This window comes from Cyclopterus lumpus, chromosome 6, assembly GCF_009769545.1.
Source record: "Cyclopterus lumpus isolate fCycLum1 chromosome 6, fCycLum1.pri, whole genome shotgun sequence".
In the NCBI taxonomy this organism is placed as follows: domain Eukaryota; kingdom Metazoa; phylum Chordata; class Actinopteri; order Perciformes; family Cyclopteridae; genus Cyclopterus; species Cyclopterus lumpus.
This window is the reverse complement of record NC_046971.1, coordinates 13,662,472-13,806,650: the sequence shown is the minus strand read 5'-3', so window position 1 is coordinate 13,806,650 and position 144,179 is coordinate 13,662,472. Positions and strand designations below refer to the sequence as shown.

The window sequence follows — 144,179 nt, the reverse complement described above, 5'->3', positions numbered from 1 at the left end:
GGAGACCACCTTTTCTGGTCCTCGAATCTCTTGGCTCTCGATAGACTCCTGCTGAATTTTAGTGATAGTGACTGGAGCCACAGATACACCCTGTGGAATGGGATGTGCAGTGGGCATTGAGGTTCTCCTGGTATATTCCTCAGTGGTTATTATCTCCAGGGGATGATCATATTCCAATGAATAATTTGATACCTGTGGTATTTCTTCTGTTGAATGAATTGATCCTCTCCTGTAGGGAATTTGAACAGCATAACCATCAATAGGAATATCTTTTTCAGCTGGCATGTTTCCTACATGTGCCAATGATAATGATTGCTGCATGGTTATGGATTCTCTCCTGGTGGCAGCAAAGGCCTCAGTTGTAACCGCCTGGGTGGGTATGTCATACTTTGCAGTATAAGGAAACATTTCACTCATGGTATATGTTGGCTGCACTATGGACGATATAGATGACCTCCTTCTACTGGTAGTTTCCCCAGTTAAAATAACTCCAACTGGCATACAAGCAGCTGCCTGGGGATGCAACACTGATGATGGTATGGGAGCTCTTACATAAACATCCGTTGGTATAATTCCTGTGGTTGTCTCACGTTCAGGCTCCAATGCTGTGACCTCCAGTGGTGGCATTGAAGGTGACATGACTGAGGATGTAATTGCTCCATAGACCTGTGGAATAGTTACGTCTGGCTGTACTGCCATTGGTTGAACTTGCATCACAAGAGGTGAGGGTGTTACATTTCCAATTGTAGGAGTTATCATATTAGCAACCGTCGTTAGTGACATTAACTGAGCAACTTCTGGTCTTGGGTTAATTTCAACAACCACAGATAGAGGATCAGGAACTGGAGATACTCTTGCTAATCCTGGTATTGTAACCGAAGTCTCGGTTGTAATAATGTCTTTAGATAATTCACTTGTAGGGAAGGGCAACACTTCAGCAACAAGAAGTGGATGCTGTGAGGATAGTTGCCCTGACACTAAAGGCAACATTTCTAAAGGCCAAACAGTGTGTGGTACTGAGGGGAGTTCAGCAATGGTCGGAGGCTTGGTGAAAACTCTAGGCAATTCTTGCTCTATAGAGTGAGTCACTGCTTCAACTAATGTAAGTTGCGGTTGAGGAGGAATTTTCTCACTCACTCCTGGTATTGGTGATTTAACCATAACTGTCTCTGTGTCCTCTGGCGGAACTGTTACAACCTCCATGACTATGTTTGGATGTTGGGAAACAAATGGTATATACTGGGATCTTGCTGTGGCTTGGACTGCTAGTGGTTGAATAAGAACCTTTGGCTCTGGGGTCATTGTGATGACCTCATACATTGTTTGAGGTGGTGGCAGTGGCTGAGTAATTAATTGCTGCTGTTGCACATATGGTTTCTTAATTGGAAGAGGTACACTATGTGCCTGAATAGATATGTCCTGACTCGATGACACTGCCATGACATCAGCAACAGATGGTGGTGGTAGGACTGCTGAAGGCACATAGTCTATCCTGGCTGGCACTTTATTACCCCCAACTTCATCGGGAGTTACTTGCTCTACTGCCACAGTTTGAGCTATGGTAATTGGAGGTGGATACCTTACAGTGGGGACAGAGGCTCTCCTAACTGTATCATATGCTGAGAATGGCTCAATGCATGTTTTTTGCTCTGAAGGTGTGGTCCGTACCCCTGCCACTTTTGTAGATGGGATGGAGCCTTGTCTTACAGGTGCCTGAACTGTTATAACCTCTGTTGGTGAGCCAGGCTCAGAAGGAAGGTTATCACCACATACGTTGCAGACATTTGTACAGGTGCCTGAACTGTTATAACCTCTGTTGGTGAGCCAGGCTCAGAAGGAAGGGTTATCACCACATACGTTTGCAGACATTTGGAGTGTCTCGGAGACAAAGGTGACTTAGGAGATGTTGCACTCAACTTCGATTCCACTGGCCGTGTCAGACTAAGTGACAGAGCATTTGGAGGTTCTTTGATCCTTGGTAGTGTTGCAGCTTTGGGGGCCACAGGAGGGGGAGGGGGCTTGACACTCTCGCCTGGCCTATGGCTGAAAACTAGTCCAGCTGGAATTGATATAGGCTTAGGAGGTATGGGTGGAGGAGGCTTTGCGGATTGAATAGGGCCAGCTGATGTATAAGACGCTTGTCCTACTGTTGCTGTGGTAATCATCACTGCAGTGTGAACCAGCGGCTTTGGATACACAGTTGGCTTGGGTAACGTGTTAGGAAGTGGTTGAGATGTATCTGCAGGTATTTTGACTGTGTCTACAACGTTTGTACCTGCCATAGGTTTCGGCGGAAGGGGTGGAGCTGAAGCTTCTGGTACTGCTGACACCTTAGTGGATAGGGAATCTGTATCTGTGCTGGGTAAATATGAAGCTGTTTGACTTCTTTGTGGCAGAGAAATAGTGGCAGTTACTGACCCGGTGTTAGCTATATCTTGTGGGGTTTGTCCAAGCAGAGATATGTCCACACTTGGCACTATAATGACTACATGCCCTTGTCTCGTTGGGGTCACTACCTGAGGTACGCCAACACTATCTGGTGGAATGTCTTCCATTCTTGGCTGTATATCCACAAATACAGACTGCATTGGCGGGCCAACTACTGTGGTTCCCCTAGCTATGGTGGTGGTCAAAGTCGGGAGACATGCTGAACAGTCCTTACAAGTGGAAGCTCTGCGCTAGTCTCAGGTAATGACACTGATGTAGATCGAGGAGGAGGAGGGGGTGGGACCTTCTTTTTGGTTATAATAGTTGATGTTGGAGCTGGTGCAGGCACCACGGCTGTTTGAACTGAAGCTGGGATTATGACAGGGCTCATTGATGGGACACCTGCCACTTTGGCTTTGGTTTGAGCTGGTGTAAATACAAGTGATGAGGCCGGTAGTGGAGTTTGTGAAGAGATTGGAGATGTAGTTGAAACTAGGTCAGGCATCTTCTGGTCTATGACTGGCCAAGGATATGAGGCCAGAGTGACAGAATCAAAAACAACATGGGCTGAAGTTCGAGTGGAGACTGTAACAGGTACAGCTGTAAATGAGATTGTGGGTTGAGCTGAGACAACAGCAGGTGCTGGACTTTGTGCTGAGACCTGTACAACGGCTGGAGTCATGATAGGCACCTGAGATGGAGATGAAACCAGGTCTGGCATCTGAACCACAAGAGGTACAGGCGTAGACATCCTTCCTAGGGTTGGAGTTGGAGCTTCAGCTGTAGAAGTCTCATCTTGAACTACTGCTGTTGTTTGAGCTTTGGATGGATCAGACGCCACAACTGGTATTGTAACTATAACTGTGGTAAGAGTGGGATGATCAACTGCTCCCCCACTAGATGGCACTTCTTCAATTGTGGCAGAATATGGTGGTGAGATCTCTGGAGGTGATTGGCTTGCAAATAAAGTTGGAGGTGTTGGTGTAGACAGTGGAGTTGAATCTGATGAAAGAGGTGTTTGAGCCTGGAATGAGGAGGAAGATGTAGCATTAGAAGCCAAACTGGAATCCGGAGTGGCTGGTGAAGTTGGTGGTGACATTGGTGATACAGGGGAGGGTGTAGAGCTTAGTTCTGGTGCTGAAATTGGAGTTGGAATAGGTTTTGGCTCTGGAATTTCACAGACCACGCAGAAAAGTTCCATCTCAGTGGTTTCAGACAAAGGTGGGCTTATGGATGGATCCTCTTTCGTCTCAGAGTCATCACTAGGTGTAATATCAGAGGAAATACCAACACCATACTCATCTGCAAGACTGTCATCTTCTTCCTCCCCAGATGAACACCGTGTAATTTTGAGGTCTGGTATGGGGAACAAAGCCTTTCTCAGTGCAGGATCTTGAGGAACCATAGGCCTAACAAAACCAATAGATCCACTTCCATATCCAGGAGTACCTGGAACAACATTTGCCTCAGAACGCTTAGGGGGTTCAGTGGGGCGTGGTGGAGCTGGCCTTTTCTTTTTCTTCACTAGCACTTCACTAGAAGTTTCAGTGTCAATTTGTTCAGTGAGGGATGTCTCTTCTGTGAGTATGGTCACCACACAAGTCTCAGCAATCGAAAGAGGCCCAGTGACAGAGGTCCCTGGTGAGGAAGATTCCATGGCAGTCTGGGCTTGTTGAAACTCTTGCTCTATCATCATCAGTTCTCTCTTTTTCTGCATCATCTCTTCATAAACCTCCTCTGGAGACCTAAGTTTTTTGAGAAACTCAAAGCTTGTATCCTGTTGTACTTCCTCCTCTTGAGATTCACTAATCTTTAGTTGAGGCTCCTCAACTAAGGTTTCATAAAGATAGTCCTCTATTGCCATTCCTCCATAGAGTGGTTCAATATCAGGAGGACTCTCCCCAGGAATAGCTTTTGTCTTCTGAATAATTTCCTCATATGCTTCTTCAGCACTCTTCAATGATATTGTCACAGTATCTTTCTCGTCAAACGGATCAGAAGGGTTGTATGGTATCACTGTTGGTGAAGGCTTATGCCCTCTCTGTAAAGCTCGCCAAGCCTCTGGTTCTGACTCTATACTGGCAGAGTACTCAGAGCCAGATGTTCTACTGGTTTCATCTATTGCAGTGATCTGCTTCAGAATCTCTGTAGAGGAAGCGTCTTCAGTTGGAGACAGTGATGCACTTTGGGTTCTAAGTTCCTCTTTGTCTTTTCTAGACTTCTCTCCCCCCCTCATGTTCTCTTCTTCAGAGGAGTCTTCAATGGTTGGGAGAGGCTGGGTTGTCTGCCTGTGTCTTCCTTTGCGATGCTGCTTGTCCCCACTGACTTTCTTCTTTCTGGGGCTGCTGTCACTGTCCTCCTCCAGAGATGAGGCTGATGTGGGTGAAGATCCTGGGGTGAAACTAGATACCTGAACACTGGACGATCCCTTTGACAGGGATTCTGTGATGCTCTCTACTTCTTCATCAGTGCTTTGTCTGTGTCTCATGACTGGAATAGCTTTCTTGATTGTAGTGCAGGGCATTGTTTCAGGAACATCTAGAGTAGTTTCAGCATCAGTTTTTGGGAGGGCTTTGTTCACGGCTGGGCTTTCTTCATTCTCTCTACTACTTTTTCTACACACTGATTTGGCTGTCACTGAAGCATTATCAAGCTCAACCTTTTTGATAGCTTCCTCATCTACTAAATACTTTTGTCTTTCATCGTCTGAAAGATTAATTTCTTCTTCATCTCCCATACCCATTATCTGCTTGCGGATGAATTCTTCATCTTCCATAGAGGAGTCAGCACTTTCAGTTTTAATGTCCTCACTGCTGGATGAAACATTGCTGACCTCCAGTCTTCTCCTCTGGACTTTAGGTGAAAGTGTGAGCTCACCTTCACTGCTCTCAACCATTGCTTGGAAACTTAGACGCCTTCTCTCAGCTCTAACTTCCTCCTTTACTAGAGTGGATGGATCTGTATTTACTGGTATATCGTGTTTACTTGCATCACTAACCACCTGCCAATCTTTAAATTCTGGTGATATGGGTAAAATCTGAGGTTGATCTTCATCATGCTCTTCTGCTTTAGATTCAGGCTTTGTAGCTGTTGCAGGTACACCTTTGTTTTCAAATGTAATCTGCCAAGTAGGTAGGGTGACTTTTATTTCTTTAGCTGGTTCTGTATTTCTTTCATCTTGCTCCTATAAATGTGAAAAAACAAAACAAAACAACAGTAAATAAATTCCGTCTTTGAAAGAACCTTTTGCGATTTCACCTTGTTTTTACTTGAAATTGAGCCTGAACATGATTGGGCCCTGTCCATTTTTACAAATTTCCCCTGGCTCGAATTGAATCAGGTTCATGCTAACTTTCAGGAATGTCATACCATCTTTATTTTAGGGTTGTACCAAAAAGGTTGAAGCTTCATTCATTACGCTTCGACAGAAACTATGCAGGTTTATGTAGGGTCAGGCCTGATCTTCGGACCCAATCATTGCTTGAGGCTGTTTTGTCGCCAAACATTGGGAATTTTAAAGACAACATTGGTATTTAATCTTCAAGAACATTTTAACTAATAAAGGGAACGTATAGCCATAATGGCAGTACTTCCCCATCATATCAAATTATTTTCTTTTCTACAATATTAATTTGTCGATACAAGAAAATATAGTTTTAACAAAGAGGACCCACACTTACTTTTACAATGATGTTCTTTGTAGATACTTGTCTCTCTGGAGTTAAGGTGATGTCAATAATCTTTTCAACCAACTTATCAGCCATTTTCTTGCTGTCTGCTCCTATGAGTGGTTCTACTTCCAATACTAACTGTGGTTCTTGTGACTTTGGTTGCACCTCAGCTTGTAGTAAAGATTTTGTTGACTCGGTCAGTTCAATATGATCATCAGACAGTACCTCCTTAATAATCTTCTCTGGAGCAGACACTTTCGACTTGGTTTCATTCCCTGGCACAACCTCTGCCACAATAGAGTGAGTAGGTACAACTGTAGCTTCAGTCCCAGGGAAAGAGGAAGCTGAAGCAACACCTGCTTCAACTTTGACTTTTGGAAGGTCAGGTTGAGACTCTTCAACTTTGGGATATTCTGGTTCACTGAGCTCTACTTTGAATGACTCTTCTCTAATTTGCACTGTGTCAGTCTTGGGAACATCTGTGTTTGGCACCTCAACCTTTGGTGTTCCTGATGTCTGTTGGACAGTGGCCATAGTGGGTGTCATGAGTTCTGCTGTGGATGCTGCCAATGGCTGTTTTTCTGCTATAACAGGTGAAATCTTTGCTGTTGTGGGAATGCGTGTAGACTCGATCTTGATTTGTGCGGAAGCTGCTGTAGCCATGATTTCCATTTTGTTAGATGTAGTGTCCATCTTTGGTTTTGGGGTTGGGACTGTTGTTACTGCCTTTTTGGTGGCCAGGGTCCCTGGCTTGGCAGATACAGGGGAAAGCTGGGGCATTTTTTCTGAGTCTCCCAGCTGTCCAGACAAAGCCCTCTGAGTCTGGCAGTTCAGGCACAGCCATTCCTGCTGTGATCAAACAAACAAACACAACATGTGATCAGGAAACACGCTACAACAATATTTAAATAAAAGCATTTTGAAGATTTCTCATTAGATCACCATTCAAATGGGTCTAGAGGGTTAATTCATAAAGGAAAATGATAAAAGCAGGTCTTATTGTGGAATGTCTGTCTTGAATGAAACTAACTTACAGATGAACAGCAAAGTCGTGGCTTTTGGAACTCTTTTCCTTTAATTAACATGGACACGATATAATACAACACAGTATGTTGATTATGCTGGGTAATACAACAGCACTCAAAGTAATATAATATAAGCAAAAGTATGATAAGCTCAATTGCTATACAATACTTTCACTCACTAAGAAATATTCATGGTGAACATGATTACAGCTGATACATAAAGTCATGGCTTGTCTTACGAGAAACCTGATACTTATGAATCCGCTTTGATTGATACTGAGATTATTTTGTTCAATCTGTTGTGATTCAGTCAGGAATATGATAATCCTATTGGCGCCCAATCATAACAAACAAAGGCTCACCAGCATAGTGCATGATGCCCATAATCGTGTCAACCAAATACATCAATAAAACCTAAATTTCACGTGATCTGATGCAAACTCAGGCTCACTGACATTTGACCCTAATCAACAGCTAAATCCTACTGAGTAAACATAGTTGATAAAACAGAGATAATTCTCATGCATCCCTCTCCTCTATCCCGTTTGCAGGATGTAAGCACAGCTAACAAGGAATGTACTCATGTTACACACAGCTAAATCATGTTAAAATCCAACATTTGGCCTATTCCCCCTTCTACTTCTACTTCCCTGTAACAGTAATAACTTGAAAGAACTATCAAGAGAGACTGATAGAGAAGAATAAAACAGAAGTGTTCGCAGATGGCCATGGCCGTGCATTCCTGAGCCTTTCTGCTGGTCTACTGTATTCTCTCTCTCATGCAATCTAAATGTGTCCACTTCTCCAGGTACTGGTATTGAACAGGCCTAAATCTCAGCATGATAACGAACAGAACAGATACACAGATGGACAGAGCAATCACAGAAGAATGCAATATTATCGCCCAAATTAATGCCAAAACAAGTCACCAAAGATAAACATATACACCACCACTGCACCAACCTTGTATCTGATAAGTTATTTAACTTTAACCTAATTATAAAAGACTGCAACAACATTTTTTTTAAAAACATGTCAGTCAACAAAAATATCTAATCCCATCACATTCCCCTCCAGTGCCAGCCATGGCCTCACAGCCACACAGTCTCAGAGCCATGCATCAGAGCCACAGGGTTTGGAAAGTTGCCATTGTCCTTTTGTCTAATTAAATCTGTTTTATGAGTAATGAGCAGCAGCCTCAAGCAGAGAGCTGTGGGAGAGGCTGCTCCCTACGATTAGCCTGAGCTGGATTATCAAACCTTCACAATGACAGCAGTCAGGAAATGATGCTCTTGACACACAGGCGTGCTGCATTAGGCTGGATCTGCTGAGTTTTATAAAGAAATGCCCACTTTATTTACAGCAAGACATTTTGCAATAATGCAATACCTTGGGGAAAGAACCCATTAACTCTGGGCACAGATTACCTTCAAAGTTTGACTTTTTAAGATAGTTTAATATGTTGTACTTTTAAATTACACAAATGTCCAATCCTACATACACATTTGAGACATTCCACTATACAATATGGCTATCTGACAAGGGGAATACATCTGGTTCATTATCAGCATTGGCTATGATATTGTGCGAGCTTCAACAAAGACATTGAAAATCAAATTCTTCGGACATCTATCAAACGTCTCTTAACAAGAAAACCTGTCACTCTTTTCCCCACTAATTAATACATCAAAATAATGTGAGTTATTATTATTTGTGCAAATCCACCCCTTCTTAAGATAAACCAGTAACTGGCGCTGACATTTACATTTTATAATAGCTAGACAGAAGGGGTGGTCTTTGAACGAGTTCTCAGTCAGTGCTTTTCTGATGTTGATTCTGGACCTGGTAAGTTTCTTATTGATTTTCTGACAGATGCCTTTGGCAAAAGCTGTAGCTGGCTAATATACTTGGCTTTCAGTTGCCCCTACAGAGCAGAACTCCTCATAAATCAAGCCCTCTGATAATAGAGAACATTGACCTACTAATCTGTAATAAGCAGAGTGCTTCATTCTAAAGACAAGGAAATACACCCCTTGCTTTTTCCATACTGACAAATGATGCTCCAGCAACCTTCCTTTTCATGGCAGGATGCAATGGGTAAAGATTAAGGTCGGAGAGGGAATAAGAGGGGGTGGCATAGATAGAAAGCAAAGACACTAGGAGGTACAATAACAAAGTTGAACCTCTTAGGTAAGGTCCTATTCCTTCTCTCTGACAGCAATTTAAAAAAGCAACGTCCTTTTCTCATATTCAGGGAAATCATTGCAGCCTGAGGGCTAAGTCTCACATCATAATGTCATGAAACAACAAACATACTCTGTCGTTTCAAAAGCAAATAGAGTAATACAATAGTCTGTACTGGAAAACAACAGAGCAGTGGTACTATGTGTTCACACTGATGAAACCCTATTTCAAAAATGTACTAATGCAGCATCATGGTCAAGGCATGAGTCGACTCAATTTTAGCACTGCTAGCCTTATTGCACTTTCCAAAAGAGGCTGTGAAAAAAGAGAAGGAAAGCAGCAGGTAGGCAGTGTTTGGCCTCTCCACAGAGTGGATATTTTTAACACAGTAACTGGGTGCACCAGGGGGTTTCTCCACCTTATCATGGGGCCAACAGTCTGTGGTCAGTCTCTCATGAAAGCTGTGCAGAACATTTGTCATTTGATTCCTTAAATGGATCTTATAATAGCCCATTACATTAGAACATCATACTGTATAGGGACACTTGTACTGGAAAATCAAAATCGAAAGATATAGGCACATGGTAACATTTTAGAAAAGGACTGAGCAAATATCATTCATGTTGCCTCAACTGTCACACACAAAGCTTTAGCTGGCAAAGCACAACACACGTGTGTCCTACTTATCAGCTAACAGTCACTCCCAGGCTTTTGATGACATCAGCTGAAGCAGAAAAGGAAAAAGGAAAAATGGATAGACTTGCTGCCAGCACTCACTTTGCCAAAAGTGGCCTTCTCATCTTTCAAACCTTACAATACCTTTTTATATTTTAAAAGAAGACATGGTTGCCCTCCAACCAAAAAGCCACACACATTCATAGTAGTAGGTAGACACAGTCCCTTTGGATAATGCAGATTATAGAACAGCAATAAGTATGATGGCTCATCCTGTCCAGTGGTGTTAATGCCAAGCTATTTCTGTTTTCCATGGCTATTATAGTAAGAGGAAGGAATCAATGTTGTACACACAGCAGCAATCATCCAGGCTTGTTCATTCCTCCTTACACCATCTTCCCTCAGGCTCTTCCCCGCAATGAAAAACATGACGAGTGTCAAGATTTCGTGAGAACCACATCTTTTCTATTTATTCACAGTAATGTGTCATTTGAGCTGGCGTGTGGTAATCTGTTCCCTGGAAACCCAACTAATAGAGGAAATAATTCAAAAACATAATACCCATTCTCAACTGTCAACTCTTAACTGTCAGACAGAAATACTTTCATAGAAATTTAAAATAACCTTTTTTTCATAAATATATGTATTTTCTAATTTAATGTAACCAACTTTGTCACTTGTTTAATAGATCTTACATTATGGAAGTATTAACATCAAAGTTAACCTTAATTGTACTTAATTGTGTTATATTATTTGAGTGACTTTAAACTGACCATTGCTATAACTTTAATGTGTTCACCAAAACACTGGGTCTGACAAAGCCCATCAAACTAATCATTCAAGACATTGACTGCTAATACTGTTTGTAAGGAAAACAGACCAACCCCACAGGGGAATGTGAACTGTTCAGAGAGGAAAATAGTACTGCATTAAAACAACATACACAATATGAAAAAGCTTCACATTGTGCACAACCCTGCATTCAACAATTACATCTATGAGTTGGTACGTCCCAAAGCACGTACACGCTTGTGCTATTGCCACCTACATAACACAAAGGGGGAGCTGTTGAATTATATGGCGCCACAGATCTGTGAATGAGGAGATGGCGTAAAGATGCTGCTTTAATGTAGTGCACAGTGTTGTGTTGGACTTAATCTGTTTCACCTCTGCTTATTGGCATATCACAGGGCTTTGCCATCTCAGATCTCTCCCAGAGACTGGAGATTCCCTGGCAGCTGTGGCAGCAGATCCCATCTCACTAATGCTGTTGCACAACCCTCAATCACTTTTATATATTTTCAGTGCTGCCGGTCTGCTGAAGCTTCCTTCTCATGAGCTGTTATGTAATAACTCAGGCCATTCTCGTGGACTGTTAGTAGCCACCCAATAGCCTGCATTTTGGTATGTTTTTAATTTAGTCTGAGAACTTTGGTCAATACTTAAAATAGATTACATGAAATAACTGCACACAAACTTCTTCAGTCGTAGACTAAAAAACAATTCAAGCAAGCTCTGCTGTGGCATCTTCATCTCTCAATTTGGTCTATTGTGTCCGACACTTTCAATAGAAACAAGGCTGTATGACAGACAATCTCCCAACTATCCACTCTTTACACTCTATATCCACAGAATAAAAAGAAGAAAAGTTATAAAAATCAATGGTATTGCTTGCATACTCAAACCAAAATAATGTGTCCTTGACTACGCAAGAATGAACGGTAAACAGCAAGGAGAAATGATCAAACCTAAAAGAAGTGTACATGAAAAAAACATGTGAAATGAAATATATTGCACTTACCGCTCCAGTAGGGGGCATGGGGTTAAATCCACAAAGGTTGCAGACAGTGTTTTTGCATTCAGTGCATGCTTTGTAATTGGGAAGATCTGTGGAGCCAATGTTGAGGTCAACCTTACAGATTGGACAAGTGGACAGCGCTGCTTTAGGAGCAACTTGGGTCACTTCTGTAGATTGTGTAGGCTGTGGTGGAGCTTTCTCTACTTTGGCTTGTGCTGATGGTGCAGGCTTGGCCTGTTGAGGTGGCTCTGATTTCCCTGCAGCAGGTGTTTTGGAGTCATTTGTAGCTGGGATCTTAGAAACTGGAGGTGTAGCTTTAGGAGAAACACTGGATGTAGTGGACATCTTACGGGGAGGAGCTGGTGTAGTTTTAGGTTCCACCTGAACAGCTGAGGTTATCAATGTGGATGCAGAGTTAAAGATAGAGGAACGAAAACCAAACATTTTCCCAGACACTGACTCAGCAGGCTTTGAAGCAGCAGGTTGCGTTTTAGGACTACCTAAGCCAAAAAAGCTTTCTGACTCCTGTTTAGTAGGCTGAACTAGTGGAGGTGCAGATTTGGCAGTAGGGGTTTGCAGATTTTTGAGGCTGTTGGTGGTGGTTTTCCAACTTCTTGTTTTGGAAGACCTGCCTTAACTTCTGGCTTTAGAGTTTGAGAAAGCTGTACTTGTGGGGATTTTCCATCAGGTGCGGCTGGCCCGCCACATCCTGGCTTTGGCCTTGCCCTTGTTCAGTACCAAAAGGACCTGCGTCTTCTCCACTGAATCTCGTTGTGTTGTATCCGTCTGTTGGACTGCAATCGTCACTGGAATGTCTTTTTTCTGTGGAGTTGCTTGAGTGACCTCTTTTTTTGACATCTGTAGATTCTGTAGACTTGTCCTGCAGTATATCCTTCAGTTCAGAACCAGGAACCTTGCATGGGGGGGTCTGTGTTTTCACGACAGGAGGTCCAGTGGGCTCAGATGCTCCGACGGCTCATTTGCATCTGACAGTTCAGACAAAGCCAATTCTTTACCTGAAAAAAAGTATAATATATTCAGTGTATCAAAACAAGCAACAACACAGCGTTTCAACAAACCAAGTGTCAAATTATTTAACGGAAAAAAATTGTTATGTCATTTCATCACTAAAAAAAGTAGAGAGGATATATGAACCACCTTCAGCATCTTCCTTTCAGATGTTTGATTCACTAATCTGTATATCATATCAACTAAAATCATGCCTATTTTAAAGATGAATCCGTTTATTCCCAATTAAATGTAGGTGTGGCAATTATGATACTCATAAGATAGACAGAATAAACCTGCTGTACATTAAAAAAGACCATGAGGTTAACAAGACAACTATACGTCCAAATATGTATTTTTTGTCATTGCAGACTTGTAGGGACAGTGACTTACCTCTGCACAATTGCCATTGTATTAAATCCGCATTGGTTACAGGACAGTAAGTCTTGCATTGCTGTGTGCACCTGTTGTAGTTGGGAGGATCTTTGGAGCCCATGTTGAGGTTGACCTGACACAGTGGACAGGATGGTCGAAAACTGCTTTTGGAGCACCTTGGATGTCTGTTTGTACATTAGGGGGCTCTGATGGAGCTTTGTCCACTTTGGCTTGGACTATTGAAGGAGTCTTTTCCTGCTGTGGTTTCTCTAGTTTCTTCTCTTCAGTTTTCTGGACAGCGGGAGGGTTGTTGTCTTTTGCAGGTAACATTTTAGGGGAGGCTAGCGGTATAGTTCTGGGTGAGACATGGGCTGAAGTAGACATCTTACGTGGAGTTGGTGGTGTTGTCTTAGGTTCATCCTGGACAGCTGATGTTATCAATGTGGATGCAGAGCTTAGGAAAGAAGACCCAAAGCCAAACATCTTCCCAGACACTGACTCAGCAGGTTTTGCAGCAGCAGATTGCTTCTTAGGATTACCTAAGCCAAAAAAGCTTCCTGACTCCTGTTTAGCAGGCTGAACTGGTGGAGGTACAGATTTGGCAGTAGGGGTTGCAGATGTTGAGGGCTGTTGTGGTGGTTTTCCAACTTCTTGTTTTGCAAGACCTGCCTTAACTTCTGGCTTTAGAGTTTGAGAAGCTGTACTTGTGGGGATTTTCCATCAGGTTGCTGCTTGCCCGCCAAGTCCCTGGCTTTGGCCTTGCTCTTGTTTCAGTACCCAAAAGGATCTGCGTCTTCTCCCCAGAATTCCGTTCTGTTGTCTCCGTCTGTTGGACTGCAATCGCAACAGGAGCCTCAGCTTTTGGGTGTGTCTTTTTTCTGTGGAGTTGCTTGAGTGACCTCTTTTTTTGACTGGTGTAGATTCAGTAGACTTCTCCTGCAGTATATCCTTCAGTTCAGAACCAGGAACATTGCATGAGGGGTTCTGTGTTTTCACGACAGGAGTTCCAGTGGGCTCAGATGCTCCGACGGCTCTTTTGCATCTGACATTTCAGACAAATAGCCATTCTTTCACATGAAAAAAGTGCAATATAATATAGCATTGTTTAAAAACAAGCAACACTATAGATGTTTCGACAACCAAGGCGCAAATTTGTTACGGACATTGTTTTTATGTAATTTCATCACTTAAGGAGTACAGAGGATATTGAACCATTTTCAGCACTTTCATTTCACGTGTTTAATTAGAGATCTGTAATTCATATAAACTAAAATCATGCCTATTTTAAAGATGAAATTGGGTTATTGCCAATTAATGTAGGTTTGCCAATTATGATACTCATAAGATAGACATAATAAACCTGCTGTACATTACAAACCATGAGGTTAACAAAACAATGTTTGTCCAAATATGTATTTGTGTCAGTAGCAAACTTGTAGGGACAGTGACTTACCTCTGCAATAATTGCCATTGTATTAAATCCACATTGGTTACAGACAGTAGTCTTGCATGCTGTGCAACTGTTGTAGTTTGGAGGATCGTTGGAGCCCATGTTGAGGTTGACCTGACACAGTGGACAGATGGTTGAAACTGCTTTTGGAGCACCTTGGATGTCTGTTTGTGCCTTAGGGGGCTCTGATAGAGCTTTGTCCACTTTGGCTTGTACTATTAAAGGAGTCCTTTCCTGCTGTGGTTTCTCTAGTTTTCTTACTCTTCAGTTTTCTGGGTTGGGGGGGGGGAACAGCGGGGGTTGGTTGTTGTCCTTTGCAGGTAACATTTTAGGTGAGGCTAGCGGTGTAGTTCTAGGTGAGCCATGGAGCTGAAGTAGACATCTTACGTGGACCCCGTTGGTGGTGTTTATCTTAGGTTCATCCTGGACAGCTGATGTTAATTAATGTGGATGCAGAGCTTAGGAAAGAAGAACCCAAAGCCCAACCACATCTTCCCAGACACTGACTACAGCAGTCCTTTGCAGCCAGCAGATTGCTTCTTATGACTTGCCTAAGCCAAAAGCCTCCTGGGACTCCTGTTTAGCAGGCTGAACTGTTGGAGGACGTGGATGCAGATTCGGGCAGTAGGGGTTGCAGATTTTGAGGGCTGTTGTGGTGGTTTTCCAACTTTTTCTTGTTTTGCAAGACCCTGCCTCAACTTCTGGCTTAGAGTTTGGGAAAGCTGTACTTGTCGGGGGGATTTTCCATTCAGGTTGCTGCTGGCTCGCCACGTCCTGGCTTTGGCCTTGCCGCTTGCTTCAGTACCCCAAAGGACATGCGTATTCATCCATAGAATTTCGTTGTGTTGTCTCCATCTGTTGGACTGCAATCGGCACTGGAGCCTCAGCTTTGGGGTGTCTTTTTTCTGTGGAGTTGCTTGAGTGACCTCTTTTCTTCCTGCTGTAGATTCTGTAAGACTTCTCCTGCAGTATATCCTTCAGTTCAGAACCAGGAACATTGCATGGGGGGATCTGTTGTTTTCACGGACAGGAGGCCAGTGGGCTCAGATGCTCCGACGGCTCTTTGCATCTGACAGTTCAGGACAAAGCCATTCTTCCACCTGAAAAAAGTGCAATATAATATAGCATTGTTTAAAAACAAGCAACACTATAGAGTTTCGACAAACCAAGGCGCAAATTTGTTACAGACATTGTTTTATGTAATTTCATCACTTAAGGAGTACAGAGGATATTGAACCATTTTCAGCACTTTAATTTCACGTGTTTAATCACAGATCTGTAATTCATATAAACTAAAATCAAGTCCTATTTTAAAGATGAAATTGGGTTATTGCCAATTAATGTAGGTTTGCCAATTATGATACTCATAAGATAGACATAATAAACCTGCTGTACATTACAAACCATGAGGTTAACAAAACAATGTTTGTCCAAATATGTATTTGTGTCAGTAGCAAACTTGTAGGGACAGTGACTTACCTCTGCCATAATTGCCATATGTATTAAATCCGCATTGGTTACAGACAGTAGTCTTGCATGCTGTGCAACTGTTGTAGTTGGGAGGATCTTTGGAGCCATGTTGAGGTTGACCTTGACACAGTGGACAGATGGTTGAAACTGCTTTTGGAGCACCTTGGATGTACTGTTTGTGCCTTAGGGGGCTCTGATAGAGCTTTGTCCCACTTTGGCTTGTACTATTAAAGGAGTCCCTTTCCTGCTGTGGTTTCTCTAGTTTCTTCTCTTCAGTTTTCTGGACAGCGGGGGGGTTGTTGTCCTTTGCAGGTAACATTTTAGGGGAGGCTAGCGGGGTAGTTCTAGGTGAGCATGAGCTGAAGGAGACATCTTACGTGGAGTTGGTGGTGTTATTCTTAGGTTCATCCTGGACAGCTGATGTTATCAATGTGGATGCAGAGCTTAGGAAAGAAGACCCAAAGCCAATACAATCTTCCCAGACACTGACTCAGCAGGCTTTGCAGCAGCAGATTGTTTCTTAGGACTGCCTAAGCCAAAAAAGCCTCCTGACTCCTGTTTAAGCAGGCTGAACTGGTGGAGGTGCAGATTTGCAGTAGGGTTGCAGAATTTTGAGGGCTGTTGTGGTGGTTTTCCAACTTCTTGTTTTGCAAGACCTGCCTTAACTTCTGGCTTTAGAGTTTGGGAAAGCTGTACTTGTGGGGATTTTCCATCAGGTTGCTGCTGGCTCAGCCAAGTCCTGGCTTTGGCCTTGCTCTTGTTCAGTACCCAAAAGGAACTGCGTATTCTCCACAGAATCTCGTTGTGTTGTCTCCATCTGTTGGACTGCAATCGGCACTGGAGCCTCAGCTTTGGGGGTGTCTTTTTTTCTGTTGAGTTGCTTGAGTTATCTCTTTTCTTCCTGATGTAGATTCTGTAGACTTCTCCTGCAGTATATCCTTCAGTTCAGAACCAGGAACATTGCATGGGGGGATTCTGTGTTTTCACGACATGAGGTCCAGTGGGCTCAGATGCTCACGACAGCTCTTTGCATCTGACAGTTCAGACAAAGCCATTCTGTTCACCTGAAAAAAGTACAATATAATATATAATTGTTTATAAACAAGCAACACTATAGCGTTTCGAGAAACTAAGGCGCAAATATGTTACGGACATTGTTTATGTAATTTCATCACTTAAGGAGTACAGAGGATATTGAACAATTTTTAGCACCTTAAATTTCACGTGTTTAATCACAGATCTGTAATTCATATAAACTAAAATCATGCCTATTTTAAGATGAATTCCGTTTATTCCCAATTAATGTTAGGTTTGCCAATTATGGTAGTCATAAGATAGAGATAATACACCTGCTGTACATTACAAACCATGAGGTTAACAAAACAATGTTTGTCCAAATATGTATTTGTGTCAGTAGCAAACTTGTAGGGACAGTGACTTACCTCTGCCATAATTGCCATTGTATTAAATCCCACATTGGTTACAGGACAGTAGTCTTGCATGCTGTGCAAACTGTTGTAGTTGGGAGGATCTTTGGAGCCCATGTTGAGGTTGACCTGACACAGTGGACAGATGGTTGAAAACTGCTTTTGGAGCACCTTGGATGTCTGTTGTGCCTTAGTGGGGCTCTGATAGAGCTTTGTCCACTTTGGCTTGTACTATTACAGGAGTCCTTTCCTGCTGTGGTTTCTCTAGTTTCTTCTCTTCAGTTTTCTGGACAGGGGGGTGGCTTGCTGTCCTTTGCAGGTAACATTTTAGGGGAGGCTAGTGGTGTAGTTCTAGGTGAGCCATGAGCTGAAGTAGACATCTTACGTGGAGTTGGTGGTGTTGTCTTAGGTTCATCCTGGACAGCTGAGGTTATCAAGTGGATGCAGAGCTTAGGAAAGAAGACCCAAAGCCAAACATTTTCCCAGACACTGACTCAGCAGGCTTTGCAGCAGAAGATTGCGCTTTAGGACTACCTAAGCCAAAAAAGCCTCCTGACTCCGTTTTGCGGGTGGAAGTGCAGATTTAGAAGGAGGGGTTTCAGATGTTGAGGGCTGGTTGTGGTGTTTTCCAACGTCTTGTTAGCAAGACCTGTCTTAACTTCTGGCTTTATAGTTTGAGAAAGCTGTACTTGTGGGGTTTTTCCATTCAGGTTGCTGCTTGCCCGCCACGTCCTGGCATTGGTCTTGCCCTTGTTCAGTACCTAAAAGGACCTGCGTCTTCTCCACAGAATCTCGTTGTATTGTCTCCATCTGTTGGACTGCAATCGGCACTGGAGCCTCAGCTTTGGGAGTGTCTTTTTTCTGTGGAGTTGCTTGAGTTACCTCTTTTTTTTACTGCTGTAGATTCTGTAGACTTCTCCTGCAGTATATCCTTTCTGTTCAGAACCAGGAACCTTGCATGAGGGGATCTGTGGTTTCACGACATGAGGTCTAGTGGGCTCAGATGCTCCGACAGCTCTTTGCATCTGACAGTTCAGACAAAGCCATTCTTTCACCTGAAAAAAGTGCAATATAATATATCATTGTTTAAAAACAACTAACAACAACAGGGTTTCTACAAACTAAGGGACACATTTGTTACGGAAAACAGTTGTATGCAATTTCACTGGCAGAAAGTGACTTACCTCTGCCATAATTGCCATTGTATTAAATCCACATTTGGTTACAGACAGTAGTCTTGACATGCTGTGCAAGTGTTGTAGTTGGGAGGATCTTTGGAGCCATGTTGGAGGTTGACCTGACACAGTGGACAGCTAGTTAAAACTGCTTTTGGATCACCTTGGATGTCTTTTTGTGCCTTAGGGGCTCTGATAGAGGTTTGTCTACGTTGGGCTTCTACTGTTGAAGGAGTCTTTTCCTGCTGTGGTTTCTCTAGTTTCTTCTGTTCAGTTTTCTGGACAGCGGGGGCTTGCGTCCTTTGCAGGTAACATTTTAGGGGAGGCTACCGGTTTGAGTTCTAGGTGAGTCATGGGCTGTAGTAGACATCTTACGTGGAGTTGGTGGTATGTTGTCTTAGGTTCATCCTGGACAGCTTGAGGTATCAAAGTGGATGCAGAGCTTATGAAAGAAGACCCAAAGCCAAACATCTTTCCAGTCACTGACTCAGCAGGCTTTGCTGCCGTAGGTTGTCCTTTAGGACCACCAAAACTAAATCAGCTACCCGATGCCTGTTTTACAGACTGAACTGGTGGTGTTGAAGATTTTGGCTGGAGAAGTACCAACTTTAGGAGGCTGTTGTGGGGGTGGCTTTCCCACTTCTCGATCTGTTGTAGGAGCAGAGTTTTCAATAGAAGTCACTGCTTTTGGAGGCTGTAATGGAGTTAACTTTTCTGTCTCTGGATCTTGTGGAGCAGAATTTACAGCTTTTGGAGACTCTTGTGGTTGGGACTTGTCTGCCTCTGGATCTGGATGAGGAGCACACTTTGCAATAGAAGTCAAATTTGTTGGAGGCTTGTTTCGGGGGTGGCTCTCCCGCTGTTGATCTGGTGAGGAGCAGACTTAGCAATAGAGGTCACAGCTTTTGGAGGATGTTGTGGGGACGGCTTTTCTGCCTCTGGATCGGCTGGAGGAGCAGAAGTCAAAGATTTTGGAGGCTGTTGTGGGTGGGGCTTTTCTGCCTCTGGCTCTGGAAGAGGAGCAAGACTTAGCAATAGAAGTCACATGCTTTTGGGGGCTGTTGTGGGGATGGCTTTTCTGCCTCTGGATCTGCTGGAGGAGACTGTTGCTGGGGGTGTACTAGGTTGTCTTTTGTGTGTGTCTTCAGAAGGCTTTTGTGAAGCTGGTGAAACATCAGCCTCTGTGGTAGTGATGTAACTGTTTTGTCAGGCAATGAAGCCAGCTGCAGGGGTAACTTTCTTTGTTGGTGCACTAAGAGCTGGGGATTCAGTTTTCTTGTGTGTGGTAATATTAACAAGCTCAGTTTTGGGTGCTGCTGGTTTATGGATTCCCTCCTGAGAAGTTGACATTGGGGTCTCTTTCTTCTGTGTGGTGGTAGGAACCTCTTTGCTTGGGGAAGGTTGAGGTTTTATCATGGGAAGGCCTAGAGGTTCAGAAGCTCCAAGTGCTCTCTGCATCTGGCAGTTTAGACAAAGCCATTCTTTTGCCTGAAAAAACACAGAAAATGTGTAACATTATTTGCATTTTTTACTGACAAACGCTCAAAACATTGTTGTAATCATCCAAATAAATACTTTGTTTAACTAGAAGTGACAACAGTGAAACAAGGAACCCATTTAAATGTCCATTCAATTAATTTAAATACTTTTTTTAACACGTTTACAATATGTTCTATTTCAAAATGTCAAATAAATATTTAACCTGTGACTTGTACCTGTGCTAGTAAAAATAAAGCAGAACAACTGTCTGCTGACCAAAAACTTACCTTTGCTACATTTGGCATAGGATTAAATCCACATTTGTTGCAGACAGTGGTTTTGCATTCGGAGCAGGTGTTGTAGTTGGGAAGGTCTTTGGAGCCCATATTAAGTTCGGCCTTACAGAGTAGACAAGTCGACTGATCCACTTTGGGAGCAGCTTGGGAGGCTTCTGGTTTTGAAGGCTCGGATGGATCTTTGTCAACTTTGGCCTGTACTGATTGGGGAGCCTTGGTCTGCTGAGGTTGTTCTGGTATCTTATCCGGATGTGGTTCTTGAGTAGCAGTCAGTTTGGCCTCCTTTGCTGAAGTTATCCTTGGTGAAACTGGAGGGCTGGACTTTGGAGAAATCTGTGATTGTGCCATCTTGCCAGTGACTTGCGCTGGGGCAGACATTTTACGGGAAGTTGGTGGTGTTGTGCGGGACTCCTCCTTTACTGCAGATGTTATCAAGGTAGATGCTGAGCTGAAGAGGGATGAACCAAATCCCAACATCTTCCAGTCACAGCTTCAGTTGTTTTAGAGGCAGCACGCTGAGTTTTAGGACTACCAAAGCTAAGGAAACCGCCTGATTCTTGACCTGTTGGCTGTGCTGCTGGTGAAGCAGATTTGGCAAGGGATGTTTCAACAGAGTTTGATTCTTTATTTAGAGCTTTTGGGGGCTGTACTTCATCAGAAAATGTGACTGGTTTATCAGCTGATTTATGAACTATTTTAGATTTCTCCTCTTTCTTTTCTGATAGTTTGTTAGGTGCAGGGGAACTCGGTGGAGAAACATTATTTTTCTTCTGGAGAGAAGTTCCAATATCTGTGCTGACAGGAAGAGCTTGAGCAGGCAATGGTTTCTTGAGGTCTGAAACTACAGCTGTTGTCTCTTTGATGGGAGGTGCAAACGAGATTGGAACCTCCTGGGTTGGTGCTGAAGCAATTTTCTCCATTTTTGTGGGGGCTGAAACAGTACCTGAGGTCTCTTTTGCATGTAATAAAGCAGTGGTTGATTTTTTGGTGATGTCAATTTGAACTGAGGGTGTAGTTTCTTCTTTATTTTGTGGGTCACCTGGTGTTAGACGGTCCTTTGGATTTCTTTCTGGCACTTCTACCATTTGTGTATAAATAATGTCTTGTTGGGAAGGAGCAGGTGTGGACGCTTTGTTGGGTAATGCCGGGGGTTTCATCAATGGAGGCTCTACTGATTCGGCTGCTTTGAGAGCTCTTTGCGTCTGACAAGTCAAACACAACCACTCCATCTGAGGGGGAAACCATATTATTTTGAGTAAGTAAAACATAAATGGTTTTGTGCAATAACGTCGTAGTACAGCACAGTGGCAATTATGTAGGCATTTCAATATATGTTTTGAATATAGAAATGATATCAAATGTAGATATTTAAGGAAAGAAAATCTCACTTACATCTGACACATTTGGCATAGGGTTAAATCCACACTGGTTACAGACAGTGTTCTTGCATTCAGTGCAGGCATTGTAGTTAGGTGGATCCTTGGACCCCATGTTGAGTTCGACCTTACAGAGTGGACAGGTAGAATGGCCTAGTCTTCCAGTGGCTTTGGAGGCTGCTGCAACCTTTGGAGGCTCTGATGAAGCTTTGCCCACTTTAGTCTGGGCTGTTGGAGGTATCTTGGTCTGCTCGGGTTGTTTTGACTTTGTCTGTTCTTTCTTTTGGACAACAGGGGATTTGATCCCTTTGGCTGGGGACATCTTGGGAGAAACTGGTGGAGTCTTAGGCTGGTCAGTCGAGGTTATCAAAGTGGATTGCAGAACTGAAGATTGAAGAACCAAAGCCTAACATTTTCCCAGCCGCAGACTCTGGTGGCTTTGCACCATCAGGTTGAGTTTTTACCACCACCAAAACCAAAGAAACCTCTTGTATCTCGCTGTGCTGCTGCTGTGGCATTACTCTGCTTGTATTCAGTTTCTGGTGATTTATTAGGACCTAGTGTTTTCTGGGTGTCCTGTGGCTTGTTAGGAGCTTCGGCTATAGCTGGCTGTGCTGCAACAGACCCTCTGACCCTCAGTTCCCTCTGAGGTAAGTCTTTGTTTTTATTTTCTGCCGGGTTGATGATTTCTTTCTTTTGGGGGTTTGCAGGTATCTTGACAGAAGTAACTCCTTGGGGCTCTGTTGAGCCTAGAGCATGCTGCATCTGGCATGTCAGACACAGCCACTCATTTACCTGAAAAAAATTTAAAAAAGTTAGCAAAGGCATGCATAATTTGAAGACAATAAATATCCAGCAAGTGACACTTTATTATTATTTATTTATTATTTAAATTATTTACAGTCTATCAGCAGTCAAATGTAAAAGGAAGTTGAAATGACACATATATTAATTTTCTCTTGTCTTACCGCTGTTTCATTTGGCATAGGGTTAAATCCACACTGGTTACACACAATGTTCTTGCATTCAGTGCAAGTATTGTAGTTGGGTCGATCTTTGGAAACCATGTTGAGTTCCACCTTACATAGTGGACATGTAGAGTGGCCGGGTTTGACAGCTACTTGGGACGCTGCTGCGACCTTTGGAGAATCTGATGGGGCTTTGCTCAAATTGGCTGGTCCGGATGGAGGTGTCTTTGTCTGCTGCTCAAGCCTCTTGGCACTGGGGACTTAATCTCTTTTGCTGGAGACATCTTGGGAGACAATGGAGGAGTAGTTTTGGGCTGGTCATGAGCGGCTGAGATTATCAAAGTAGATGCAGAACTGAAGATTGAGGAGCCAAAGCCAAACATTTTCCCAGTTGCTGACTCTGCCTGCTTTCCAGGTTCGGGTTGAGTTTTACCACCACCAAAACCAAAGAAACCTCCTGCCTGTTGCTGTGTCACTGCTGAGGCATCACTCTGCTTAGGTTCAGTCTGCCTGTTTGTTACTGACTCTTCAGGCTTTACATAATCAGGTTGCTTGCTTCCATGTTGTCCTGCCTTCTGTATTTCCTGTGGTGTTATATGATCAGGTGCTGGGCTGGCCTGTTTCAATGGTACAGAAGCAGCTTCACGTTTAACTGACTGTACAGATGATGACAGTTTTCTCTGTGGTGAGACTGGCTCTGCAGTCTCCTTTAGTACAGCATGGTCTGGATCGTCCTTCAAGTGGACTGCAGCAGGTGAAGGAACTTTACGAGTAGATGTTTGAGTCTTCAATGTGGGAGACCCTGGGGGCTCAGATGCTCCAACTGCCCTTTTCATCTGACAGTTAAGACATAGCCACTCATTTTCCTGAAATACCATAGACACAGGTTACATGTTGCTTTGGTATTAAACATTGTAGTAATTGACGACAACCTGAGTATTTAGAGAAACAGACTCTTTAAAACTGCACTACTGGTCAATGAGGTAACCACATATAATAGTATAAATGCATACAGTATGTTAAGAAAGAATGTATTGTTTATGTATTCCTTTACTTACCTTGCCTATAGGCATTGGGTTAAATCCACATTGGGTACAGACAGTGGTCTTGCACTCAGTGCAAGTGTTGTAGTTTGAAAAATCCTTGGAGCTGATGTTAATCTCAACCTTACACAGTGGACAGGTGGCCTGGCTTGCATTAGAAGATGGTTTGGAGATTGTTGCTGCCTTTGGGGGCTGTAATGGAGCTTTGTCATGTTTGTTCTGGTCGCATTCTTCTGGTTTCTTCTCCAGGGTTTTGGGCTCTCTTGCTGGGGACATTTTGGGGGAAACTGCTGGGGTCGTTTTTGGAGAAATATTGGGTACAGCAGACATCTTGGGCGAGGCTTGTGCTGGTGCAGACATCTTACGAGAGCCTGGTGGTGTAGTACATGATTCTTCCTGAACAGCGGATGATATCAAAGTTGATGCTGAGCTGAAAATGGAGGAACCAAAGCCAAACATCTTCCCAGTCACTGACTCTGTTGTTTTTGATGCATCAGGCTTTGTTTTAGGACCACTCAAGCCAAATATTTTTCCTGCCTCCTGCTTTGAATCCGGGTTGACCATACTCTGCTTTAGTCCAAGTTCACTTGGCTGGTCAGTTAGTTTCTGAGAAACTGATGGCCCCCGGATATCTAGAGGTGTTTTCTGGCCAGGAGTTGGGCTAGCCTTTGTGTCACGTTCTGGTCCTTTAGCAGCCTTAGATGACTGTGTCTTCTGAGGAGAACCTGGTGTGGGACTCCCCTTCTTTTGAAGGAAATCAGGCACTGACATCTCCATCTTTGAAGGTGGATCAGATTTTGATAACCCCTTTAGAGTTTCCACTTGATTGGGAGCTGTTATCTTCTGCTGCACAGCCGATGGAGACATTTTGTTAGCTGTATTATGAGGTCCTGTGAGTTCAGATGCACTAAGAGCTCTGTGCATCTGACAGTTCAGGCATAACCATTCTTTTACCTACAAAAAAGAAAAAAAGATTGAATTTAAATGAAAATACGAAACATACACCATCATGCAATCATTTCACTATGTCAATATATGTTCTTTATAGATCATGGTCTATTCCTGTTCAATAATGGGCTGCCATATGTTACTTTTACCCCTCATAATTTGTTATGTGATTTTATGTTAAAATTAAATTCAAGTTTTCATCTTTGCTGTTATTACCTCTGAAACATTAGGCATTGGATTAAATCCACATTGGTCACAGACGTTGTTCTTGCATTCAGTGCACTTGTTGTAGTTGGGAGGTTGCTTAGAGCCAAAGTTGAGTTCCACCTTACAGAGTGGACAGGTAGGTTGGCCTGCCTTGCGAATAACTGGGGAAACAGCTGCATCTTTTGGAGACTCCGATGGAGCTTTTTCTACTTTGGCTTGATGAGATGAAGAGGTCAAGGGCTCTAGTTTCTTCTGTTTTTCTTTATCAGCAAGCTGAGATGTGGTTGAATTTGCAGCAGGCATCTTGGGAGACGCTGGTGGGGTTGTTTTGGAATCATCTTGGACAGCTGTGTTTATTAAAGTGGATGCAGAACTGAAGATCGAGGAACCAAAGCCAAACATTTTTCCACCCAATGATTCAGCAGGTTTTGCGCCATCAGGTTGAGGTTTAGGACCGCCAAATCCAAATAACCCTCTAGATTCCTCTTGTGTAGCTGAGGTAGCATTATTCGGCTTATGTCCAGTTTGACTTGTGTAGTCCTGTGGTTTCTGAGGACCTGTCTTACGTCCTGGCATTGGAGTTGTCTGACCAGGGGCTGGGTTGACCTGTTTCTGACTTTCCGGTCCTTTCATGACTTCCGCCTTTGCTGTCTGCTCTGCTGGTGTTGGTGGTTTCCTCTGAGGGGAGCCTGGTGCAGAGGTCTTCCTTGATTCAGCAGCTGTTTGAATGTCTTTCTTTAGAGGTTTATATAGTGGGGGAGTTTCCTTATTAATGGCATTGGCAGGTGCAGGGGCTTTATTTGGTGAGGCCAGTAGTTTCATCACAGGAGTTCCTGGAGGCTCAGATGCTCCTAGGGCTCTCTGCATCTGGCAGTTGAGACATAACCACTCCTTCACCTATATTTGAAAAAAACAGTTAAATAGTAACATTTAGATGAGTGTTGTTATACAATTGAAAATATTTTACTTTTAAGTTATTGCTAACAATATATGAATTACAGTAATAATAAAAAAATCAATGCAACCTTTCTGTAATCTACAGTACTCTTATCTTACCTCTTTAACATTTGTCATGGGATTAAAACCACATTGGTTACAGACAGTGTGTTTGCACTCGGTACAGGTGTTGTAGTTGGGAGGATCTTTAGAGCCCACATTTAGTTCCACTTTACATAGGGGACAGGTAGGCGGGCCTGCTTTGGAAACAACTGGGGAAGCGGATGCTCTCTTTGGGGGTTCTGATGGAGGTTTTTCCGCTTTCAGCTGTACTGATGGAGAACTCTTGGCCTGCTGGGGTTGTTCTGGTTTCTTCTCCTGTTCTGATTTAGTGGCAGTGGGGTATTTAGAGTCCTTTGCAACAGGCATTTTGGGAGAACGTGGTGGTGTAGTTTTGGGCTCAGCTTGAACAGCTGAGGTTATCAAAGTAGATGCAGAACTGAAGATGGAGGAACCAAAACCAAACATTTTCCCAGTCACTGCAGGCTTTGTCACATCGGGCTGACTTTTAGGACCACCAAGACCAACAGACATTCCTGACTCTTGCTCTGTAGCTGCTGTGGCATTCCTCTGCTTTTGTATAGTTTGGCTTGTCTGTTCTGGTTGTTTCTGAGGAGTTGTCGTCCGGCTCTCCTGAGGTGTTTTCTGACCAGGAGCTGGGCTAGCCTGTTTAAACCTGTCTGGTCCTTTAGCAGTGTCAGCCTTGACTGGTTGTACTGTAGGTGTAGATACTTTCCTCGGAGGAGAGCCTGGTGCAGATGTCTTTTGTAGTGCAGGCTGTACTGGAGTAGTTTTTTTAAATGAGGAATTGACCAAAGATGCATCTTTCTGAGGTTCAATTCCACTGGCAGCTCGTTTCACCTGGCAGTTCAGACAAAGCCACTCCTTTCCCTTAAAAGACACAACAAAAAAACAAATTATACATGTACATGTTTATGAAGTAAACTAAAAAAAAGAAATAGAGAATCTAGGAGTTGAGGTGTCCTAATCTAAACCGAAAAGCACACTCACACACACAACCATGGAATACAGTGAGCAGACTCTAATTACATCCATTATTTGCCACAGTATTTGATAAAAGTGCATATAAGATGTTTGTATTTAATTAAATGTGTTTAATTAAATCAACTAATTCCATCATCATAAAAGAGCCATAGAAGCTCATAAAAAAGTCAATTAAGTGACAGTACTGCCAAAGTTTCAGTGGTTTGGACTATACACATCTAAAACATCGACTTTCACAGAGTGCTTGCAAAATGCAAAAGAGGATCTCCCCATCCTGATCTTGGTTTACCACTATTTTTGTTGTGGAAGCAGTATCACACGATCAAGTAGCCTTGGACTGTCCTCCGCAAGATAGCTTACTAACTGTGCATTGAATCACAGAGTCAAATGTCAAGTCCTTTGAGCATGTACATGTATCTTGTATGTGTATGTGTGTATTGCAAGACAATTCCTGTGAGATTAACAGTTCAAATAATAAATTCTCTTTTCAAGAGCCTTGACTTAATTATTTTAAAATGATATATGTGACCATGCAATAATGGTAATAGTATTACCCCAAAAAAGGTTATTTATTGCACAATTATTTTACTACAGGAAAACCACAGTGAAACTAGAGGTATGTGGAGTTGCATTTGTATGTGTGTCTAGCGCATCTTGCTGTTTAGAGGCACTGTGAGTAGGATATGGAATTAAAATGGCTTCACAGCTTTGCAACTTTAGTAGAGGATTTGACATTGCCCAGAATGTCTTTCTTTTTTTTTTTTTTAATAAACAAAGACGGATACCACTTTTCATGACAAAAACACATTGTATATAATATCTCAAACATTCCTCTGTCATAAGTCTCTAGTCTAACAAATATTTCTGCCACGTCATCTATTCATGAGTTATAGCATTTGGGATTACTATTTCAAACAATTAAATACAAATTACTTGATCAACTACTCTGAGCATCAAAAGGGAATTTAACAGCTTAAAATAGCTTCATTTACAAGTATCATAATGTGTGCTACAGTACTGTATCCAAGTAATGAACACTTTGGAGGCAATAATGTAACTGAACCAACCTACCAGTTCCTTAGAACCAATCTAATTACTCAGGAAACAATAGTGATTTGTTTCCAAAATCATAAAATTATATAGTGATGTATGTAACTTACATTTTTAATTTTTTCTTTCCTCTTTTTCTTCAATTATTCATTAATTCAGTTGTTAGTTAATTTAATCAACATAACATGTGTCCTACCTCATTGACATTTGGCATGGGGTTAAATCCACATTGGTTGCAGACAGTGCTTTTGCATTCAGTGCAGATGTTGTAGTTGGGAGGGTCCTTCGAGCCCATATTGAGCACCATCTTACAGAGTGGACAAGTAGATTGACATCCTTCAGGGACATTGTGGGAGGCTGCTGATGCCTTTGGAGCCTCTGATGGAGCTTTGTCCACTTTGACCTGTCTTGCTGGATTAGCCTTTGCCTGCTGGGGTTGGTCCTGTGTCTTGTCTTTCACTGACTTTTGGACAGTAGCTGGTTTGGTCTCTTTTGTAGACTGCATTTTGGGAGAAACTGGTGGTGTGGTTTTAGGCTCATCCTGACCAGCTGAGACTATCAAATTAGATGCAGAACTGAAAATGGAGGAACCAAAACCAAACATCTTTCCAGTCACTGACTCTTCAGGCTTTCCAGCTTCAGTTTTAACACCACCCAAGCCAAATAATCCTCCTGACTCTTGCCGGGCACTGCTTTGCTTGCGTCCACTTTGGCTAGTCTGATCTGGTTTGTGAGACCCGGATGTGGTCTCAGGTGTCATTTTCTGAACAGATGCTTGGCTCGCCTGTTTTTGACTTTCTGGAAACTTAGCAGCTTCACCCTTGGCTGGCACTTTTGCCAATGTAGACTGCATTTTCTGAGGTGAACCTGGGGCTGACATCTCTTTTTTGACAGATGCAGCAGGAGATGGTGTCTGGTTTTGACCAGCAGAAACTTTGTTGGGTGTGAGCTTTTTCATGGAAGGTCCCTGTTGTTCAGAAGCTCCTTGAGCTCTCTGTATCTGGCAGGGAAGACAAAGCCACTCATGTCCCTATTCAAAAATGACAAAGATGATATATTAATACATATATTGTACAAGATAAAAAAGTGCCATTACAAATAAATGTTATTTCTTATAATATTGACTAATTTCAACACCAATGTGTTGTTAATTTCCTCTTAATTAAAATAGTTATGAATAGTATTACAATATAGTATGATAATATATAGATGATATAGTGGAGTTTTGCAAATGCAATTTAACTTCACGGCCAACCAACTTTTCAGCAATTATGACTGTGACTATGACTGCAGTGAATAGCTAAATTATTTCAATTTGCCTTCAAAGATAATTATATTGATAGCTAAATGTACTGTAATATATACTTTACAAACATAAAATGCATGCACATTTCATTTTTAACAAAGCATAGTCATATCAAAAAAACAAACAAATTATACATAAGCAAAATAGTAAGTCATTACTTACATCAGAGTCTGGTGGGCTGAAGCCACACAAGCTGCACACTTCAGTTTTACAGTGTGAACAGGTTTTATGGTTAGGCGATTCCTTAGTGTGCATATTTAGTTTTGTTGTGTTACACACTGGGCAAAGAAAGTTAGCTACTGCTTTTGACTGAGGTCCAGCTTTGGTTGGTCCTGGTGATGAAGACCCTGCTCGGCACAGGTCAGGTGTACCAGGTCCCTTAGGGCCTTGTTGTTGTGACCAAGGCTTGTCAGAGGACTGCTGGTGGGGTGTAGTCCTAAAGCCTTGCTGTTGTTGTCCCACTTTAGATGAGCCCTGCTGTGCAACTTTAGGGAAACCCTGTTGTTGCTGTGAAGGTTTGGGTGAGCCCTGTTCTTGTCCAATTCTTGGTGACCACTGCTGTTGCTGTCCTACTTCAGGTGACTTGTGCTGTGAGCCAGGTTTTTGGGAGGCAATTTTTGTGGACTCTTGCACCCCAGTCTTTGCAGGTTGTTGCTGTGTGGCACTTTTAGCAGGCCCTTGTTGTTGCATCTCTGGCTTAGGTGGAACCTGTTGTGATGATGCTTTTGGAGAACCTGGTTGAGCTCCACTCTTCCCAATCTGTTGTTGAGCTCCAGGCTTAGGTGGACCTTGCTGTGGTGGTCCCTTAGGTTGACTTTGTTGAGGCTCTCTTTTAAGCTGGCCTTCAGGCTGTGTCCCTCCCTTTTGAGCAGCTTGATGCCCACCAGGCTTGTTTGGGGGTCCAGCCTGTCCATTCCCATGCAGCTGTGGTGATCCTTCTTTAGGGAGTGGCTGGCCAGATTGTTGTGGTCCCTGCTGCTGTTGAGGGCCTTTGCCTGAGCCTGCCCCTGGCTGCTGTTCTGCAGATGTCTTCACCCCCTGCTGAGAAGGTGCTTTCTTATTCTTATCTCCCCCTCCATCATCTCCAAATAAACTAAACTTATTGACAGCAGAGGACACTGCATTTAGGGGGTTGGCCCCACTAAGGAATTTGGAGGAGAACATAGTTGGGTCGTCCTCCTCCTCCCCCTCCTCCCCCTCCTCCCCCTCCTCCCCCTCCTCTTCCTCGCAGGAGCTGGAATCTATAGGGCTGTCGGAGTCAAAGCAGGAGCTGTCTCCTCTCTGTCCTGGCTCTCCCGCAGAGGCCTTGGGGGGGGCTGGTGACGGAGCTGTGGAGAGGGCATCTACAGCCCCGCTGCTGCTGCTGCTCCCTGGGCTCTCCTCTGGCTCAGCATCTACATCAGACTTCCTAAATGCACGAGAAACAGACATAGAGTGACTGTGAGATGACAGGGAACAAGACAAGAGGGAGGGACAACGAACCACATTGTTGTACTGTCTGAGCTAATATGATGTCTGGTGAACAAAAATAAAAACCTGAAGCAACAGCATCTAAAGTATAATGGCTGTAGAGGAAACATAATATCACTCATCAACTGATTCACTGTCAAAGGTGAGTTTTGATCCTGTTTATACATATTGACACATCATTCTAATTACCGAACAACTCCACATACTGTATATGGCTAACCCATCTAAATCCGTAAACTGCACATTTTAAATATACATTTACATTTGCACTATAAATATGATAAACCCGAGTTTGTGAGACACCACTGAGCTTGACAAACACAATTGTCTTCCATTTCGGTTGAGGCGATAAGCATTTGCACAGCAATCGTCACTTTTATACGGAGAAAGCCATTAATGCTTCAGCCTCACTTTGATTTACTCTGGTTGGACTGTTGCTTTCAGGACCACGGACAGGGTCAGAGCCGCTCTGTTAGTCACAGCGTACACAAACCTCAGAGATCCCTTTCAGCCAGCAATACAATGCTGATCAATGTACAACACAGGAGATGGAGATAGCTCTCATTAGACCCGGCTACTACGCAAACCTCATTCATAGGACAATGCAAAGAGGTCTCACGGGTTACATTTTTATTCCGACGTCAAATAATTCGACTTTCGCTACTAATCACATCCTCGGATGTCACCCATAACACAAATGGCACCGATGGAGGGATCAATCTCATGCAGGACGTGTTTTACAGCAGCAAAGACGAGTAAACAGGAAATCTAGCGCTCTCTCTGGAGAAACTGCAGGCACATCCGGGTAGGGGCCCGTCAAATAATGCATGGGAAGTAAATACTGATACTTTCCTTTGCAAAAGCAACAATAAGAGCAATGAGGGTCTGTGATGAACATTACACATACATATGAAACAGCTGGATGTAACGCGTGTATGCTCAGTCCACCCGCAGCGATGGTTCACCCAGAGGCGGTGAAGTGGATCCACCGCGTTTTACCGTAGTAGCCTCATGAAGAAGCGGCATGCTTTACGCCCGACCACTCTACACCCGATAACATGTTAGTCCGTGGAGGCTGCGATGTGATGACAACTCCGTGCACACGGAAGAGCAGAGATAATTAAAAAAAACTCACCAAAGAGCAACACATTATCACCTACTTGTGTGCCCTTGACCGGGAGTCTGTTCAGATATCGGACACGTCTAAATGCTCCTACATTCCGGAACATGAAACCAGCCGAAATAAGCGAGGAAACACGGCTAAAGCCATGTCATCAGTGGCGTCTCCCGTAATACCCTCTAATCTACGCTCCGTGTCCCCGCTACTCCTCTCCTCCCATCCTGCAGATGAGCATCCTTCACCCTCCACGGTCACAATGTCAAACGCAAAGCGCGGTATTCCAGTGAAAGCGAAGGGAATTGTACCTTCATTAAACTGCAGGTCTGTCTCCCTATCCTCGCCCACCGCTCCTCGGATTTCCCCTGTCCGTGTCTGTCTGATCGCCGAGGGATGGAGGGCACAGGCCAGCAGATAGAGAGCGATCAGCATCCACTCCGCCTCCCACTCCAGTGCGCAGGCGCCGCATCTGACAGGTGATCACAATATATATCACGCACGGAAATTGAAATTAAAGGGGACAAGGCGATTTATTTCTCGGGAGTCACGTGTGATCCGCGTCGAAGACTTAGCCCCCCCCCCCACACACACAACACATTCGTCGGTGATATGTTGCACATTTTCTCAGCGCCCGTTGACACTCACGAGTAGAGGGGTAATGGGATGTTTGCCCCCAGTGTGCTGCGCCATGAAAGCGATATTAGATGTATTCAGTTAGCTATATATTGCATTTCACATGCCTATTTGTATTTTCTATGCAACTTTGTTTCAAAACACTCGCATCACATTTCTGTTTCTGTAAATAAATCATCACAAAGGCTAGCAGTGGGGCAACATATATGTGATTTTTGGATTGATACCTGTCTTTATATGTATATTCCAAATACAGACAGATCGATATATTTATGTGTCATTGTGTGCAGTTGCATGCCACATCATCTCTCAAAATGTGCTCATGTGTTTGTCTTCATGAACATATTACCTGATATGTTCAAACAACAGAATATTGTCAGACACTGATAGATCATATGTCTCCATCTTGTATATCTTAAACACCATCCATCCGTCAACCGTGGCTTAGCACACTAACACATTGCATAACTATGATTCAAATTGCCTTTTTAAACTTCCTTGTCTATGCCGGTTTAGCAAACCTAATTTCTAATCCACAGATTCCATCTTTTGACGTCACTCAATGCTTGTCATGCAAAATGCAAAAGACAAATGCACTTTGGACTAGAAGCCTTTCTTCAGTACGCAGCAATTCCTCCTCTGTGCATATACCGTCTGGGCATTTCCTCTTGTGCCTATGTGTGTAATCAGAAGTGAACACCCACGGGTACACACAGACACACACACACCTCTTCAGTCTGTGTAACATGTCTCTTCTTCCTGTGCTGGCCTTCGTATTCTGGCATTTCTCCCACAAGAGTTTTTCTACAAAGCAGATGTGATGTGTAGAGACAATCTGGGCAATCTTATCGTGTGCTACTGTCAAAGTGATACAAAACTAGCTGGCTTTCTTATTTTCTCCTTCCAGCTGCATAACTGTGAATAAACATGCTGAGGAGTATGTCCAACCATGAACTGACCATGATTCTTGAAAAGTATATGATTACACAACTATGTAGAATCTATCTATCTATCTATCTATCTATCTATCTATCTATCTATCTATCTATCTATCTATCTATCTATCTATCTATCTATCTATCTAACTTGATTTACTGAAATAGCAAGAGGAACGTTGCACCACAAAATAGGGAAAACAAATTCTCACCTCCATCGATCACCCTTCTGCCACAAGAAAGATTATTCAACATCAATGATAGGTCCCCATTAATAAAAAATATGTAACTATAATTTCTGAACAAATCCCCACCCCCACCCCATAGCCACATGTACATTTACACACAACATACAGTAGATTAATTCCTATTTGGTATGTGGTAAGGGTGAGCGAGAAGTGTGGGAAGGATGGAGAGCAAGTGGTGTGTGGGCGTGTGGAAGAGTTACGTCATGTGTGATGTGAGAGAGGCAGAATCGCTATGGTAGCTCTTTGGAAAGCGGCAGATTTGGCTTTATTGCAGACACACACAAACAAAAACCAACACACACATACACACAGACACACATAAACATACACAGGAAACATTCATCAGTACAATCTCCATCTGGGGAAATATGCTCTCGCTTTGCAGTGGGTTTGTTCGTGGTCCGGAAATCCTTTAAGTAATCTCACACTACTTATATCTCCCTCATTCTCGCAATGTGTCATTTGGAAATGTTTTTCATGGACATAATAAATGATGATACCCTTCCGGTTTTTGTGGAGTATCAAAATAGAAAATATGTCAATTCAGGCTTAATGCTATTACAGTATATTCCACTACTTATTATTTGGTGGCAGATGTATCTGTTTGTTTTGTTTAACCCATGAACCAATATATTCTCAGAGAAATACATAACTGCTGATTCAAGAAACAGGCCCAGTAAACAAACAGCTGTTTGCAAATACAAGTTTGTCATTAATGTTTCTGATGTTGTTAAACTGCTTTTTCTGCTCCACAAGTGAGTCGTGTTTGTCAGTCAACAATATTATGTAAGACTGTAAGACAGCCGGCAATCAACCACAATGTTCTCTTCTTTTGATCTCTCCCCGCTTGTCAGTTTAAAAGCAATAAATAAAATCTCCTCTGTCGCCATCCTTTTTCTCCCACGCACACTCTGATAACGGCAGAGCAGACTTAAATCCTGTGCTCACACAGCTGAAGCATCAGAGACTTTAACAGCATCACTCGTTCATAGAGACAAACCTGAAAATTAACTGCATGCTCTTGTGTGTATTGAGGAGTGAAAAGAATAAAAGCTGGGAACAATTTGAAAAGGTTGAGTATCTCACCTGCAGCTTTCTATTGTCTGGCTTTACCACATGTGTAGTGAGTAAATTAATATGAGAGACTGAGATACAAATTACCATCAAAGACCTTTTTAATGTTATTTTGTTTAGTTCCTTTCCATCCAAGCAGATTCCTAAGGAAACAGAAAGAATTCCCAGCAGGTATTTCAAGGGATGATTAGGGTCATTCACTCTGCTTCCTTCTCTGTGGTGTCATTTAGTCGTCCCAATGGAGACACAAAGCCTACATTTATTGTCCAGAAGCTCGTAGTAATAGATTTCCCATGTTCACCACTTCAAGTCACATGATTTCTTCAGTTAAGGTACATTCATTCATCTGCTTCCACATCTGAAAAAGGAAGGCTAGCATTTGATTTAAAGATTGAATATTAATGATGAGCAGTGTTATGAAAGAGTGTTACAAAAGAGTGTTACTCGTTTGACGGCAGGCCTTAAAGCTTGTCTAAAATCGTGTATAATTCCAGTTTACATATAAATGTAGTTCACATTAACTCCAGTATACACTGCACAGCTCAAATTGAAAGATGATCTCCATGAGAAGAAACCTAACCTGTTCAAGGTTCAGGTGTCTGGAGCCTATAGGCAGATAGGTGGGGTAAATCCTCCACAGGTCACCAGTCCATCACAGGACCCATACAGAAAAGTGTATTGACACCTAAATGCCTCTTAGTAATTTAGTTTGTACTACACCTAAGCTGCAAGTCTTTTGACTCACGCAGGTTTGAATTCTGGACCTGCTTGCTAAGAGCCAAAAGTGAATAACCATCAGGCCACCTTGCTGCCAGGGACAAACCCAGAGTCCATTAATGCTAACTATAATGGACTTATTTCCATTTTCCAATACATTAATCTAGACATGAGGGCATGTCTCATCTGACAGCAGTTCAGGTGCCTCTGTGGTTCTCCTCTCTGCAGCATTGCCTTTCTGCCCACTCAGGCGTACACCAATAGAAAGAAATTACCTATAAAGAGCATTTGTATTCTTCTCTGCACAATCAAGCCCGTTCCTAGCCCGACCCCCCTTTCTCTCATATACGAACACACTCAAACCAACAGACCTCAGAAGCAGTACTTATCTGTCTCTCATTTTAATTAAGCCGACACACTGGAGCTTAATGCTGCCATGCAGTTTTTAACTCCCTCAGCTGTAGTTATCATGGATGAGACTGCAACTTCCACAACAACAACAACAACAACAATAACAATAACCTAAGTATTTTGCTTCAGGAACTAGTTTGCAAAAAGAGACATACCTCTGACGTTGACCCTTGAGAAAAGCAAAGCAGTTTTTCCCTGGCATGGTTTCCTCGGGAGCAGAGCCTGCGCGGTTTGGAGCAGTAACCTGCATGGAGGTGTATTGCTGTCCTCTCTAGGTCTCTGTGTCTGTGTTTGCCAGGGTCACCATGTAATCAATACAGTAACCTGATCACACACTGTCATTAAATTTACATATCTGCACCGAGGAGGGGAACATATGCACTCATGACACTGCTCTCTAGATGGAACCAAAAGACCGGTGGAATGCACCAAAATGACAAATTAAATTTAAGTTGACAATTGATCTATTGGTTTTCAAGTATGACATTCAAGTCTACGTATAGTAATGACAATTATATTAATAATAATAATAAATTAAGTTGCATCGAGTTCAAATCAAGTATTCATCCTGGACTGGTTCAAAACAGTGTCATACATTATACATGTACCAACCATGTAAATGACTTGACTGTGTTAGAATGAGCATGATACACAGGTACCAATCCTTGGTAGTCTGCTGTGTGTCGCTAGGGAGCAGGGTTTGTGTTTTTCCTCGCTCCACTTCATGCTAGAACACTGCACGAGTCTCTAAAGCACCCAGTCTTTTTTATAGTGACCATTGCCATCTGACATACTAACATACTCTTAAAGGAACAGTGTCCAGAAGGCATCAGTACACCCTGATCACCACCTTTGCTATTTGTATCTCACTTTTCCCACCAGCCCCTCCCGTACCTGCTATGTCATGGGAGAATTATATGGATAACACAGTTCACGCCCACAAATCCTACGAATCAGTGAGCAGAAAATCACTGCTGATCAGAGTCAGGTTTGCAAAGGGGAGAAGAGTGGGAGGGAATGAAAATTGGAGTGGAAAAGAGTGGGTTGAAAAAACTACATCTGATAATGAAAATGTGAACACTAAATGGAGGAAAAATCATTGGCAGATGTGAGGACAGAAATGGAGTTGAGAAGGAGTTGCTCTAAATAGAAAATGAAGGAGGATGTAGCAGAGCTGCATATGAGTCAGTGTTAATTTATGCCTTTATTGGAACTGGCAAAGGCCTGGAGTTAGACCTCTTTCTTGTTGTCACTATAAATCTTTAATATTAAAAGGCATTTCAAATTGCACAGATTTGCATTATGTTCTCATACATGCTTTCCTTAAAATGTTGACACGATTTGTAAATACAAATTTCAGCCATATGCCAACATATGCATCCTGCCACTGAATAGATAAAACTATAATTGTTGTTGATACATCTTCTGAAATACATTGCTGTTTGATAAGCGGTGTTGTTGGCCGTTCTGCAGGGAGAGGGACATCAGAAGATTTGTCGAAGTGCAGTGGCAAGGTCTAGACAGCAGGTTGTATATAATTGAAGAGGTGTAAAAGAAGATGGGGTTTTAGACTCCCTGGGGACTCCAGCCTCCAGTGTACAGTGTCAGAGGCAAACCAGGCCCTGTTAACAGGCAGGTACTGTAGCAAGTGAAGACTTTCCTTCCCAAGAAATCCAAAACGATTCAATGGCATTGTTTTTAAAGGTTTAGAGGAGCTTTTACTGGACAAACTACACTTTACATTACTGCTAACACCTTTTTAATCTAAACCAGTTTTATATTTGTACTTGCAAAGGCTTACAACTTGTTTGAGTTCATCAAAATGAATGCTTTGTTGTCAGAGATGTGTTACCCTCTTCATGCTAAACTATGCTAATGCATTTATAAGTGCACATCTATTTGAAAAGGTTTGCGTTGCAGTGACACAGAAAAGAACATACACAACTAAGCCTAAAAAACATTCAGAAATACTGGTGTGATCATACATACACATACAAGTGTGGAAATAGTGGTATAGCTGAATATAAATGAATGAACAATTTCCCTTAGTATTGCTGTATTTCCAGGCATCCTTGTCTTGACTCTCTCTATTCCTCTCTAGCCACTTGAAAAACACTGGTTACAAAGAGAAGTTGACCTTATATGTACGTAAGTGTGTGTCCACATTTCTAAGAGGGAGATTGTGGAGAATAAGAGGAATCACTTTCTAGTGTTCTTTTCATCGGCAGGTATGCAGTGTACTCTAATATCATCTTCATTGGTACCTCCTTGACGTAACACCAGAGAAACTCTACCACCTGGTGTGTGTGTGTGTGTGTGTGTGTGTGTGTGATTGAGTATGCACACTGTGCTCAACCTGCCCAGGGAGAGGATCCATTCTCTCATCAAATATTCACCAGCAGCCACAAGCTCCCAGTTGCCTGCTGCTGTAATGCGCACGCATTGCTGTGTTATTGGTTCCTGATGTATTCACTGGAAAAAGTGCCTCATAAAATGTTTGAACAGTCCATTATGAGGATAATTTTTCAAGTTTATGCAGCTTGGCTTAAATGTAACTTTCAGCAGAAATCTCTACTAGCTGGTTGGTTTGCTAGATTGTGAGTAAAAACTCCATTCCCACTCAAAGACATGTGCTCTTCCAGAGTATCTTACAGCTGTTTGTATAATATATATATATATATATATATATATATATATATATATATATATATATATATACTGTATATATATATTTATAAATGACAGTGCCTTTGAAAGGAGAAAAAAAACGATATGACTTGAAACCGATATGACTCAAATGTGAACTTATAAATGATAAATGTCGAGAACTCCATCACCAAAAATGGAAACTTGTGCTGAAGTTCAACAATGGAACAGATACAGGTAGCCTAATCCTTAGAAATGTAAATTACATTAAGGATAATCGTGATGCTTACTGTATGTTGATTAATATTGTACCTTGTAGAATTAGTAGGGTTTGTTGTCAGGAATGAATTGAAGCAAATCTACTACACATTTTAACTATTGCTGAGGCATATTTGCAAAAATAAGATTTCATTTTCTTTTGTAGAGTAAAGTGCAACTGGAATCGGGTGGCAAAAGCAAGGTAAAGCTGGTAGTTAATCAGTGATGTATTACATTTGAGACCACTCTAATTTAATCCTTTACAAATGTAGCACAAGACTCTTTGAAGAATGTTTCTTAAAATGTCACAAAGGGTGACAAATCTGCTGAATATTTTTAATTAGATCACTCACATAAATCCTTACTTCTTCTGTGGGCGTAACATCTGTTGGCAACTTGCGGCCTTAAGCCTTACATGTTTCATCTTCATCAAAATATTACAGCTATCTGGTAATCTTTGATTTCCTATGATTTAGCTTTTTGGCATTTAAGTGAATGATTCAGGGATTATAGCTTATCATTTCAGTGGGATTTACTAATTTCACAAGGTTTTTTTTATAAATAATTACCTTATTTGGGACAGATAGTTAGATACAGTATACACATATCTTCAATACTCTCTTTCATTTTCTCAATATTTTTTATTTTTTAAACAATTCAGTATAAAATGCACCTTTCCATGTTGGTAGACATATTGATTAGACAAGTGAAGCTGCTCAGTCAACACCCAACTCACTCCAGCGGGAGCTTACATCCTTACTTCACATACTCACATCACATGCAAGGCCTCGCATCTTCAAGGCATACACTTCTTTAAGTTGTACAAATCTTTTGGGACGCTGGTTATAGAGGAATTCCTGTGACTACACTACCTGCCTCAGTGAACTGCTTCAAGCATTTATATTTAATGTGTCTGTATTCATAGTCAAGCTTTTGTAAGTGATCTTCGAGTGAAACCATAGTATCCAATGTGTATTATGGAATAGCATTTTGAGTATAATGCCACACTTTATTATTTATGAAGAGTCAATATGGTGTGTTGACTGACTCCACGTGCTGTTTGTTGTTTTATAGCCTTGGCCAGCTGTTGGGGCTGCCACTGTGCAGAGGTCAGAGTGATGTAATGAGAAAGATGCAGGGATAAAGAGGTGGATTAGAGGAGAGAGCAACCGTCACAGGGACACAGAGGCAGTGATTACCCCCAGATTAATGACACAGCACATGCATCACACATGTAATTCACAGACATCCATGGCATGGGCATTACCTCCACTGAACACAATGTACTCTAGTGCACGCAGACACAAAGAAGGCATTCCAAAAAGAAAAAGAAAAAGAAAACAGCATTACTAATTTACACCCGTCTGACATGTGTGCTTTCACCATGTTAAAGGCATATGTGGGTCTTACTTCCCACTTCCCTTGGCAGACTTAAAGTTCAGGTTGCCAGATCAGGCAGCACTATAATTCAAAGACTCGTTGGTCCCATGAGAGGCAAAGCCCCAAGGTGTGGGGAGCACAGATATTCACATCACACATACACGCTCCTCAGTTTCCTCTGTTTTCCTCTCCTTACCAACTCCTACCAGGAATCACAGCGAGGCACACACACAGGCTTGTGGCCTAGTGAATCATGTTGAATAAATGGATTGCATTTTTATGAGGCTGTATGTTGTATATACTTTTGGAAGCCATATGTCGGAGAAAAACAACCCAAAGATAATGCACACAAATAGATACATTAATACAAAATTATATTTCACAGCAGTCAGTCCAACCTCTCCCAATGCTGGTTATTTATTTGTAGCTACTAACTACTGAGGGCCAATTCTGTACCTCAGAGACAGCTGTGCCAGCGAGATAACACATAGTACATGTTGACACGCTGCTTGTGTCTACAGTTTGGTCACGTCTGTATTATTTCAGAATCCCTTTGTGTATTTTGTGTATTTTGTATGTGTATGTCATCATATCTATTGGTAACAAGAATACACCTTACTTAAAACTGCAGTCTCTTTTGTCCTAACCTGATATGCAAGCCAAGCTACTGCCTGTGCCTCTACTGATAGTAACTTATCGGATCACTTGTTGCACCTGTTGAGAACATCTAAAGATAAAGAACAAAAGCTTGACACAGAAACAAATACTAAATATTATTATAAAATGGAGATCGGAGCAAATCCAACAAGGTGAATCTTTTGGGACAGGGCACGGCAATGATAACCTAAATGAAGGCTGAACAAGTATAACCAGAATATGAACATTCTTATTTATTTTAATTCCAACCATTTATTTCTCAAACGCTTTGATCCATTGTTTACAGGTCAGGATGAGAGAGAGTTTATTAAATGGATATGAAGCAAAAGGCTTGAAAGCGAGACACATTTTGCCATGCTGGAGATGTGTGAGGTTAAAGAGGGAGAGACATCTTTCTCTTCATTTCTGCTGAGCTTTCATTCTTATTTACACAGACATTCCCATCAAGGCATGTATGCAAATGCCAACAAAAGTTCCAAACACATGTACACATTCACACATACAATGCACTGTACTGTACATACTGACAGCATGTAGAGTGACTGGTTGTAGAGGCTTGTTTACTGGTTGTCATTCCCTCTGTGACATTTTCACTTGTATTAAAGTGATCTGTCGCTCCTGATACACAGTGACAGAAACATGTAGAGCAGCCTGTTTATAGTTTTGTTGTATGACCTTTTACACTCTTTTGTAGATCAATTAATGAATTCAGAGCATTTCATTACATTAAATTGGCCTCTCGAACCATGAAATATATTCTGTCTAAAAGAAATATGTGCAGCACCAGATTTCTTTTGGTTTTTGCTTATGTTGCTAAATGGCATCTATCTGTGAGGTCAGAAGCTCCATCTAGCAATCAAATGCCAGCTCCAGTCCCAGAAGAAAGGAAGCCACTTCAAAGTTTAGATCAGAGGACCGGTCTCATACATTAGAGTGTGATCTGATGGCTACAGGGACCATTGGCTGGGGGGCCAGGGGCCAGAGTAACAGTTGAAACTTGACAGAGAGAGAGAGGGAGCTTTGATGAGGAGAGGAGCTGAACTGGTTCAGAGCGTGTTGCTATGGTAGCCATGTGGAATAAATCAGCAGCATGAATCCCATTCTCAAATGCCTTCAGCACCTTATCAACTCAGGTAGACCCAGTCAGAATGTTAATGAGCATGGTAACCTTGTGTGCAGCTAACCATGAGTAAAAAACACAATCATAACCTTATTGGTTGTTTGGATTTTGGATTTCACCAGAATATTAATTCTACAATATTAGGAAGCAACTTCTTTAGTATCATATTTAAGGTACTTCCTCTAGCAAACATAGCTTTACATAATTATGAAAATGTATGTTTTAATCTAAGTGACTACTGCACTCGGCTCTCTCTCTACCTCTTTCTTTCTGCTTCATTGGCTCAATCTCTCAATATGGCTGCGTGTGTAGACTGAAATACTGTGTCATTGTTGATGGCTAAACCACAGAGGTGACATCAGGGAAAGATGGTCCATTTCTTTTAATGGCAGGTATTCATAACTAGTACAACAGATACAACATTTTCAATCTAAGTCAAATGTCTTAGTTGAAGAATAGTCAAGGAGAATGAGGAGTGACTATATTAAACCTTGACAAGCGATTGTTTTTTACCCCATTATGAAAACAGGGAATAGAAAAAGGTAAAAACTCTAAAGTGACAAAATCAAGCGATAAATAAGGCACGGCATGGAAAAGGAGGTGGTCCTCTTAGACAAAACCCCTACAATGCATGTTACTGTAACAACAGATTGTTTTGTCATCTCAGGATTAACTGAATATTCATGAGGCTGACTCATCAGTTTTGCTAATTGCAAGCCTGGATCGTCCCCCTATTTGACTTTTTCTTCTGGGTGAAATGTGGTGTTCTCCATTGCTGTTTTGTTGTGTTAATTATGAATCCCATCTGGAACATCGTTACAGACAAACAAAAGGCATGAGAAGAGAGAGGGGGGATAGAGGGAGACATAAAACAAGTAAGGGAGAGAGTGAGAAACAGAAGGAAAAAGAAGAGAAGCCAGCAGAGAAGGATGACTTTGAATACATCTCTATAGTTACCAGATGTGCAGACAAAGACCACCCTGGATTTTAGATAAATACAATATACAATACACACAATACTGTTGGTACATTTGATCGTTTGATGTAGATGTAGACACTTACAATAACACTTATATTCAAGGATGGGACCACTTTTCGTCTACTGCAACATTTTTACAAGTGCTTAAATAGTCATTATTCCGTTGAGGCCATAATTATAATCAAAACATGCCTCAAATATCAATAATAGTGGCATTGCAGCATCGAGTGTATGCTTTGCGGCTATACACACACACACACCACAAGGATGACCATACTGTCATCAAAATAGCATTATAATGAAGCTCAAGGCATTATTCACTATACAAAAACAATAACATTATATTTTCCAGTTTAAGACATCAAAAACAACAACAGAAATAAGTTATCATAGTACCAAAGAAGAATAGAAGGCCTTTACCATGAACATAGTTTTCTCTCATAATAGTAAGAGTTTGTCACATTGAGCCATTGAAGGAGAGGTGGGCCGCGGGTCTCTTTCTTGTGTTTGGATTGACAGCTGGGTCGGGCGGGATCAGTCCACAGGAGCTTAAATATTATATTCTCTCTATTCAGATCAGAGGCAACATGGATAAATCAGTCCTCCATCACCTTCCAGGTCCTCTGCTGCTCTGACACTGACGTTTAATGTACACAGGGTCTTGCTTTGTTGTCTCTGTCTCTGACAACAAAGCAATCAAACATGGTGCTCATTTTGATAGACTCAAACAAGTTGTAAGCCACAGTCAAGCCACTGATATATGTCGCTACAACAGCTAAACAACCTGCTGCAGTACTGTTGCTTTTCTGTTGTTACTACTCTTGTTGAAAGCAAAGTAAATACATTTTACATGGTGCAAACACGGATTGAATCTGACCTTTAGTGTGTGTGTGTGTGTGTGTGTGTGTGTGTGTGTGTGTGTGTGTGTGTGTGTGTGTGTGTGTGTGTGTGTGTGTGAGTCAATCTCCGTTCTCCTCAGGTGTCCACGGTGTGCCTGGGCACTCGGTGGGAGTTCTCCTCTCTTCTCCCTTTCCCTCTCTTCTCGCCACTCGGAGGAGCATACTTCCTTTTGGTCTTTTTGCGTTTTTTATCAGAGCACCACACTCTCTCACAGTACTCCTCTACTCTCTGAGCATCCCCGTAGCCAATCAGCTGGAGAAACTCCTTGTACCACAGCCTGGAGTGGGGGCCTTGGACTGAAGCTGGCCCCAGAGCCCTGGGGCTGATGCTGGAGACTGGTGGGGGGCCCGTAGAGGAGAGGCATGGAACTACCGCTTTCTCTCCTTCCCCATCATTGGCTCTGTGGATTGCTGACTCCACCCTTTCCCCCCTGAGCACGTGTAGAGAGATACGTAATAATGTGTGCACATATCCATGTTCCACAGTCTGGCATACGTACATACCAGCATCAGAGCTTCTCACTCGTAAAAACAGCAGCCCGTGGGAGGTCAAAAGAACTCGCTCATCATCTCGAATCTACATGGAGGTAAAAAGGCAAAATGTTTTTTTCCAGCCATTGATGTCGTCATTATTCAATTCCATCAGTTCAGACATTTGCAACACTGCTGCATTTGTTTTTCTTCCGAGAGACATTTTAATTAAAAAACCTACAGAACTGAAGGATAAATGAAGAAACAGTAGAACTTCAATAGTGCACTCAAAACAGAGACTTCCTAAGGTTCTGTGAGGTACATAACCATCCGAGGTTTGTGTTTGCTGCAGTTTACACTCCATGTTCAAACATACTGTTTAAATATGTATAATGTAAATGTATAAATATGTATAATGTGAATGTTTAAATTATACACTTACAAATATTTCCCCATATTTTGCGGGACTCTACTCACTTGAATAATCATTGTAAATACGCAACAACAAATCCTTCCAGAAACAATGTCACAGTTACTCAACCTCACTGTGTACGTGTAATTTCATTCAACCATTTGCCCTGAAGTAACAGCAGAAATCTCCGTCAAACGAAAATTATTTGCATGTACGGACAGATCTAGAGTGGTGTACACAATAGCTGTAGATATGAATCGTAAGCTTTAATAACTCCCAGTGGGGAAACTCATTTGCCACCAAATTAAATACAAATTAAACGGGATTCAAGTTAATTGGCTTATTTGTTTTATTGTATTGTATGTACAGTTCATATCTGTGTTTGTAGTGAAATATATTGTTTAGCATGTTATGACTCAGTTTTCTTTCATGTACAGGTCCATTAAGCTCACCTCATGTTTCTCTCCGGCTTTTTGTAAGAACCAGAGGACCTTGGCTTGAAGTGATCGAGGGACACACTCGAGTAAAGTGCTGTTGCTCTCCACACCGTACACTAGCCTCTCCTCAGCTCTTTGCCATTGTTCATCTACACACACACACACACAAACACACGCATCGTAAAAAAAAGGCAAGAGAGATTGCAACGAACTGATGCAACCTTTCATTAGCTGACAAACAGAGTAGATTGTTCCAATCTATCGCCTCAGGAGAAGCACACTAACCTCTGCAATGACACATGAAGAGGTCATATATTTTCATATTCAGTTTAGTGCTTCTGCAGAACTGCATAAATTCCTTGCTTGTGTGCAGTATTTGTCTGACACATTTTTTTTATACCATACACACAAGCATGTCCATACCATGCCCATGCACACACACATACACGCACACACAAACACAGGCACGCACACACGCACACACACACTTTATACACTAACCATCAATTTGCAGCCCATTGCACAGCTGGACAGCGTTGCCATGGCGAACATCCTGCCGTCTGAATCGCCTGCTGAAAAGGGAGCAAGGGAAGTAGAGAGAGTCATTTTGAACATGTGAGGAAAGTGCAATAAATGGGTGAAAGAAAAGAGAAAAAATCAAATAAGGGGACAGAGAAAGGAAATCCAGAAAGAGGGAGAGTGTTCAAGGGTGCACTGATTGGTATTACACAACACCTGGCTGTCATGTCTCTCACAGCCTGTAATAATGACGAGGCAAACGAGCCTCAGAACTGCTGGTAAAGGTGTGAACAGCTGGTATTACACACACACACACACACGCACACACACACACACACACACACACACACGCACACACACAGAGAAAATATGGTCCTGTCTCTGAGTGTGTGTGCTGTTACCTTTTGGTGTAGACTCCAGCAGGGTAGTATCTGGTGCAGGTGAGACCATCCCAGGCACAGTAAGGGTCTCTGGCCAGACAACAATCAGCACATTCTGAGCCATAGAGGTCACACTGATGCAGTCTGACTTGGGCCACACCCACTTCTGATCCAACATACAGCTGTTGCTGTTGACCCAACATCATGAGCACCATTAATGTCAGCAAACAATTCAATCGGAATTCATACTCATGCTTTCTATCTTTGCCTCAATGAAATTGATTATATAGCCGCAGGTAAGCGACGTAACATCTTTGTTAATGAAACGTGTACCAATGTTAACATCTTGTGGCTAAACAACAACATTGCATGAGTGAACAGAAAATAGATTCCCATGTTCCTCTTACCCGTTTAGGTGATATTATGATCTCTCTTATTGGTGCTGCCACCTGCAAACAGAAAACATCGTACTGTTATTAAAAAATATAAGAATAAAGTAACAAGAGCTGACATGAAGTTCTTTGTCACTAGAGGTGTCCTGTCCATCCCATATCAGGCCTAAATTACTAGTTTTCAAATGTAACTGATCTCAGTAGAATTGATATCTTCAAATTGTTCTGAAGATCTCTCACAGCAGGCCTGCTGCTCAATCATAATTTAACCTTTGATGGTGGAAAGGAAGCAAATCAGCAATAAGCTTTTTTTAAACATCCTCTGTTTTTGTGTAACTGCTGCAATAACGGACTGAACTGAAATAAAGAATGTGCTTGGTTACGGGGTCTACTTCTTTCACATTGTGTAGCTAAAAATGAGTACCTTGAATACTTGCAGCTCTTCCAGCAGCACCTCCTCCATAGTGTCTGTGTCTTTGTTGTAGATGGTGATAACTTTCAACACCACTGAGTCATCTAATAAAGAAGAATGTTACACTGTTGCTTGTTGTTTACATGTAATGGGATACAATTGTTGTTTCTTCACAAACAGCACAAAGATTAAGATTGTATAAGCAACACCTGTTGTTTTGATATATGAGTTCATACCATCAACATGTCATGTCAAGTGTGTTTGTGCACCCAAACATTTAGAGTATCATCAGTTTGTCTTTCATTTTTGCGGTACAATGCAGAAGGCCTTCTGTATTATCATTCTGTATGATCAGTCTGTATTATCAATCTGTATTATTAGTCTTCACAGTATGTGTACCAGTGCCAATGTAGAGAACATGATAGTGTCCGTCCTGGGCTTGGACTCTGTCCACAGCGATCTGGGTGAGCTTTCTCCTGCCTGGCTCTGTCTGCAGCAGGACAGGTCTACGGTGCTGTGGAAGGACTGGACGATACATCACAGGATGAGAACGCACAAACCGCAAAACCTCATCAGGAAACTCCTTAGAGCTTGAGAAGCCACCTCCGTTCACTTTACTCGCACACTGTTAAAGAGAGGGTGTGACAGGAATAGAGAGGGGCAGGGACAAAGACAGGTTGGTCCTTTATACAGTGTAACACATTTTTTAAAAGCTGACATGCTTTAGTCTGGCTCAGTTTGTCCTTGTATGCTCTGCTGAAGTAGCTACAGTAGTGCTGACATTCACCAGAGCTTTCCTACATCAACACTGTTCCTCCCAAATGACGTCTGTCATAGACTGAGACTAGTGGATAGTGCTGTGAATGCATAATGTTGGTACATCAGGAAATGTCATCCTATAAACATGACTTTATTCAGACTGTAAGACTCACAGATCCAGGTCGTGGGTAGGGAACTCTGTCTTCATAAGCTGTCCAGTGATGCTCAGGTCTCTCTCGGTAAGCAAATGGGCCATTAAAGGCTGCTCTTATTTCATCCATGTGATAGACACACACTGCATAGCCTTTAAACACCACACTGCAAAATAAATGGTTTCATTAGTGATTTAATGGATAGTCAAATTGTGACTGTGTATAATGAAACGCTGACGTCGCATTCCACTCACCTTGTGGTGCTAAAGAGGCCAAAGATTTCAGGGTTTTTCCCATCCTTGTTCTTGAGCACAAACACATCCTCTGAAACACAACATATTGAAATGAGCTGTTTGTTTGGCATGCATGGTTGACATGTTTTAGTGAAAAGTCTCTCAAATTTCTTTCATGGAGAATTAAGTTAACTTAAGTCACTTTATGGATACTTGCTGTGCATCTTTTGTAAACAATCCCAAGTCACTAAAATGTGATGTTTTAGCATACTACTAAATATTGGTTACCAAGACTGCAAATCAGAACCACAATGTACCAGTTATCCTTCATACCACAGTGACTCTTCACATCTTGAGGGTTGTGTACATTAGTGTCAAGCATTACAAACCTCAAATGTTAAGAATAAATAAATAAGATGACATGCAAAGAGTTTCCTTGGAGCCCCACCAAGTTCATCAAAGTGTGTATCAATGCCATTTGGTCCAGCCACAGAGCAGATGAGACGAGTTTTCAGGAAAGAGCTCCATCGGTTCACCAGCATTCTCTGTCCTCCTTGGTCATTCTGAGAGACGAAGGCAGATATCCAATGTGAGGGTTGCTATACGTTGGCTTTGGCTGGATAATGGCCAGCTGTCTTTTTAAAGCATTTGCATTCTCACCGCACAGACTCGGCCCACACGAGTATACACAGCCTTGTTTCCTCCCTCAGCATCCGTCTCCCGCTCAGTGAAGAAGAAGTAAACTTTATCATCATCTCTGTCGTCGTTGTCAGGAATAACTGCAGACCCCACAAATGTAGGTTCTGTAGGGAGAAGAATGTGTCACAGAAGGCTTGGAATGAAACACAAAGTTAAAAATGGTTAAGTAGTGGAGGTAGCGCTATAGTGCAAACAGTATGTTATATATAAGCGGAACCTAGGAACATTGTTATGGTCTCTCTTGAAAATATTTCAATAATTGCCAAATCAGCTCTAAGAGAAACATATATGCAGGTGAAGATATTGTTTCATTATTTCAAAATGTATTTAAACAAAACAAGCTCATGAATCCTCAAATAGAACCCGTCCTTATAAGAACAGTTGTATTGTTAACATGTGGATGGCACACAGGCCAGTGTCACATTTTCTTTAACGTCTAAGAATCAAACAATTTAATTTGATTTACAATCATTAAACAATTAGGTATGGGAAGGAACACACACACATATATATATATATATATATATATATATATATATATATATATATATATATGATGTATATATATGGATATATTTATTATATAGGAATATCAATTTCCTGTAAATAAACACCAACCATTAAGTTGCTGCCTGTCGTCTCTTTCAGTGCGTGTGTAGGTCTGGTTGTTAAGTCGACAAAACGCACCATCATTCTCCCAGTAGTCTGTGTACAGGCCAATATACAGCTCTCCTCCTAATGTATGCACACACACAAACACACTCAATTAACAACAATGCATACAAATAAATGTGATTAAATGTGAGACCCCTTTTTTACTGCGATTAAAATACAGACGTGAAAAAACACCACAAGATGGCAGTATTGAATAGTCTAGGTCAACAAAGTGAACACATCTCTTCAGTGTGGAAGTGAAAACATACACCACAAACTGTGCTTTTAACTTAGCTAATAGTGAGGCGATGAGTGGTCGAGTGAACAGTGTCTTACTGGAGAGCGTAGACGTGCAGGGACTGTTGGAGTCGTATGGACAGCGTCCTCTGCCACTCATGACACTGTCTTCTTCAAGAGCAAACAGCCTGTCCTAAGAGCATTAACACATGACACACAGGCATAGTTATTCACACACAAACATGCATCAAACACTCAAAAGCCGTACCCTTGCAAAGGCTTTAACAACATCCAGACAAACCCCAGGAGGCGGTTGTGTGTAAAGAGAGAGATAAAGGTGAAGGAGAGAGAGGAGGGATCAGAAAGTGATGGATGAGAAAAAGGAAGGAAGACAGATGAGACAAGGAGTGATGGATGACCAAATGAAGGATTTCTGTCTGGCTGTGTATAACCAACATCGGGAGTTCCCTGCTTCCACTCTTCTGCTCTTATTACTGCACAGCAGGTGACAGAAACACACATGTTCAGACACACACATACATAGAGAACTCCCTATATAACCACAGCGTATATCTTGTGGTCCACCACAGTGTTTATGTCACTAGAAGAACAGAGGGGATGTCATATGTTGATTTACGAGTAGCCTCAGAACCCTACTGTGCTGTAACTGCTCTGTGTCATATGACTGTAACAGAAGTCAGTTTCTGGGTTAAACTCATCCATCATATTATAACAAACACAAGACACATGTAAAACAGGTAAAATAGGCTGGTTTACTAAATTACCCTACATTAAGTACTCTGGAATTGGCTAGTGGCGCATTAATACTTGATTTGTTACTCAGTGGTCTCCTTGGTAAATGGCCAAAGTATTTTCTATAAAGTTGACCATTATGTAACCATTATTCAGCTCATGCTTAAGGGTAATTGTAATCTTATCCACCAACTATAACATTTTTGTGTACTCGATATAGATAGATAGATAGATAGATAGATAGATAGATAGATAGATAGATAGATAGATAGATAGATAGATAGATAGATAGATAGATAGATAGATAGATAGATAGATAGATAGATAGATACTTTATCCATCCCCAGGGGGGAATTTGTTTGTAGCAGCAGCAAACAAGGTTACAATATACAATGAAATAAAATAAAATAGCAGAGCAGGACATATTACATTTAAGAAAATTAAATAATTAAATAATGAAGAAAATGAAAAAAATGTAAAGTAAATACAGTGTATATAAGTGAGTATAAAGTATACATGGTGAAAGTGGTGCAAGAGTTATTGATGTTGATTCAATTTGAGGAGGATCTTATTGCAGTGGGCAGGAATGTTCTCCTGTGTCAGCGGAGCTGAAGCAGTCTGTTGGAGAAGAATGGACCCAGTTTTGCTCACTCTATGAGCATTCCAATGATATATGAGTGATTGTTAAGAGTGGTTCCAGTTTGGATGGTGTAACTGGCCTGGTCAACTGGACCAGTGTTGAAATGGACAGGAGAAACTGTCTCCCCTCCACTCTAGATACACCCCAGTCTTTTCCATGTTTGACATCTGGGAGATATGGGTCGTTGCTGTAGATAAACATACTTGCACAGATGGATGCAAGCAATTTTGGATGGATGCTAGTATGCACCCACAATGCTCATGTGCACCCTAAAACTCCATTTAGGAAGCTGACACATACATTTGAATTGTACCCTGAGAGAGACAGAACAACACCTGGCTTGTTTTCCTTGTTTACTTGGACAGCAATAGTGTCAGCTTTTTTCACAAAAGAAATGTGAATCTTGTGGAAAACAATTCTCTCCCTCTAAGGAAAACAAAAACTCCACCCTCTCTTACTAACTGTCATTTCCATCTCCACCTCACATCAATTGTTGTTGCTAAGGGGGTAAACTCAATCACAGTAGCATGAGATTCGTAGCTAAACTCTCCACGCTGTACTAATAGTTCTAGGAGTAAAAAAAAAGTGAAGAAAGTTTTTACTACTCCAACTCCTAAAGAGGGAAGAGTGTTCATCAGAGAAGCATGATGCAACATTTGGCTGACCGTATAATGATGAAATATGCAACATTGTATAGCATTTGAATAGTTGGTTGTTAAACCAAACTCTAAATCTGTCTTTGGGACTCACCTGCCCAGTGTGTCCCACTCTGACCAGGACACAGATGGGGTTAAAAGCTCCGGTTCCACAGACCTGCAAATGAGTCTGGTTGTACTGTTGCAAGACCTTGATGTAGTTAGCACACTCCGACTGTTGGAAGAAATACAGAGATGAAGCAGTGGGGGGGGGGGGGGGGGGGGGGGGGGGTTAAAGAGAAAAAGCAGAGAGAATGGTGTACTTGAAAAATGCCAGGCCTTTTACGGCCTGATCAAGAATATTATTACAGTATGTAAATCAATCGATTCATTCTGACAGTATCTATCTCTGTAATGGATTCATCTTCCCACATATCAATTGGATTATACTGCATATAAACATGCCAAGTAATGCACGTTATTAACTGAGCATTTGTGATTTTCCCTTGCAAATCAATCTCCTCCATACTGCCGATGCCCAGTTGAGAACATGTATTTGTATGCAGTTATGTGTCCCGTACCTTTTCCCTTCCCTTCATCAAACACTCCTCAATCTGAGATTCTGTACTGGCCCACTGGATCTGTGGAAAAACACAATTGCGCTCATATTTACAATAACGATTTCAACATAAAGAAATATAAAGACATGAAATATTTTGTACGTACATAGTTAGGTGTATATTATGTTCACTGGTAATAATCTCACATGGGTATTATGGTACTTTTTCCATTTCTAATTTGAAAAGTTCAGGTTTTGTACTGATAACGGTCCTATGAAAATGCACACGTGCACAAATAGTTTGGCTAACCTATTGCCCTATGGGTGTCTGAGTTCAACATGCCTCTCTTCCTAACAGAGTGAGGGATGGAAACAGGCCTACCTCTCTATGGTGTGTGTTGACCTGGTCCAGGCTAAGGGAGAACAGAGTATTCTTGGCCCCAACATAAATCCTCCCATGGCCCTCATCCAGCAACATGGTCTGGGGCTGAAGAGGTGCTGTCCCATGTCCCACAAACACCCAGGTCCTGTTCAGCTGCCAAAGCTCTGTAGAAAACAACACACGCAGAAAGGGATTAAGACAAAACAATACACCAATAGAGGTCTACAATTAATAAGAAATTTCAGCTAGAAATATTTAGATAGGTAGAAAGCTTGACAGAGTTTGTATTTCATTTCAAACACTCCTTTTGTTTCTTGCCAAATGTAATCTTCAGCCAGATTCAATTTAACCAAACCCCATCCTCAAGGGATTTCTAACTGCTCCAATAACCTGTATCTGAATCCCAAATGGCCCAAATGGCCGAGGGCACATGGCAACATGTGTTTCTAATTCATAACTTCCCCAAGAGGAGGTCAAAGAGCAGCAGCAGGGCTATCTTTCTATCTCACCTCTCGTGGCATGTATGCTTCCTCTCACTCAAGTCAGCTACGCTTCGATGTGTCATTGGCTTGGTCATAGATCTACAAAGCGTCTCTTGCTTTTACCATCAGTAAAAGTTCACATGGCATAAAAGAGTACCGGCCGCTCAAAGCAAATTTCCCATGCACCAGTACATGACGTTAAACTGCTACTGACAGCAACCATAAACGCACTTTCCAGAAGCAGAGATGGAAGAAGTGGGATGTGAGTCCTGGGAAAGATGTTGAGATTAATGGGAGGGACATTTGATGTACAAGGCAGGGTTATTTACTCTTTTACCAAGAGGAAGTAGTTTTATCAGACAGGAAGTGGAATCAGTCTCTTTATCAGCCCTTAGTTTGGGATCAGCTGCCACTCCCTGTCCGTCTTGCTTTAGGTGTTTTGAAATAGTACTTTTAAAGGGAAGCAGTGGACCATGACAGATATGTCATAACACATACAGACTCGTCAGAATAATTACAGACCAAGCAGACAGTTTGCATGCAGACATGCAACACCCCTTACAACGACACCCAGTACAACACCCAGTTGTATACCTGATTGAAAGTGACAAGCCACTCCTCTATACCTGCTCTTTGTGAGCTTCTGGAGAGGATGAGGGTGAAGGATCTAAACGCAGTGCTGAGGCCCCAGAGGTGTGCACTTCCTCTGGCACACATTGGTCTGAAAAACCATTCATTAACACATGACCGGGTTAGACCGGGTGTCCTTGTAAAAGACGAAATGGGGATCTGGTGTGTGTTAGCACACCTTTTGAAACCTCAGACAGATTCAAGCAGACAAGCCAGGGTTTGCGATCAAATTTATAGCACTAGCATTGCACAGGCTGTATTTTCTCCATTTGGTTTAACTTTCATGTCGCAGGAGCCTTCGGGGGGAAATGAGAGGAAACCAACAAGCCACATGGGGAATTACACCCCAGGAAATATGGGCTTAAGAACTTTCGGATATTGTTTTGAGAATTGATAAGACACACAGATGTGTACTGATTGGAGACAGAAGTGCTTTGTAAAATTAACTAAAGGTTTTATTTAAGTAATCCAATTTGTAGGGGCGGGAGTTGCGGGGTGGAAAGAATATTAATGGACAAATGAAAACTACTGAAATCATTAAGGGATTAAACACAATTATCACAATCTTGAATATTCTAATTGTAAATCGAACAAAACAGCTGCATGTAAACCACAGGCAAGAATCACTTTGTGACTTGTAGGCAGGACAACAATGGAGTGTCTGTGACATGAAACACTACAGCCACCACAGAGACAGGTCAGGGCCAACACAATAAATAAAACACTATGGCAACAGGTACCTTTTATAACCTGGCCTTGATTAGGGAATTGGTTGGGGGAGGAGCCAACATTAGGGCTTTGTTCACAACACTACAACCTACACTGCAGTCACCACACACATCGGGTAATCCGTGCACTACTCTTTAGAAAACTCCCTTTAAATAATGAGAGAGTCAAATCAATGGCGACCACCAGCATGATTGTAATTCTCTGCCAACCTTACATTTACCTCAAATCAATCTGAGATGTCTTTCAATGCAGAGGTTGCAAGGGGTAATTGTATTGTTTGTTTTCCTAGCATCTGTATATTTTTAGTGATACTTGATCTCCAAGGTAGAAGGACAGAGTGTTTATCCAATTTCTGTAGATTACTCATAGCAACGGTTTACACTCTGAAGAAGGTTGTATTTGTTTAACATGGGATGAGGTATCCACAGAGGAGTGGGTGACTGTGTATATTGTGTTGCTATTAAGATTTCTATGTTGGAGACAAGCGACTGTTTGTTTGACTACTATTAGATCTCGGGTGTTTAGGTGGCAGAGACTGAGGGGATGTGGCAGTGGCGTTCTGCCAGGGCTCAGACATGCTTCCTGTAATTATCTAATCCACACACACTTGGAACTTTTTCTCTCTCTCTCTCTCTTACTCGCACGCTCTGTCTCTCATCTCTAGCTCCTCAGAGTCCCTTCTGAGTTAAGCTGAACTTGTATTGAGGATAGTAAACAACTTAACTCCAACTTTTCCACAAGTGTTGGACCGAGCTCTCAAACAATCAGCTCCTTCTTCATGTGAAGTTGTATCTGCTACCACTTATTTAGATGACAGACGTGGATGGCTATTTTAAGTGATGGAGTCCACGAGCCAAACACTTTTTTTAAATCTACTTTTCACTTGTCTTTGTTAATAATCATGAGTGGCAGCTGATTTCTAAAGACACATACACACAGCAAGATAGACACGCACAAGCTGCCTTGCTCTCGCGCACACATAAACACAAATACGGATACATTTCGTTCCCTAATTTTGTTTTCATGTGTAGAATTGTAGACATGATATTTTAGATGTATCGTCTTCAACTCTAAAGTGGAATGGTTCCATGCTCATGTGATGAAACAAAAGGAAACTCAGCTTCAAAGGAAAAAGAAAGAAAGTTCCATTCCCACCAATATGCAAATATAAATGATAATAAACTATAATCCAACACATTTTCACTCCCAACTCGTCAAATACCAATTTAGTCAGTGGCCCTAAGGTTTAAACTATGACGCTCTAGCTTCCCCTCGAGGCCCTGAAGAAGAGAAAGGGGGGATTTCCGCAATTCCCCTTTTCTCTGTCTCTAACTCTATCTTCTCTTCAAGTTTCTCTCGCCATCTGCAGTCTATGAGTGCTCGTTAGCCGTAAGCTAAACAGCTGAGAGGGTTTTCCTCCATCGGCAACTGAGCCACGGAGACACATGGCCTGACTGTGATCCCACTTCAAATGGAAAACACAGGCAAAAAAGACTCCCTTAGGACAGACACGTTCACCGGCTGTCTGAGGAGTGCTGAAAGAAGCCCGAGAAGATGTGGTAAATATTCATGCTTTGTCAAAGATAAATGCACACAGGATTTCACATAAAACATTCCTCAGGAAACTTAAAAAATTGATATTTGCTCATACATACATTTCATGTCAGAATTAAAACTAGTGGTAGGCGGTCTCACATTTCCAGTGAAACAAGCCCATATAGGTTTACATATTGAGTTATTGGAGTTGTGCTGGAAAAGAAACAAAGAGAATGTTTAGAGTAGGCTGGAGTTAAGAGGGACAAGAATAAAGGGCGAGTCTGTTCTCCTCGTGCTGTCGAGGCCTGAGACTGTTGAGCCCCTGGGGGTGGGGTCAGGAGCCGGAGAACTGCGGCGTTATGCCATTATCGGTATACAGCCTTGTGTTCCCGTATCCTCTTGTGTGTGCCGGGGTGGGGGGGGGGTGGGGGGGGGTGGGGGGGGGGGTGATGTCACAGGCCAAAATGAAAGCCACATGGAGTGTTCATGCAATGCAGCATGAGGGAAAGAGAGAAACGTGTGTTTCTCTGTAATAAAGAATAAGTGTACGTCTGTCACTTGATTGATGTTATAAATCAGGGGAACACATTCACACCTATCACAACCTCTTCGTCGAACCATGCAGTATTCAGTATTCACACACAGTATGTTTGTGACAAGTCTGCTGTATTTTTTTATTATATTTCATCAAAGTCCATCTACATCAGCTCCCAGCTATATTTCCTCAAATATACATGTACGTAACTTTGGAGCTCAAATTGATTATTGGTTATTTGTGTGGGTTACTGTGTGTCAATGCATAAATGTCAAAGGCGCAAAAAATCTAGAAATATTTTGATATGTGGTGTTCTTTGTGTGGAATAGCCACACAGTTTTCTCTGTTATTTAAGCCGTAAAACACATTGAAATCTAAGTGCATTAGTTATTTTAACATTATCATAAGTTTAACCAACAACTTGAGGAGCCGTAATCCGTTTTGTTTCTTCTCTGCCTCCCACTAGTTGGCAAAACAAAATTACATATTTGCTTTTATCTGCACGCCTACATTAAGCAATTGGCATTTCCTTATCTTGGAGTGATCGCCTCAGTTGTCATCTGTCATCCTCTTTTTTTCCGCCTCTCTTTTAATATTGCACCAAAATCTCTGAAGACTTAAACAATCTTTGTGCCTTCTCTTTTGTTCCCAGGCCACACACTTTACTCATCTCCTCTCCTCTCCCTGATCCCTTTACTGCGAAAAGGTCAGAAAGGATATTAGAGTTTCACCAGCTGCCTTCCCCTCTGGACATCTCATTAATGAACTGGAGAGCACACACATAACACAATAGGAGAGAAAAGGACAACATGAGAAAGTGATACGAAGGTGAGAATGGAGCGGAGGTGGTTGAGGAAATATCTCTTTTCCTTTGCTGACCTAAAATGTGTGATTTATCTAATCATTGCCATAACCTCCATTTGTGAGTGGGTTTATATATAAGGTCTATGACTGCCCTATGGCCATGATCCAATGTGGTAAACGTTAATCATAGGGTGCACATGAAGGTGGGAGAAAGTTACACTTTAGATTTATATACAAAATAAAAAATCCCCCTCATTCATTTCATTTCAGGCAGACACAACTTGAGGCCATGCTGGTATTCCCCATCTCACCCTCAGAAGACAGTCATCTACAGCCACATAATTTCAAGGTTGTAAAATATATAGAGAGAGCGGTTTCTTGTCTGGAGAGGAAGGTTTAAAATTACAGCTCAAAGGGGTTTTCATACATACAGTAATTGCTACCTGAGTAATCCCTGTGTTCACACATGCACCTGCAGCTCCTTCTGCTGAAATCTCATAATGTTACAATAAATGCTAAAGAAAAGAAATATGTTCAACAAGTATTTGTTGAACAATGTATATGCACAAGCCTAATGTGGTTACCTATATTTTCAGTTTTTTAAGACTATATACACATACATGTATGAGTAAATCCAGCTGTTAAGTGCTCAACCAACCTTTGTTTACATTTTCAATGAGGTAAATGTTGGGTTGAAATAGGGAAACCATATGCGTTTATTTATATAAGCGAACATATACAGTATCATGTTAAACCATCAGAACAGCTTCATCACAAAACTTCATTTACCTTCACAGATCTGCTGAAGAAAAATATTTACCTCATACTAAACGATTACGACATTTAAGTAAACACATCCTTGGCAGACATGCTGAATGTATGCATGGTCAATTGAATTATTGTGAAATGGCGGTATGTTTAAATAATTTTACTCGACACACAGATCTTGGGAGATCTTTTCAAGATGTTCTTGCTACAAACAGAAGCAAGAGCACGCAAACTCTCTCAGATATGAATAATTCAATTGTATCATTGCAGTTTTCTTCAATTTCTCTATCAGATACTGATTTCTGTAAAGGCACATTGCCACAGCAGTTATGGAAAGGTACCTATTATATGGGTTTTAATCTTCACTAAATGGAGAATGCATTAAAAACACTGCCGAATTAAAATGACTGAACTAACGGGATCTGAATGTCCACCACAACCTCACCTTCAGAAGTAAGTGCAAAGTTAACTAAGCAAACATATCAAACTATGCAGACATGCAGAGGTTTTGGAAGTGTCTTTGATCTGATTAGGTCATTACTGCTGTATCACACTCTGCTGCCCAGCAAGCCTGAAGACAGCGCTGTAGAGGCAGCAAAATAAGTCTAAGCCTGGCCACCTACCTGCAGCCTGTCAAGAACCTGACACATGCTAGCTGCGCAACAGCTTCATTAGTAGCAGAATTGATGGTCATCCTAAAAGAAGAGCTCATTTTACTCCACAGGACACAAGACTGAGACGATTCAGATCCAAATCTCATGGATCTGTGTCCAAATGCACACAAATGAAACAAAGCCAACTTTATACTCTGCTTTAGTGATCTCCCTGCAAGGCATATTCTATGTCTAAGAATTTAGGATTCAGGGAGTTTAATTGGCCGAAGGTCCAAGCAATTTAGCTTGTGTTTATGGTCTTTGGAAGAAGATGAGGTTAAATTCTCTCTAAAGACAGCTATGAGTCTGTGTTTGTAACTCAATACTACCTTTTGAAACTGGATTTAATTGGGGAGCAAGCGAATGAAAGGATAAATGGGATGAAAGCGAATTAAAAGCATATGGAAAAATGTCCACTGGTCCAGAAGTCTAGACAAGAAGATGGGGAATAGATGAAAGAGGGAGCTAATAATGATTCCACATCATGTGTGAGGTGTGGTTAACATCAGAACATGCAAAGGCCGTCCTTGAAACACATGATAGTGTGCTCATAGGATTTTGTTCCCAGAAACCGGGAGGAAGTTGATCAGATATATTATTGAGACGTGTATTGATTTTGACTTTCTATCGACGTGGTGTCTGCCTATGGAACCAGAAGCTGGTAAAAAAAAATAATACTCATACTCATTCTATATACCCATTGTCAATCTTAATGTCAAAGTGCAGAAACTAGTTTTTCCACCCTGTTTTGATACCAGATGTTTTGGTAATAAATTCTTATTTTTAATGGTGAACAGTTAAAACCACGTCTCAGTCTCCCTGAACTGCATTGAAGTCATTGGTATTTGAGGAATTCACACTATTCTGTGTGTGCGTGTGTGCGTGTGTGCGTGTGTGCGTGTGTGCGTGTGTGCATGTGTGTGTGTGTGTGTGAACTTAAGCGTGTGTGCAAAAATCACTGACAAATCCCATGAGGTATATATTAAGGCTTAGATGTTTTTCATTCCATAATGATAGGACCCAACTGGAGCCTGTTCATGGCGCTCTGTGCTAGCCAGAACATGCAGTAGCGAGAGAGAGAGAGAGAGAGAGAGAGAGAGAGAGAGAGAGAGAGAGAATGCCAATCACCCCAGCAGCTTTCCCCTCAGGCAGTGTAGGAATTAGTCATAACAAATATTGATGTGGTAATAATGACTAAGCACTGATCTGCTAACTTTTGTTGTCATATTAGCTGTGCATTACTTTGGTCAAAAGAACCAATCTCTTTTTCTTGTTTTCTTCTCTCAGTTTATCTTTCAACTTCATTTAGTTTATATTTCCATTTCCATTAAGTCTCATTGTGTGGAAAGTGTGTTAATTTATTAATGTATTCATTGTAATAAATATGCACATCATAACTCATAATTATTGCAAACCCTCCTCACAGATGAAGCAGACTTTTCAACTCTCATAACAAAGTCATTTCACCGAATTGATGTTGGCCAAATTCCACACCTATATTCAACCATGACTAACAGGCTTGTGTGGAACCATCACCTTCTGTTGCTATAGAGATCAAAGATACTGTGAGAAAAAGCTAATGTTTACTGAAAAGTTTTATCTACAGTGATAAAACCACCATTATTATCCAAAGATACACAACATTCAGTCCGCATACCAGTGCATGCACATCCATTTCACACACTCCCACACACATAAACAGACACACACAGACAATGTTTTCCTATGCAGCCGCGTCCATTCCCATGTCCAAAAAACCCAACACCGTCGCTCTGCCGCTATGGCATGAGAGACAGCCACATATTCTCAGCCCACATGGTCGAGGAATCAAAACAAACTCCAAGGAGGCTCCTTGATCATCAGCAGTGAGTGAAGTGAGTGGAAAAAGTTAATTTGAGTTGTACAAACAGAAATGTTGTAATGAACACTGCTATTAATTGACTTGTTCTGTTTCACCCGTCTTGTTCTCGGGCTGCACTGAAGAGAGAATGATAGGTATATTGACTATTCCTGACACGCTTTAATAACACACTGTGCCGCATCACCTAAAGGCTGACTTTGCCTTCATATTGATACACAACAGAGCATTTGAATTTGAGCAACATAACGATGTACTGCTAAAGCAGATTGAAAGCAAGAAACATACACTCGGTATGACTTACCTTTGTGAGAGAGCCGTATCCTTGGGTAGATGCTGTGGGCTGTGTGAGCCGTGACGAACAGAACAACATACAGCAGCATCAGTGTCAGAGACCCAGTCCGTACGCACTCTGCCATCTTCATTGAGAAACCCTCTCCACGTTCATCTACACAGAAATCCTGCAAGTCCGCTCAATATGGGCAGCAAAGTCCATTGGAAAAAAAATAAATATATATATATATATTTTTGCTGCAAGTTCCTGCAAACGATATTTAATAAGAGATGGCAATCCAACAAAAGTCTACTTGGAGGTAAATGTCCATTTCAACTTGATGTATCTGCAGCTTCTATACAGTCTCTGCTTTCCCTTATAGCAGCCTGATGAAAGCTGCATCCACCCACTACCTCGCTGGACAGGAGAGTGCTCTGGCTGTTATCCTTGTTTGGTCTCAGTAACCAGGGAGAAAAGAAGTCCAGTTGCTACATTCACGCCGCAGTGCCCACTGCTCTCTGTCCATATGTCAGTCCGTCTGTTTGTTCAGTTTAGATCCAGTCGTTCTGATCTGATGAAAAAACTTAAAATAATAAATCGAGCCTATGAATCCCACAAAGGTGTTGGAGCTGATTTGTAAAACCTCAGTGTGTCCCAGCAGGCAGGCAGGCAGGCAAGCAGGCAAGCAGGCAGCCAGGCAGGCAGGCAGGCAGGCAGGCAGGCAGGCAGGGCTGAATCTGCTTTACTGTATCCTCAGGCTGCGTTCCTCCTCTTGGGTCCACTGGAGCCAGTCATTCTCTGGACGGAAGCCCAGGAAAAGGCAGAGTGGGAGAGGGGAGGAGTGGGGAGCCTCGTGCCTGGCGTGCGGTCTCTCAGCACTAGGCAAGAAAGTGAAGCTCTCCTAACTCTGCTCACGCTCCAACGGTCAGGGAGGATCCAAACCTCACCCCAAACCTCAGTGAGTGCAGTTAAGATGGCTTCTGCCACGGCTACTGATCTGGGCAGAGGCCACCTGCCTCGGTGTGGCGTGTCTGAGTTTGAGCCTGTGTGTGTGGCTGGTAATGAGGGGAGTGTGTATCAGCTGGTAATTGCCTGCTCTTTCCTCTAGATCTCTCGCTCTCCCTCCCAGGCAGCTGGATTAGATGTGCTGTGTCTCCCAGGCAGGCTCAGTACGACTCTCCCCTGTTTTCCTCTAAGAAATACTGCCTCTCGTGTCACTCTACAGACCTCCCCTTGTTTCTCCTCTTCCTTTGCATCTTCACCACCTTCTTTTTGCTCCTACCTCCACTGCATTAACATAGACCTGAGCCAAGGTTTTCAGCCTCTTAACTGAGGCACTTTTTTTCCATTTTCAATTATTGCCCTCTTTGTGTTTGTTTCCATGTGGATAGTCATTATCACCGTTACCATGGATTTTCATGTACACGGTTTCTTTCATGCCCTGCCGATTAAATCTCCACTTTTGTTTATCTACAGTATCTATCCACCTCTCCCACTCCTTAGTTCTGTAAAACCTAGTTATTATTTATCCTTTCTTCATGTATCTACCATGCCCGGCTTTTCTGTCTGTCCTTCACTCTCTCAGGTACTGTATTCTGTTTATATGAGTTACTGTCTACATCTGTTTGTCTATGTGTACAATATACAGATATTCAGGTATTGTCAGCACTGTGTCAAATATTAATGTTGAACTTATTGATATGCAGTCTTGTGTTGTGTCCGTGTAGTCTTTTGTTTTGTTTCAAGGTCCACAGCTTTCTGAACACACACACACCCTCAAAAAAGAAAAAGAAAAAAGTGCGCAAGATGTGACTGGAATCATTATTTAATGCTGCACATATCCCTCAGGGAAGTCCCACAGGCGTCCAGTTACTTGAGCAGAGCGTTGTCTGTCTCCCGCAAAGCCCCCTGTTCACAAATATGTTTCTCTCTGTCTCTTTCTCATGGCTGTGCGGTGACATCAACATGAAGTCATGCTTATTCCTAACAAGGACGCGTTCCACCACTCTGGAAAGAAAAGGTTTCTTTTTGTTATTTTTGAATCTGCGTGTGGTTCATTGTGCGATCACACTTTCCAGTTGTAATCTTCACTCGTAATTTAGATCCACGTTGATTAGAAAACTGAAAAACTATAATTATCACGAAAAAGGGAACCAGGGAAGAATGCACAATATGAATGCAAGTCTGAATGTATAGCCATCAACAAATAGCAAGCATATGCATTAAGACACGTGCAGTGATACCGAATTGGAAATGGTTCCATTAGGCTGTAGCAGCTGCACCCCCACCCTCTTCCACCCCCCTGAGATCTGATGACTCCAACTCCCACGTTGCACCTGTTCCCTTCCAGAACAGAAGGACTTTGTGTTTGTGGTAGCCTCGTAACATACACTATCTCTGTTATTCCATTGCCTGGTACAATTATAGACCCACTCTGTTGTTGAGGGTGAGACAACTGTTCAACGTCAGCTTCCCATGGAGCTGACACTATCTGACTCACTGTGACACACAATTTAATCAGTTTGAACCTAAGAGCATATTTTAGTCGTGCATCCTGATGAAAGGTGCGCCGGAAGATTTTCGTTTTCCGATCTCTTAAGCCACTACCTCAGATTGATAGCCATTTAAGGAGGCTAATGCACACAGGCCAGTGGGCACAGCTTCCACTTACTCACATTGGCCCCACAGTGACTGAATGGGTCTCTCCTTCTAATGGCAGTAATCCGTCAGAAACAGCAAGAACAACAGCTCAATCCCCCCCCTCCCCCCACTCCTTTTAACCATCCCTCCATCCCTGTTGCCCTCCCCTTTTCTTGATTTGTGTTGTACTCTTCGCCCTTGATGTTTCCATTAGTATGATTCTGACTATGCTAGTAGCTTTTACCAAGGGCCCAGCCATTTCCACCTCCATTGAAATTCTGTCGTCACGTGTGTCCCTGGGATTCCAACTATAGCTAGAATATTTATTCAGCGTGTACTGCACTGCAGAGATATTGCTATCTAAATTCTCTGAATGCGTCAAATTTCAAAGATGGTAGCATTCATAAAATCTGCTCAGCAGTCTGTCACATCACTAAATGTCACCTTCCTTCACTGCTGTTTAGGAAGCTGGACTGTGTGTGTAAAGACTGTTTGATTGAGTGCTGATGTCTAGCGGTTGTTTGAATAGGCCATGTCCAAACGTCTGGCGGCGTTCTTTTCATGCTCTCTGAGCACGAAAAAATATTTTCACTCATGTTAATGCTGTGTCAATATCCGCTCCTGTTCACCAGAAGCCTCCCTCACCTCTGGTTTTGACCCGGGGAGACAGACACTCCTCCGGCCTTCAAACATACACACTGTTTATGCCCGTGGGTTTAATAGTTCTGTTCGCTGAACTGCAGGGTTACAGTGTAAGAGAGGACGGAAAAATAAAAGATATTAAAAGCAAGATAGACTTAAGTGGGTACGTATGTGTACATGCATTTATGCATGAAACTGTGTGTATGTTAGAGCATGTCTATCATGGACGGCCTGCTGTGCTCCCCTCTCCTGAAGAGAGGTCAACTCCCCGGTCTCCTGCAACAACAGAAGGAGCACTCTGAGGATCCAGTGTTTCAGAGCCACTAGATATTCCAACCGTTTACACAGGTGGCTATCATATGACCAGAGAGGTTTGTCCCCACAGCACACACTGACTGCAGAGACATCCGTCAGAATGGGACGGCAGGTTTAAGTCCTTGATTCCTTGCTAGACACCAGTGAGTGGCCAGGTAACAAAACTTTAAAAAGACACACAAATGTTATTCTCTTTGTGCGTGGTTTGGAGATTCTATCGGAGAGCTCCTGTTGCATTGTGTATGATATCACGCAGCGAGAAGAAGTCTCTTTGAACCACAAATGAACAAACTTGGAGAAAGGAAGGAGAGAAGAAGTGTAGACCTACTCTGACTAAGAAGCCAGGTGTGTTATGGTTGGCTGTGTCTGCTGAGTGCGAACATTATTGTATAAAACCCACCGTGCACACCTTTAAGCATATGAAATCCCACTTGTAACCACGTTTAGCATGTTTATAGAAAAACAGAAAGACGTATATATTCTGTTACACAATATTTTCTCACATCTCTCACTGGGTGCTGTAACCTTCAGGTGGGGTCCTAAGTAGGTGCGCGTTTTGCATGAGTGTCCATGGCAACAAAGCATGGTAAATACATTTGTGCTAAATGCAATGCCAGAAACCACTATGTATCCTCCAAGCTCAGGTGGCGAGAAAACTGCTATCAAAGATGCTTTGTGTCCTGCATTTTGGCTTTCGTTGCTTCCTGTGATCGAGCTCTCGGGGCTTATTTCTCTGTTATAGGGTTTAGTAATGGGAAATACAGTCCAGGCCTGTGCTCTGCAGTCACAGATGGTGAAGAGGAGGAATGGGTTACGCCTCAGGAGTGATATGTGGAAGTGACCATCTGGCCTCATGTGTATTCTCGTCCATCATCATGGTAACCGTCACATAATCTACAGGTGTTTTCGCGGGTGTGGCTGTCTGCTTGTGAATGCATGTGTATTGTGTGCATGTGTTTATGTGCTTTCAGTTGATTTTCAGTCATGTTTTTGCACATGAGCCCTGGGGGACAAGAAAAAGCTCACAGACATGTGGAAGTAGCCATTTATCCTGCATGTGCATTGTGATCCGTCATGCTTGGCCAAGTGACATGAGTGTATTTATGTAAAAAAAGGTTTAAGATTGAATAACCAGGCTTGAAAACCTTTTTGATGCAGTCTAGTTCTGTCTGTTGGCTGCCAAATAAAGATTGCTATAATAATAATAATAATAATAATAATAATAAGTAAATGGTATAGACTAAACATTTGCCTTCAACATGTACTTATGGCTGTTTTTTTCTAGCTCACTGGTTTGTGGTTTATTCCCACTCATTTCATTCAGGACCAAAGCAAAAAAACAAGGATATGGATATGTGGAAAAAACTGCTAAATGTGGATAATACACTGCTGTGCTGTACATCATATCAATTTAGACAACTTTAAAAAAAACTCTCTGTGTACAATCAACCAAACTTTTCTCATTGTGACTTGTTTGGGTTTAAATGTGCGCCATCTGTGTGTGTGAGACGACGTTCGTATGTTTATGAAATATGAATGGTGACATGTAAATTGATTCAGAGTGCTCCCACCCTCCTCCAGGGCAGGACCACCATGAACAAGGGAAAAATATTGTTGCACTTTCACCGTGCCTACATTTCCTACTTTGAAGTGGCTCAGAACCATTAAAAGTTCCTCAAATTCTTTATGGATTGATTGTCTGTGACCAATAAAGGCCAGCTCTCGTGTTCAAACGCTGACATTAATTGCTCAACTAATCTAACAAATAAACATTCAACCACAAGAAAAAGGAAACTGCTGTTTGATGTACACTGAAAACAAACTTAGTTTAATTGAGGCCAAATGCTTGAAAAAGTGGTGCATACAGTATCCACATCCGTGAATTAAGAGTGTGAGTCATACTTTGGTTATATCTGATTGCTGGTATGTCCCTTTTAGTAAATTATGGAGTCTGTTGTTTTCTGCATTTTCTCCTCCTACAAATACCAGCCACGCTTCACATCAACACCTTGTCCTCGTCTGAACCCAGACCTTACTTACCAGGAGGACAGAGGTGTGAGACAGCCCTTTAATACTACGATTCACAGCGCTGCAGTTGCACCCATTGCTCACACATTTACATGCCGCGTGTGTTTGTCATTGTCGAGTATGTGTAAGAATGTGAGTGGGCAGATGAGCATTGGGTGGAAGCTATCAGGGCTAATGCTTGTTGCAGATGTGCCGTTCGTTTTGGCAGAACTATCAGTAGACCTGTTGACCTACACCTCATCACTCTGACTGCTTTAAATGGCACAATTAGTGACCCATGTCAAAATCTCCTGTTTATCCATCTGCACACGTCACTTAGTTTACGTGTCTCCCTAACTCTGATATATAACCTTTACCAATCGTTGACATCCCAATGAGACATTTTCCAGAGAAACACAAGCATGCTTATGTATATGCACACGCATACACACAAGAATGTTGAAGGCAGTATCATAACCTTGGAAAGAACCTTGGAGTGTTTTTTCTCCAGCTGGGCCAAATACACCAAATGTACCTTCAAGGACGAGTTTGAGATTTGGAGAACTGTTTTCTAGCAGTCTCATGTCTGTACAATAAATATGAAGCTCCAGGCAGCAGATGGCTTTCTAACCTTTGCACAAAGACTGGAAACAGGCGGAAACATCTTGTCAAATGTAAGAAAAAACACCTTTAAAGATCACTAATTGTCCCTTTATATATCTCTTCAAAAACAAGAAGTTTTGAAAGGACACCGTGTTTCCAGTCGTTGTGGTAAGTAAGATATATGGCTGTTAGCAGTATCTTAATTACGCACATACACAAGAGTGGTATCAATCCTTTTGTCTGAAAGCGTGTACAAATTATTTCTTTGAACCCATTAATAAGTTAGTTTCACACTGATGCCAGTATGGCACTAGTCAGAGCAATGCCAGTAAGGCTGGTGTCTGCTTTGTCGGACTGTGTCATGCCTCGGTTGTTTGTCACTGAACGTGTCTGTAATCACTGGACTAACAACTCCACAGAAACCATGGCGAGATCCGCTTTGACTGTGTAAGGAGAACTGGAGGTAAACACTTGGGTTTTCAAAGTCAATAAAATCATCACTTTACGTCCACTGACAAACACGTTTCCAGGAACAAAACACACTTGTTTTTTGGGTGATATATTTTGAGCCTCAGTCATCATCAACATATTCTTGCACAGCCAGCATGAACTGGGAGAAAATCTCTTTCCTCAACCACTAATTGGACAATGTGGCAACAGCACAAAACAGATGTGCTATTTTCACGTGTTCGCCACATGAAAAGGTTAGCTAATGGTTACATTTAGAAAACACCTTAAAAGTAACACCTGCAACTAAAGCTCCAGCTAAACACCAGTTTTGCTGCAAAATTATCTTCACATACCGACAGCTGTGAAGACCGAGGGCTTAAAGCCTAGTAACCTTTTTGAACACTTCACAGCACCTGCCTTTTATCTACCTGTCAAATATATGTGTGATGGTCTGTCTATTTTACTCTACTTTGTGCCTGAAGCAATCTTCTTCTTTCTGTTTGTGATTGACAGGACTTGGCTTCTGTTACGAGATGATTTCCCACCGGGATTAATTAAGTGTTCTGTGTCTCTTTAAACCTCCAACTAACATATGTACAAGTCATTCTTGTCCCGTTTTACAAACTGCAGAGAGTTGGCATGCAGGATATATTTTAGCATACAAATAATTGTTACTGTGTAACAAGAAAGAAACGCTTTGCTGAAGAATGTTTGTGTGAAATTTGTAAATATGCTGTATCAGCAACAACTAGACTTAGAAAGCGCAAGGGTATTTCACATGAAACATATTGAATGTTGTTGGTTCAATGCTAAAGGAGAATGTTGGTTAGTATATGTTGGTTTTCTTTCCCAGCTTGAAAGTAAAAATTTTTTCAGAAAATGAATTACAAATGTGCATTTCTTATTCCTAGCACATTACTGCTGCTTTGTAAGCACAACCCGTCTGCAGTAGATTCAGAAATGCAAACGTCGGCTGACAGATATGTGTTTTTATCAAGGTTTTAATCATGGACTGAGATAGAATAACAGTGTTTCACATGAACGATAAGGAGCTTGTATAGTGCACATTCTCTACAGTAGATGACTAATCTATACAGACAAAGATTAATTTAGGTGGTGAGTGTTTAAGTTTCATGTCTCTAATTTATCATGAAATTACATCAACACTTTTTAAACTTGGAGCGAGGGGTTACACAAGGGAGGGAGTAGGGATGGAGATGGGGATTTATTTGTGTATACTTGAAAATTACCTTTGAAAAAGAAAAGAAGAATTTTTTAAAATGTGGTTAATTGGGGGATAGTCTTTGCTCAGTGTTATGCTAACATGGATATCTTAGAATCAGACCTTTTTAATACATCTGTATAGGTTCTGTCTGCTTTTAAAGGGAGAATCAGTGACTCTTGATCTTCCTAATATTCTTAAAGCAGGGCTGAGCCAGAATGACACAGAGCTAAGCCCTCCACTGGCTGATGGGTTCCAGGAGCTCCAGCCAAGCCTTGTTCAAGCAGACGCCAATCAGTTACAGATAAGATGTGTGGAAGGGAGCAGCCAGGCAGCAGTCAGACACACGGCAGGCTACCTAGACACATCTCTGTGGATAAATTGACCTCTGCCCTTTGGTGCACAGATCCTTGACCCATATCAGGGTCCGCTAAGGTCAGGCCTGAGGCCTCATTTATCCATTGTCTGGTCCCATCTCATCAACTGCTTTAAGCATCCTTCATGCTATTTGTTACTTTGCCCCCTTTTGAACCTTTACTCTAGTATCTGTCTAGCTTACACCTTTTCCCCTGAAGTCTTGGATATCAATCACCTAATTTCTTTAATTGTACCCTTTTCTGCATTATTTTGAAACCAATAAGCTATTTTACAGACAACATAATAAGATATGTAAACAATGATAGGAAACTGTGAATGTCCTTGCATTATCTTCAATTCACACTCATACCAACATTGTCCTCTCTCCATTTTGAAGTGATAGATAAACGCTCACATTCACCCAGAATCACATTCTTGCTGATGCTAATGTTGAACTGTCTAGACACATTACGTTACACAGGACTGTCCACTGCAACTGATGTACTGGCTCTGTACATCATTGTCACTGGATAAACAGTTCAAGGAGCTTTTAAACAGACTAAGGGTGATTGACCCATTATGGTGAAGTGTATTTCAATGTAATTGTATGTTTATAAGTGTGCTCCATTTGTCAAGTTTGAGCTACTAAAGGTGAGGGAAGAATTAGACTTCCCGGTTATTTTGTTTACTTGATTTGTGAAATGTTTTAAAACTACCTCTAGTCATCAAACGTCTCATCAAATGTTTTAAACTTGTGAACTTCTAAATTGTGATACTTCTTAACAGGGCAGCCTTAAGGGAAAAAAATAAAATACTTTAAAACATATTTTTGTAATCCACCACAATTTATATAAGTTTAAGAGGTATGTTTGTCTGTGTGTGCTCAGCTTGTGTCCTATTTATACATTGGTGAAATATCTGCATGAAAGAAAATATATTTCTTTGTTTCTTTATGATTTATTGGCATGCAATCCATAATAAACATTAAAATACATGTTTGTTCCATGAGAGTAAGTAAACTGCGCCACGGTGATACAAATAACATTAGAGCAGGTCTTCCACACAGGAAATGAGTTAAAGGTCTCGTCATACCTCCAGTCTAAACCATTTGTGGCAAGCTGTCACTCATAGCAGAGCGGTTTCTGCCAAGTGTGCTGCACCACCAGCACCACCGCTGCCAAGCTGCCACGGCTAAATGGCTCCATCCTCTGTGTTACCCCAGGCGAGGGATGTGCCCCTGCATGCAAACACAACATTAACACGCCAACACAGTCTGATGGGAAGCAGCTCGTACAGACACACAAACCTGACCGCGCTTCAAAGCGTTTTCCACAATGATCTAGTACATCTCCCCCTACAATGTGCAAAATTAAGTTTTCCAGAAAATAACTGTATGACCTTTCCCCAATCACACACACACAGTCACATACACAGATTTCCACAACGAGTATTGACTCAATGACGCAGGCCTGAAATCGACATGCCTTTGATAAGTGACAGCTGGAGTGCAATAATACATCATTACCTCACTCTGAGAGGACTGAGAATGTGATATACCATACTGTGCTCTGCTATTAGGTGGCAGAACAGAGCTATGGCATCTGAATGTTATTCCATGCTTGGCTAATGGGCTGAATGCTGTCCAGGGTCATTCTTTAGTTGAGTAAATATCAGACATGTTTTCTCTGAGTGGGTCATGTTTGGCTCCACTGGGGCTCTGAGGGAGATACAGCTCTCTCCACAGCTCCCAGCTGTGTTGTGGCGTGTCCTCCTTTTGGAAAATAGATCCAATGTTGGGAGTATCCATTTCTGTGTTTTTCATTATCATCCGAAAATCAACAAATATGTGGATGTGCACAATAAAACTTGGTGCTGAAACTTCTGCTTTTGGAATTCTCCATCAATCTTCTAGATAAACCAGCGTGCTGTCTCTGGCGGTGCCCCAGAACAGACCAGCTGGAACGCACCAGTGATATGTGCATGTGTGTACATGTCTCCAGCAGAGGCCTACTGGGCGTAGTGAAGCATCCACCCGCTGCATTGTCACTAGGGTAAAATAAATGACCCCATCTCTGCTCCATTTCACTTGTGCCAAGGGAATATACAATGCCTCTTCCCCGCAGTGGCAGTAAAAGATGAAGAGTGTCTGAGGGAAGGAGTCTAATGCACTGTGTGTGCAAACATGTGATCTTACTCAGCTTTCTACAAGATGACTCCTAATCCACACTTTTCTTTTGATGAGTCCATGTTGGGTGGAGCAATGTGCATTTCACGTGATGAAGCAGACAAAGTAAGTTATCACAATCGAATGAAACTCTCTACAGTTTATTAGATCATATATTATTTATATGATGGTGTCTCCCATACCCATTGAGTGTACTATGTTCACAAACAAACAGTCGTTAAAGTACTGGAACAGTTTCAGTGCAATAAAAACAGCATGGTTTTCTAACTTCTAATCCCTGTATTCTCGCTCTCCACTCTGTCACTCATGTGTCAGTTTTTCCATTGAGTGTAGTGGTCCTTTGAGTGAGGGTCAGGGCGGTCTTTCTCACTCATCCATGGCCTTGGCTCGGAGTCAAAGTGGGAGCTGCTCTTTTCCAACATGCAGAGTGGGATGTTGGAGCTGACCCTTATCGAAAGAGGTCCCTTCAGCCACTGGAGGGCAGTCACGCTCTACGTTACAGGTGTGAATGACATTACCTTTGTGTATGGAAACAGATGGGGAAGAGCTCTGACAAAGCTCTACTCTTGTTAGATGATGACATGATGAAAGTGTGTACTGTATGCTGTCGTTTTGCATTCATCTCTGTTTCTGCTCAAGCATTCTTTGCATTACACGGCGAAATGATGCTGCCAAAATCTAATCTAACAGTTTAATAGTTCAAATGTTGTTATAGTATGGAATGTATAGTACACACACTTGTGTTCACCCTGTCATATGAACATTATACAATGTCAAACCATGGTCAAGAGCAGGGTCACAATGTGTGTGTGTGTGTGTGTGTGTGTGTGTGTGTGTTCTGTGAACTGACATCAGCACAAGAACCTCTCAATAATGTTCCTTTTGAAGATGCTGAGGGAGCTCCCTCAGCAGCGGTTGAGTTGACTAGACAGGTCAAGGTCAAAGCCCAGGTGAGACATATGCTCGCTGACCTGTGACCTTGGATCAAAGGTGACCCCAATGTGCAAACAAGCTTTATTGTAATAAAAACAAACTTTTTTTTAAACTGCTGCCCCAGGACTGCCATGTCTATTTACACCAAGCGTCAAACGCTATCACTATGTTATACAAATGGATGGAAAATATTTTTTTCCCTGTCGGGGTACGTGTAGTTTTCTGTTATCACCACCAGAGGGCAGTAGTTAAGCAGTTTATTGTTTATCGGTTCTGCTGCAGTCACAGAAAGCTAAAGTTATTATTCTGTATCTTAAACCACTAACTATGTAAATACAATAGCCGAGTTCCAGTGAGAGATTATAGGCGACCTCATGTTTTATTTACATTGCATCAGACATCAAGGTCTTAATACGAACTTACAGTAACTCTTCTACTGCCTGAGGCACACAAACAGCTTCACTTTCCAATGCACTCTATTATCTAAGAAGCACTTGAGCTGACGGATATTCTTCTTTAACCACTTCGATTTTGTTATACATTATGTTAATTACATAATCCTCTAATTAAATAATTAATTAGCCCATTCTTCGATGTCAATTTACTTTACGAGTCTGGACTTTCCAGAAGAGTAAAGCATTGAACAAAGATCCAATATTAACGATAAGTTATACAAGTTTATAAAAGTTGTGTTTCCTTAAAACCACATGCCATGAGCAGCAGGAGAAATTACATTAAAATAGATTTAATGAAACCAACACTTCATGAAGAGACATTTATTAGATCAGTAGAATACATCATCGCCATCATCATCATCACCATCATCATCATCATCATCATCATGCCAAAAAGCAGCAGCACTTCATTTCCTCACTTTCACTGTATGTCCAGGACACATGCAGTGAGGCACCCTATATGTTCTCTTTATAATGATGATCTTATCATATGCTCATCTCTACTAAAAGCTCCAAAACTCTGGTGTTGAGCTTGTCTTGTTAGCCAAAAATTGCTTTCTGAGGGGCGGCTCCAGCTGTTTCTCATCTTCCGCCGTCATGGCTTCCAAAAGCAGATGAGGTTTGCAAACACTCACTTGAGGTCCTCTGACATACTGGTGGTGTGTTGCAATGCTCAACTGGCAGTGTTGTTCATTGTTAACAGGTTTATGAACTTTTATATCCAGTTAGATCATGTTTCAATCTTTATATTTTTTAATGAATACCTACCTCAGGAATGATCAATTATACAGTTGAGTCCTAACAGAAATAGTATGTACATCTTTGAAATACTTAATATTGTGTACTGATTAAGCAAACAACAGAATAACGGTGACAACACCAGACTAGTATATCATTGCTATAGCAAAACAGGAACACTACAATAGTATTCACATGCACTAATACACAGTGTCATACTTGTCAAACATACACTATAGTATTTATATTTACATAATGTTCACAGCTACATTCCAGGTTTGTGTTTTCATGTGTGTAATTTATAATAAAGGATTGTTACAATCAGATAAACTAGAGTTTTTATGTTACATGCAGTGAAATTAAGTTGTTACACTGCGCTGCCTGTGAAGACTATGATTATGAGGAATTAAATGTGGAAGAAACATATTGTATTGATTGAAAAGTATTGATACTGGGTTATTGCTCAGTGCATTTGATATGAAATGCATGTAATATTGACCAATAATTCTAAATATATTCCAGTCTAACTACGGTATTTTTGATAATACAATTATTTTAAGAGATTGGTCCTGGGAATCAGATTAATCAAACCAAGGAGAAAAAGCCTGCACATCGAAAGACATTCTCACAATGTACATAATTGTACATCAATAAATACACATGTAATGGAAACAAAGTGGATACAAATCAAATGAACATAAAAAACAACTCAGTCTGACATTTCATGCATTATTGATATGATGCAAAATAATAAAACCTGACCTTGTTTGGGAAGCTTATCTAAGGCGCAGACACACTGACTCGTTTCCAGACTTTTTCTTAAATAAATGTTTATCTGGGGAACAACATAAAACAACAAGACAACTGCAAGCCACTCCCTTTAGTCGGATGAGACACCATAGAATACAGTATTTACACATCTTAGCTACATTGTTGTATCTGTTGTCAAATGGTGAGCGTTGCTCCTAGTTTCTTGCAGTGCTCTGCCTTTTTCTTTCTCGCGTTGACTGATTCAACCAACAATAATACCTAAAATGACCAAATATCTCAAATTGTGCTTTCCATGAGCTCCACTTATTTTGTGCTTGTAAGTCCACTTACCCTCAAGACTGTTTTCTTTTTACAATCCCACGTACTCATATTTGTGAAGTAAAAAAAGAAATGATCAGTTATTTTTAGGTACTTAGTTTCACACTGATATACAACTTACTAGCATGCCATGAGACAATGCCATTGACATCTCGATGTGGAATCAGTCATGTCGGTGGGGTGGTATGTGTATCCAGTTCTTGTGCTGCTTGACACTGTTTTGCTGCAGTGTTCAGGCCACACAGGCCAGCTGAGATAATATGCTCAAATGGTCTGGTGTGATACAACATCCCGTTTCCTGCAGTCCTCCGTACTGTCGTACTGTAAACATCGCTGCCCACGCACAAAACACACCAGCCGGCTGATCAGGATAGTATTACCATTTACCACTTTAACTTTTCTATCCAGTCTTTGTGGAAGATGTCTGTATCTCAGTATGAATGAGAAAGGTGGGTAGGTTAATCAGGGTTACGGAACAAGGTTGTGGTTTGAGTGTCCAAAGTCAAGGGTTATAGGTCAGACACTGCGGGGGGCCCTCTCTAGTTCATGGGTCCTGCGGTTGCGTCCCTTCTGCCTCTCCTGCAGGTGTTTCCATTTGGCTGCCAGCCCTTGAGCATGCACGTGAGTGCGAGGGTTCACAACCTTCTGCTGCTGTTGGTGCTGCTGGTGTATTTGCACTTGCTGCACTAGGTGAGCTTTCTGCCTCCTGTGCTTTCTCTCTCTTTTCCATACCTGCTCACAGAACTCGTCCACACTGTTCAGAGTTGGGTGATTGACCAAAGACAGGAAGTCTCTGTACCACAGCTTTTGATTTGGGGTTTCTTGAGGTGGGGAGAGATCCAGTGCAGGGGCGACGGCTGCGGCAGCTTCATCCTGATGTAGCAGATCCACCAAGCGTTCGGTGTCAATGATCTCCAAGGTCACCTTCAGAAGCATCTGCATGAAGCCGTGCTCCACCGCCTGGCACAGATAGATCCCAGAATCCTTCTTGTTGAGTGTGCGAATCAGTAGGCCCTGGTCTGTGCGGATGAAACGTTCTTCTGATTTGATCTACAGAATGGTAGAGTGGCAGTGACAGAGACTGAGTGAAGGACAGAGCGATACAGATAGGAAAGTATATAACCCATGTAATATATAGAAAATATCTATTTTACTCCATCTTGTGGGTGTTTTGATTACACAAAATGTATTTGAATGAACCATGGCATCAAATATTAATAAAATGTGATACGTTATTACCTAAAAATATGTGCACCATCCATCCTTATTCAGATTCTATTGGAGTATTTCAACACAATAGTGTGAGCGGAGTAAACTCCTACCTCTTGCTTGCGGTCCTCAGCAGAGCGCTGATACTGCCAATACGTCCGGGCTCTCTGGGATTTGGGACTGCACTCCAGAAAGGTGCTGCTGTTCTCCACACCATACACGGTTTTATCCAGGAGAGTCGCCTGCCCACTGAGCTCGTCTGCAGAGGAATCAGAAGTTTGTTGCAGAAGTTGGCTGAATGTAATGCTCTAAGACCAGTTTTTGTGATTATCAATTGATTTCTGTATTAGATTGTTTCTGTTTTTCTCTGAATGAAATGTGAAACACTTTGTACTGCCTGAGATAGGAGCCAACACTCAATGATGTGCAGAATGCTCCCACCAGAGAGGCCTTCGCTGGAGGAAAGAGGTTCAACACATTCAAGTAGGTGTGTGTCAGCTCAGTGTTCCCGTGACTGATTTCACTAAATCCTGATTCTGGTGAGATTTGCAAAATATTGTTATTCCCTCCTCATTTCCTCAAAACAATATGTTGTCTTTAATCTTTGCTTCATAGAGTGCTGTGTCTGCTTTTGGACTAAGAACATTAACAGGGCAGTAGAGTGGAGGGCTTGGCGACAGGGAGGAGGCTCCGTGGAATCCTGACCATGTTAATTAGAAGCTGCACATGGACCGACTCTAATCTTCACCCCGCCAGACAAACTTAAAAACACACACGTTCAACTGGCTTGTCGAGTGTTTTGATCACATCGGGAAAGGACAGCCGCCACTTTGGGACAATTTGTTATGTTCAAAGAAGAAATACATTCTTAAAACAAAAGCTCAACATGGCATTTGGGAATTTACTTTTTAAAGCATAAGGTCAGTACTAAGCACACAATGATATTAGACACTGACTATACAATAGTTTTTTAATAAATACATTTTATTTTCAATTCTGTACCATGGTGTTGCAGATCTGAGCATTGTGTGAGTGGGTCTCCATTCCTGATATCCTGCCTCCTTGTTCTCCTGCAGAAACACAAATATAAACACCTTCATGAGTCAGCACACACCGGCGTCCTTGTACGTGTGTATGTGTGTGTGTGTGTGTGTGTGAATATGTGCGCAGGGAGTTTGTGTGCAGGTGTGTGTTTGAATGTGGTTTCGATGTGCAGCAATAGTGGAGACCAACACAAATAAACACAAAAACAACAGGCAGCCCATAGCGTCGTAGAAAAGCTTTAATTATAGGGTGTGTATGATGGAGAAATTGAAACCTACTCAAATATTTCAGCCTGTCATTCTTCTGGGTTGCGGATGCAAAAGAGAGAGTTTTAAGTAAACTGTAAAACATAACCCTAAGGTTAAGAAAACTATGGAAACACCAAAAGCAAACTGATAACTTCTCCTCTCTGCTTCCCATTGTCCTGACCCAGCGTTGTTGTGTGTTGCTAATTGGAGATAAGAGTTTGCGCTGGCTGTCTTGTGTTTGAATGTCAGACTCTGGAGTCCCACTACCAGCGAGAACAGGATACTGTGCAGCTAGCATTCAAATCAATAAGCCCCATGGAGCTATGAGTGGGAGGCTGCACACAGAGCACAAGTACACACATACATGAACACACACAGATCAGTCCACTACTACAACCATACTACCACCAACCTCACCCCTGGTTCACCCAGACAGCCTCCAGACATCCCTGACTTTGGATCTCATTTACGGTAAACACATGAGGCAGGTTATATTTCTGGCTCTCTGGTAGAAACACGACCCACTACCTTTCGGCCATTTTGGCAAATATACAAAGCCTGCACTAGAAGTGTGGCCTAGCGCCAGCCCTGAATCAACCCTGAATCACTATGTGAAAAAGCCTTCTATATCTTTTAGTTGTACCTCGGTTAAATATAGTCAATATGTTAAACAAAAGTAATTCCTAAACAGGCATAACTCAAATATATATTGTACATTGTGCATGTTTATATCTCAAGCTGGTTGCTCTAACTAAGTGGAAAACACAAATGTTGATGCTATACTTTTCATATGAAGAGCAAATCCTAACTGTGCTACTTGCGGTGTGTTTCAGTTTGAGAATGTGGTCATTTATCCAAAGTATGGATTCAATTAAATGTGTATACCTTGCCTGACGCATTAAAGTAATGATGTTGTTTGGAAGTATCATTTTGGGTTTGTGGCAAATCTGCTCAATGTTTTGAAGCTCTGATTAGTCGTTGTGTTCAAAGTGTCAGGCAGCTTGTAAAACACAAAGACACGTTGGCGACATGACATGAATGTGGAAGTATGCATTCATTACCTCTTAGCCATGGGAAAGTATCTGGAGCACTCGGTGCCATCCCAAGCACAGTAAGGGTCCCTTGCCAGGCAACACTCAGCACACGCCTTCCCATAAACTTCACACCGATGCAAAGGCATCTGGGACACACCAATGTCTGAGCCCAGATACAGTTGTTGCTGTGAGGGCAAAAGAGAAAGAGACTTTAAATATACAATAGTTTATGTTTTCGGAGCTTCAATTTAGGTTTTATGTCGGGATGAGCGGTGTGCTTTGAGTAATACGTTAATGTTTGGCTCAGCTTGTGTGTTTGCTCGGTGAAAATACAAGTCAGGAATGTGGACGGACCATATTCCCACGGATGCACCAACCCACCTGTCAATTTGCCGTCTTGTTTTGTCTCTCCTTGCAATTTAAACTGATGAGCTAACTGTTGTTAAAAAGCCAACAATTGAGATCTTTGCGTTTCATCTCCAAGTGTTCAAAACAAGTGCGTCTTTGTTCTGTGTTTCAGCCAAGCAGCAAGGTGTGTCACCTATGAGGAAAAGCTCTAACTCACTATGAGAAGGTTTTCACACACGAAAAACACTTTTTCATTATGTATCATATCTGCAAATGTTTCTCCCCAATGCATTCCCAGAGGCTTATATCCAGCCTTCACTGGGCTCATTTAATGAAGTAATATTATTTCCAGAGTAATCTTGATATGAGCTTAATATCTCCTCTTGGCTACAGTGCTGCTATAGTTTTATTTTACAGAAAATAGGAACGACAATCAATACCTGTTTTGTTGAAAGTTCCATCGCTGTAATGGCTGTTGGCTCCTGCAACGAACAGAAACATGACAGAATAGATTGGTTAGACAAGACCCGCTGATTCTACAATCATTCTTTAACTTTTAATAAAATAACCTACTCTGAAGACAGTCATTTCTTCCAATAGGACTTCCTCCAGGTCATGCCAGGAGCCTCTGGGGATGGATACCACTTTCAGTATCGTCCCCATGTCTAACACACAAAGGAGGCACACATGATGCAAGATATTATAATAAAGAATGTACCGGTACTGCAAAACAATCAGTAACATCAGCATAATATGGTAAAATGGCATACTGGGATATGAGATACAATATTATATGAGCTCGTAATATAATATAACATAATATATAGAATAGTACATGAATAAAACATAGAGTGGTCGGAAATAGAAAGTCAAATTTACAGTATGTATTTGAATGTATACCTGTGCCTATGAACATGACGTCGTACTGCCCGTCTTCTGCTTCTACTTTGTCCACCACTATCTGGGTGAACTGGTAGTCCACATCTGTTTTGACTATGATTGGTCGATTGTTAATGGGGTATACAGGGTTGAACATGGCGGGGTGGCTTCTGGCAAAGGTTACAACTTCATCAGGAAGGTCCTTGGTTGTATCAAACCCTCCAAACGTCTTGCTTGGGCACTGTTGAGAGAGAAAAAAGATAACCGTTAGAAGAATTAAGAAGTAAGACATAAAGTAAGATTAACCTTCAAGCTCAGTTCATAATACACTGACATCCCAGTTAATAGTGTTCAGCACTCACTGTGCCGGGCCGCGGGTAGGGAACACGTCCCTGGAAGGGCACCCACTGATAGTTGGGACCATCCCTATGTGCGTAAGGACCCAGGAACACCCTCCGGATGTCTGTCATGCTGTACATACACACAGCTGAACCTTTGAAGATGTTGCTAATGGTGCAGAAAAAGATTAGTCAGTTAAGGAAAGGTCAAGTTCTTGTTGAAAACACGGGTCAATCAGTGATTACAGCCCAAACTATTTCCATGTCAGGCATAGTACCTGGAAGTGGTAAATACTGCATAGATGATCGGGCTCTTAGGATCCTTTGTGCTCATGAGGAAAACATCCTCTGAAAGCCAAAGAGAGGACACTGTATATTACAGACACGTTCACTACTGACAAGACTGCATTTCATCTTCAGGAACAAAACGGTGAAACACATTTTAGGGTGCGGGAGCAATCACTCACGTAGCTCATCAAAGTGTGTGTCTATTCCATTACTGCCAGGCACGGAGCAAATAAGTCGCGCCTTCAAGAAGGTGGTCCACTTATTTACCAGACTCCTGTGACCTCCCAGGTCATTCTGTTGGCCAGATCACATGCACAAGCTCAGCAGGGAAATACATTTATTTGAAACTCACAGAATATTGAGACAATTTGTGTTTTATTTTCTAGTTTCTTTCCCTACTTTAGTGTATACTAATATATCATTGAATGTTTAAACAACTTTCTTTATGTATTACCCTCTGGCTAAGTGAGGTGCGGTGTTCCCTGGCTGCGTATAGAGGATGAGAACTGCCTACCCTATGCAATGGTTGGTCTCATATGTGGAAAAATACAAAAAAAACCTTCAAAGTTTGGTTAAAGTGGTAATTAATTAAACTAGTCAAGGTGCATCAATGAATCTGAAGCAGATTAGGAGTCTGGGAAGCTACATCCACCAGGGTCTTATCATTAAAGTAATATCGCTATGATAATACTTTGTTTCCATAGTAAATGATTGCCTTTGTTGGTCATATGACTATTGAAACTTGTGAACTGTCTTTATGTCTTTCTGAATAGTCTTTACATTGATTCTTTCCACTAAATATATTTGAACCTTAAAAATGACACATTGACAAATCAGTGTTTACAAAATAAACGGACAGTTTCTTTAAAACTGTCAATCAACCAAACAGCCCATGACTTTCCCATGATAAATAACGGATTTTTAGATGCTGTGTCTCTAAAGTACTTTATGTCCCAACACACCCCCTAATAATATGTGTCTGTGCGCCTCACAGTATAGTGTTTCAAAAGCATTGCACACAAACACAGAGGCACAAAGTGCTGGCTCATAAAAATATATATCAGTTTGTGTTGATTTATGACACTAAATAAGATGTGTGCCAAAATATGCGTAGGCCATAATTAATACGTCTTGCAAAATGGATGGCTTGTCTTTCGTCGAGCAAAGCAGATTCCTGACAGACTGGGTAATGGGAGATTATGACAGAGGACCAATATGCAGCTAAATAGACAGTTGAGGCTGGACATTACTTGCTGATCTGCAGTCAGCCTGGTGGATTCCTGCTTCATGAGTGAGGGTGGGATTTGGAACGCGAAAGCTGATACGAGGCCAGTGATTTAACATAATCATCCCCCGGAGCTCGAGGGTGTAGCAGACCCAATCAGTGCCAACGCATGGCATTTGGATAACAGTGCCGCCATTGACAGCATCTTTGCCGCTCAGGTTCTGGTGACATTTAACATTTCTCTCAGGTTTCTGTCTTCGGGGGCTAATTGTACCACACACAACAAAGCCTACTCTTCTCCAGGCTAAAAATACGGCCGCTGAAACCTGCCATTATGAAAGCCACTCAGACACCCGTCAAGTGTTTTTCCAGATACAAAAGCTATTTCACATTATGTCGGTGTGAGAGTTTGTGTGTCTGTCTGATTTTCTCTTTGTGAGAGCCAGCTTGTGTGAGTGTGTGCTTGAATGAACATGTCTCTGTGTGTTAATGTGTGTATGCGTACTTTGCAGAGCTGCCCGATGCGAGCGTGTGTGGCCTTCCCAGCATGCTCTCCGTCTATCGCGTTCTCTTTGAAGAGCAGGTAGATTTTGTCGTCTTCTGGGTTGTCGCTCTCTGGAATTTGATGAACGCCCACAAACCTGGGATCTGCAACAAAGAGGGACACACTTTTGAGACGAAGGAAATCAAGGTAAGTATCAATTAAATTATTATGTATCTCAAAGTATTCATTTATTTAGTGCCTGACAATGAAAGTATTTAGTATTAACTATCAAACAGACAGGATAGTAAACACAAGAGCAATAAGGACAGCAAATTATTGGTAAGCCTTCATTTACGAGAGGTACTCAAGGGCTTCAGCATGTAGAGCCTGTGAGGTAATAACAAGTTTTATATTGAATTATAAACTCCACCTGGAGCCAAAGGAGAGAAGCCAACACTTGAGTAATCTGCTTCTTGCGCTTTGTTTTTGTTAGAAAACCAGCTGCAATGTTTTGAGCCATGCAGAAAAAGCGGGATTATAACGTATTACTAAAACATGCGAGGACATAAACGCTTGTATTCATCTCTAATTTCAAAAGATATAACAAATACTTCCCAGAGACAGCTGCAAGGTAATTCTTTTCTCTGGGGCAATAATGTACCAAGTTTCCTTGGTTTTACTTTTATTTAAAATTAGAATTGTTTTTGTGGCAATGTCTCACATAGTCCATTGAGTCCAGGTGACTCTTTAGGTTGGTTAGTTTGCTGAGACCATCATGTTTGGCGCGTAATAAGTGGGTAAATATATTTAAACTATAAATATAGAGGCCTGCGATAGCATATAGAAAACCAAAGAGGACATCCAATGTGACAGCATCAGTCTTGCCATCACCAACTGCCATTTAAGATTTTCAGGAGAATACATTTAAGTTCATTTCAAAATCATGGACCCATAAAGTATTCCATATTTGTAACTACTCGTGGCTATATGAAAGCTAACAAGTGATTTCTCTCTTCTCTCTCACCATTTAGCCATCGTGAGTCATGTTGCTCCGTCCTGATCGGGTGATGCTTTCCGAGAGTGCGAAAGATGGCAAAGTCACGCCCCATGAAGTCAGCTGATGTCCCAGCATACAGTTCTCCATCTGAAAGTAAAATGAGTGAAGTGTGTTAGTTTAGTACCACCGGATGAGAAAACATTCAGGGGCAGGGGCTTCGCAGTACAGGTAGTCCTGAGAAAATACAGACAGTGATGGACGTGATGAACATCAGGAGTGTGAAATTGACATTAGCACAGTAAGATGGCTGAGAAGAGAGGCAGGGGAAGGGTGAACGGATGGAGAGACACATGAGGAGGGACAGGACAAAGATGTAAGACAAGGGGAGTACATAATAATGGTGGTGAGTGTGGAGAGAGAAAGGGGAGAGGAGATGAAGGGTGATGGGCTGGAAAATGGCCATCTGCTAGGTTAAACGGTGCGATATAACACAATGTGACTGGCAATAATTGGGGGTAAAGAGGAAAGACATGCTCACATTATTCTGCTTTATTTGCACAAAAAATTGGGATTTAGTACAAAGAAACTCAATAAAGCGTCATCTGCCATGCACGCCCAGCATTTAAGGAGGTATATTGAGATTGAAATAGAGTTTGCAGTTCTGCCAATGATGGGGTTCCCAGCGTGTAAATACAAACCACAGAGCTGATCCACTGGTAATGAATGACAGGAATGCTCTGTACGGTTATTCACGTTTACTTTAAACCCAATATATCTTCTGAAATGAAAGAGCGAGGCAGAGGGTGTTTTCAGGACTCCCACGTTTTTATATGACCTTGTCTTAAACCCGGTCTTAAACTCACCAATTAGCATGGAGGCAGTGAGTAACTTGGGATCATAGGGACTCTTTCCTCTGCCATTTTCTATAAGAGGATCCAGTTTGAACACACTGTCCTGGACATGGAGGGACAGAAAGTTACAGGAGTTGTATTACATTGTAAAATGCATTAAGGAGTCAAAGTATATGAAGAAAGAAAGAGTTCCAGTATGTAAGGAACCAGTTTTGCTGTGATATCCAAGTTGAGTATTTTGATAGTATTTTATTCAAATGAAAGCATTGAAAATGAGCATTGTAACAGAACAGAATGTGGACACAATTTTAGTCCAAAAGGTTTCACAGTGAATCACAGAAAAATGTGATCAAAAGACATTTTGTTTTTAAATTATACTTTAATGTGTTATTTTGCTTGACATGATTTGTTTATAAAGCAATTAAAAAACATTATGTCATGCCATGCAGTGTGGAAAACATGTTTTAAAAACAAATAGATCATTTCCCCCTGTTATATACTACAGGTAAGGATCGAGAATGAAAACAATAAATCTCATTACTCTGGTGACCTCGACACTCAGGCTATCCATCAGCTGAATTACATCTACATTTCTAGGTTATGATCTATAAATAATTAATGTTTTTTCTCTGAAATATTTGCCTCTAATTGTCTGTAAATAGCCATCTAATGAATAGGAAATGCACATAAGTCTGGCTCAGTGACATTTGGAGGAGAAGAAAGCAATTTCCTTAGCTGCTACTAAAATGAACACACACACACGCACACAGACACACACACACACACACACACGCACACGCTCAGACACACACACGCACACACACACAAAGCATTTTCAAATTTGAGTGATGACTTGAAAGTCCTGCAGACTATGAAACAAAATGTTTTTTATGTGCTTAGCAAATCATCTTAGAATGCAATCACACCCGACTACACATAGTCCTTCACAACTTTAAATACCTAAACTTTACTGTGATATGAAACTTGGTATAGCTTTTATATAGTATTGCTAACATGCATTGCTAGTGGAGGCAGTAAAGAAAACTAAATGTGTGCCTGTACCTCTGGTTTCCTGCCGACCTCCAGGTAGGAACAAACAGGGTGGAAGGCTCCTGTCCCGCACACATAGAGATGGGTCTGGTTGAACGGCTGCAACACCTTAATGAAATTTGAGCACTCCCTCTGATGGATCAAAGACAGATAACAGATTAAGCTGGATGGGTAATCAACATTTGACACAAAGCTGTTTTAAATTCACCGTTTTGACAGTCTTTGGTGCCATGGTTGTCAAAAGCCAGTTGTGATAGCAACTGTCAGTAGAAAAGTGGTGAAACAGCTGAGGTCAGACATCACGAAGAGCACAGGTCACAAAGGAAAATCCAACATTTAGAGAGAAAAACACTCTAATGAGAGCAAAAACTACTGTAATTCTCTGGACAATGGCCTTTATAAACTGTGCTGAGTAATATTTCTGAAAATAATATTAGGACCAGACTAAGCTTTTCTATCCATGACTTTTTTTCGCTTCTCTCACACACACACACACACACACACACACACACACACACACACACACACACACACACACACACACGAGTGTTTCTCTCTAAACTCAGTGACATCTTTCACTGCTGATCTTAGAGATTTTCTGCACATGTGCTTTATAATTTCCCATGGAATAATTGTGAAATCCATACGGGTGGGAATTAGACCGTAGAATAACAAAAGAGGCAGTCGACAAAAGTCAACCACATAATCCTACTGTTTAACCAATCACTGTAATGCAGGCCAGCGTTGGCTTACTGTCTTTCTGTCAGTGGAGAATACATAAGTGATGGTCTTGAGTCTGCATTGGATTGGGCTCTTGTCTTTGTTTTATGATTATTATAGGCATAATTATTACAACGGGCATCTGTATTTGTTGGCTGCATTGCTACATTGCCATATGGCATATTTCCTCGTGCTCTGTTAGCACGTGCCTGAGCAGAACTGACCTCAAATAAAACTGGATGTGTCATCACATATTCAAAAAGGAAAAAGAATAAAAAAATGGTCCCACAAATTATGCATGACTTACTTCATCTGGCTTTAGGTCATCAGCACAGAGCAGCCTCTGCTTGCGTAAGCTTTAGTTGTTATCCAAGCAGCTGTCTTTGCCTTGATTTAAATGGCTGCCTGTGTGGCCATATCTGAGTAATGGACATCATTGTTCCAAGCAATAACACACTACTGTAAGTAAAGAGTTTATGCAGTTACTGTAAGTAACTGCATGATCTCTTTGCACATTGATACCTCTCATCTCTCTGAATATTTAGAAAGGTGATGCAGACAAGAAGACTCAAACAATACAGGTGTGTCCAACAAGTTATACCTTATATGAAACAATGTCAAGTATTTGGTTTAATTTGAGATTTTGTCACAACTCTGTGGAAGTGAGCACAATACCTGAAACTAGATGTGCAGCAGTAAGCACAACATATGAATATTAAACTTAAACAGACAATTATTGTTCCTTTATTCTGCTAGGTTAAGGTATTTTCATGTTTGCCTGCAGCTCTCTTTTTTCTCTTGTGGGTCACACCTTTCACACCCATCAATCTATTTCTTTCCTCTCAGCTTTATCTCCTGAAGTGTTTGCTTGCAGTACATCAGGGGACACCAGCTGACTCACTCTCCATCTCTCTCCAGCTCCCTTTAATTCTCAGTCTCCTTCGACTCTATAACAGAAAGACCAACCCTCAGGGCGCCTTATTCATCCACGCCACAATGTTTACAGAAAACACACAAAGGACTTCATGGCGCTTCAAATCAGCCACACAGAAGGGCAGGAGAGTTTGGCCAATGCCCAAGAAAACCGAGGCACAAACAACTTTGACATGATTTTAGATTCCAGCATATTGCCTGAGGCTGTAGTGAAAATAGAATCCATAACACAGTTTGAAGGGAGCAGAGACAACCTCTCAGTGTGTTTACACAGAGTTTCACCACACCATACAGGATGCTTTAAAACTGGCCTCGGCCACAGAGAGATGGGACGCTTGGCTTGTCATCCAAAGGTTGAGTGAGGTAAGGAATCTGAAAAGGCCCTGCATCTTAATGGCACAACAGAGTTTTTTCTTTTATTTCAGATACTCAATCTTCGAAGCTCATCGAAATATTCAAAGATTCTTAGCCTTCAAAAATAATTTAGTCGCACATGATTATGCGTGTGTGTGTGTGTGTTTATATGTGTGTGCGTCAAATATATTACTGTAGGGCACAGGATAAGAATAATGCTCTTCATTATGTATCTTAGGGAAAGTTTTAACTGTATTATTTAAACTGACAGAGTGAAGACTAAACTCTCACTAGGTCCAGTAGATCTGGCAGACCGAACAGCATTTTCCCAGGCTTCACTCTATTAAATGGAGTGCCCAGAGGCTTGTGATTAAGGTCAAATGGTGGTCTCAGTCTTGGCTCAGAGATTATAACCACAACTATGGGGAGCTACAGAAGGCAGTGAGTTGTTCATGTGACAGATTAAATGTCAACACAGTTGGAATAAACAAGCTGAAAGATAAAAAAAATAATAATATTGTTTAAGATTAAAGAGTCATGTATATGGAGCACACATGCCATGTCATCCCACTGCATCTTTCAGTGAGGTTTCCTCCCAGACCTGCAGAGTTTACATTATTTCATAGCTCAAGAGAACAGTCTTTTTCAAAACATCTGTGGGAGTGGAGGGGCAAAATGCTGAAACCTACTTGCATGATGGATGGTTTTAGCTCTTACCGAGAGATCTTTTCCTGCCCACCTGCATTCATCTCTTCTGGTGGGAGAAGCCAGCCAAGGGATCTGCAACACAAACACAGTTCCTGTGCATGTTAGAGAAGAATCAGACCACCCCCCCCCCCCCCCCCCTCCCTCAAATCAATTTAACAAAGTGAGTTCATACAGCTACTGCTTGTGTGCATGCGGGTTGAAGGGGTCACAATGCGATTTGTTATCCACTTTGTTTCAGTTTACTCCATTATTAATCCAGGTGTGCAGAGAGCAGCTAACATGCCTGGCACAGCGTGTGATCGTGTGCGACAGCCCTGGTCTGAAATATTCAGGAGGCTCTTTTCTGTCGAAACAGAAAAGAAAGTCCCGAGATACCTGAGCCCCCGACTGGCTCTCTGGTTGGAGACGTACACTCAAGGCAGATATTAAGTTGGTCAGAAACAAAAACAAACTTAAAGTTATGCTGAATTAATGAATGGGTGAAGCCACCAGACAATCAAGCAATGGTTGTACCTGTGCGTAGTCTCTGCTGATATTGAGGAGGTTGAAGGAGAAGATGTGGTCCTTGGCTCCCACAACAAGTCTTCCTTTCTCCTCGTCCAACAGGAAGGTGTGGTAAGCTGAACTGTTGGCCAGGCCTTCAAATGTCACAAGATTGTTGGACTCTAGCATGTCTGCAAAAAAAAATGGAAGGAAAAGTGATGATCAGCATAATAAGATAATCACACAGCAACTGTGGGCAGCATAAAAGAAAGAAAACCCACCAGGTCAATATTTATTTAAATTATTTTTATTACATTTCCACGGGTGTCTGAAAGACACGGCCTTGGTTTTAAAAAGCTTTCAACATTTCCAACCACTTTGAATTTCTGTAACCACAGGTTCACCTCTCCATTCACTGGTCTGTCTGCTCTGCTGTAATGTTCCACATGCACTGAATAAGTCAGATAAAAATAAAATGTTACATTAGGTTGTTTTGTCCCTAATCGACTGGTTTTCTTCAAAGCTTTTTATTTTTATTTTTGTGTAAATGTTGTCGCTTCCATTCCTTTTACAAATGCAAGGACTATAAATTGTAAAGCTTGGCCAAGCAAGGCAACTGACAGATAATGAAGAACCACTGCCAAGCCCAATTGGACTGGGCAGGTGATGCCAGCACTGGTAGCGAATGATCAAACTGTCTACATGGGGAAGTGACCTTGACCACGGCAGCCAAGCAGAACTTGTTACCGCTCGCAGTGGAAAACTTGGAGGAATATATAATGTTAAATAAATCTGCTAATATTTCATAGTCCAAACTGCAGGACTACTCTCAACCACATGAGCTATCCGGACACGTTACCATGGGCTACGGCTCACGTTTTGCAGTGTAATGCAACGGTCTGCCAAGTCTGGCAACGAAGGAACATTTGCTTTCACAGCGGAAAGCCGAACTTGTCACAAATAGACAATGAGGATCTCATTACCGTAACGACCTCTAAAGGTGGCATTATGACTATGGCATTATAACACCTTTTGTGTAACATGTGCGTACATACACACACACAAACACATTCATGCTCTGTCCTTCTCACATTTTGTTCTCAGCCACAAAGTCTGACCACACTATGTCGCCCTCCCATTGACCACTCACACAAAAGAGAGGAGAGTTATGGAGCACAGCAGAACTGGTTCTGTTGATGCTCTCTTTCTCTCTCACTCTCACTCTTTCTTGGGAGTAAATAGCAAATACGTTCATGAATGTTTTAGCAAGGAGAATGCCCCCCTCTCTGAAGTGTGTCAGAACCCGAGAGAGTGAGAAGCTGTACGAGAAAAGAAAATTGGAAAAGAGGGGGCAACTGCTTTTACTCATTCAAAAACTCATATTGTAATAACAAATCAAAACATGGATCTTGAAAGTTGCCCAAAAAAAGGTTGGCAGTCAAAAAAAAATCTAAATGCATTTTTATAAATGTGATATCCATCTGTAGGCTTCTTAAGTCTCTTGTACTAGATACACAAGACAGCTATATGAGAAGAGTAATAACATTCTTAGCATGACAACAATGATGACATTTTACATTATTTATTCACAATTTAACATTCGCCTAATAACAATTTTAAAAAGCTGGATTTGAAAACGGAAATGTGTTAAATGTTGAGGAAACACAGCTGTGGGAGACAAAGGAACACTTAGAGAACCTCTTGGTTCAGGTTAAAAACGTCCTTGACATTTTGGCTCTGGCTCTAAGACAAACCTTTACTTCACTGACGTACATGTATATGTTTGCACACGTGCATGTACATTCATGTGAATGCCGTGTTCACATGTACGCACGCATGCACACAAATGCACAGACAGGATGGGCGTATACAATGGGTTGACTTTGGGTCTTTATTGTTTTGGTGATTTAGATTTCCTCTGAGGATTTCTGGACACATTTAAGTATAAACTCATGATACTGTGTGAGCCAGCTGGATAAGTTGACATCTAAACCTGATTTAATAATTCCATGAGGATTGAAAAGTATTATTGAAGTCATAAAGAACATATCTAGCCTGTAAGAATTAAGATATATCAGACTTGTTCCAAACCCAAAAGCTGGTTATTAACACGACACAATTTATTGTATGATCAAATAAATGTTTCCACACATTTACGGTATCAACTTGTATCTTGCATGTGTATTTATGTGTCTGTAAATCACAGACAATGTCACACTAGATTGCTCTATTTTTATTTTCTTGGGAGGATTTTCTTGGAGTATTAGTTACATTATCTCGAGATATAATTGTGTTGCACATAACACAGCCACTGTTTAAGAATAGACAGAAGCTCAAAGTCATAAAGTTGCGGTAAAAGTGTTGCATAGTACAGTCCATGCTGTGTCCCAGATGTATGCTGCATCGTAACCTTGGTGATCAATCATCAGCGTAAGCCCTTCACTGACAGCACAATAACACTTACCTGCTACCTCTGACCCTCTCGCATCTACACCAGTGCTGCGTTTGTGTTTGGGAGAGAAAGTCGGAGACAGAGAAGACCTCCTTCACATACAATAGTTTTACTTGTGCTCATAGAACTAGGAGATACTTATGGCTGAAAATTCAAACATAATGCCTGACAGCCCTCAAGATAATTATATATAAACACAATGGTGTTTATGTGTAATGTGTTTATAATCTGTTTATCTAAAGGGAATAAGAATGATACACTTGTTATATAAACAGCAAGGTGTCAAGAAGCTGTAAGGAAACTGTACAGACGTGATGACTGCACTTCACTTCTCCTAAAACCACATCCCTGCATGAGAGAATGGAGAACAGCATCACCACACACACACACACACACACACACTTCTCTGGTTTGTGAAAATTGTCTATGGGAGTTGTGTCCATGGCAACATACCATTCAACAGAGACTACTGCTAAGTTATTAAAAGCTATTCATCCAGAGAAAGAGATACTCTATGGGTATTGTGTGTGGATCTGTGTGTTTATGGAGCATGTTCTGATGTGTGTTATTGGAAAGAAACAGGATGTTTCCGAGCCACGCCAGAGGCAGTAAACTATGCTTGTCTGGACTGGTGTGCCCTCTGGTTAAAAATACAATGGGTTAACACCCTGTGCATGGATAAAGCAATACTTGTTTTTCTCCCATTTATCCTACAACTTTAAATGTTTTTTCCTAGAAAATGGTTTCAATGCACTGGAAGCTCTGTGACAAAGTAATAATAATAATAATAATAATAATAATAATAATAATAAGCCTCTAATGTTAAGCTACATATAATATGCTTGGCTGTTTTAAACAAGATATAGACAAACAAATTGGCAGAAACACAGACACAAAGACAGGTGAAAAGGCAAATGTGTGGCCTGTAACAGGTGTCAGCTGTTGCCCTGCCATGTTTTACGAATGTTCTCTTTTGGCCCGTAACTGTTGCTCTTAAGAATCCTCCTCTTTGGTCCCTTCCCTTCTCCTTTGCGTTCTTTTCCTCCCTCCATTTATTTTAGTAAAACATATTTTTGCCAACTACCCCCACTCGCAGCCCATCTTTCTCACCAGTGCTATATTCTGTTATGGTGAATTTGTGAGTTGGGGCAGAGAGAGACGAAGAGGAAGAGGAAAACATGAAAAGTGAAAAGTGAAAGAGACAGAGAGAGAACGTGAGAGAGAGATAAGGGGGCAGAAGGAATGAATGCAAAGAATCAACAGTCCCATGTGAGACTGATAAAAATAAACTATTTTACCCTACATTCTCTCTGTCTTTCTCTCTCTTTCTCTCCCTCAACTGGGGGGCAGAGAGTGATATCTAAGTGCTTCCTCAGAAAAAGCAGAAACACGTTTTAACAATTACCCACATGTGGCCGCACTGTATATGGGAACACTAGAGTTTGGCCCTGGTTCAGCAGCCTCACCGACTTCGTATGGCTGAGTGTTTGATTGCACACTGACAAAGCACAACGTATCGCGGTGTCACTTTAAGTGTATACAGTCACCGATTCATCCACGCCTGAGGGAAAACACCACTAAGCTTCAACAGTCAAGTAATTTGTTCAGCGTCAAGCAGAAATGCAGGCAAACAGCCTCTCATCCTCAACTCTCACATATTGCAGGCCGGTCTGCACACTTGCCTGGTTTAGGATTAAAGGTGATTGCTTTAGAAAATATTTTGCAATAACATATGTAAATGTAAACTTTATTAGAATCATAACATACATACATGAAATATGACCTCTACATTTAACCCATTCTAAGCATCTAGGCGCACTGCGCTGCTGTAGGCTCAGTGTGTCCCTCAAGGACACTTCGACATGCACAGTATGAGCCAAGAATTGAACCGTCAGCCATGTTGCGTAAGGACAACTCGCTCTACCGGCTGAGCTACATCTGTCCCTTTTATGTTATCTATAGTTGGGCAATACTTCAATAATGTCACGTATCATTTACATGACATGGTCCTTCTCTGTAGTCAAACTGTTTAATTCCATGCTATTTGTAGTTAAAAAATAATTTCTGAAATGTAGTTTAAGACTGTGATAACAAGTGTACTGCATGTTAGTTTGATCATTTTAAATCTGATTATAATTTGTACTGATGTTGGAAAATGTTATTGATGTTATTGATATTGATTAAAGCCATTTACAACACACTATCGCTGTTTGTCAGACAATAGCCGTGAACAGTGTATATTATGTAAGCAGACCAGGGACATGCGGTCATGGGAGGCAGGTGAGGCAGAGCCTGTCATCATTAAAACAAATAATGATAAAATAAAATAAAAATGAATATGTAGTGGATAGCACTGTCGCCTCACAGCAAGATGGGCCCGGGTTCGGAACCCCGGCCTGGGCAGTCCCTGTGTGGAGTTTGCATGTTCTCCCCGTAGCAGCATGGGTTCCCTCCGGGTTCTCCGGCTTCCTCCAACAGTCCAAAGACATGCAGCTCAGGTTAATTGGACTTTAAATTGCCCGTAGGTGTGAATGTGAGCGTGGATGGTTGTCTATGTGCCCTGCGATAAACTGCCGACGTGTCCAGGGTGAGAACCCTGCCTTCGCCCAATGTGAGCTCCAGCGCCCCGCGACCCTAAATAGGATAAGTGGTTTGGATAATGGAATTAAATGTATCTACTGATCTGTGCTATAAATGTAATTTCTGTATGATTCCAACCACTTCTAGCATTTTTATAATAGAAATCACTGACTATTCCTCTTTAAACAGAGAGGTGACACGCAAGGAGATGCAGCGGCGAGCTGTGCCTCATCTTAGGTTGTGCATCCCTCACAAACTGGGTTGAGCGCGTGCCTTTTGCTTTCTTATTTGTAGGAACTTTCATTAAATGTCCTTTCTTTCAATAGAATAGGTTGTGCATTTCACGAATGTGTAGAACCTATTTAGTCTTGCTGATGGACATAAAACTGCAATGATAAAAAGCGGGGAGGCAAACAGTACCTCTGCCTCAGGAAGGGGGTGTGTGAGAGCCCACTGGTCAGGTTTACGCTTGTGCTGCTGTTGCTCTTCTTCTACACTTTTAAAGCTAAAAGAAGATAAGAGGACTTTTACAACATAGTCATGGAGATTTTTGTCCAGAGATAGACGAATGGTCTTTATTTACAAGTAAAGGTAGGACCATGCATACACTGCAGTAGGCTATATAGTATTGTATTTATATTGAATGAATATGAATTGTGGAATTGCGATGGCAAATTAAAAGCACAGAGGATGCAGAGGAAACTTTCTCTGAGCCGCTATAAATTGGTGGAATCAAATATGTACCTTACCGATGTGTGTGTGTAAAGAATGCTGATATGAAATATGAAAAACAACCAGTAGTCAATGTGCAAGTTGCCAATTGAATGGTGATTTAAGCTCCTCTATTGGCTTCATATATTTGTAAATCTAACTCTGAAAGAGTCAGTGCCTCACCAGATACGAACCTCATTGCACGTCACTGAAGCAAACGCATCTTACTTGGCAGCTGGTACAGATGATGACTAAGTCAAATGACTACAAAGATTCCTCTATGAGATTCCTCTATGAGCCCCTGGAGAAACAAGTCAAACAAAAACTGAACACTGCCAAACAAATCCTGAACACGCCTGCAGTTGTAGGGGAACAGACTATTCAGAACCTGAGAAAGCCTCCAAACATCCAGCTCCCTAAGTATATAGGATACCTTCCCATGGCCTTTCAGAGTTTATACTGTACACACCCCGAGAAACCCAACTCCACTCCAAAGATTCTTAACGTGCTTATGGATTAAAGGTCTTTAAGAGAACTTCTCCATTCCCCAACTCTGATTAAAAGTCCATTCGCACCACAATGAAAACAAGAACAACACAAAAACAAAAACAGCTGAATGTATGACAACTACGATGAGGAATTTTGTGAACAGTGAACCAAGGGGTTACTGCTGTAGTTTCAATTGTCTTGGCTCTTTTCATCCTTGGTATTCAAGAGTAAGCATTGTGTTGTGATGCTTTGAATGCATTTGCCTGTGTGTGCCTGTGTGTGTGTGTTTGTGTGTGTGTGTAAGCCGTTGGCTCTGATCAGAAAAGGGGTGGACAGGTCGAAGTGAAGGAGAAGGGAAGAGAAGGAGTACTTTTGGCAGTACACACATTTGCATCCTATAAAACTAAAGTTCCCCCATTTCCTTCCCTGGACAGCAAACTATATGTGTTCTACTTCTTGTGCCCCATAAACTTGCAAAGCCTAATGGATCTCTGTTAACTCCTTGAGGATTCCCTTTCTGGGGGTGGGAATCAATCTCATATCAATTTATGTCAAACGATAACATATAAGAAATTACTTAATTTACGGTGCTGGGGTGCACTGTAAATCCACGGCCTCCCACTATCTCATCATCACCCAGTCACTTAGTTGTTGATACAGTTGGACCTTAGCGCTTGTTTAGGTAGCCATGGGGTACCATTGTGATCTTTCCCCCTACTCCACTGCCCTTCTGCCCCTCAACCCTCACTTCCAAAGATGTGTTGGAATCTCCTGTGGTTCAGCAGAAAGTGTGTGTGTGTGTGTGTGTGTGTGTGTTTGTGTGAGATGGCTGAAGTTGGTGTGTATGCTTCAGAGAGTCTAACAGTGTTCATTGAGGGGCTCATACTGTGGGGGAGCAGGTTCACGCCTTCGAGATAAACACTTTCCTGTTGTGCATTCATCTGATTAAGTCATCAGTAGAGTTAAAAACATGTTCAAATGTGTGGATGCCTGCACCCACACACATTCATTTGGACACACAGAGATTTTCCCAGTAATCCCAGTGACCTGTAGGGGTCAGAGTTCCTTCACCTCACGGTCCCACGTGTCATTGATCAGATATTCCCTGCTCCCTCCACTTCTCAGACTGTCTAAGCAGGCAGTGCTCTGTAATTCACCACCGTGGATCATATGTTTCCCTCCTCGCCATGAGTAAATCTGAGTCTGCTTCACCTGTCACAAGGGTAATGAATAATGTATATGATGATATAAATGATTCATAATGCAATAATCCCATGTCACTTGCCTAATGGGACCTACAATGGATAATGTTTGATAAAATTCTACAGTATTATATGAATAATATTTTAACTACATTCCAGCCATGAACATTATACCTGCTCGCTATCATGTGGCTAAAACTCCTCAGCCAGATACGTTGCCAAATATTGTCACCTCCAGCCAAAATGCAGATGATGTCTAATGGAAATATTGAATGTGGAAATGACAGCCAAATACCCAAGCTTGCCAGGCTGCTACCTGAAGGCCTTGCTTCTAATCTAGATATCACTGCATGGGCGTGTTTCTCCAAACTGACAGCATGTTGTTTTAAGTGACTGATTTGCTCACAGGTATCATTATTTAACTACAGATGGCCAAGTATTTATGGGTGTGTGTGTGTGTGTGTGTGTGTGTGTGTATTTGCGCATGCTTGTGTGTATAATTATGGATCTCCCAGTGCTGAGCGAGAAAGAATTATCTTTGGGAAAGCCATCTGCTGAAACAGACCTGCACCATTCATCCTGAGTATAATTACCATGCAGGAAAGAACGCAGCGATGTACTGACATCCAGTAACAAAAAAAAAGGGAGAGAGAGGGATGAATGATGTCTGGCACCACCTTTTCATTGCAAAACTGATAACAGCAATTTATCAAAACAGGGACAGCCAGACAGGAAGAGAGAGTCGATCAGGGAGCGACTACTGTTGTAAACAATTTAGTTGAGATACATTAGGCAAATCAAGGCTCTTTCCTAAATACCACTTAACTGCTCTCGTTTTGACATAAAGCTGCATGTAAATTATTCCCATTAATTCCTATTTATTATTCCCTGCTGATTGATTTACTTTTACTACACTGCTATGAGGTTTTTAATTATTTTATAATATTTGAAATACTGAACGGGAGCGTGATCTAACACAGTATAAAACAGATTTCACGTTCATGAATTAATTGTAACTTCCTGACTAAAATCCTAATAAAACAACAGATATGAATTATTGCTTCACAACAAGACGCATACATCTGATGAGCCATAATTGCTCTTCTTCTTGTTTCATCTTAGTTAGCTTTGCTGGTATTTTTAGAGATAATCAAACATAAAGTACTCGCAGGGATATAAGATCTCAAAGTTGCTACAACTTCTATGGACAAGCTTTTCTAGTTTCTTCATCAGCCCATCACATGTGATTTGGGGTTTTAAAGCTACATGATCAAGATGCAGCATTAGGACAAAGACTCTAATTCAAACCAAAAGTGAAGAGCTGAAACGTGTAGAGATTTACAATTTGTGACAGAATGCACAAATGCAAGGAACTCACCTTTATAGGACAGTTTTAGCCGGGGGACGTTGTTCTTGGTCTGTTGGGCTCCGCTGCCCTCTGTCCTGAGCAGAACCAACCCACACAGCAGCATAATGCTGCCCCAGAGTGAGCCCATGTTCCTGGGGCAATAGCAGCCGGAGAGGTCCTTTAAATATACGCCTCCAGTGCGGTCAGTCTCAGATCTGGTGTGCTAAAAGAAATGGTCCTGTTGTCCAGCGATTATGAATAAATACTGGTGGGTCAGTCCAGACTGGTTCTCAGCAGGTCTCGTCCCCTGCCAAATCAAAAACCCTTTTCCTGTTCCAGGGGTCAAAAGCCAAAATTAGAGTCCAACAGTGGAGACAGAACCTGCAAAGCAAAGTTGAGGGTTAAGTGTCAATGTCACTGCACGTTAGCCTCCCGCACCAGCAAGTCCACGGTAAACTGAACCAAACCAAGCACAAAGAAGAGATCTTCACCGGACTAAATACGAGGAGTGAGAGGAGCTGGGTACGACTGCCTGGTACCTGACCAGCATGCAGCTCTTTCTAAACAGCCATCCACATTGTCACTGAGTCTCTACCTTTCGCTCAAGACAGAAAAAACAGGTCCAGTTTGTTTCAGCTGTTAATCCAGTTAGCTTTGTAAGTACAATCTGCACTGACTCTCTCTCCCCCATTCACACTGATTTATGTCTCGCTCTCTCTCCACTCAACGCTGCTCTGGACTAGTTTAGCGCCACTCAGCGCAGCTCTGCCCCGTCCCCACAGCACAAGGCACACAGTGCAACTGAGAACAGCTGAGGCAGACAGCATAGTCATAGAGAGAGAGAGAGAGAGAGAGAGAGAGAGAGAGAGAGAGAGAAGAAGAAGAAAGTGCAGTGTAGGTGGGGGAGAGGGTGAGAGGGAGCATAGAAAGCATGAGAGAAAAGAAAACAGTGAAAGCTAAAGTAATAGGAGAGGCAAAGCAGGTAAGAGGAGCTTAAAGGCAGACAATTCTTGGAACACGCATTCTTAGTAACAATTTTAGATTTAGTTCTCAGTATAAATGAGACTCTTACATATAGTACACTATTTTGCAACTTTCCCGAACAATTAACAAAACCGAGAGACACACAAGACAAGCACATGAGTCCGAGTCCCCACGTACACCGAATCTGTATTAAATGAATCCTTAACCACATGTTATCTTTTGTGTTCAAATCTCTTCAGCTTTCACTTTTCCTTCCCTCTAGCCTTCAGTGTGCACATTTACTTCAGTTTTTGTTTTCATGCATATCTAAAGAGTTTATGCATGATGGAAGTATACAGGATTAGCTGTTGGAAAAGGCTGAATCCCTTCTGTTGTATCTTTATTGCACTGTTCCTTTATCTGTTTATTTGCTTTCCTTTCCATTTCATAATGATGTATTTCCGAGAAGACTTCATCATAAAATACTTTTTACCTCATTTATCATTTCACTAGTGGTCAAATGTATTGCACTATAAGTCACTTCAGAAGATTCAATGGTCTGTGTTGTTAAAAGTCAGATACTTTTAGTTTCCAGTAAAAACTGCAACAGTAAAGAATATCAGTGATTCCATTACATATTAAATAATTGTATTCTCTGCTGGTTGAAGAAGCCAGACAGTGGGAGTGCCAAGAGACTCCACCAACTGCATGCTATTCAACTGGCTCCTTTGCGATGTAAAACATCAGCAATCTACTTTGCCTGAGTCTGATGGATTAGTGAAGTTGACATTACAGTACAGTAGCTCATGATTTATATGGAACTATCTGGACAACAGACAAATACACTTCTCAGGTTCATCTCTCTGGTGATGGCGCCACCGAAGTGACAATAATCACATGGGCGAACGCAGCAGTTCCTTGAATTAAGGTTACTTTCAAGCTAAACAGTCGGTTGTATGGGTCAAAGTGTAACAAATCTCATTCCATGGAAAAACAAGAACCGTTCTAGTACTGAACAAAGAACATCATCCCCATCCCCATACATAATTCACAAATCTCTATTCTCAACAATACATTTCTCTACTGACACCAGTCTTGGTGAAGACTTGTGTGTGACCAACCAAAAGTTTTACATTGTACATAAATAGTTTTCAAAAAACATTACCAAACCAGAGTAACAATAATAAATAGTCCCTTAAGTATAAATGCAGATTGATTGGGCATTTATTGGCCACTCCATCATAGTCTGAAGGGGAGTTCCCTGTCTTTTCTCTGAAACCATCCCAAATGAGATGTCAATCTCACTCCAAACAGCAGACCCTCAGTGAGCTGATTCCTTCTCGTGGTGAATGATAATGACTTTAGTGCCAATGGGGTGGTTAAGACTTCTAACAGGCTGTATCCATCTGGATAAAGAGCCATCAGACAGTGGGAGGAGAGCTGAACTAATCCTGTAGTGAGTAGATGGGCCTCACCATTATGCTAATGTGAGCTGGCGCTTGGAGGTTCCAGTGAGTGGAGGAACAAGTGTCACGCCACAGTCTCTGCTTCCCAAACAGACTGGATTAGGGGCTGGACCGGACAGATCCTTTTCTCTGCTATGTGGCATTGGCAGTGTTGACGTACCAGTTCATTATTCCAGGGATCGTGTAACACAATCTGCCATAACTGAGGCCAGAAGGAGCGATTGTTGGAGGTGAATTAGGAATGAATGGGCCCTTGAGAATGTTACTCGCCTCTTCTCCTGGTCATACACTTTCCACGTTGGTAACTGCAAAGTGTTTTCATGCAAGTGATGTTCAAGTGGATAACAGTAGCTATGGCTTCTTGTATATTCTATACGTCACATCAGTAAGATCTTCAAGTACTGTCACTTAGAATTATTGATTCTTTGATTCTTATTAAAAAACTTGAGAACTGTCAGTAGATCCTCCTGGCCCCCTCCTCAAAAGGAGAAAAAATATATAGTGGTGAGAATGTCTCCGTTCCTGACTTAGGGGGGTATTCAGAGCTTCCAACTCAAGTGTTCCCCACTTCTCCACTGAACCCCACTGAACTCTCTCAATTCACATGTTCTTCTACCTCATCCATTTCATGCACTTTCCATAAGCTTTCTCTAGCCCGGCTCTTTATTAGGATACGTAGGTTGTTTTGGTGTTTGCTGTTTTGTTTGTTTTATTCTGATTTAAATATTCTTGTTTTCTTTTGTATCTTTAATTTCTGTTATATACAGTATGTATGGTGAACAGTTGGGGTATTCATGTTTAGCATTAAGCTTATCGACTACACCGTTTCAGACATTAAATAATTAATTATGTTGCTTGTTGAGAGTTTGTGATGTTTTGTTTTTTTCTTCTTTTTTTTCTTTACATGTTCAAAATAATATATAATCACATTGTATATAACTTAATCCAATCGAATTAACCATCAACATTTTAGTAATTCCTAAATGGCAGTAGACAAGTCTTCTGTGTGTTACTTTGCTTTACTTGTACCGTCTTGTAACATGTCTTTGAATATGTCCTTTGCATCGTATCTCTCAGCATAGCTGTGGTTTAAAACTTTCCTGAATAATGTTGGTCCAATAAAAAAAGGGGACACATCCTTGACTATGTGTGGGTTTTTATAGAGCCCAAAGGGAGTTGTGTGTTTAAAGGACACAAAGGACTTTCTGAAGCACTAATTCAGCCCCATGGTCTAAACTATTTTATTCACTAAGACCGAGGGCCCAGAGTACCCTGACCATCTCAGAATTCATCAATGTATATGTGGAAGTGCAGCTAGAGATGGGGGGGCTTCTTTAACTTGTTGAGAGGTATGGTGTGTTTGGAAGTGGGGCAGATCAGCCCCGTGGAGTAGAAGTGGCAATGGATCTGTCAATACCCATTGAAAGCTGGAGCCCCCCATCAGAGTTCACTCAGCTCTCCTTAAACAAAACTCTCCCCACCTCACCACGCCTCCTGGCCACACAAGTACACCCCCAACTCTCAGATCTCTCCACACACAAGCTGCTTCCCTCTTCTGTCTCTCTGAGCATTACCTCCCCCCACCCCACACCAATACATACATTAACCCACATCTGCTGCCATGTCTCTCCATCCCTCTACACCTATACCCCACACTGAAAACTCTTTCCATCACTTTCTCCATTCCTCTGTCCGCATTCCTCCTTTCCTCTATTTCATCCTCTCTGACCTCCACCTATACACCAGAAGCCTTAGGAACATAATCCCCTAAATGAGAGGATTTGGCTCAGCAAAATTAACCACAAGCACAAAGACAAGCAAATTAACCACATGTGCCGCCCACCTACCCTTTTCAATACCGGCTTGCATAGTTCACCCCTGCATCCGCCCACCCAGCTGTAGTTAAGATTAGCTTCACAGCATTGAGTGATTGAAACAGGCAGCATGCAAAAAAAGAAGAGAAAGTGCACGAATAAAAACTCTCCAGAATAAAATTACAGCTGTTAAGTTTTAGAAAAAAGATTTGTCAATTTAATCTGCCTTCAGTTCCTTTGAGTGGAAAAAAAACCTTAAGAGAATTGAAATACTAGTGTAAGTCATATTATTCCAATGCCCCAGACGATATGAGATGTAGAAAGCAGTGATGCAGTTTGCCCCACTGCCATAGAGATTGTGTTGCTGCTTATGAAATGTTTTGTCATTCTGGTTATTATTGGCCTTCATGTAAAACACACACACACAAACATGCAGCAATGGAAGCCAGCTGTGTGAGCCAGCAGGACCTGGTATGAAAGAAAAAGGGAAGGCCTTTCTTCATCGTGGCAGCCGCTGGGATCCTAACCTACCCCGGGGGCTTCTGGGTGACAATATACAAGAAAAACACATTAAGTCTGACCACTACTGAACACTTATAATACTATTTAGAGCACAAGTTGGGACAGGGTAAATCATATTTGAGCTTATCTGTCATCGCTTCATCAAACAGTGTGTAAAAACTCTTTTCCATTCCAACTCTGCTACATAAGCAAACTCATGAGAGTATGGCACGCATAGACAGAATATGTTGTGCACTATTAATGACTGAATAAACGACATACTGTTAGTGATTTACTCTTTCTCATGAAAAATGTATGAAAAATACAGCAACAACCTCAGAGTTATGAATAAATTACTGGGAACGGAGCATCGTCTTCAACACCAAAGCCACCACAATCTCATTGTGGCAACCAGAGGGTCCACTAAAGCAAAACTGAGGGTGTGCAATTAGCCAGTTCATATCAACATGTATTCTGGAAGCCCATCAAAATCTGAAGGATTTCTCAAATGTCCCTATATTATTAACAAGAATGAAAGCTCAAATCATTCACAACATCGCTCCTCCAGAGGGCCAATACCAGTTTTCCACAGATGGGCATTAACACTAAGATTAAAAGACCCAGTATTTGTTTGGACCTGCTTCACTCTTTCACCAGCCACATGAATTTATCATCAATCATCAATATTTCAACCTTCAGGCTACCTGCTTCTCACCTCCACAGGGAACAACAAAAACACACCGTGTCTCTTTGACTCATATGTAGCCAGAACATGAACCAGGACCGGGGCCATGACAGATGCTTAGCTTGTCTTATACTCCAAGAAATAAAGTCACACAGAAAAGAAACTAACCAGCAGACATGTCTTCAAGTCATTTAAGACGTTTTAACGTATAAAGTAAGATATCTTTTCACAATGTGGAAAACAGCACAGACTCAGAGGGTAGAGTGGGTTACATATGAACCAAATATTACATTTGTGAGCAGAACTTTTGGTGGCTTCATGGAAAGCCTTTAAGCTAGACTGTGTTAATTTAAAGAAATGTAATGTGATACTTTCTTTTAACTCTCCTTCTTGGAGGTTAGAGTGCAGGGTCAGCTTCAGTACATTGACCCCAGAACAGGAGTTATCAGTGTGGACTCATGGCGGGATATCGCCTCTAAAGCACTTGAAAGCAATAGTTTGGATTTTTTTTTTTTGTAATGGTTGTAAGAGTAAAAAACCTTGCAGAACATATGCTGTTCTGCCGCTTCAATCGGTTAGTTTGTTTATGTTATTATGTGACTTTGGTGAATCCGAACTAACCCTTTACAACTCCCAACTTACAAAAAATAACTAATTAAACTAAACCAAACTCCTTTGTGAAATTACTGTTATAGTGCTTTAAAGAAAGCATGGATAACGAGTTCAGTACCCCGTCTGAAAGGGCATCTGGAGCTGCTCCCTTTTTACCAATCTGCCAATGTGGTGAATCAGCTCCTGTTCTAAACTCTGTCCCAACTGAGTTTTATGGTTGGGAGATACAAACCAGACATGCAGTCCAGCTTAAGTCATACACCATTACTGCCGTAGACATTTGTAATGCATCAACTGGAGAATAGTATTAAAGCTATTGCTATTTTGAAAGAAAGCATCACACTTGTGCTATGATGATGTCGACTTTTCCAAATACTCTTTCATAAACTGAGTTTGGAAACTGTAAACTGTTCCTATTGCTGAATGGCTTGTTGATTATTATCTGCACTATCGTCACAGCACACAAAAATACTCTCCACAAAATATTCAGGTGCAGTTTAGAGTATAGTTTCTTAAATATCCTGAAATCGGATTTTATCAAACAAAAGCAAGCTCTGTATTGTATTACAAATAGGAAGTTTACAAAAAATATACAATGTATTGCCAAGAAGCAATGCAACAACAGTGAGACTTGCACATCCAAACCTGAAAACACAGTGTGCACTTTCTGGAAACTCTTCTTATAACTTTCTTTTTACTTTAGCATTAAATTTAGCATCTGTCACATAAATTCTATATTTTACAAGGTTTGTAAAACTGCTGCAACTTCGCAGATTTACTGTACAAAACTAATAAAGACCTCACGTGTAAAACACTAATGTTTGCAAAGCTCATGCGTCAGAGCAGTCTCGCTTTCCAGGGAAGGGGGAGAGGGTATAATGAGAGAGAAAGACCAGTTTGTTTCTGTTAACATTGTGTGTCCGTGTTTGTGTGTGCGGTGGAGACAGACAAGCTGAAACTCATCACTGATGCTGTTTATTGACTTAGCTCAGCGGAGTGACGGCGGTCTAGACATCACACAGTTCACTCCCTTAATGCTCCGAATTGACGTGACCATACACTTCACTTTCTGTCTCTCCGTCACACTCCTCGTGGTTACCACAGTAATCTCTGTATAGCTTGAGGTGTGAGGGGGGAAAAGGTTGGGAAAGAGTAGAGAGAACCATAAAGCACTAAACCATAGCCCAGCATGTAACGGTATACTTTCTGGATGTAGACATAACAATAACTTCTTCTAGGAAAACATGTAACCGACTCAAACCTCTTTTTTCCCCCACTCCTGGGTAGTGCCAATGGCGAAGTAGTTCACAAGACACACAGGAGCTATTGTCTATTGTTTCAGGAAGTTCCAACCTGCTGATACACTATTCTTAGGACAGAGGCATCTTTTCCTGCCAGCCCGTCACTGCAAACTCATACAAAGTCCAGAAATAATCATTTCATTCAATATGTTCTGATGGTTTCTAATGTGACTGTTAAAAAGAAGCTACTTTACTCTCTGACTGTAATTGTACACAACATGAAAGGCAAAATCAGTGACAACTGTCAGGGTGTGCTTGGGCTTTTGGGGGGTCAAGGGTCAGGCTTCATTAAAAAACAATACTGGAGACTTGGGATTACATCACTGCTGAGTCTTTGATCAGAAAAGAAGGGGGTCAACTAACCTAGCCTGTGTCCCTGTGTTAGAGGTTAGACCTAACCTTTAAGCCTGTAACTCCAGTAATATCTTTCATCAATGAAGTCAAAACATGGACATAACTAAAGTTGTTTTAATTATCCTGCTAGATCTGTAAGAAAAGCTCTTACAGCTCCTCAAAGTCAGCAGGACAACATCTCTTCAAAATTACAAATTTGATTATAGTATGAGTGTTTCTGATTGTCATCCCCAGGACAATTTCCTACCAGGCCACTTCCCTGCACATCACTCAATTCTTCACTTTAAATACACGTCACTTTAAACTTACACTTACATTACACTGTTTAAAGTACTGTTACCCGTTAGTCTGTGCACTTTATTTTATATTTTATATTCTTCTGTACATTTAATATGTTTCAATTATTGCACTGTGTTGATTGTTGTTGATGTTATTGTCCAATGTTGCACCACCCGCCATGACAAATTCCTTGTATGTGAAAATATACTTGGCAATAAATGGTTCTGATATGCCATCTCCATAAACTGCTTGGTCATGTTGAGCTTAAACTTATGTTGACCTCACATGTACCAAAGTCGGATTCTTTTTTTGATATATATTTGTCAAAATAAATACCAGAGAAGAATGACAACAACTTTAGTACATTGATTACTGTTATTCCCAAATACTTTACATGTCCTTGTAATGCTCCTTTGTGCATGTTAATCAAATGGTCTGACTATCCACAGCTGACCCCTAAATGTGCACATCAGCAGTGTCCGTTAAGCCCATAAACATTGTGTGTTCTGACGTTTACCGATAGATTAACTGACCTTTTCAATAGCAAGTGAGTCTGGGGGATGGAGGGGCTTGGTCAATCAATCTGAGGCATCTCTTTTAATGGGGTTTCTGATGTTAAAATGGGGTCAAACAGAAGGTATCCATGAGCTCCATCCCTCTACCTAGATTTATACCTTCAATCAGAACCTTGACTCTGACATAAACCCAATAATTCCTGGTCAGCCTTCGACTGCTCGAATCTCTACCTACTCTAAATCACTGAGGGCCACAAAAGATGAAGGAAGAGAACGGCGTAAAGGGAGGACAAAACATGGGCAGCAACAAAACTGAAGAAAAATAAGCAATGGTGTGAAAAAGGAGAAAACAATGTGATGCAAAACCCTTTCAGTTATCTTGATTAAATTACTTGATGTGTTTTAGGAAAGAGAATAATCTGAAAGTGAACATCAATCGACACTGTTCACACTTTCACTGTGCACAAGTATCTTAGAGTGGGGTCATTATTGACCTACTGCATGGCTTGATGTCTCCATCTGTGCTCTTAACATTACGTGAAGTGAGAAGCATCTTTCTCAGGTCATTAAGAGACCAAAGACAGGGTTTATGGTTCAGCCCGGATAACAGAACCAACAGAAAACCACCTCTGGCTAATGTCTTCTGTCGCTCTACCCTTTCTTGTCCACACTTCTCTGTCCCTGTCTTGTCTGTGTTTGTCTTTACTCATCCAGACAACTTCCAGTCTTCTGTAGCTCTAGCTAGAAGCTCACTTCGCTGAAGCCCCGGGGAGGCTGATAAAACAGCACCAATTCCCCACTAATTAGTCAAGAGGAAATTGCACCTAATTTTGGCTTATTGCTGGACAGGCAGCAGAAACGTGACACAACATGTCTTTCATCCTTCCCAGTCAGCCCAGGTGTTGACTTTACATTTACCATGACACATTCCCATCTGCATTTTCAAAGAAAAAAGTGTATTTTTCAATAGAATCAATAAACTGCATTTTTGTCCCTCATGTTAGACTAACAACTCCACCCTTCATTCCACCTCCGTCCTCCTATATTTCCCTGTTTTTTCCTGACAGGTATTCTCTTTAGACAACTGTGCTTTAACTTCTGCTGCAGTGTGCCAGGTGCAGCTATAAATTTAACAAGATTTTTAACATCCGGCTCATAAATAATCTTGTGCCAAGTACCAATTAAGATTTTGTTCTCGTCTTGTACCGTTTGAATGATGCCTCACCACAATCAGAGCCCTGCACTGACCCTAATATTTAATTGATGCTAACTATTCTTATAAACATGTTTGTTTTTAACTGATCAAATTCCATGTAAAATAAAAAGCATTCATCACAATGAGTGCCCCACAGACACAAACAAGTCATCAAGAAAGGATTGTGTGTTTAGTTTCACTTCTAAGTAGAACGCCTGCATTCCTGTAAGTTAATCCAGGGCACTCAATGAATACCAAGAGTTTCTGCTCTAAATTAGGTAGGGAGAACCCCTCCAACCTGCAGAAAGATAATGGGGTATTATTGTATGACCCCCTTAACTAAAGTATCAATAACTGCCGAGCTTGCCATGGTCGAGTGAGAAAAGCTGTTACCTGAAAGGTACAGAGAAACAAAACATATCCATCTCTCAATCTCTGATCACAGCTCTGATAGCGAGAACTCTACACTGAAGTAATGCCAATAATGGCCAAGCAAACCTGGGGAAGAGCGAAGAGGAGTGCATAAATCATTAGGGAGCAGAAAAGAAGCTTACAGCATCCTCTTTTGTGAAAATATGTGTGGAAAAATGGTCCAGCTGTCCAATTAAGCCAAAGCTCCAACCCAGAAACTCATGCCCAGGAAGGAACCCTTGGCCCTGCTTTCAGTACCCAGTGTATCACGCTACATTAGTCAGGCACCAGTCTCTGCCAAGGCATCCAACACAACGCAGTTACTGCTCTCCGAGTCTGAAATCTCCTTTATCTACCCTTCCTTTCCCTAATCCCTTTATCTCATCCAAGCCTCATGTACTTGTGCTTGGGTGCCTCAACACAGCGCCCATAGATGTATATAGTCTTAAGTGACCCACGGGTGAACGGAGATGAATGCAACCACTGTTACAGTGAGTGTACACATACTGGTAATGCTGCTGATTGCATACAAAAACAAACAAAGGACCTAAGAAAACCATTCCGACACATGTACAGTTATTGTTTTTCTGCCTGTGCCCCGTTGGCCTTGATGTTCGATGGCTCACAGGGTTACAGTGCCAAACCTGCCATCTCCAATCAATCCACAGTATTCTGCATCTTTCATGTGTCCGTCCAAATGGGAAACATTGTTTAAATGCATCATTTAGTTTTCATCATTATGGCGAATCCATTGGATATGACCACACTAATTGTTGTCAGCATGGGTTTAAATGGTTGCTTATAGTTTTTGAAACTTGTTCTGTACAGTGTTCACTGTTTCAAGTTTCCGCAACATACTGTACCTATAAAGCCATCTGTGAATAACCCTTCCATACAAAACACAGCAGTCTCTCCATTGTTCGTGATATGCCTTCTTTCGGAGATGCATTACAAACTAGCACAGTGCCAAACCTAGTACTACTTCTGGATATTTTGGCTTGTTTGTTTAACCCTCTGGAGTCTTACGATGTTAACATGGCGGTTATATTCATATCTCCGGGGTAAACCGGCACAGAAATATGGTTTGGATGTTGCCGTAATCTGTAGACGTTCGACTTCCGTGTCCTTCTCACGAGATTGTACGCGATTCACACATCGAGCCAAGAGCTTGGACGTGCAGCGTGACGTTTGTGTCGAGCTCCGCCCTTCAACGTAATTTGTGGAATCGTGTGTCCGTCAATATTTTGTGTGAAACTAACTATTGTATTTCAATCACCAAAACAATTTGTCCACAGGTATGTTTTCACAAGAGATATGAAGAATTGTAATAAATCTTTTTAGCTTTAGGGCCATATTACCTCTTTACACTGTGCCTAAAGACAATGGTGCTTTATTATAAAGATAGCTGAGATTGTTCTGCCATTTGTGATGTATAACACATGGGTATGTATTAAAAGTAAGTGCCTTTTAAAAAGTGAATTTATGAAATGATGTACAATCGAGAAAAAGACCTTAGAACCCAGAGGTCTAAAACAATCAAATTGAGAATTGGAAAAAGGACACAGTGAACTTCAGCACTCTGAATATGCAACAAAGCATAATTGAGAACACAATGTTAGCTACATTGTTAGTTTGAGTAATTAACCAAACCCTCAGCAGTGTATTACCATGCTTGGCTCCCTCTCTCTGATATGTGGTCTGCCATGCTGCTGCTGCTGCTGCTGTATAATATATTGCATTGTGTTGGGGTAAGCAGTAAATGAGAAGAAGTGGCTCAACTGTATTATTTCGAAAGACCAGCTCTTGGGTCACATAAGACCATATTACACCACAGAACAATAACAATATTATGAACAAACATTCAAGCTTATTTATGATGTATATTTATGAATCTTAATATTTCTTCATGCCACAACCTTCACATGAGGTTTCTATTCTAGTATTAGAGAGCTTTTGGAGACGTGCGTGACCTTTTGACTTCTGTCACTCATGCTTGCACAGACAAGCTTATCATAACCCAGCCCCACCCCTTCACCCTGCACTGCATGGGTAGGAAGGTCAGCAGTATGAGGGGGAGGAGCCGGAATTAATGATTAAAAGGGGCTTTTCAAAACAACGTGAAACTCATTTCAGGACATCAGGGTCATTATAACACTCTGCTCTACAAAGTCATATTTCCTTCCTAAACAAGATTGAGGGAAATGTAATACCACTCAGGTTCTGTTGTTTACAATGCTTACTTAAGGTATCCTACACTGTCAACAGGTCGATAAATATGATCATTGAACCATGTCATATTCAACAGGTAACTGCACTCAACTGGTCCCACTGCTGGCTTCTCATGTACTGTGAAAATATGAAATATATGTACGTTTGCATATCCTTGATTGGTCAAGTCAATGTATTGTCAAATTATTGTACAAGTGCAGGGCCCATTTGGCCGATTACTTGGCCCCCAGCACTTTCTCAAGAGCCGCTCATCCAAACAATGTTACACTCGACATTGTACTTCCTTGGGTCCTCAACCTTAAACTTGCTAAGTGTTAAAATCAATCGGATGAATGGTTGTCAAAACACTGGAATGACCGAGATACATACATAAAGAGGGAAACTCTTCCATTTTAGTTTAGTGCTTCGAGGAGTGGCGGTTCAGAGTGCATGGCCATTCGGAGCAGGACATATGCTTGGCCCCGGGTATTGCTTCTTGCAGCCCTGTCAGGGGAAGTGAATGATCGGTGCACGTGCCCCTTCAGAGCACGAGGACTGCGCGGCCCACGAGAGAGCGGATTGAGTTTTAGAGAACGTCTCATCGTTGACTCCAGTCAAGTCTGCAGAGCCCTGCGCGCGCAACCTCGCTGCTGCTCAGTTTTCTTTCAAAGCGTATTCATATTGAATGTGTCGCGTCTCCAAATTGCACCAAATTTGAGAAAGCACCGAAAATAAAAGGATCAATTCAAAAAGCGAATTAAGTCAGGTTTAATTATAACATGCTTAGCTAGCTAAGCTAGCTGTCGTCAGCTATTTACTTCGGTCTCTAAGTGAAGATAAGGTGTCACTCTGACAGGTTCAATTCCACCAAGCAACAATTTAAGTCATTTGGAGTTATCTAATTTAAACTAATTAAACTGCAGCATTAGCTGCATCAAACTCTTACCTTTATCCGGGGGTCAGCAACCCGCATGCGGCTCCCTGAGGCTTTGACAACATCTTTTTTTTTTTTAAATGGCTCTTTGGAAAGGAAAGGTTGCCGACCCCTGCCTTCGTCCAACTATCTCAAAAACTAACTTGATATAAACAACCTAACTTTACCCATATAAAGGCTTATGGAGTGGAGATAGTATCAAACCTTCCTTTAGTGTGAAGTTGCTTCACCTCAACAGCAGTTAGCAAGCTATAGTGTGTTGGTCACCTGATCACAAGCTGATTCAGGTACATCTTTCTTTAGTGGGAATTCAAAGACTCTTAGACCTCTATGTTGTGGCAAAAGCAGTTCAGGCATTCACTTCATATCTTTTTTTAGTGACGTTACTGTATTTAGCAAATGCTACAAGCTGCACTTTGCTTTTTCTGCAGGCTTGTAAGACATTGTTCCTGAATAGAAATAAGGATGATGATCTGTGAAAGGGCCACGGTAAGCTTGAAAAAACTAACCTCCCTCACTGTCCCCCACTAATATAAATCTTTCAGATAAACCAGTTGGATGACACTTTATTTTTTACTTCCAGGCGCCATTCTGCAGTGAAAGCAGATAAGAGTGATAACAGAAAAGCAAAAGATATCGTGTTAATGAGTAAAACCGACATGTCGATTCATCATGTCTTAGTTGTACATTCATTAACTTTATCTTAATAACTCTCCGCTCAAATTAATGACTCATTTAGCTAATTAGGATAGCTGTGTGTGTCTGTGTAGAAGTATGTGCCTTGGAGATGCAAATGCCAAATAATTGCTTACGTTAATTTAATAAGGCTTTGTCCTTCACTGACATATAGGCTTACTTTAGTTCAGAACAGGAGTCCAACCAAAGAGGGGTTTCACTCACCCAGTTTTCCTGGAATTTATGTTTGGTGAATTTGTGTGTGTGTGTGTGTGTGTGTGTGTGTGTGTGTGTGTGTGTGTGTGTGTGTGTGTGTGTGTGTGTGTGAGTGAGCATGTGCAAGCATGTCTACATGTGTCAGTGAATGTGATGGGGGAGTGATAGATAATATGGAGGAACATGCCCAGATCCCCTGTTCCTCCACGGTGCCTGCGCCTACAGAAAAGGGTAAATCTGATACTTTGTCACAGTTTGCAAACAGAAGCGTCCGGTGGAGCAGAGGGGTTCACATTATGGGTCAGCTAGCATGAACTAGCAGAGCACCCAGCTGTGTCAGCACCAGGAGGGCTTTGGATGGGCAGGATGGTGTGCGGCTAATATAAAGGCGATCGCTGGAACGAGGATGGAGGATGAGGAATTTGAAAACAGGGAAAAAATAACCTTGAAAAGGAGATTTGAGGTGGATGGGGAATTGAATGAGAAGCATATGAAGGTTCAAGAAAATATACACAAAAGAAACTCAGAGCAAACTTCAGTTTAGTGAATACAGCAAACAAATACCTTACAGCAAATTACACAAGCATGGGTTTGCACGACATCAAACTACTGTTATTTTCAAGATGAAAGGGTGCTGTAAAAGAGAGCTTTATGTTGCTCACAGTTTGAGGCAGTGACTTGATGGTAACTGAGCTGGTGAGAGGGGGTAGTTTTTCTAAGATAACCTTGGAGATAGTAACTGACAGAGGGTCAGAGATTTAGACACAGTTAAGATACGTTGTCACATTGATGTGAGCTAAAAGGAGGATCGTGTTTCAACAAAAACTAACCAATCACAACAACATTACAGGAAAAAACTGTGTTGTATTATTATTGCATAAATAGTCAAATTACTTCAGGAAGTTCTTGTCTGATGTCGGCACTTTTCGAGTCATACAAAACAAATTCATACTGACTGCATTGTTTTGCAAAGAATTGTGGACCCAATAATAGAATCCACATGACTTTTTTAAATATGGCCAACTTTGATATTTGCGTCTACTACAGCAGTACTTTGTTCATACAGCAGTGGTATTATGATATGAAGAGGGAACTTACGTAATAACACTGTTATGTGAATCACCTACAAGCTTCCATCAAGCATATATCACCTTTAAATATGTCATATTTTAATAGCATATTTATTTTGTATGATTTAATTACATTTCCCAATCTCTGGAAATCATTAAAAGCAGTACTGCTAATGCTGAAAAAAAGAGCTTTCTTTGGGAATTCCTACGTCTACTTCTTAAAGAAACTACCCAGCAGACAATTGACAGATGACGGATTCTGTCTGGATCCTTAACAAAGAGTCTCTGAGAAATATTTAACTGCCAGCAAACATTCAAAAGGAATGCCTGTTTCATAATGAAACCATAACAGCCACTCAGGATACGCTGTTCATGCCAGTGACAGAATGTGGTGGGAGTAAACTAGTAGCACATTTCTTTTGAGCTAAGGCTCAATTACCCCTCACTCGCTGACCCTAACACCTTGTGAAGAGGGTGTAATGAGAGGAAATAGCATAAGTGACTTCTGCCACCCTGCATGACAATAGACAATGGGGGAAGCTACATTTCCAGTTGTTTTCAACAGATGTTTCACTGGTGTAGACCCATATGTATTATTCAGAGCTCTTTAAAGATTCAAGATTCAGATTCAAGATTTTCATTTGCCATTTGTTCCTGGACCAACAGTCCAGACACATTGGAATTATTATGCAGGGCGCTCTTATAGTCAAGAGAACGATTTGAAAGAACAACATAGCTTCCCTGGGCGAAGTAATTCCACCCAGTTTCTTCCAAACATTCAGTTCATTTTTCATAGAAAACCTTCACATTTTACAGGATCTGGTAGAGCAGTAGCAGGATAGTTATGCCAACTCCTCTTAACTTCGCCTGCATGTGGTAGCGGTCAGCTCCACTTAATGAGAGGTATTCTGCTGCATTATGCCCATCAGAGAGACAAAAAACGTGCATGGTTCTAGCTTTGCAACAGCTGCCCATGTGAGGGGGAAACATTTAGACTCATTTTCAGAAGACAATGCATTTTCAATTCAAGCTGGCCCAAATGTAATGCCTCAACACAGATTCAGCACTTTGTGTACCCCGAAAGCAAGGCAGCAACTTTACGGAAGCCGGGACACTGATAACAACATTTGCAAAGTCTGTTAAATCAAGGGTATGGCTTTGACTTAATACTGTAACAAGAAATATGAAAATCTGTCACTCTATCTTTTTCATACTGTTATTGTTGATATAGTTTGTAATTATGTATAATGTAGGAGGTGGTCTTGTTGAAAAGGGTAGTCTGCTCTCTCTCTCTCTCTCTCTCTCTCTCTCCTGAGACAGGGCAGCTGTGCACCATCTATCTCCCTGTTGTGTGTGTGTGTGTGTGTGTGTGTGTGTGTGTGTGTGTGTGTGTGTGTGTGTGTGTGTGCGTGTTACAGTATTTGGAGCAGCATGAGCCACTGTCAGCACCTTTAACTATAGTCCCTTCAGTGCAGCATGCCAGTAAATAAGCTTTGACGCCTTTCAGCCTCTCACTTAAAGGAAGACATTCATGTACATAGCTTTTAATTAGATACTTGAAAGATCAGTGTAAACACATAAAGACGTAAGGAATAACATCCCGAAGAGTGACGCACAATTTAAACAAGTTATTTGCAGCCCTCTGTCGTAAATTTAATTTCGCTGACTAACTTTTGACAACATTCTTCATCACAGTGCACCCAAAGGGCGGATTGTGACCACGCATTGAGTGTCTCATTCATGCAGAAATGTGGTTGCAGATGGTTGAGTAAATAGCACTGAGTAATGTTAGGGGTTATTTAATGGATCATCAGGTTACAGAGGCAGGATATCTGATCAAAGTTCCTCTGTCACTAAAGGTATACAGTAGGTGGGTTGCAAGTTTGGGTCTGTACGTCTGGAAGTGTGTGTACAGTCTTCACGCTCACTAACTCGCTCAGCAAAAAATAAAGCATGCAGTATTTTGATCATCAGTAATCACCCTCTGTATTTCGGTACTATTTATGTAATATCTGTTAGAATTGTGAAATCTTTCAAATCTAAAATAAATACTGAAACCCGCTAAACAAATGATATTTGAAGTGTTTCCCTCAAGATTCACACCTAAATGAAAACACAAGAGCTGTGAGTAATCTCCCAACTCCAGACCAATATGCTAATTATGACACTCTACAGACTTCATAAAAGTGTTGACTTTATGACTGAACACTTCATAATACCATAAACTTGTCTCCTATCATAAATCACACGTAATTGCTACACAAATGTGATGTGAAAACACCAGGTTGTGTTATGGGATCACATAGCATGCCCCCCGGTTCTGTCTCCATATCTCTTACTCAGCCCAACAACACCAACAAAGAAAAAAGAAACTCATTTTATTGCCATGACAGAGGATGCGATCACTGAATTCCCTACCCTGCCAGCATGATATCAGCGATGACAAGACAATAGACCTTTACATGAAAAACCAGCAACAACTGTCCTGTCTCTTACCTCTGATACTAAACATCCTGTCATAATAGAGGAAAAATGCTGTGAAAACAAACAAAAGGGTGTACACTTACAATTATTATTCCAGATTGATGTTTGCTTAGAGTTCCGTGTATCTGAAAGAGTGTGGATGAGAGCGATCGCCTTTGGGTGCGTAAGAGAGAGCGTCTGTGGATGAGTGTGCATTGAGTCCAGCCTTGTAGTGGTGTTGGGGGTTGGAGTAACAGCAGATGAGTTTTAGTGGGCAGCAATATCAGTCCTCGCTACATCACTCTACCATCTGCCAACCGCTGATCATTAGCATCTCTATTTCTCTCTCTCATCTCTCTCTCTCTCTTTCTCTCCCCCTATGTCTTTAAAACATGAACACAGTTGTGCTTGTGTGTGTTCATACACACACAGTGCCTTCCTTAGTTACTGTTCTATTGTGAAAAATCCAATTGGTGTGTGAGAGTGTTTATGTGTCTCACAAAATCACCTGGGAAAAGAGCGGTGACGTCAGCCACTCTCAGCGGAGGACAGAGGTTGGCAATGGGCATGCCCGCCTGCTGCCTGCCTCTGTGGGGAACCTGGAGTGTTCTGTATTTGGCAAAGAGTGAGAGTAAGATAGGGAGAGAGAGGTCGGCAGGTACAGAGTGAATGAAGAGTGTGGGTGGGGGGTCAGAAATGCAAATATCTCCCTCTGGAGAAAGTGCAGAGATACAAACATCGTACCGCAGAGATCCAGCCGACAAAGAATCACTCATGTGATTCTTTGTTGTATAAGTGTGTGTTCCAGATGCCACAGACATAAAAAAAGACTGCACTATGGTTCCCAAATGACAAAGATTTACAACTCTCCAAAGTGCTTTACACAGTAGAGCAGCCTGTCTGGTAACCATTCAGAATATTCCAGCAGAGCAGCAAATCTTTCCTTTGCAACAGTCCAAATTATGACTTCATATAACCTGTTTACTGTATGTCCTCATTCAGAAAACACACACACATACCAACATATCAATGAGTATTCATTTTGATGTGTCATTGCATCTAATTAATGCAGTTCACTGTCAGAGCTTATTAACAAGATGTCTACTGAACCTTGACCACAATCCACTTAGCTTGAGCTTCCATAAAAAAAAAGAAAGTGAGCCACGTAAAGCCCTGGCATTGCATGTGGTTTTCATCAACACACACTGTCACCACGATGCGGCAATGGAACAGTCACATATCCAGCACCTCAAGAGAAAGCACTTTCAAGGCCACCTCTGGTGCAGTATTTCCCTCGATTCACATGTTTGCACATCAACATTCAGAATCATAAAGCAAAACACATGGACCACACCATACGCTGTATCTTTCTGCCCATACGTATTCTTTCCCATGCATGTTCCATTTGTGTGTGTGTGTGTGTGTGTGTGTGTTTGTGTGTGTGTGTGTGTGTGTGTGTGCGTGTATGCCTGTGTATCAATATCATATCATCATTCAGCTCAAAAAGCAGATTCCAGTAATTGAGAAACCCCAAATCCAACTCAATATATTACTGCTGGATTTTATAACATTCAGGCCAAAATCAGCAGTGCTCGAAACAAATAAAGGTGTGTTGCTACAGAGTAACAAGCTCAGTATTGAATAACACATCCAACAATGGGATGGCTGTGGCTCTGGGAGGAGATCAGGTTGTCCTTGAACCACAAGGTTGGTTGTTTGATCCCTGGCTCCTCCTGTCACTTTGTCCTTGAGCAAAGCACTGAACCTCAAGTCGCTCCCTGGGTGCTTTAAAGAAGCCCACTGAAATGCTTAGGATGGGTTAAATGCAGAGGTCAAACTTCATGTATGCACCTCTATGTATATGATAAATGTGATGCCAAATACTGCACAGTGTATACTGTAATATTACTATGAGAAATGATTGTACAACTCTGCAAGGCTTCTACCACTGCAGTTCCGTTCTTCTGTGTCTCCACAGTTTATATACAGAATAACTCTGGTTACAAGGTGCAGTATATATTACCCACTGTGTTGTAGAGGCTGCTGTGCCACCATAGTGGTCTCATTGAAATTAATGAGGAAGCCATGTTTTTTATGCTTTGCTAATGTTTTTCTGAACACTGTTTTACTACTCACTGTACAGCGGTGTTTAGCATTTACTACCAAGGTCATACTTAGCACGGCCTAATGGCAGTAGGAGACTTGACAGCATGTCAATATTGTCAACTCAAGACAAGGTGCAGCCAATCAATAGTAAAGACAACGGGCCACAAGCTTTCATTGAGCAAAGACCCAAAGTCAGATCTGTTTTCATCACTCAACAGCTTGTAATGGAACTATGGAAATCTGATACAAGAGGTGCATCCTTTACCATACTTTTTCACATCCATGTCTTTCCCTCAGGATCTGGAGTAGGAGGGACCACCCATTTCAAATATTATGCAGTCAGCACTACTTAACTGGAACAATGGGGAAGTCCGAACAAATACATACCAAACCACATACACACACGCAATGTACTTGTGTGTGGCTGCTATTGCTATTGTGCAGGAAGCCCACCAGAAAGGGTAATTGGTTCTAAAATAGGCAATTACACAGACCACAGCAACCGATACAGACTTGGCATATTATGCGTGAGTAACTGTTTAATTTTTTATTTTTGACAATATTATTATATTATTTCACCACATATCTGTTTTCAATAGCTCCATTATGTGCCCCCAATGAGTGTTTGTAATGATTGATCAAATCGTGAACATCTGCAGTAGTAATTCAGTTTTTCCAGATTCAATTTTCGATGAAGTGTGTGTGTGTGTGTGTGTGCGTGTGTGCGTGTGTGCGTGTGTGCGTGTGTGCGTGTGTGTGTGTGTGTGTGTGTAGGGGTTGAAACTGAAGTGGGTGTCTGTCCTGGTCCTTGTCCTAGGCTGTGCTCACCACGGTCATAAAGTTATCCAGTGTCACCACAGGACAGTTGGATGGCTGTCAGCATGCTAAATTAAAAACCACAAGAATGCAGCATTTCATTTCTGGGTTTTTACCTCTAACATAGTGGACTGCCTGCCGCCACAGTGCTGAAAAGTGTGTGAGTGTGCGTGCGTGCGTGTGTGTGTGTGTGTGTGTGTGTGCATGATTGCACATGTGTGTGTTACCTTGACAAAGCCCCTCTGTACTAGGTGTTGTCCCTCCGGCTTGTCTTCCTACAGGGAGAGGGCCAGACAGACTGGCTCAACCTAACAGTATTACATAAAACAACATGGATGAATAATTTGTCTGTTATGAAAGTGTTTTTTAATTATAATAAAAATAAAGTACATGATGAATGGTTGAACTGAGGCATGACCCGTTCCATCAGCAAAATCTAATTAGTCCAAATAACAAGCCAATAAAGCCTAACCAAAAAGTTGGGTCTGAGGAAATTCAAGGGACAGAAGACCCAAGAAATCTTAGAGTCTTAAGAGATAATTATGTGTCTGTACAGATTAGCATACTGTTGACATGGTAAACAACAGTTATGCACGGCTCCAGATTAGTGGCTTAACATCAGAAGAGCAGTAGACCAGGTTATACTGTTTACAAGCTTGAAATAAATGTAATTGCTTGAATTGGACATGTTGAGCAAGTAAAAGTACAGTTTTTTTATTAAAACATAATGAAGCCAGACAAAGGAAACTTCTGTAAATTCAGGCAATTCGATTCAATGAATGGAAGGATGTAAACGTGCACTTTCCCTGTGGTATCCACATTCATAGACCATTACAGGCTTTTCACCAGTAATCAAGCACATTATCATTCAGCCATTTCAAATACGTGACACTTCTTTGACCTCCGTTGTAAAGAGCACTGAGCAATGGAGATGCCCTTTAACAACCTGCACAAGGTAATGCTGAAGTGAGGAGAGAAATGGATGTGAACAGACAGTTATTGCACAAGAGGGAATACAATTCTGATGACAAAATGTCTAACCTTGTCCCAAATTCATACAAACATCTAAGGTCATCCTGTTTAAATGGAAGAAAACAAGCCCAGAAATATGTAGTTTATCTTTCCATTATTGTGATGATGAATTAGTCTTACAATATCCACCTATAAAAAGTAAAGTATTTGATTGACTGCTGAAGCCTCATGTTCATTTCAAACTAACTTCAGACTATATCTTTGTTTGGAACAAGGACTGTCTTTTGTCCTCCATCTTTTCCCCTGGAGGCTTGCCAGAAAGGGATCACTTAATATGCAGTACGAAAAGAAGACATGATTACAATCAAGGTACAATCAAAGCCTCAGTTTGAATGTACCCTGACTATTGTTTTAAGACATACTTAAAAAAATATCAACCCACCCTTTAATTCCAGTAGCTAAAATATGTTGCTTAATTTTTTACAGAGAAATTAAGGTTATTTTTAAATAAAGGTCATATATGCCAATGTGTAAGGAAAACAATTTGACATGTATCCACCACCCTGACGACCACATTCTCTTGTCACTGCAAGGATCTATGACATCATACATTGCTTGTGATCGTCACACCCCATCATGTGTTTTCTTTAAGACAGATGTTTCTCACCTTAAGAGTGGAATCCTTTGAAATGAGTAACAAGATACGTTTGAGGGTTCACAATGATCACATTATTAATTGGAATGTACTCTGATGTTTATTTTTTTGTCTTTCTAATGCACCTCGGGATAGTTTAACAGTTTCTGGTAACTAAAAAACTACACAATGAAAGCTTTGACAAGCAGTTGGCAGAAATCACTGCTTCCGAAACTAATGTTAGGAACCGCTTATCATTAATGGAGTCTTTTTACATAAAAAATTAAATTGAGCTGCTTTTAAATAAAATGTTGACCTATAGCCACAGAAATAACACCTGTTCCTAACAAAAACAAATTTCCATAAATACATTGTTTCTTGTTGTTAGAGGAGGGGTGTTTTTCAATTTGGTTTCTCACATGGCTGTGTTAGGTATGGGTATTAATGCTTTTTATGGGTATTCATACTTTTTATAAACAGTATTGAAATTATTTAGTCTGGATTGTTCCTTTAAGTTGACCTACGGTGCACGGTGGGTGGCAATTAAATCAAACTTAATAATGATTTCAGCAGTTTGTCTCAATCACTGAGATCTCTTGTGCACATTGTTGACTGTAACAGGAAGATTATTATCTGACGCACTAAATCCCTGACGAATTGCTTTATAAAGCATCTCCTCCAAGAATGTCCACAGAGACACTATCAGAGGTCTGGTCAGGCTTCAGTATATCAGATGGAGTGAGAATGGGATATATAATCCTCGGTCATCCTGTTTAAATAGAAAACCAGCGCCAAAAAGGCTATCTTCAAACAATACGCTACTACAGTCTGAGATAAATCTATATATCATCATTTGAGTTATTTGAAGTATAAATCTAAATCTTCTGTTTCCTTATATGATGCGATTGTATTGTAATTTGCCTTTGATTTTCAACATCATCAATAATGTTTTTGGACATTTCCTGCATAAAATGAAGAAGAAAAAAACGTGCCTGGACTTATTGTAGCTGCTGGTTTTAGTAGGAGAGAGCAAGTCATAATAATGACGTTTATCTCTGTGACTGTTCAACATCTAGAAAGAAAAAAAATATTGATGCATTCTCATTTAATAAATATTTTTACAAACTATATCCTAAGATCAGTTCCTTTTCTGTTTACAGTATTTGTTTTACTCTGAACTTTTCCTACCCAGAAGAGAGACAATAATTTCTGAATCACAAAAAAAATGTATATTGCAGTGCGGTGATGTAGAGATTATTATCTGACATTGTAAATCCCTGACGAATTCCCGTACAGAGTCTATGCTCCCACAAAGTGTACACAGACATATCGGAGGTCTGGTCAAGCTTCAGCATATCATGTGGCCAGGATGCAGAGAGGGTACATCCTGGAGTTGACTACAGTGAGTGGAACCATCTGTAGAGCATTAGAGCTTCAGTATGCAGCTGTATGAAAATACACATCAGCCTCTCTAATCTGACCTGCCAGCCTTACTATTTATTATTTCTACCTGAGACGGATATGTTTGGTAACTGGACCTGCACTGGACTGACGACTGCGTGGACTGTAGGTGACTACAAGAAGAGGAGCTTTACGTAGGTGTGTCCAGGAGTACTGCGAGCACAAACGGATCATTTTGGGTGCTGAGCGGGCGTTTGGGCTGAAAACAGTGACGTGATGTGTGATATTGTGACCCTGAATGAATGAATGTGATTGATCAGGCGTCTGGCACATAATGGGAAAAACAGTTGGACCACAGAGAGAGTGTGAGACAGAGTGTGTCTTTGAGTTGTCACAAATTTCCTTAGAAACTCTGCTCTGTTTTAGCCTGACATTCACATCTGCATAAGCTAGTATTTTTATTCTATGGCTTATCAAAAACACTGCCTGAAAACTCTGGTGTCTCACCAATGAGTTTCTCTCAACCTTTTCTGTTTCAAGGGTGGTGGGGCAGCAGCTGTTAGTGACAGTGCAGACTGGTGTGTTTGTCAGCACATTTCAAGTGTCTTCTGGCACTTACTGCAATTCACTCGCATATGAATCACGTGATGAGGGCGCAAAAAGAAAACAGATATCTCTCTCTCTCTCTCTTAAATCTTACTCCACCAGTTTATTTACTCTGGGTCTTTTGTCACAGGTGGCTGGAGGCTGGTGTGTGCGACAGGGTGTTGATTTACACACACAGCGGGTGCTCCACATGGTAACCAGGACCAACCAAGAAAGAGCAATATAAACAACACCTTGTGGGTTAACTGCAGAGAGAAAGGGACATGGAAGGGCATGAACTCAATAAAGATTGAAATTAGTATAAATATGTTCTCAGGACTTTGGGGGTGAGGGGCACTCACCCATTAGGCCCTTTCATTCATTGTGTAATATGAATAACATGGTAGTGAGTATTTACTACCATCGTAAGAAAAGTACTCTATTACCGGAAACTGAAAGTACAAGCACTGAAATTGGAGCTTCCTTACCTCAGCAAGAATAGAGTTATACTATCCACTTTCACACTTTCAGTAGGTGTATTCTTACTGCTGTTTGTAACAACTGACATATTAACAGTACAAATGTTTATCAATGATTAGATCCCCATGTGTGAAAGTGCTTGCACACACACAAGCACAGAGAGACTCTGCAGGTCATCTGTCTGGCCTCAACACCTGGTCAGTGAGAGGAAATGAGTGGTCAGCCATCTCAGGACAATGATCACAGTGTCCATCCAGCTCTGACCTCTCACACACTCTTCGCAAGTATGGAGAATACACTCACAGCGCCATGGGAGGCCTCGACCAACTGCACACTGGCGTGTGACACTGTCAATGTATTCTGTTGCTGCTGGAGAGAACATCTAAATGGCAGAGGAAACCGTATATGTATGCATACATAACTACAAATCGAGGCAACAATCATGACAGGCAGTAGGCTGATAAGTTATGCTAATAGCTATCCCATAAGACTGCTTTGGGCTTTTTATTTTATTTTGAACCACATGCTGCACTGCCCTGCCAAAACCGCAAACTAAAACAAGGGATGTAAGTGATGTAAAAACAGAAAGATGAAAGAAAAGCAGAACCAAGGAGGTGGGTGTGAAAACAGGTCATGTAAGCTGTAGAATGTGTTTGCTTGCAGCCCATTCACCTCCAGAGCAGGGTGGGGGTGAACAGGCTCTATATATAACTTCAGCGAGGGTGCTTTGGTGTGGCTGCTCATCTCTCTGCCCTATAACTGACTCCAACTCTATAGACTACAAAGTTACTAACATACAACCACAGCTTCCTGCTGGCTCCCATTAAAGCCCCGCTAAACAGAGATGGAAAGCTGTGCTTTCTGTTCAAACTCTCTCAACAATCCCTTCATCCACAATATCCTTTATTTCCTCCTTTAATCAAGTATATGGTCATATGTTTAAAGGTATGCCATTGTCTACATATAGGCTACTGCTTCACTTGTTACAGCACTGCATTCATCATTTAAATTTAAATATAAGTATGAATGGAACATTCTTGTTCCTTGTGATTAATCTTCTACATATTTAGTGAACTTTTATCATAGAATGAAAATGAACCCTTAAATGGTCCACAGGGTTGAAGAGGTAACCGATTTTAAAAAATGCATCCACGGCTTATCAGGCGGATCAGCATTCAGTGTGGGCAGTAAGAAGGAGATTTTGAACCTTAAAGAGCGAAACAGAGCTTGCCTGAATGGGTGAGAAGCCGAGGCATAACTTCAATCTGGTGCCTCGTCTGTGATTAATGCGTGTGAATGTGACCCTGAACTTGATGGTGGACCTTTGTACACTGGGGGCCACATGCAGAACCAGTAAAACACACACACACACACACACACACACACACACACACACACACACACACACACACACACACACACACACACACACACACACAGGAACCATGTGAAATGTACAGCCAGAGTTGTATTTCTACTTGTGTTTGTGCTTGTGATAGAAGTCAATATTGTTTGAAAAGTACTTATCACATCCTCACTTTGTTTTGGTATTCAATGCTAGTTCCTGTATAGTTTGCTCAGCATACATGTACATTACTACATAATGACATTGTGTGGATAAGCTCCAATAGTCAAACATCTCCTGTTGAACCGCTCATCAATTAGCTGGAGTCAGACTGGCTGCAGGGCTCTGGGTCACCTGACACCATATCTCACACCACAATCCCTGTCCCTCTCTTATTTTGGGCAATGAATCACATTCAAACTGATATTGTGATGTAATCATTTTCAAATTGCAGAAACTGTGATTCAAAAAGAATAAACAACTATGAACAACTGACTCTGTTAGCTACACATGGCCACACTCTACCCTACACAGGTGACATATAAGCAAAGGAGGGTTGATGGAGGAAACAACTTTTAAAATGCCACGCACACGCAAGCTGTGAAGCGTGCAGCACTAATAAAAATGTTTAAAAATGGCCAAATTTAAATCCACAGAGTAAGAGTACGATGTGAGGGTGAATGTGCTCAGAGCAGATTGGTGTTGGCTATTGGAGCAGAGGAGAAATGAACAATAAAGTTGTCAAGTAGTAGTAAGTGTGCAATGTAGGTTTCAGTTTGTCTCTGAATAATGCAGACTACGAGGCTTTGAGATATCTCAATATTTTTAGAATGGTAGAGCCATAGTCAATGTGCACTTTAGTTTGTGTGATTTGTTTCTGCATGATCAGAAAGATTCATATCTTTTTTTCATATCATAATTTTCACAACAAGCCTGTTGTTTTGCTGTGCTTTGTTGTTGTTTCTATTTTTAAAAAATTATTATGATGATTGTATAACTTGTTTTCAAGGCTTAAAGTTACAAGTTATAACTTTCTACTGTTCAAGACTTGTTGAATTCAATAGCAAAATAATAGATTTGTTATTAATATCATTTATTCCATGAATTCATCTCATCTCGTCATTACTCGTAAGCCTGGCCTCCATGAAAGAGCAGTTTATATGTTGACTGTATTCAGTGTTGTGTTGGTCATACTATTAAATGATTTGTTGTTTGTGTATAGTGAATAATACAGAAGATACGAAAATGAAAAAGTTGCATACTAAATATATTGCTCTCGTAAATTTCTCTCTCAACTCTCATTTTGTTCCGTCTTATTGTCAACGTCTTTCTTCCCCATCTCGGTTCAATGCATCATTCCACCCTCCTTTCATCTTGTGAACTATATCCTTACTTCTGTTTTCTGTCTCTCTGGGCTTCTGTACTTCTTTTCCCCCCAGGCGCCATCACTCTTTCCCCTCCTCCCTCCCACAGGCTGGGCAGTAAAACAGGAGCGGGCTCATGGGAGACCATTAACCAGCAGAAACACGGCATTAGAGCTCTGCTGCAGAGCAAATGACTGCAGACTTTTTTGCACAACCACTGAATCTAGTATAGACAAGCACTGTGCAACAAATGGGACTTCTGTTCCTGCAGATACTCACTGAGAACAGTGATCAGCTCTCAAGTCCCTCTTTTTTTGTATCCAACATCCAGATGACGATAGAGACTGCAATTATTCCTGTATCTGAATGTGTCCCAGTTTGAGTGGTTGATAGAATAACATTACTGAAGGCTTTCTGGTTTTCTAGTTAACATTTGCAGATTTTTTTCTAGTTAATCCAGATTACAGCATGATTTACACGGAATTATATTTAAATTAATGTGATTTCATAGAATAAGTGTCGCTATACTATTGCTCATGAATTCAAGATCAATCAGAGAAAAAAACATACCCAAAGTCAGTGAAGTGAACATTAGTAATTGTAGTCGTCCCATATCTCTTCATAATCTTGTTTTCCTCCTTCTTGAACCACCGCTGCTTGATACTGTAGAAGAGTTTAGAGCCAATGAGCCTTTGTATCGGCATTTATGGAATTTAATTCTGTTCCAGGGTTGTGGGCTTTGATGAAGGAGCTGGTCACTGGCAGACAGACGATCACGGCTACTAATGTGATCCAGGGCATTCAACAATGCTCAACACCCAGGAACTGATGAAGCATGACTTTTTGGCGCAGTGATTTAAGCTTTGAATTAAGGGCTGTAAAGAATATCTTTGGATTAATGCACATTTTTATTGAGAAGTTTCTGTTCTGCAGAGTCTGTTTTTTGCCATTTGTTTGGTAATTAAGAAATTCCTAATTTCCAGAGAAGGTCATTTGTTTTCATTTTAAGAGATAATATCATCAGTGAAAGGTAATACATATTTGGCAAAGCACATATTTCAATGAGGCCAAACTGCTCTCTCTGTGCTTCTGTTGCAGGCAAACACAGTGTAGGAAACTACAACCGTAAGCGTGATTTTTACTTCACCTTTTGCTTTGTTGTCACAATCATACAATTGACAAGATTTGATATCCATGTCTTAAGTGCAATTTACAACTGAAATGATTAGAAACAACCTTTTATAAGGACCTGTGTCACAGAGTGTGCAGTATGTGTGTCATGGTGTTCATGTGTGTTACGTGTGTGAAGTTTAGTTGGATGGGGAAAATTGCTCGGCTCTCAGCCAGGGCAGGACAGCTGCATTGAGGACTAAACGACACCTTCCTCTTCGTGTCCCTTCCTCTGCCACACACAGAGACACATTGACAGGATTTTGGAAGGCTTTAGCTGGGTGCCGATCTTGCGTGTGGTCTGAAAGGCAATGCCCTTGTTATGAAGTGCTACATGCTCAAGGCGCTTACCGCAGGATTTACATGAGAGCAAAGTCTCAACCGTATTCCTTATCCAGACATGTAAACCCCAACACACACACCCAGGTCAACTAAAAACCAGGTGGTACTGTCCCAATCAGTGTGTCATAGGAGTAATTAATTTATGATAGAAAGCTTATTAAAGACACACACACAAATGTGGTGTCACCAGGGGAAGACTAACTTTACCTTCTCTCGGCAACACCACCGATCAGTTTGCAGGAACAACAAAGCTTTACAAACTCAAAGATGCAGGCATTTTTACTTTATAACATAACCTACTCGTTACATCATTCACTCACTAGCCTCCCTAACCTTAAACTAAACCATCAACACTACCACCCGACCTCACAATATGACCCTATTAGGATATGAATATGACCCACAATGTTGTTTTTACAAAGATGTAAAAGTAGGAACACACGCATGCAAAGATTAATACCTAACATACATTTCTAAACTGAAAAAGCAGAGAAATCTGTTTTTCGGTGCTAGATATTTGGCCAGCATTCTCACCTCAAATGAAAAACATACGCTACCAAAACCATAATAATAAAAATCAAATTGCACACTAATCTTTTTATTACTTACATGACATACTACAGCTAATTACAATACTTAAAATGCAATAAATACAGCTTGCTCTTCGGATTATATCAGTGATGAGGCTGTCATTGGTAACATGTCAACGGCCTGAAACATCCCAATCTGCATGCCACTCAATTGATTGAGTTTTCAGTTGTGGTGGAACATGATCTTGTACTTAGGCGGCCGTTCTTCAAATTGGTTTCAGAGTTACACTGCTTAATAGAGATCAAGTAGAGATGTCTCAAGACACCTGTGTGCATATGTGTGTGTGTGTGTGTCTGTGTCTATGTGTAATGTAACAGAGCCCCCTAGACTGCTCCCCAGAGACAGGCTTGACACAGAAGCTAAGAATAGCCATGGCTGTATTACCACCAGTCGGGGAGTGTGTGTGTGTGTGTGTGTTGAGATGATGGGGAGAAGAGGTAAGAAGGGGGGCAAGTGACACCGTCGTATGGTAGATGACTGGGAGACACAGGAGCCTTCGTCCATCATTGGACATCTCTTTTACCTGGCATAGATATCATACACATGACCTGACCGATGACCCCTCTAACCTCTCAAAGAGACAAAAACACACACACACACACACACTCACACACACACACACACACACACACACACACACACACACACACACACACACACACACACACACACACTGAGCTGCTGCTGCTGTATCTTACATGTCAGGCATGCAGGAACAGGCCTAACCTAGTCTTATTTTTAGACAGAGTAAACAGTGGTCTGTGCTTAAGATGTCCATCATCACTGGGTGTGATGCCATGAATTGTAGGAGGTGGGTGGAGAAGATGAAAACGAGAAGGAGGGGAAAGGGAAGAGCAGGCGTCAGGAGCAGGGGATGGATAATCACCAGGAAGTAGGATTGCCGGAGGTCCTAAGACATTCTCCACTTTAGGTCCATGAAGACCCAGGGCTATATCACTGATTAAAGGACAGAGATGCAATTTGTATCACCATTTGGTTACTGCTGTCATTTCAAAAGCATTTTTATTTCAGCAAAGCAGAGCACTGTTTATTTTGTCTGATACTGGGTTTGAAGACAGATTGATGGACAAGAAGAGGCATAGGAGCTTCAAGAACAACATATCATTGGATGGTGAACAGTGTGACCTGTGCTTCTCACATGTCACACATGCTCATACACACACAGTCTTCTCACATGTCAGGTGAAAGGTCGTGAACCTGCACTAACAGCTCTGTTTCCTTTGCCATCAAATATGAGCACTTCACCCAGGATCCCTAAATGGTTCAGAAAAGGAAACTGCACTGAATGACCTGTCAGCAAGGACTAATGGCATGTGCGCATGTGTTTGCACGTGTGTCTGTGTTGAAACTAAGAAAATTGAGTTATGAATAGCTATATTCAGGCATACCAAACAGCTACTCTAGAGGTGGTGCTACAGCTGTATTGGTGATGATGTCTGATAATCATGTCATTTTAAATAATTGGGTAATTGGCATAATGGGTTTTCACTGTGGTCCTCTGAGCTCATCATTATAAACAGGTATGGACTGCTATATTTATGCCATCTACACTAGCTGCCCGGTGGAATTATAGGATGAGCCACAGGTAATTGTCTATAGGGAGTATTTTTATTTTGGGTTTGAATACAAGACAGAGAGAGGTAGAGCACACTGGCAGACCAGGATGTGAGAAAAAGAGCAAAGAGAATGACAGGTGTAAAAAATAAATAAAAAAGATTACAGAGAGAGAGCGAGAGGTTCTGCCAGGTGGTAATGGTGGTTCAGGGTTGTTCATTATACAAAATGAGGAAAGACGGAGCGCATTACAATAGCAGCCTCACATTAAAGTTCCACTGCCATTTTAGATTTAATGGCATGCTGGGTGGTGTCCAACTACGTTTAATGCGCTCATCTGCATAATAGTGCTGCCCTTACAGGACTGGCAGGGGAGTAATACCTCTGTGTGATCAATCTCCCTCTCTTTATCTCTCTCGTGCACTCTTTCATACACACACACACTCACACAATCACACACGCGAACAAATTACCGTTAGCATATCATTTGCATAAACCAGGCCAGTGAAAAGGGGGAGAAAGGACATTTGTGTATGTAAAAATAAGATCAAGCTAAATTACCAGTTGTTAAAAGATTTCCTTCCGCCATTATATAGTTTGTCTTTTATATTAGACATTAAAATCATGGGCATTTCCCTTTAACATTTTCCCTTTCCACTAATGGGGACAATTGCTCATAACATTTTCGATTCTGTTGCTGAAAAATGCAAATCTGCTTGAGTGATGACAGTACTAACAGTAGTAAATTATATTAAATTAATGAGGGAAAAAGCACAGTTGAATGGAGTCCAAGTAGTCTTTAAAATTGCCTGGCACTCCCAAGATAGATATCAGACACCATCGACAGGAATAGTCGAGCCTTGAATCCAGCGAGCAGACCTGAACAGCTGGACGCACTGAGACTCATGAATCTTGTGAAATGACAGTTTCCACTGAGAAAGTTATCCCATTTATCAAGTTGATTGTGACTTTTATTTCAACTCTCTCTCCATTTCTCTCTCGGTAACACACATACACATGCACACACATATCTAGTGAGTCTAGGAATCTGAATCACCGTGAAATTCATTGCAGTTTGGATGTGACCTCCATCGTGTGAAATATATTCTCTGCTTATTCTTTCACATATTTCAACTTTAAGCATGGGTGAAGGAGCCATAAAATGACAGTGAGTGCGGTCATCCGTCACTCGCACAAGGCTGCCGCACATCCTCTGCCCGGATGATAGCGGTGCCCTTCATTCTTAATTAATGCAATCTTGTTTTTCTTTGAAGAGTGAACACAAGTTAGTGCTGAGATAAGGGAAGTGTGAGCATCTGCTGATCACTACCTGCACTTAATTAGTTGTAACTAGGGGGTTTAAATATTTTTCTATATCACTCATCTTGAGAAAAAAATATTTCCACACTGACCATGTGTGTGTGTTTCTGTGTTGAGAGGCCCTCACACTGGAAGACAGATATGAGCCTGCCATGAAGCAACATGACAACCAACATGCAGGTAGATTTGGGAAAGACATCAAAGACCAAGCCATATGGGCGAGGTTATCAAAACCACAGGAAGGAAGAAGGGAGGAAGGAAGCAGGAAAGAAATGTACTGCATAAATTTAAAAAATACAGTCCAAGTCACAGTCTACCATGAAAGAATAATCATAATAGACTTCCATGTGTCTGTTGACGATTAAGGAAAGTAATTAGCCAGCAATTAATGTAGAATGAGCTCATTAAGACAAATGCTTGAAGTCGGGGGCTTATCACACTCAAAGAAACACAGGCAGCTTCTCCTTCATGAAAGCACTGACTCATCCGTCATACAAATCAGTTTAAAATACAAGGAGGACCTGCTGTGATCACCAGGCCATGGCATCAGTTTTATGAATGATGAAGCAGTGTATGGGATGTAAAGCCACGGATGTCATTTTTCATTTCCAGCTGCACACAATAGGCCTCGCAAACTGGACTGTTTCTCTTCTGATGGCTGGCATTCATTACTGGGACATCTGAATGGCCCTGACTCTGAAAAGGATGTTTCACTCAATAGGAGCACGGCTCTTCCATTTAATCTTTCAACTGAAACTGATTAAAAGTGATACTATCAAACATCTGCCTTTGCACTGCTATGCTGCCGTTTCCGGCTGTAGTGCAAGCACCAAATGTTGTTAACAATCGTAAACAGAAATGGGACACGTCAAATGCCCGTCTATATATATATACTTAGTCTGGTGATGAAATTACACTTTGCATGCAGTGGGGTTAGTAGCAGTTAAGGTCACTACGAAACTAACTGCTGAGTTTAATTTAAAACAAAATGTTTGTTATTGTTCAGCCTGCTCTGCACTTTATTGCTTTTTCTGCTAATTTTGTCCAGATTGTGTCTTGCGTGTTGTTGTGAATTTGGCGAGCCTCATGGGAATTTAAATCAAATACCCCATCCTAATAAAACTGTACTATTTGGAACTGATCCCCAGTAAAACAAAGAGGAGAATTGTGTGTATTATTACAAAGAAACTACAGCTATTGTGGAACTGGAAAACAAGAACAACGGACCAGGTTAAACATTCAGAGGAATCTAAAGTTCTTACTACAATGTGTTGAGTTAAAGAAAACAAACTCTTGCAAATGCATATTCACTCAGGGGACTCCCTAAAAACATGGTATTTCACCCGTGGGAGGTGCCTTATGTCCTTGTCCCACAGGGTGTTGTGTTCCTGATGCTCCTGATGTTATTGACTGCCTATTTAGGGTTGTCTTGTCACTTATGTAAAAGCTCAAACAATGGATCATCATAAGGTTATACTAGAAAAAAAGGGTGAAGGCACCATTCACTCAACAGTGACATTAGACCAGATGTGCCTGCAGTCTTGACTGTTAAACAGTATAATGTGGAAATCCACAGCGCTGCAGCTGTTATGGCGACAAACATTTCATCTAAGCTTTTGATCTCCCGATGCTGGCAACTCATCACCATTCACTCCTATGGAAAGTATACCGAATGTGCACACACACACACACACGGTTACACACTTACAGTCTTAAAAGACTCACAAGTCTCTACGCCTCCTTGTTTGTTAATGTGTTAAAGGCTAGACACTCCCTGTTCTCTAAGTCGACCACAAGCTTTATAACGCCCTCTTATATGATTTGTTATATTTCTTGAAAAGCGAAAGTCCCGTTCATCCCATTACCAATGTCATTATTGCTGCTGATGGTGAAACAGTTTTTACCTGAAGCTTTTAAAAGGGACAATATTAGCATCAAGCAGAAAGCCCATCAGGCCCACAGCGCGTGTGCATTTTTAAAACCAAGAGCATGTCTTTTGATAGTTTCCATATAGGTATTCATGCATTTTCTCTTTAAACCAAAAACTTTCAAGCACCCAAAATGATCTTGCAAACTCAGCTTTTGGCCAAATGGCACTGCAATGTATTGAAAAGTTAAGAATGACCCACCGTATCAAAGCTTGTCAAAAGTGTGATATTGTTTCTTGCATTTCAACTCATTCTATTAAACAAAACGTAGTGACATTATATTGCTTCATGCCAGAGTGTGGTATCTAACATCATCATCACCCAAAACTAGGCTAAAACATAAGAAAAAGCTGCACTAAAAAGTCCCCCAAAATTGCACAATACAGGCTGCCTTGTACAGCGCTCTTACACACACACTGTCGCTCAGCTCAGTTTCCCAGAATGAGCAAAGTGAATTAGTGACCCCAAGAGGCAAGTGTGTGATCATGGCAAGAACAAATTCAACTCTTAAACCTTTTGTTATTGTTTTTTTATGCATGAAAAATTGTCCTTCAAAAGGAGAGGGAATTTTTCTCACCTTGGAGTCAAGCAGAGTGAGTCGAGTCTTAAGGCAGCGTTGCAGGGGTGTTTGGTTTCAGCTGCCAACTCCTTAGTGGTATGATGTGATGCGGGAGATTGAAGGCAATGCCATTGCATGCCATCGGGCTGTAGAGAGATACTAACCCCATTCAAGTTGTACCTCTCTCCTTTTCTCTTGTGCCTCCTTCCTCTCCTCACCCTAACCCCTGACTACTTGCCAAGTATCCTACTCTGCAGTTTAATAAGATGAAAACCTCTCACTCTATACATCTGTGTCCTTTTCTGTCCTGCTATTTTGTTTCCTGCTGTTTTGTTATTGTAGCCTGCACATGTCAAACAGGGGCCTAAAATATTGACTGTATCAACATAAATCACAATAAATGTGGTTGAGGGGAGTGAGAAGTGGGAGGACAGATGGACACTCGGACTGTTTAATCTCTCTCCAGAAGCTGGACAGCTTCCGGACCCCTAACAGTGTACAATATTGTCTAACTGCTATTTAATTAAAATGGAAAATTAGCTCCAGTAGTGATGATATGATGGCACTCATTCCAATCATGAATATATAAAAATAGATTGACATGGTATGAGAGTCACTCTGCACTTCCTTTCCTTACAGCCGGTATCTGCCACATGAATGAGGGAAATATTTTCCAAATAACATTAGTGCAGTCCATGTGGCTTCATAGCCGTAGAGTTATGTGACCAATTGGAAAACAACAATTGAAAGGCTAAAGGGCAATGAGGTGTGGCATCAAACTGTACGGAAAGTCATATCCATTTCATGGATACACACACTGCGTTTGCCCCTGGGATCTGTGGATGCCAGCAGCAATATGAGACAAACACGCAAACACACACACTCATACAGAAACACACACTGCTAGGAATGTGGTCTGTTCGGGTGTTGCATACACACACTTACATACACACACACAGCTATATCAACACACTCGATGCAGACATTAAACTTGATATGCCAATTCATTAAGTACATAAAATAAACTCTATCATTTGAAAGTGTTGCCTGCAGATCGATGAAGCACTACCCACAGTTCTGATTGGACGCTGTATCGCAGACCTACAATCTATCAGAATGAAAATGTTTCTCAACAGTCCCCAAATTATATACAGTTTTTTTTGTGTGATTGTTTTATTTTTTATTTTAAACACATTTAAACTGTACAATTGTGGAGTAATTACTAATATAAGTTGGAAACTGTAAAAGTGTAAATTACAACAGTGCGTACAGTAAAAGCTATTATTACTGTTGGCACTTTATGACTGTAATTAAAGTATGTGACTTGTGGCAGTAAATTGTATCATGCAGGGAGAGAGACATAAACAATATGAGTATTAGGTACGTAATATGGGACCTGAACGTCACATGTTTAACTTAGCAGATTCCTAATTCTTAATGTTCTCTTTTATGCCTCATTGTTTTGCCTGGTTATCATTTACCTTCCTACATGTTACATTTTGTCCCCTTCATTCACCATTTCATGCACACACATGTAGACAATGTTGACATACTAACATATAAAAAAGGCAAAAACAGATTTTATTTATTTAAAAGATATAGACGGGAATTTGTGTTGTGGTATTTCTTTGCAGAGCTGATTGTTTTGTTAGGAGATCCAACCATTGTGAGATGTGCATTATTTTCCTACCTTTCAGGTTTGGTATCATCAGTCTCTGTTATCGTTATTTTGACATTGTTATTTTTAAAATACTGCTAAGAGATGAGATGACACATTTTTCATATTCATTATGTTGCTGAAGATGTTTTTTATTTCTTTATAGGCCTACAAGGTTTAATTACTAAACTCCCGGCCTTTATTCATATAGTATTCAGACTCAGAAAATTGTTGAAGAATAGGCCCACATATGTTTGTTTATATGTGATGAGAAAGAGGACACCATCACTGTCAAATAACTGCAAGAATAACAGGATTTATATGGTTAAAGGTCAAATATTTGTTCAAATTGAATAGGATTGTTGTGACTTAGCTGCACTGATACATTTTTGATCAAGTTAAACATGTCCTCTTTTTGACACAATGTAAAAACAATATGATACTTGATACTTGAAAAAAAGATTGTTTCTAAAGAATGATTAAATGTGTATAAAATCCAAATCCAAATCTAACATTGACCAAACACAATCCTTGAGATATTGTTTTAGGCTGCCAATAATCTACATCAGTATAAACACATGCTTTCTATATTTTCACAGAACACTGAATTCATTACAGTTTCAACCTGCTTGGAAGTCAGGCTAAACTGAAGCTGTTTGAAAATGATATTTTGATTAATAAGGGGGAGTATTTGTGTAATGATCTACAAAATCAAGCTTGAAATGTTAGTGTCTTTGTCACACCCAGACATGGAAAATAGCTGAAAATCCTCTATGGCCCACAATGTTGTAGAATAGTAGGTTAGTTAAAATGTACTTTGAGTAAACAATATTCTAGTGGAACAACATCAACAACATGACCCCTTGTCCAAACCAACAGTACATTCCATTTCTATACTACTACTACTATAATTAGTTGTATGCTCAGGCAACACTTGTGTAGCCTGAGCATACAACTATTTATGCTCAGGCTTAGAAAAGAGACAAAACTCACAATTAAAACACTTTTCGAACATTTTGCACTGAATAAGGCTCAGCAGTCAATAATTATTATCACTAACAACAGAAAAGTCTCACACACTGAGGGGGAAAGTTCCTCTGTCAAGGCAGAGGTCACTGCTTGAGGATCCACCGAAAATGTACCCGTTGGTGACGGTCATGAAAGATTCTGTAAATGTAAGTTTAATACACCCCATATTATATTTAATCTTTCTATTTTTAGTGCAATTGTTGACTGCTGTAAACTGCCAACTGCTGCAACAAACCAATTATTTTTCAAATGGTTTATCTTGAATAGGGGGTACTTGGCTGAAAAAGTTTGATAACAACTGGCGACCACCTCTATGAATAAATGGGATGGATACGGTAACATAAAGGAATGGGCCGGCTTTATGAAAGAATTTGGGGTGAAATTCTGAATATTTCTTTTCTCAAAATGAACCATACCAAATGCTTGCGAACCACATATCAAAAACACTCCCAGGTTACACATTTCTATTTGGTGAGTGATTTGAGTGGTAATTAGTATTGTAACTAGTCATTTGTCTCACATCTCACAGCTATTACCAACACAGTCATACTAGCTGCAGGTAAATGCATGCATTGTGATGATACCAACTACAGACTTGTAGAAAAACTACAAACACAGGCCATATAAACTACCATACACTAGATTTAGTCATAAGTTAATTCAAATACATGTTATTCTTGATTACACTCAAGAAATGTAAACAATCACTTTAGCTGCTACTTGCATTATTTTACTTGCCAATACTTTTAATTAAATCTGAAAGAGTATTCCTTGAACTCTGTTACTTTGATACAGAAATGCTGAGCCCTGACCTCCCATAAGGAGAATGGGAATGATGAAAACCTCTGTGAAAGTGAATATGCATACTAACACAAAATGACACTCGATATCAAATCAGCAGTGAATAACCAAAAGCCGACACTAAAATGCATTTGCCACAGCAAGGGAGAACGATAGGGCAAGGAGCTATTGAGACATCTCATTTACATGGAATTTAGAAGCAGCTCTTTACACAACAAATGAAGACATCTATCATAGGGTGTGTTCAGGATGTTCATTGCAGCATGCCTGTCCTGCCACAAATTCTGGAGTGAGAAGAGATCATGTATATCGGTAAATCAGGCAGGTACTCACAGGTAGTCATTACTTCTGGGGGAACAACTGTTTGTAGCTCATACACACATACCTTTCGTCTTCCAGTACCCCCAGGCGACCATAAATACCGCCCAGCCCGACAGCTCCCATACAACACTTGGCTGTCTCCACCCAGCCCAGAAGTTCACTGTCAACACCTGACAAATACACACATCTGCACAGCTGTAAATACCCTGTAATATAGAACCAGAAACACCTATGTGGTTTGACATCTCAATTCCGCTTTCTTCCCCTTTTTCTCTCCCCCTCGTCCTGTCATGGTGTTTGATATCTTAATGGTTGCGTTGACATTTCCTCTTGGACAGTGATTATTGGAAAACACCTTTATTTTACATTCTTGCACCTGGGCTCACTTACATAAACTGAGACAAATAGGTGCTCACTGGTGTCAGGATGATGGAAACAGACAGAATGACCGATTCGGGTCAACGGATATTGCATTATGTTTGTATGTGGCAACTATCACCAGGCTGGGACTCTCTAGATCATTGTTTTCGAGGCATATATCGTAGTTTATCTTTAAACTCTTGAATTCAAAAGAGACAGAAAGAGGCACCTACTGGGAAGATGCCAGTCCAATGCACTGTATCTAATCTTGATGTGTCCACGTGGGTCACTGGACACATCAAACCACTTAAAATGGAGGCAGTGAAAAAGGAGTATGCCTTTGTCTGTGTATCCTGTGAGGCCACTCCAGGGGTCCTAAGCAGACAGCTCATTACATCGATCACATCAAATGGAGCACTTCCTTCTTTATAATCTGGTTTCTTTCCCTGAATTATGGAAGCCCATAGAAGACTTAATTATTAAATTGATAATATTAACTTAAAATAAAACCGTAATTCTGCAATAGCATTATTCATTTAATGCCCACTGTAGGGCTGTTGTTGGCATTTTGTGTTTGTCTACACCCTCATGCTGAAGCATTACAAGCAAATGCTAGCGAGGCATGGATATGTTAACACCCTCAGCTAATGTATTCTACTGCAACATAACGTTACACATTTTAACTAGCTTTATGCATTAACTACTCAGGACTATAGATAGCTAGATAGATATAATTGAACTGATATTCATGTTGTATTTCATAGATGGTTGGTTTGAATGTGTAACTTGGTTTAATTTGAAATTAATGCAACTCAAAATTCTCATGACATTATTTCACTGTGTAGAGAGTTTCGACTAACTATGGAGGAGTCTTCAGGTTTTCCAAGTCCTGGATATGTTTGTCATTTTAATCATGAATATAATACAATTCTCCACTTTCCAATATTAATGCTTACTATATCACTATAAGGTCTAGGGATGTCTGCTTTCCTTGAGAAAGTAAACTCTGCTTTTGCAAAAGTAGAATGCCACTTGCATTTGTCCGATTGGGGAAGTGAAAAATAAATGTGATCTTAATTGAGAGCTGATATTCAGTCAAAATATGGTCTTTTCAATAAGCACAGTTTTGCTTATAACTGAGCTAACCGCTACTGACATGTCAACGGAAGTTGTGCATTATTGTCCATTCATTCTCCAAACCGTAAAATGTACGTGAGTTTTTGCCAAAGTTAAATTACATTATCATGATATGTTTAAATGTTAGAATGTAAATGTACTTTTGGGTGAGAACCTTAAATAAATCAAGTTGTTTGAAGGAGATCTGCAACATACATTCGATAAAAGGGAGGGAATTATGTCCTGTTTACCTTCCTAACATCAGCTCTAATCAGCTTATAATACGTAATAAAATATTACATGTCATTTAGCTGGCGCTTTTATCCAAAGCAACTTACAATCATGTTACATTCATACACTGTAGACAGAGCTACAGGGTACAAATCAGGGTTACGTGTCTTGCTCAAGGACAAATCAACTAGAGTGGGGATTGAACCACCAACCCCCTGATTGAAAGACAGACCTGCTAACCACTGACCAACAGTCGCCCTAATGATGAATGCCAAGATTGTTTTCAATACGACAAACTCTTTTATTTCCTAAACATTTTAATTGTGTGTTTTTATTCAAATCACCACAACAAATGATCTAAAGAAAGTAAAAGGAAATAGTCGATGATGATAATAAACATTTTAGTTAATTAGCTATAGGCCTTTTAGACCCTGATTGCAAATACAAATGTAAACCTTTTTGTAATAGTTGCTTTTACTGTTCAGTAGAGGGTGTTTTCTGGAGCATTAAAGTCAGCGGGATTGGACGATGTAGACTGCAATACAAAGTCTATCTGGTGCAAGACGCAACATCTATGATATTTTTATGACCGTGTTTGTCTCCTTGACTGACAAGCTGCAATAGAAATGACAGAAGTTAGACGAAGATAAAAAAAGATGTTGATGAACTGCATAGGTTACTGTTAAAAGTATGTAATACATTGCAATATATTGCATACTCAGCATAGTGCAAAATGTTCAAAATAGCAAGTTTGTATCATTCAGTATCGGGATAATATTGTGTTCTGGTGATTCCCGTGATTATGCCATAAAAGCAAACTGGGCAGAGTCCTTGAGACATTTCTTCGGACTTATTCTGTCGAGGCGGAAGGGAGAACCCATCAACAAAAATGATTCTTGACAAAAATGAGTTTTTTGGAGTAAATGAGAGATTTGGCTCATAAAGTCTGCTGTGCAGTACTGTACCCAGAGGCTGTGCACCGCTTCGATAGAAGAGTAGTTGTCTATGTGACCACAGCAGGAGGCTGCTGTCATGTTGCTTGTCCTCACGATGACATCTGTTTGGAGCAAGGTAAAAGTATTTTAGTAGTGCGGACAGTTCCAAACTGTTTATGTTGAGGCACGGGGGAGTCCCCATTTCCTCACAACATTAGACAGGGCTGTCCCATCCAGAAAATGACCCGAGATGTGTGATGCCAAAGGATGTGTGATCCCAAAGGAAACCCCCAGCAACTAAACTGTGTTTTTCCCAGTTTGCCAGGGCTGCATGCAGTGAGGGATGGAGGGTGGCCTTTTCTGCTGAAATGGTTTAAGGCGGCGGTGGCCCGAACCACCTCTGGATCTTTCTCATTTGGAAGAGTCCCATGTGGACCACAACATGGCGTGTGGACATAGCAGGTGCATTACTGAGTGTGTGACAACAGAGAGATTGGCTGTCTGGAGCAGGCAAACTGGAGCATGTACCTTCTTGAAACTAGTTTTGACATCCATGCATTCATGGATAGAAGACTGTGCGCACACATCTGTGGGGCGTCTGTTGATACGGTTTGTAGCCAGCTTTAGTCATCTCCACCATGGGAAGGCTGCCTCAAAAAAGGCCAGTGCTGGCCATGGTGCTGAAACTAAATGTCAGCTTCAGCATCCAACTCTATGTTCAAACTCAGATTCACACACAGATCTTGCTGGGATATCGCTACTAACTCACCCGATGGGTGGGAGGCGGTCAATAATTACTGAAGGTTGTGTTGAGCGCAGCTTTAATATGTAATGACACCTGTGTGCTTCTGAAAAGCTTGAGGAAGCAGCTTTGAGCTGCACTCCGTTATAAGTGTTGAAGTTCAAATGTAGAAGCACAATAAGAACCAAGATGGTGAGATGAATGCCTGATGTGACTGTCATACCATATCATATAATTAGAATAATTAGAATTATAGAATTATGAGTAGTAGGCATGGACCATGATCCAGATTTCCACAATCCATGTAAACAGAAGGAGGTAGAGAGGAGGGGTGGGGGGGCATCAGCAGGGCCATGGCAGGAGGCAGGGCCATGGAGGCAGGAGTCCAGACCATGATGCATGAGGCCAGGTTCTTGAGGCAGTAGGCACAAAGAAGGAGGCAGGGGAAGAAGTAGAGTTAGTAATTATTGACATCTTTTTTCAATTTAACAACAATTAAAATAGTTTTCTCTAAGTGTGTTGGTTCCTTTCTTGTATTGTTATTATCCAATGTTGATTTTAAAGAAATATGTTTCTTTAATCATTTGCACTTCGGTTTTTGTCGCTTCTTTTGTAGGATTTTTTGAAAAGAAATTAACTATTAAATATGTAATTATCTGGCACAATTGTGAAGTAAACGCACTTTCTAAAGTTTGTCCTTATTCATTGTTTTGAGGATGCATATATATTTAAATTACAATACCCATTACAATACACTCCTTCAGCTGTCACTTTAATCCAAAGTGACTTCCAATAAGTGAACTTGACACGTCGTCAACCCAATCGACCCAAAACATACAATAATCATGCAAGTACATCAACCTGAACTGAAGGACTGCTACATTAAGCAAAAAACAGCCGTTAAACCCCAAAACAATAAAACAATAGATTAAAATTCAAATAACTCTGATCTGGGAGCTCTAACAATATCAAGATGGGCTGATGCCTTAAAAGTCTGAAGAGAAAGGATAAAATCCTGTCTTCCCTGACGAGCTGGCATTCGAGGTAATGTCCTCCTAGTTGACGACCTGCCTTGATGAGACGTTTGTAAGATTGCATTTTCATTTTCATTGTCATACTAAAAGAGCATGGTGTAAGTAAGTGTAAATGCAATAGACTGGGGGCATGGTTTCGCTTATTGTATTTGAATATTGTCCAATGTACAGCGGGTTAGGTCTTGAAAAATGAAATGTCAAATGCTGTGTTCTTTTTAAAGTTCATTCTTATTGTGACTAAAATTATGCTTTCACATTGTTCATATTGCATTTCGATATTCAAATTTGATTTAACATTTGATTATTGTATTCACTGTACAGCCTTTCAAAGTCTTTGAGAAGATTTTTTATTTTGACTCAAATATTGCTTGCATATGGAACATCTGGTCACAATATTAGCTCCCGTTGTGTTTTCGGTCGTGTGCACATGCATTCTGCTGCAGCAAACTACTAAATATGATGGCTGCATACTCAAGGACCTTTTGTAGTTGCGGTGAACATGTTGTCCACCTTTTATCACCTGTTTTTAATACAGCCATTGACTGGCTGCTTATTCCTCACTCACCACCCTTAACCAGCACCCAGCCGCTAGTGATAGCCCGGTTCATTGTAGTGGTGCAGTCCAGTCGGAGACCATAGACTGTATTTATATGCCAGAGTTTGTGTTTTTGGCTAACTGCTAAATGAAGCACCAGTGCACACACCGCGGTACCTCGCTGCCACTCAACCAGCGCTTAGCGGGCAGACAGCGTGGCGACTTTATCTCTGTGTTTTAAGAACATGAAATGTATTCAGATAAAAGTAAAAGGTTGGTCAGTTAACATGTAAATATTACAGCCTTAACCTTTAAACAAGGTAAGTATATTATTATGTATCAGAAATATTCTTTTATGTAAGAATATACTTTATGTTATAAATGATCGGCTATACCCATTACTTGTAAAAAGTTAGATCTCAGCTTGTTTTTGAGTTTGAGTTTGAGTTTAATTTTCAAATGTGAGCTAACATTTGAATAGTGTCCACAGTACAGAAGGGTATGACTTTGAAAATTAAATGTCAACAACTTTTCTATTTTCATTTTAATATGCTCACCCATGCCAGCACAGGAAAATTAAAATGTGGATGATTGCATTTTCTTTTAGAATTAGAACACATGGAAAATTATAATGCCACTGTGGAATTACATTTTAATTTTCCAAGAATACATTCCAGTCATTTTAATTAAGTCCTCTATGGGCTTCCATACTGAATTCTGGTTCCTTCTTTGACCCCCGCTGTCTTCCTGTCTATCGCAACCAGTCATCTTCACTCATTGGTTCTTCTCCAACCAAATGTGAAGGTCAAGTTAATTCACTTGCATACCTCTCATACTTTTTCTCCATCTCTCAAAGTGTTCATTACCTCTCAAACATCTAATTTCTCTGGAATGCTTTGTTTTTCCACCGTGCCGTTTTCTTCCCTCTCCTCTGACCTTAGCGAACTAATTAGTTCAAAGCATTGCAAGTGATGGAGGAAATGAGAAATTATTGAGTTGCAGGATGAGAAGAATGCAAACAGCACATCATATTGTCCTAAAGATGACTACATAGTATTTATTTCTATATTAAATATAAGTGGTTTCAGTATTTGTTTTATATTTCTTGAGTAACGCTGTGTTAAAGTCTGAAACCAGTTCTTTGCTGGTGTCCCTTTGCTGTTGCCCTTTTCAGGGAGATGTAGTTTGTTCTTTGCAGCTGACTGATAAATAAACTATAGACAAAGAGGAAGTGCTTCAAATATTCATTGTCTTTTGTTACAAGAAACATGGAGAAATCCCCATGGAAAACTACATAATGGGTGACTTGAACGCTGTTCCTATTTGCATTTGTATATACAAGTAAGCGCAATGAAATAAGAGACATTACTGTCTTTCATTTTCATAAAGGTAAGCATATTCTTACATATATTCTTAAGTAAATATATTGGATGTAATATGTGACCCATTAAATTAAGACATTTAGGCATCAAAATACAGCACATTGACATGTTAACGATGTCAATGTGCTGTAGAGACCTTAATTCCAAACCAGCTGATTAAAGAGTACACAGAAAAATGAGAGAAAATGTCATTTGTTCCTGCCATGCCTGAGTTGGCCTCTGGGAAACAGTCACACCTGGTGATAGACTACCTGCAGTATGTCAGGAGCTCCAGCTAAATTGAGTAAGTCTGTTAAAACAAAGGAGTCCCTTGACAAATGTCATTCACAGAGAAATCTTTGTTATGCTGTTGTCAGCGTTATATCCAAGCACTGTGTATGATATCTCCATTATTATGTAAGTCTAAAAGTACTATTCTGGTTAAACACATGGGGTTGCATAATGCATGCTTTTCATGCTCATGAAAGTTATGATGCATTTAGAGCTTCATCAATTTATTCTAGGCAACCTGTATATTGCTTAGTTTGATGAAAAACATTCATATATATGCATGATTTCTCCTGACGATGCCCACTTTCTCTCTCTCACACACACACACACACACACACACCAGCTGGTCTTGAATCATTCTGACATCTGCATACAGTGTACTGGGACTTGTGTTGCTATATCAGGAGAGGAGAGGCTAAACTTGCCCAAACCCATTCTCAACCTTGTCTGCTGTTTGCTGAAGACTGCCTGTAGCTGCTCTTTTACAGTAATAAAATGTATGTATGTTGATTTACACAATACAATAAAAGCCATTCAGGGCAGAGAAGCTCCAAGACAACATTTATTTAAATAACTTTCAAAATCAGCAATTATGAAAATAACTTTTGAACTTACAGTATAGTATAGGAGTGAAGCATTTGTACAAAAATATGTCATTTTGTCAGCCCAAACACAATATATGGTTATAATTACAGTTATACAGATTGGTAATATGACTAAATTGAGCATGCTGTATCTCCTGTACATGATGTAAAATATTTACAGTCATTCAACATGAATGCATTGGCATCACCACAAGCAAACTACTTATTTTTTGTATATTTTCCCCAATTTCCCCAATTCAAATGTACGTGTCAATATTATCAAATGATCACCTCGATTAACTGTCATTCTACACTATTGGGGGAACCATTTTCCCAGTGAAAGCTGGAAAGACCAGTCATCTGGTCAGCTCATCCAGTTGATGGATGGCAATGGAAAATTAATGTTTTCTTTTACAGATTGCAATAATCATTGTTATTCAGTCTTGCATGTTTATTTAAAAGCATGTTATCTGCAAACAGCACAGATGCTGGCAGATTAATTAAATGATGTATTTACAACATAATACTACTTAAACTGTTGAACTCTTGAACTGTTTATTTCAGAGTTACATTGCTCATGGATTGATCTGTCATTGAAATTTTGCAGTTCTGCTTCTTCATCCAACCGGTGAATATAGAGAGCTGACTAACCCTTCATGTTTTTTCCACCACATGTTTTTCACTGCTTTGCTGTCCTCACCACCCTCCCTCGCTCCTGTTTTTCCCACTCTTTCTCCCTCTCTCTGTGTTGTCTCCTGTTCCGGCTCTTCTTCATTTCCTGGATATGTTTCCATTTGCCAGCTCCTAAGCCTCGTCCTCGCGCCCTTGTCGGCCTCTTCTCCAGCCACAGTGAATCACAGTACTCCTCCAGCGAGACGAAGGGAGCGCTCATCACTCTCAGGTAGTCTTTATAACGATGGCGGGACTCCACGTTGTGCCGAGGCTCCACCTCGGGGTCTTTACTGGGCTTGGGCTTCCCATCCAATTGTCCATGTGTCACAAGTTGCAGCTTGAGACGGAGGAGAGTGTGGGTGAAGTGTGTGTGCTCTTGAGCAACACAGATATACACACCAGCGTCAGAGGTTTGGAGGGAGCGAATCAGGAGACCTCGATCTGTGTGCATGACACGATCATCCAGCCGGACCTGTGAGACAAAAAGAGTAAACACTTCATCGCAAAGAATAAGGTCATGTGACTACAGCTGCTTTTGATTAGTACATAACACAACACATTTATGTGAAATTCTGTATCACTTTCATCAGTCGAGATTCAAAGCTTTACTATAAAAACAACATGAAATTCCCACAAACAATAAATCAGAATGACTGTACATTTCAAAAGCCAGCTTGATACAGGCCACCCTGTTCACACACATACACGTTCACGCCTGATTTGTATTCAAGGTGCGTTAGACATGGCAGTGGCCCCTGAAACAGGAAACATATTGAATTGGGTGTGGTGAGTGTCACTCAGTGTGGGCAGGGGTCTTTATGTGGTGTGGAGAGATCTTTAGATGCATGATGAGTGTAAGCAGTACGCAAAGGGTATAGGAGGTATTCAGCAAAATAAATGATGTGTGTGCGTGTGTTTGTGAGGTTGATTGTGCTTGTCATTAAGGTGCAAGTTGTATGGTTATGTTAATAGCCCGCTCTTTTCATTTCGCATCCGCCATGATTTATCAGGTGGCATAGCTGCTTTCAGGACCTAAAACAACACAGCTGTGTTCAGAGGACAGAGAATGTGTGTGCATGACAGTACGTGTGCGTGTGTGTGTGTGTGTGTGGTGTGTTTGTGCATGTGTGGATGCTTCAAAAGCTTACATC

The 144,179-nt window shown here is 41.1% G+C and overlaps 4 protein-coding genes across 6 annotated transcripts in view; all 4 read right to left on the bottom strand.

Moving 5' to 3' along the window:
• The window catches only part of pclob (piccolo presynaptic cytomatrix protein b), a 21,618-nt gene extending 21,501 nt beyond the window's left edge, over nt 1-117 (bottom strand). The window contains exon 1 of the mRNA XM_034534635.1: nt 1-117. This exon is cut by the window's left edge and continues 1,159 nt beyond it. Coding sequence (XP_034390526.1) covers nt 1-117 — 117 coding nt within the window.
• Nucleotides 118-42,281: 42,164 nt separating this feature from the next.
• Nucleotides 42,282-61,034, bottom strand: sema3e (sema domain, immunoglobulin domain (Ig), short basic domain, secreted, (semaphorin) 3E). 2 transcript variants are annotated; one of them, XM_034534952.1, is made up of 17 exons: nt 60,929-61,034; nt 52,630-52,793; nt 52,270-52,329; nt 51,804-51,923; nt 49,760-49,853; nt 49,388-49,504; nt 48,731-48,873; nt 48,519-48,633; nt 48,092-48,161; nt 47,859-48,003; nt 47,326-47,551; nt 46,939-47,030; nt 46,530-46,571; nt 46,144-46,310; nt 45,725-45,795; nt 45,239-45,372; nt 42,282-44,480 (listed from the first exon to the last, which is right to left on the bottom strand). In XM_034534952.1, exons 1-17 carry the CDS (start codon nt 61,005-61,007, stop codon nt 43,980-43,982), a joined length of 2,340 nt encoding a protein of 779 aa, XP_034390843.1. In that variant the 5' UTR covers nt 61,008-61,034; the 3' UTR covers nt 42,282-43,979. The 2 variants fall into 2 exon arrangements, with proteins under 2 accessions (XP_034390843.1, XP_034390844.1); XM_034534953.1 differs by having other exon boundaries at nt 45,725-45,792; nt 60,929-61,009.
• Nucleotides 61,035-74,803: 13,769 nt separating this feature from the next.
• Nucleotides 74,804-96,681, bottom strand: sema3ab (sema domain, immunoglobulin domain (Ig), short basic domain, secreted, (semaphorin) 3Ab). Its single transcript, XM_034534853.1, has 17 exons — nt 96,540-96,681; nt 87,758-87,918; nt 87,254-87,316; nt 84,542-84,661; nt 83,492-83,582; nt 82,656-82,775; nt 81,653-81,795; nt 80,102-80,216; nt 79,913-79,982; nt 79,659-79,803; nt 79,318-79,537; nt 78,991-79,082; nt 78,858-78,899; nt 78,097-78,254; nt 76,746-76,813; nt 75,857-76,002; nt 74,804-75,584 (listed from the first exon to the last, which is right to left on the bottom strand). The coding sequence occupies exons 1-17, from the start codon at nt 96,655-96,657 to the stop codon at nt 75,051-75,053; spliced, it is 2,406 nt and encodes an 801-aa protein (XP_034390744.1). The 5' UTR covers nt 96,658-96,681; the 3' UTR covers nt 74,804-75,050.
• Nucleotides 96,682-142,792: 46,111 nt separating this feature from the next.
• sema3d (sema domain, immunoglobulin domain (Ig), short basic domain, secreted, (semaphorin) 3D) overlaps nt 142,793-144,179 on the bottom strand; it is a 27,178-nt gene continuing 25,791 nt past the window's right edge. For both annotated transcript variants that reach the window (XM_034535951.1, XM_034535952.1), the window contains exon 18: nt 142,793-143,500. In XM_034535951.1, coding sequence (XP_034391842.1) covers nt 143,036-143,500 — 465 coding nt within the window. In that variant the 3' untranslated portion in view covers nt 142,793-143,035. The remainder of the gene's footprint in view (nt 143,501-144,179) is intronic.

Bases quoted from the DNA above. Each gene is read 5' to 3' on its own strand.
- sema3ab (XM_034534853.1), bottom strand. From the start codon at position 96,657: ATGGGCTCACTCTGGGGCAGCATTATGCTGCTGTGTGGGTTGGTTCTG. The intron at 84,662-87,253 runs GTAAGAGCTAAA...TTGATCCATCAG, and splicing joins GGGCAGGAAAAGATCTCTCG to AGGGAGTGCTCAAATTTCAT. The intron at 79,083-79,317 runs GTATACATTCAA...TTTGTGTGTTAG, and splicing joins CGTCATGTTCATAGGCACAG to ACATGGGGACGATACTGAAA.
- sema3e (XM_034534952.1), bottom strand. From the start codon at position 61,007: ATGCTGCTGTATGTTGTTCTGTTCGTCACGGCTCACACAGCCCACAGC. The intron at 48,004-48,091 runs GTGAGTGGAATG...TTTATTTTGCAG, and splicing joins GGCCTCTTTAGCACCACAAG to TGTGGTGTTTAAAGGCTATG. The intron at 47,552-47,858 runs GTGAGTCTTACA...TCTCTTTAACAG, and splicing joins CCTACCCACGACCTGGATCT to TGTGCGAGTAAAGTGAACGG.